General features: G+C 30.8%; 16 protein-coding genes and 1 pseudogene across 30 annotated transcripts in view; 6 read left to right on the top strand and 11 right to left on the bottom strand.

Moving 5' to 3' along the window:
* Positions 1-4944, bottom strand: part of LOC112769350 (disease resistance protein Roq1) — a 9106-nt gene extending 4162 nt beyond the window's left edge. For both annotated transcript variants that reach the window (XM_025813848.3, XM_025813849.2), the window contains exons 1-2: positions 3612-4944; positions 1-3507 (exon numbers count right to left, since the gene is read on the bottom strand). The exon at positions 1-3507 is cut by the window's left edge and continues 802 nt beyond it. The gene's annotated coding sequence lies outside the window, so the exon portion shown is untranslated. The remainder of the gene's footprint in view (positions 3508-3611) is intronic.
* On the bottom strand, positions 2239-4493 carry LOC140181504 (probable disease resistance protein At4g19530). The gene is made up of 3 exons (XM_072225132.1): positions 4441-4493; positions 4178-4310; positions 2239-3507 (listed from the first exon to the last, which is right to left on the bottom strand). The coding sequence occupies exons 1-3, from the start codon at positions 4491-4493 to the stop codon at positions 2239-2241; spliced, it is 1455 nt and encodes a 484-aa protein (XP_072081233.1).
* An 806-nt stretch (positions 4945-5750) lies between the features above and the next one.
* Positions 5751-11278, bottom strand: LOC112769348 (TMV resistance protein N). Of its 2 annotated transcripts, none has more exons than XM_025813846.3 (4): positions 10272-11278; positions 7765-8860; positions 7305-7589; positions 5751-7210 (listed from the first exon to the last, which is right to left on the bottom strand). In XM_025813846.3, exons 1-4 carry the CDS (start codon positions 10925-10927, stop codon positions 5966-5968), a joined length of 3282 nt encoding a protein of 1093 aa, XP_025669631.1. In that variant the 5' UTR covers positions 10928-11278; the 3' UTR covers positions 5751-5965. The 2 variants fall into 2 exon arrangements, with proteins under 2 accessions (XP_025669631.1, XP_025669630.1); XM_025813845.3 differs by having other exon boundaries at positions 7765-8890; positions 10272-11093.
* Positions 11279-12361: 1083 nt separating this feature from the next.
* Positions 12362-17732, bottom strand: LOC112769349 (TMV resistance protein N). The gene is made up of 4 exons (XM_025813847.3): positions 16330-17732; positions 14936-16028; positions 14528-14815; positions 12362-14433 (listed from the first exon to the last, which is right to left on the bottom strand). Exons 1-4 carry the CDS (start codon positions 16806-16808, stop codon positions 13060-13062), a joined length of 3234 nt encoding a protein of 1077 aa, XP_025669632.1. The 5' UTR covers positions 16809-17732; the 3' UTR covers positions 12362-13059.
* Positions 17733-25884: 8152 nt separating this feature from the next.
* On the top strand, positions 25885-28628 carry LOC112772560 (uncharacterized). 9 transcript variants are annotated; one of them, XR_003187566.3, is made up of 7 exons: positions 25885-26314; positions 26451-26541; positions 26855-26940; positions 27078-27139; positions 27435-27520; positions 28014-28121; positions 28254-28628. XR_003187566.3 is itself a non-coding variant. In XM_072224582.1 (7 exons), the coding sequence occupies exons 2-7, from the start codon at positions 26461-26463 to the stop codon at positions 28372-28374; spliced, it is 600 nt and encodes a 199-aa protein (XP_072080683.1). In that variant the 5' UTR covers positions 25885-26314; positions 26451-26460; the 3' UTR covers positions 28375-28628. The 9 variants fall into 9 exon arrangements, 6 of the variants coding, with proteins under 6 accessions (XP_072080683.1, XP_025673314.1, XP_072080686.1 ...); XR_011876099.1 differs by having other exon boundaries at positions 27078-27142; positions 27438-27520; XM_072224582.1 differs by having other exon boundaries at positions 27078-27142; positions 27438-27520; positions 27958-28121.
* A 10980-nt stretch (positions 28629-39608) lies between these two features.
* LOC112768980 (uncharacterized) lies at positions 39609-40561 on the top strand (annotated as a pseudogene).
* A 1197-nt stretch (positions 40562-41758) lies between these two features.
* Positions 41759-44177, bottom strand: LOC112771845 (protein FAR1-RELATED SEQUENCE 5-like). Its single transcript, XM_025816664.3, has 2 exons — positions 44070-44177; positions 41759-43864 (listed from the first exon to the last, which is right to left on the bottom strand). The coding sequence occupies exon 2, from the start codon at positions 43857-43859 to the stop codon at positions 41841-41843; it is 2019 nt and encodes a 672-aa protein (XP_025672449.1). The 5' UTR covers positions 43860-43864; positions 44070-44177; the 3' UTR covers positions 41759-41840.
* A 2740-nt stretch (positions 44178-46917) lies between these two features.
* On the bottom strand, positions 46918-53531 carry LOC112771095 (CBS domain-containing protein CBSCBSPB3). The gene is made up of 14 exons (XM_025815708.3): positions 53106-53531; positions 52843-53011; positions 52100-52232; positions 50717-50887; positions 49990-50068; positions 49772-49885; positions 49497-49563; positions 49197-49302; positions 49054-49112; positions 48344-48450; positions 48136-48266; positions 47898-47977; positions 47723-47812; positions 46918-47633 (listed from the first exon to the last, which is right to left on the bottom strand). The coding sequence occupies exons 1-14, from the start codon at positions 53225-53227 to the stop codon at positions 47436-47438; spliced, it is 1626 nt and encodes a 541-aa protein (XP_025671493.1). The 5' UTR covers positions 53228-53531; the 3' UTR covers positions 46918-47435.
* Positions 53532-66118: 12587 nt separating this feature from the next.
* Positions 66119-70050, top strand: LOC112772489 (filament-like plant protein 3). 3 transcript variants are annotated; one of them, XM_072224580.1, is made up of 6 exons: positions 66125-66260; positions 66395-66756; positions 66901-67006; positions 67218-67395; positions 67497-69043; positions 69494-70050. In XM_072224580.1, the coding sequence occupies exons 3-6, from the start codon at positions 66908-66910 to the stop codon at positions 69845-69847; spliced, it is 2178 nt and encodes a 725-aa protein (XP_072080681.1). In that variant the 5' UTR covers positions 66125-66260; positions 66395-66756; positions 66901-66907; the 3' UTR covers positions 69848-70050. The 3 variants fall into 3 exon arrangements, with proteins under 3 accessions (XP_025673235.1, XP_072080681.1, XP_072080680.1); XM_072224579.1 differs by having other exon boundaries at positions 66395-67006; XM_025817450.3 differs by having other exon boundaries at positions 66119-67006.
* A 1302-nt stretch (positions 70051-71352) lies between these two features.
* LOC112772488 (fatty acid amide hydrolase) lies at positions 71353-76295 on the bottom strand. Its single transcript, XM_025817449.3, has 20 exons — positions 75831-76295; positions 75418-75527; positions 75273-75333; positions 75009-75187; positions 74802-74931; positions 74633-74710; positions 74412-74559; positions 74213-74325; positions 73747-73822; positions 73595-73666; positions 73443-73494; positions 73257-73328; positions 73060-73140; positions 72861-72961; positions 72688-72780; positions 72355-72423; positions 72202-72266; positions 72050-72111; positions 71811-71906; positions 71353-71717 (listed from the first exon to the last, which is right to left on the bottom strand). The coding sequence occupies exons 1-20, from the start codon at positions 75928-75930 to the stop codon at positions 71664-71666; spliced, it is 1812 nt and encodes a 603-aa protein (XP_025673234.1). The 5' UTR covers positions 75931-76295; the 3' UTR covers positions 71353-71663.
* Positions 76296-97759: 21464 nt separating this feature from the next.
* Positions 97760-98692, bottom strand: LOC112770588 (uncharacterized). The gene has a single exon (XM_025814923.1). It carries the CDS (start codon positions 98690-98692, stop codon positions 97760-97762), a length of 933 nt encoding a protein of 310 aa, XP_025670708.1.
* Positions 98693-103472: 4780 nt separating this feature from the next.
* Positions 103473-109472, top strand: LOC112771234 (cyclin-dependent kinase E-1). 3 transcript variants are annotated; one of them, XM_025815911.3, is made up of 16 exons: positions 103473-103897; positions 104387-104497; positions 104833-104936; positions 105024-105066; positions 105190-105288; positions 105691-105760; positions 106194-106288; positions 106405-106438; positions 106537-106621; positions 106780-106857; positions 106985-107032; positions 107660-107692; positions 107925-108033; positions 108315-108536; positions 108644-108707; positions 108964-109472. In XM_025815911.3, exons 1-15 carry the CDS (start codon positions 103655-103657, stop codon positions 108704-108706), a joined length of 1437 nt encoding a protein of 478 aa, XP_025671696.1. In that variant the 5' UTR covers positions 103473-103654; the 3' UTR covers position 108707; positions 108964-109472. The 3 variants fall into 3 exon arrangements, with proteins under 3 accessions (XP_025671696.1, XP_025671698.1, XP_072080682.1); XM_025815913.2 differs by having other exon boundaries at positions 103477-103897; positions 108321-108536; XM_072224581.1 differs by lacking the exon at positions 108964-109472 and having other exon boundaries at positions 103477-103897; positions 108644-108712.
* Positions 109473-110205: 733 nt separating this feature from the next.
* LOC112770587 (protein ALTERED PHOSPHATE STARVATION RESPONSE 1-like) lies at positions 110206-112001 on the bottom strand. The gene is made up of 3 exons (XM_072225131.1): positions 111541-112001; positions 111261-111484; positions 110206-111105 (listed from the first exon to the last, which is right to left on the bottom strand). The coding sequence occupies exons 1-3, from the start codon at positions 111688-111690 to the stop codon at positions 110343-110345; spliced, it is 1137 nt and encodes a 378-aa protein (XP_072081232.1). The 5' UTR covers positions 111691-112001; the 3' UTR covers positions 110206-110342.
* Positions 112002-114660: 2659 nt separating this feature from the next.
* Positions 114661-116847, bottom strand: LOC112772030 (uncharacterized). The gene is made up of 2 exons (XM_025816908.3): positions 115802-116847; positions 114661-115318 (listed from the first exon to the last, which is right to left on the bottom strand). The coding sequence occupies exon 1, from the start codon at positions 116760-116762 to the stop codon at positions 115815-115817; it is 948 nt and encodes a 315-aa protein (XP_025672693.1). The 5' UTR covers positions 116763-116847; the 3' UTR covers positions 114661-115318; positions 115802-115814.
* Positions 116848-117933: 1086 nt separating this feature from the next.
* Positions 117934-123416, top strand: LOC112773183 (aldehyde dehydrogenase family 3 member I1, chloroplastic). The gene is made up of 10 exons (XM_025818241.3): positions 117934-118271; positions 118824-118892; positions 119362-119458; positions 119533-119739; positions 120733-120848; positions 120929-121033; positions 121118-121290; positions 121381-121471; positions 122079-122228; positions 122948-123416. The coding sequence occupies exons 1-10, from the start codon at positions 118050-118052 to the stop codon at positions 123185-123187; spliced, it is 1470 nt and encodes a 489-aa protein (XP_025674026.1). The 5' UTR covers positions 117934-118049; the 3' UTR covers positions 123188-123416.
* Positions 123417-124892: 1476 nt separating this feature from the next.
* Positions 124893-128809, top strand: LOC112769227 (aspartic proteinase Asp1). The gene is made up of 7 exons (XM_025813683.2): positions 124893-125351; positions 126027-126144; positions 126428-126876; positions 127046-127184; positions 127312-127512; positions 127588-127660; positions 127826-128809. The coding sequence occupies exons 1-7, from the start codon at positions 125056-125058 to the stop codon at positions 127933-127935; spliced, it is 1386 nt and encodes a 461-aa protein (XP_025669468.1). The 5' UTR covers positions 124893-125055; the 3' UTR covers positions 127936-128809.
* LOC112769228 (NAC domain-containing protein 2) lies at positions 128302-130718 on the bottom strand. Its single transcript, XM_025813684.3, has 3 exons — positions 130285-130718; positions 129923-130206; positions 128302-129533 (listed from the first exon to the last, which is right to left on the bottom strand). The coding sequence occupies exons 1-3, from the start codon at positions 130442-130444 to the stop codon at positions 129063-129065; spliced, it is 915 nt and encodes a 304-aa protein (XP_025669469.1). The 5' UTR covers positions 130445-130718; the 3' UTR covers positions 128302-129062.
* Between the last annotated feature and the right edge of the window lie 12299 nt (positions 130719-143017).

Below are 143017 nucleotides of genomic sequence, written 5' to 3'. Positions count from 1 at the left end.
AGAGTGATCATAATTTATTATATTTTGATTATTATTATTTAAAAATATGTAATAAAATATATTATTAAATTATTATATTAAAAAAATTAAACTAAAAAAATTGAATTGATGACTAATTGATGACAAAAAATAATAAATTCTGATAGTCTCTTAATATTTCTTTTACAATAAATTATCAAATCAGTTCGGGATGATTGAAAATTTAAAATTCTAAATCGATCCAAATTAAATCGTTTATTTAATCTAATCTAAACTAAAAATTACATTAATTTAGTTTTGATTAGATTCTACTCTTGGCAAACGGCATGAATTAGATAGAAGTTCGAATTTACTTCTCACAATCAATCCAATTCAATCCAAACGACACAATGTGTTATAATATTATTATTTTATTATTATATTTAAAATTTTACTTATAATATATTTAATTTATTATATATTTTATGAGTTTAAAATGAGATTTATTTATTTTAACAAATCTATAATTTTATTTTTATTGTTATGTTGTTGGTTTTTTAAGATATTTTTAAATCTTGTTATGTCATAGTTGGTTATTTAAAATTTGAAATTAAGACATGTTATGTATATTTAATTTTTTTAATTTACAAAACTGTAAATTCAATCTAATATAAACTGCTTGAAATTGGATCAGATTCTCTACAAAAAAAAAAAAAAATCATCCACTCCATACTGCACTACTGCACCACAAGTAAAATTTGTGTTTTTATCAGATAAGTTTTTGACTCAAAATCGATTCAGACCACACTACAAATACCCTTAAAATCAATACCTACAAAATTTTGAAATTGACAAAAATAAACTTATATTAACTAATTATGCCTTTGTTAATGAAAAATGCTTACATGGCTAACAAAATAAATGAGAAATGATATGAAAAACTCTGCTGATAATTTTCACTATAATCCATGTCATAAGAATATATAGTTTTCATTTGTAGTGGACATGAATCACATATTTGATTTGATAGATTAGTTGTCAATAGTGAACTTTCTGTTATATGATTAATACTGTTTGTTTCTATAATGCATAATTATTGACTCGTGCAGTAATTATTGTTTTTGCATCTTCGATCATAATGAAACTCATCATTTGAAAATATCACATAAACTCATCATTTGAAAATATCAATTAAAGGAGAGCATCAGTAGATATTTGTCCTGAATTAAAATATAACCAAACGCTTCACTAGTTCTGTTTTTGTTCAAGTAATAACTTTCCTTGATGAGTTCAGTTTGCTCAAAAGTTGCGTTTCAATTTGCTGCTTCAGAATCTCTCTTACATAAATCTGACTAGTTATGCTTGCTGAATTTCACTCCATGCTGCAGCAAAGAAAGTTAAAAAAAACAATTCCCTATAACCTCATTGCAACAAATTACACCATGAAACTCAATTTAAACATTTTTCCAGAAAACATTCAAAACCAAAAATAGTCGAAAATCCATCACACACAAACATAAACAGCCTTCAAATGCTCATATTACAGAAACGCTCCTACATGGCAACCTAGTTCATTTAATAATTTTAAATTTTGTACTTTTCATGTCTACAATTAAAAACATACAATTTAGCACACAGATGCACACTTGCAAAAGCACATAACAATAACATGAACTCACCTATATCAAAACCCAACTCTATGTTTCTTCATGCTCAAACTTTAACCAAAGCCAAGAGAGAACTGAGTACCTGAATTTTGAGGACAAACTGAAGTCAGTTGAACTTAACATGAAAGTGGCGAAAAGGACAGCTTCAGTACACAATTGTCCATACAAAATAAATGCCCAGATTTCATGTGCACAAGATCCTCGCCGCATTTGTGACACCCCTAAAGAATCACTCTTATCAGCTTCAAATAGATCCAAGCCCTTCACTTAGTTCTCTTTTTTAACTATTGGATGTATGCAATGAGCTCTTTTCAAAAGCTTCAGATTTGGAGAACCATTTAGCTCAACAGTTTTAAGCTTAGCAATGAAACATGTAACAGAGCTAAGAGTTTGAAGAAAAAGTGTTGTGGGAATGCAAAGGGAAGAGAGGTAATAGTTCAGGACAAACAGGGTACACATAGAACCCTTTCTCCGCAATGGCAGCATACTCTTCCTCTTCCTCCTCCAGCGGAGACACATAGGAAGAAGGGGAAATCATGAGCATCTTTTTCCTACAAGCAGAAGGAGAAGAAGGTGGGGTGATGTTCATGTTCGGATCAAAAGTTGCTTTTCTTTATGATGTTTCGGTTCCACTTTTCTTCAAATCTTGAATGTCTGGCTTGCACACCCAACGAACCCCAAAACTCTCTACTTTCATTTCAAAATAACTAGGAAGTACCAGTTCGAAGCGATAGTCTTGGCAGAATTGGTCAACAAAATAGTCACTGGTCAAGCAAAGGATGAAATGCTGAGAATGATTAGTTTCACGCATCACAGTTAAATCCTTTTTGATGAATTTCTCACCGTTGCAAATCACCGACAACATTCGAGTAAGTTTTAGAAAGTTATGACTATTCATTGGGCATAATCGGAAACAGAGAGCAAGTGCCAAAGTTTCATTACGTGGCAATGTGACTGATACTCCATTACCCTGTTCCTGATGGACAAACCACAATGGAATTTCCTCCCCTGTGGTCAACCCTATTTGCTTCTGTGCAACCCACATTTGCAAGATCCCATCAGAATCATGGTTAGCTGACGCTGCAAAGCCACAACACACCTTTGATATCACATTCGAATGCCATGTATCCAGTGATTCAGAATCTTGTGCATATAACTCTCTTAAGCTTGACGGAAGCTCTGGTAAAACCTTTAGATGAGGGCAGTAGTCTAGATTCAGATGTCTAAGCCTGGGGAGTTCATGGATATTTATTGGAACCCTTACAAAATTGTTCTGTGATAAATGCAAATCCGTCAAAGACACTAAGTTGGTAAGATTGTAAGACCATGACTCTTGAGATGTGACAAAACATCTCGATAATCTCAGTGTGCTCAATGATGTCAGAGCAGATAGAGAATGCAAAGATTGAAGTACATTTGGGCAGAAAGAAAGATCCAAAATTGTAAGGGATTTTAACTTTTGAATGCTGTCTGGAAGGCAAGTAAGCCTTTGGCAATGCTGTAAGTACAACTTCTTTAGGCCAACTAAACAGCTAACAGTTGTGGGTAGTTCTTCTATGGCTGTGCCCGCCAAAGAAAGAACTGATAAATTTTTCATGCATTCTCCAAAATTTGGAGGTTTCCTCATACTTGTGCAGCAAGTAAGATCAAGTTCCTTAAGGGAACTCATCTCCAATTTACTCCCAAGAGTTTCAAGACTTGAGCAACGATATAAAACAAGTTTAACAAGGCTCTTGTGGCGTGTGAGATACGAGGGGAAATCATTCAGTTCATAACAACCTTCAGCGTTGAGTATTTCAAGATTGGGAGCTTCAAAAAGATCTGGAATTTGTTTCAGCCGACGGCAACGACGCAGACATAAGTACTTCAGCTTTTCCAGAAACTGAACAAAATAAAAGTTAGAAAGAATGCTTAATGGATATGATATTAGATGCAAACGTAATTAATGCAGTAAAATTTAATAGAGCTCAGCACGAAAAGGTTCACCTTTTTTCCATGCCATACTTGTACAATGCTGTAGGATTACACCCATAATTTATACATCATCTTTTTTGCTAACTACCCAATTTCCCTGAATCAAAATTGGAAAGTAAGAAAACAAGCACTAATTGTGAATCAAAGTTCCTATTCTAATAGCATTGGTTTTGCAATAGAAGTTAAACGGATTAAGTATACTACTGAATTATATATACATACCTCATGAAGTGATATTATTTTTCTCCCATGCTCAATTTTCCATTTAATAGAAATATAATTGAATATTAGATACTAAAGAATAGTTAATTAAACATACATAATAATACTACTGTCGAAAGATTATTATTAAAAATATTAATTAAAATATATAGGAGTCTAATGCATCATCACTTGTGGAATCATATTAAAAGTTTAAAACATGTTAGGCATATATCAAAATCAGCCACTAGTATAAAATATATATTAAAATATAAAATACACCAAATAACATATGTATTTATACACAAATACATGATGACTGATTTTAGTGTATGCATAGCATTTTTATTAAAAAAAAAAGTTGGCAGAGATGAAACATCATTTTGTGAAAGTGATAGGTTGCCACCGACGAACAACAAAGAAGTATTCACCAGCTCAATTTCTCCTTCCTTGCTTGTATCATTCGCAATCAGTAAGATTTTATCACGAGATAACAATAAAGTCTGCATTCTACATGTATGGAACCATGATTAGCAATCATTAAGATTTTAGCCATATCTAGAACAAGTTAGGCACCTAAAGTTCATTGCAGCACATGGAGAAGAAGGGCTTATGCCGATGAGGAAGCATCTTCGTTTACACGGAAGAGAAGAATATCACTCGCATGGCTGGATTCACAAAGATTGCAACCATCATGAATCTTTCCTTGCCTTACAAACAACCAAAACAAAAGGGTTACTGGGACAATCATGAAAAAAAATCTCACATAAACTCATCATGTGTTGATTTTCACTATTGATATTGAGTATGGGATCCACAAAAATATCATATTAAAGGTGAAAATTGACACAACCCTGAAAAATGAGTGTTATTTATGGAATTTGCTGCAGGTCAGTATGATATTGCTCGTGCGCTGGAAAAATGGGGTGGACTTCACGAGGTTTCTCGGCTTCTGTCCGTGAAGGTGAGACAACATCGAAGCCGACAGGACGACAGCCTTGTTGAGAAGGGTAAGAGAGTTGATAATGCAGAGTCACCACCTAATGTAGATGATGGTGATATGCAAACACCATCTAAACCATGTATATATCAAGATACACATAAGTGGCTTACAAAACTAAGACAGTTGGACATAAATTGGTTTGAATAACATGATCACACAGTATTGCTTTATTTATAGTTCCATGGTTCTACATTGTTACAGTATTTAACCCTTTATACTTTTCGGAGAGTAAGTAATTAGTAAACTCACACTTTTGCTTGCAATTTTGAGCGCTAAATGTGAGGGTTTGCTCCTTTGTTTTTGTGTTCTTTTACATGTTTTTTTTTTTTTTTGTCAAAATTGACTCTAAGGAAGAAGTTGTAAATAATGGAGGATCCTTATGTTTTTTATTTGCACGAGACTTAAGAATTTTAATATTCTTGTATATAATAAAATAACCATTCTAGGTGTATATTAAAATTAGTCATTAATATAAAATACATGTTGAAATATAAAATATATATTAAACACAAATTAAATAACATATTAATTTATATACAAATATATAATAGTTAACTTTGATATATAACTAATATTTTTGTTAAAAAAAAAGTTGGTAGAAATTAAATATCATTTTTTGTTTTTTCTATTACTACTATTCATGTTTTGAAAAGCAGGAAAGATTTTGCATAAAAAGTGCATTTTTCATTGCAAATAAAGTGCGTAGAAATTGATAAGATAAATTTAGGCTGCATGTAAGATTTTAGATCATTTTTGTAAATAATTAAAACAAAAAAGTGAATTGGTTCTTTCCTAGAAAGTACTGATGTAGGTGTGTAATGGAATAATAAATTAATGTATTGCCAATGACTATAATATATTGTCTTACGTGATATTTAAACATCACAACTTAGAAAAGAAAATGATCTTTTGCAGAAACTAATAGCGAAACTACTTCAACAAGATACTTCAATCCTTAAACCAAAGTGTGCATTGAAAGTGTAATTGAAATGAACATGGATATAGTAAATCCTGTGGTAAGGAGAAGTAAACTTTAAAGATACTTTTTTGACACCATGAAACTCAATTTAAACATTGAAAACCAAAAACGTGGAAAATCCATTACACATAAACATAATAAACACAGCCTTCAAAAGTTCAGATCAAAAGTTGCTTTTCTTTTTTATGTTTGGGTTCCACTTTTCTTCAAATCTTGGATGTCTTGCTTGTACACCCACCGAGCCCCAGAACTCTCCACTTTCATTTCAAGGTACAAAGGCAATACCAGTTGAAAGCGATAGGGTTGGCAAAATTGGTCAACAAAATAGTCACTGCTCAAGCAAAGGATGAAATGCTGAGAATTTTTAGTTTCACGCGCTGCAGTTAAATGCTTTTTAATGAATTCCTTACCGTTGCACATCACCGACAATTTTGCCCCAAGATTAGGACGAGTCTCCGTTGGGCATAATCGGAAACAGAGAGCAAGTGCCATGGTTTCATTATGTGGCAATGTGATTGATACTCCATTACCCAGTTCCTTATGGACAAACCACAATGGAATTTTCTCCTCTTCATTCTGTGCGAGCCACATTTGCAAGAGCCCATCAGAATGATGGTTAGCTGATGCTGCAAAGCCACAACACACCTTTGATATCACATTCAAATGCCATGTATCCAGTGATGCAGAATCTCGTGCATTTAGCTCTCTTATACTTGACGGAAGCTCTGGTAAAACCTTCAGATTAGGGCAGCGGTCTAGATATAGACATCTAAGCCTGGGGAGTTCATGGATATTTATTGGAACCCTTACAAACTTGTTCTTTGATAAATACAAATTCGTCAAAGACACTAAGTTGCCAAGATTGTAAGACCACGACTCTTGAGATGTGACAAAACACCCCGATAATATCAGGGTATCCAATGAGGTCAGACCAGATAGAGAATGCAAAGATTGAAGGACATTTAGGCAGCCAGAAAGATTAAAAAATATGAGGGATTTTAACTTTTGAATGCTGTCTGGAAGGCAAGCAAGCCTTTCACAACATCTTAAGTGCAACTCCTTTAGGCCAACTAAACAGCCAACCGTTGTGGGTAGTTCTTCGATGGCTGTATACGACAAAGAAAGAACTGATAAATGTTTCATGCATTCTCCAAATTCTGCAAGTTTCCTCATACTTGTGCAGTCATCAAGACGTAATTCCTTGAGGGAACTCATCTCCAATTTACTCCCAAGAGTTTCAAGACTTGAGGAATTACGTAAACTAAGTTTAACAAGGCTCTTGTGAAGTGTGAGATACGAGGGAAAATCACCCAGTTCATAACAATCTTCAACGTCAAGTATTTCAAGATTGGGAGCTTCAGAAAGATCTGGAATTTGTTTCAGCCGATATAAGTACTTCAGAGATAAGTACTTCAGCTTTTCCAGAAACTGAACAAAAGAAAGAAACATCACACCATTACTATCCTTGCAAACGTCAATCAACGCAGTAAAATTTAATAGAGCTCTGCACGAAAAGGTTCACCTTTTTTCCATGCCATACTTGTATAATGCTGGAGCTATCAGACAGATTAATTTCAACTAGCTCAAAGCCTTGATCCATAAAGGGCAGAGTTTCCATTGGACAACGTCTCCAGCGCAAAACTCTCAATGAACAAGGAATATATCTAAGAATTGGAGCTTCCACGCCATCTAAAATGAGGAGCTTTAGCTGACATATATCTGAAAAAGTTAAATCTCTCCAATGTACTAAACCTGGTTTTCCATAGCAATCCCATTCGTGTAAAATGATGCTACTTGCTTCAGTTCCCTACATAACAAATCAAGGAGAAGTCATTTACTTGTACTTAATTGATATGTTTCTCAGAAAAAGAATAAAAATAAAAAGAGAATTTTTTTTAATTGCGAAGATAGAATATTAGATACATTATCAAATTCATATTTTAATTTTATAGTCTTATAATTGTGAAAAAGTTTCCACTTACCTTGTTTTGAGTAAGAACAAGATTGATGTCCTCGTAACCCCGCAACCTGCTACGCTTGCTAGGATCATTTTGAGATTCCTGAATTACAATATGTTTCCCCATTTCTTCAACCAAATCATGCATCTCCAACCTACCTTCCTCATCTATAGTGAGTAGAGATCTATCAATCAAAGTAGCGATACCAATTTCAAGATGATAACCGCGCCCTTTTAATATATCTATTACATAATCTTTGGAACGTCCTTTGAAAAAATAAGCAATGTCTAAAAAAATATCCTTGTTCATGGAATCTAAACCATCATAACTTATTTTCAATGTATAAAAAATATCAACATTTGGAAAGCTCTCTAATTTTCCAAGAGCACTTTGCCAATCTTTAATGGGTCTACCACAAAGGTGGGAACCCAATACCTCAAGTGCCAATGGAAGACCACCACAATATTTGACCGCCTGTTTGGATAAATCCAAATACTCTTCTGCAGGGGTTTGTTGTTTAAAAGCCTTCAAATGAAAGAGATCAAAGGATTCACTTTCCCCTAACACTTCAACATTGTAAATTTCATATGCATCATGTATCTTTAGAAGATGCATGTCTCTAGTTGTGATAATTATTCTGCTTCCAGGACCAAACCAGTCTTGCTCCTCGGCCAAATTCTTCAACTGTTTTTCTTCATTTATATCATCAAGAACAAGAAGAATCTTTTTGTGACACAAAGAAGCCCGGATTATTCTCCTCCCATCATGCTCATTTTTACAATTACTCGAGCTTCCATTGATATGGTCAACAAGTTCTTTTTGTGCTTGAACAATACCATTTTTCTCACATGTCTCTCTTACATTTGCAAGAAAATAAGTAACTTCAAATTTACTTTGGATGTCTTCATATACCATTCTAGCAATAGTTGTCTTACCTATGCCGCCCATCCCACATATGCCTATATATCGAACATCATTCTGCCCAATACCAAGGTGACGACTAATCACTTGTTCCACTCTTGAATCAATCCCTACAAGCTTGTTCATGGAAGATGGCAAGTTTGGGATCAATTTTTCATGTATACTCTGAGAAATGTTTTCCACCAATGTTGCCTCATTCCTATTAAGAGATACATGTTTCTTTGTAAATCTGGCAACACATAAAAGAAAACTAAAGCAACAAATTTTGTACAAAACAGAGGAAGTTTACTTTCTTTCCAATTTCTTTTTATGTTTTCTTAACCACAAACTAGAAACTTGAGGATCACCCCAATCTAATTACTTACGAGTAGTGCACATATATTCTCGTATTATCTAAAATTTCTCTAAGCTCTAGAGTGTTTTAATTTTTAATCTCAGGTTATGGATCCAGAAAAATTTAGAAGTAGGAGTAAAAATAATATGAAAAAATAATAAAAATATTAATATTAATATATTAAGTTAATATTAAAAGTGGTCCTTAAATATGCAATTGAGTCTCAATGTCGTTCCTAAACTTAAAATTGTTCTTAAAATTGCTCCACATTTGTCTCTGAACTTAGCAACGGTTGTTCTTGAGATACTTTCTAATGACTTAAGGATGACATGGTTAGACGGAGACCAACGTTGCCGTTTCATTTTTGGCACCCAAATAGAATATAACGAAGTCGTTTAGGGTATTTTGAGGGATTTTAACATGTTTGAGGTTAGAAACCCCTCAAAATATCCTAAACAACGTCATTTATATTCTATTTGGGAACAAAAAATGTAACAGCGACGTTTTACCAATCCAGTGTGGCTTCCGTCCAACTACGTCGTCATTTTGTCACCGAAAAGTATATCAGAGAGAGATGACTGTTCTTAAGTTCAGAGACAAATTTGAGGCAATTTTAAGTTCAATGACGATATCGAAGCTCGACTGCAAATATAGAACCACTTTAAAAATTAACTCTAATATATTTAAATATTTAAATTTTGAAATATGTTAGTCAAATTTCTAATAAATGAATGTAATTAACACATGTAAAAGTATATTAATTTAAAAATATTTTTATTTTAATATTTTGATAATATTGCACGAGTAATACATTTATTATTAATATTAGTATCTAGTCAAGTATTTAATATCCGTCAAATTATATTTTTATTGGTTATTTCTTATATGATACAAAAAAAAATTATAATTCAAATAGCTAAAAAATCTATAAAGAGTGTAACTCAAATGAATTAATTTAGAATTTTCACTATTTTTTTTATATTTAAATTTTTATTAAAATTATGTGAGAAGACAAAATTTGTGAAAAAAAAATAATAATTCAAACTTATTATATTTGAGAAGTTAAACTTGACTTTAGATAATTAGACTATTATTAGTAATTATTATTATTATTTTAAATTTATATAATATATATTTATTTTGCTTTTTTTAAAATTTAATTGGGGCAATTGCCCACAAGTTTATATGGATCCGTCCTTGTTAGGGTGTTCTAATAATTTAGTTAACATAATTTGTAGCAATAACAGATGAAATCAATGATTATTAGTGAGCTTACTGATCTTTGGAGGTCCAACCAGAGTAATCGGCAACTTGTGTTAAGGCATGTCTCCATGTTCTAACTTTGTCACTTTTTTGTCCGAATCTGTGTTCATGTTTTCTGAAAGCTTCTCCGAATGTTCCATTCTGGTGCCTCACATCAGAAGGCTCCACACCGTAGAACACTGCTTCGATGTGTTGCCCCAATTTATGTTTGCATTCAAGAATCTTTTGGAGGTCGTCCAAGCACCAAGTGGAGGAAGCATAGTTTGGTGAGAGAACAATGATTGCAAACATAGACTCTTCAATTGCTGTGAGAAGTTCATGTGAAATAACATCACCTTTGCGAAGGTTGTTGTCATCAATGTAGGTAGTGATTCCGTTCCTTGTGAGAGCGGCATAGAGATGGCTAATGAATGCAGAGCGAGTGTCTTCACCCCTGAAATTCAGAAACACATGATACTTGCATGATCTTGATCTTGATGAAGAAGAAGAGGTGGATGCCTCTCGGGAAAAAACGAGGTTCGGACAAGAACTTGTCTGACAATCGAAATACCAAATTAATTTTCTCACAATCTTGGCAATTAAATAGGGAACAGCAAAAATAGTCCAAACCATAAATCCAATGCCAGAAATTAAAAATATATCAGACACCAAAGAAGAGGTTGAAGTCATGTATATAGAAGAGTATTATTAGTAACGAACTAAGATCCCTACTTGAAGGGTTTGTGTTTGGGTTTAGAGGAGGAAATAGTAGAAGCAGCTTAGGTAGCTTTACAGGGCACACTGGATGAAAAGAACGGGGGAGAAAGGGGACTCATATTAATTGTGGCTTGAACGCGGAAATGGAAGCTGCTTGGAAAGCCTCTTAATAATACGACTATACGACAAAGGAGGTTGACTTGACTTTGTTAAGGTTATATAATTCTTGTTTGGTCTTTTGTAACATGTATTTTATAGAGAAATTCTTAGGGGATACTATTTTTTTGTCTTAAATTTGAATCACAAGAGTAAAGAGAAATGTGTAGAGTGATCATAATTTATTATTTTTTGACTATTATTATTTAAAAATATGTAATAAAATATATTATTAGATTATCAAACTAAAAAAATTAGATTAAAAAATTAAATTAATAACTAATTAATGACAAAAAATAATAAATCCTGATAGCTTTATAATATTTTTCTTAGAATAAATTATCAAATTAGGGGAACTTGTTCTTTATTGAAAAATATTGATGTAGGTATGTATTGGAATAATAAATTAATATATTGCCAATATTGTTTTACCTAATATTTAAACAAGTTACACTTTTAATACACATTTTGGTTTAAAAATTTAAGTATTTTGTTAAAGTTGTTTAGCTACTAGTTTCTGCGAAAGATCATCTTCTTTAAAGATATAACTAATTTAGTTAACAGATCCAATTGAAGCTATCATACTATTAAATTTGAAATGAAATTCATTATAAAAAATATTACGTGTATATCAAAATTCAAAACTCAGACATCAATGTTATTTATGTATAAATATATTTATAATTTAATTTATTTTTAATATATATTTTAATTTCAAAGTATATACTACACTACTAACTGATTTTAACGTACACCTAACACAATTGATTTTTTATATACTTATATGTACTCCTTGGATTTTAAGTTAATTATTCACTTCCAAATGTTTGTTTGGATTAAAAAATGATTAGAATATATATTGGACTTACCAAAATTAAGAATTAATCTACTCAAATCAATTAAAGGAGAGCTTCAGAAGATAATTATCCTTCCAAAACAAATGACCAGAATTAAAATATATCCAAGCCTTCACTAGTTCTGTTTTTGCTCAAGTAATAACTTTTCTTTTATGAGTTCAGTTTGCTCAAAAGTTGATTTTCCATTTGCTGCTTCAGATCCTCTCTGACTTGTTATGCTTGCCAAATCTCACTCCATGCTGCAGCAACAAAAGTTAAGAAAACAATTCCCTGTAATTTCATTGCAACAAATTACACCATGAGACACAATTTAAACATTTTTTCAAAAACATTCAAAACCAAGAACCTCGAACATCCATCACATGAACATAAACACAGCCTTCAAATGCTCATCTTACAAAAAATGCTCCTACATGGCAACCCAATTCATTTTATCTTTTTTCAATTTTATACTTCTTATGTCCACAATTACAAACATACAATTTAGCACACAAATACCCACATAACACAAACTCACCTCTCTCAAAAATTCAAAATACAACTCATGTATTTTTTTTCCCAAAGAATAAAAGGAAAAGAATTAGAAACAAAATCCAATAACCACATCATATAAACTCAACTACTCTTGTGGGTGAATCATTTCTTCATGCTCAAACTTCAACCAAAGCCAAGAGAGAACTGACAACCTGAATTTTGTGGACAAACTGAAGCCAGTTGAGCTAAACATGAAAGTGGTGTAAAGAACCGCTTCAATAGACAAATTCTCCATACAAAAACAATGCCCAGATTTGATGCACACAAGATCCTCTTTGCATTCATGACACCCCCTAAAGAACCACTCTGATCAGCTTCAAATATATCCAAGTCCTTCACTTGTTATGTTTTTTACTGTTGGATGCATGCAATGAGCTCTTTTCAAAAGCTTCAGATTTGGAGAACCATATAGCTCGAGTTTTAGACTTAGCAATGATACATGTAATATAGGTTTATAGAAAAACCTCTGTCAAGAGCTATAAGGACTAAGAAGAAGAAGTGTTATGGGAATGCAAAGGGAACAGGGTACACAAAGATCCCTTTCTCCGCAGTGGTAGCTTACTCTTCCTCTTCCTCCTCCAGCGGAGACACAGACGAAGGGGTAACCATGAGCAACTTTTTCCTACAAGGAGAAGAAGGTGGGGTGATGTTCATGTTCATGTTCAGATCAAAAGTTGCTTTTCTTTTTGATGTTTCAGTCCCACTTTTCTTCAAATCCTGGATGTCTTGCTTGCACACCCACCGAACCCCAGAACTGTGTACTTTCATTTCAACGTTATTAGGAAATACCAGTTCAAAGCGATAGTCTTGGCAAAATTGGTCAACAAAATAGTCACTGCTCAAGCAAAGGATGAAATGCTGAGAATTTTTAGTTTCACGCAACACAGTTAAATGCTTTGTAATGAATTCCTTACCGTTGCAAATCACCGGTAAATTTACCACATAATTACGACTACTTCTCCTTGGGCATAATTGGAAACAGAGAGCAAGTGCCATGGTTTCATTATGTGGCAATGTGACTGATACTCCATTACCCTCTTCTTGATGGACAAACCACAATGGAATTTCCTCCCCTTCATTCTGTGCGACCCACATTTGCAAGAGCCCATCAGAATCATGGATAGCTGATGCTGCAAAGCCACAACACAACTTTGATATAACATTCGAATGCCCTGCATCCAGTGATGCAGAATCTCGTGCATTTAACACTCTTATACTTGATGGAAGCTCTGGTAAAACCTTCAGACTAGGACAGTAGTCTAGATTCAGATGTCTAAGCCTGGGGAGTTCATGGATATTTATTGGAACCCTTACAAAATTGTTATGTGATAATTCCAAATCCCTCAAAGACACTAAGTTGCCAAGATTGTAAGACCACGACTCTTGAGATGTGACAAAACACCCCGATAATATCAGAGTATCCAATGAGGTTAGACTAGACAGAGAATGCAAAGATTGAAGGACATTTGGACAGTAAAAAAGATTAAAAAATGTGAGGGATTTTAACACTTGAATGCTGTCTGGAAGGCAAGTAAGCCTTTGGCAATGCTGTAAGCGCAAATCCTTTAGGCCAACTAAACAGCTAACCGTTGTGGGTAGTTCTTCTATGGCTGTTCCCCACAAATAAAGAACTGATAAATGTTTCATGCATTCTCCAAATTCTGGTGGTTTTCTCATACTTGTACAGAAACCAAGATCTAGTTCCTTAAGGGAATTCATCTCCAATTTACTCGCAAGAGTTTCAAGACTTGAGCAACGATATAAAATAAGTTTAACAAGGCTCTTGTGGCGTGTGAGATACGAGGGAAAATCATTCAGTTCATCACAACATTGAACGTCAAGTATTTCAAGATTAGGAGCTTCAGAAAGATCTGGAATTTGTTTCAGCCGATATAAGCACTTCAGATATAAGTACTTCAGCTTTTCAAGAAACTGAACAAAACAAAGAAACATCACACCATTACTATCCTTGCAAACAATAATCAATGCAGTAAAATTTAATAGAGCTCTGCACGAAAAGGTTCACCTTTTTTCCATGCCATACTTGTACAATGCTGGAGCTATCAGACAGATTAATTTCAACTAGCTCATAGCCTTGATCCATAAAGGGGAGAGTTTCCATTGGACAACATCTCCAGCGCAAAACTCTCAATGTAGAAGGAATATAGCTAAGAATTGGAGCTTCCACGCCATCTAAAATGAGGAGCTTTAGCTGACATATATCTGAAAAAGTTAAATCTCTCCAACGCATTATGTCTTGTTCTTGATAGAAATCCTGATCGCGTAAAACGATACTACGAGTTGCTTCAGTTCCCTACACAACAAATCAAGGAGAAGTCATTTAATTATACTTAATTGATAGAATAATAGATGCATTATCAAATTCATATTTTAATTTTATAGTCTTATAATTGTGAAAAAAGATTCCACTCACCTTGTTTTGAGTAAGAACAAGATTGATATCCTCGTAACCCCGCAACCTGCTACGCTTGCTAGGATCATTTGGAGATTCCTGAATTACAATATGTTTGCCCATTTCTTCAACCAAATCATGCATCTCCAACCTACCTTTCTCATTCATAGTGAGTAGAGATCTATCGATCAAAGTAGCAATGCCAATTTCAACATAACAACCACACCTTTCTAATATTTTTATTACACCATCTTTGGAACGTCCTTTGAAAAAATAAGCAATATCTAAAAAAATATCCTTGTCCATGGTATCTAAACCATCATAACTTATTTTCAACGTATCAAAAATGTCGACATGTGGAAAGCTCTTTAACTTTCCAAGAGCACTATGCCAATCTTTAACGGGTCTACCACAAAGGTGGGAACCCAACACCTCAAGTGCCAATGGAAGACCAGCACAATATTGGACCGCCTGTTTGGACAAATCCAAATACTCTTCTGCAAGCTTTTGTTGTTTAAAAGCTTTCAAACCAAAGAGATCAAAGGCTTCACTTTCTCCTAACCCTTCAACATTGTAAATTTCATATGCATCATGTATCTTTAGCAGATGCATGTCTCTAGTTGTGATAATTATTCTGCTTCCAGGACCAAACCAGTCTTGCTCTTCGGACAAATTCTTCAACTGTTTTTCTTCATTTATATCATCAAGAACAAGAAGAACCTTTTTGCGACACAAAGCCGCCTGAATTATTCTCCTCCCATCATACTCATTATTAAAATTACTCGAACTTCCATTGATATGGTCAACAAGCTCTTTTTGTGCTTGAACAATACCATTTTTCTCACATGTCTCTCTTACACTGGCATGAAAATAAGAAACTTCAAATTCACTTTGGATAGCTTCATATACTATTCTAGCAATAGTTGTCTTGCCTATGCCGCCCATCCCACATATGCCTATGTAACGAACATCACTAAGCCCGATACCAATGTGACTAATCACTTGCTCCACTCTTGAATCAATCCCTACAAGCTTGTTCATGGAAGATGGCAAGTTTGGGATCAATTTTTTATGTATACTCTGAGAAATGTTTTCCACCAATGTTGCCTCATTCCTATTAAGAGAAACATGTTTCTTTGTAAGTCTGGCAAGGCATAAAAGAAAACTAAAGCAACAAAAACAGCAGAGGAAGTTTATTTTATGTCCAATTTCTTTTTATGTTTTCTTAACCACATACTAGAAGCTTGAGGATCACCCCAATCCAATTACTTACAAGTAGTGTACATATATATATACATATATTTTCGTATTGTCTAAAATTTCTCACTACTATAATTTTAGAGGTGTTCTAATAATTCAGTTAACATAATTTGCAGCAATAACAAAATGAAGCAAATAATTATTAGTGAACTTACTGATTTTTGGAGGTCCAACCAGAGTAACAGGCAACTTGTGTTAACGCATCTCTCCATCTTCTAACCTTGTCACTTTCTTGTCCGAATCTGTGTTCATGTTTCCTGAAAGCTTCTCCGAAGGTTCCTTTCTGGTGCCTGACATCAGAAGGCTCCACACCGTAGAACACCGCTTCGACGTGTTGCCCCAACTTATGCTTGCATTCAAGGATCTTTTGGAGCTCGTCCAAGCACCAAGTGGAGGAATCGTAATTTGGTGAGAGAACAATGATTGCAAACATGGAGTCTTCAATTGCTGTGAGAAGTTCATGTGAAATAACATCACCTTTGCGAAGGTTGGTGTCATCAATGAAGGTAGTGATTCCCTTCCTTGTGAGTGCGGCATAGAGATGGCTAGTGAATCCAGGGCGAGTATCTTCACCCCTGAAACTGAGAAACACATGATACTTGCAAGACCTTTTAGAAGTAGAAGTGGATGCCATATATATATGTTGAACTTCAAAAGCAGCAGCGTGGAATTGGATTGTGATTTGTATCTGCACTCTGCAGCATCTATAGAAGACTATTATTAGTAAAGAACTAAGATCACTTCTTCACGGGTTTGTGTTTGTGTGGTTAGGGGGAAATAGTAGAAGCAGTTTCGTGGTTTTATAGGACACAAAGGATGAAAAGAAGGGTAGGAGAAAGGGGATTATTATTCATTACAAGCCAGAGAATCCTCTCCCTTCCATTTCCATGGTGATGATAGTTTCTTCTTCCTCCAGGTCAACCACTTGAAGCAACTACTTTAATACTTTTTGTCAACACAAAGTTTGTCTAATAAGCACTTAACAAGTTTCAGAAAGAAAGATTCCTATATGAGTTTTGTGTTGTCACATTAACACTCCTTCTCCAAAAACCAAGTGAAGGAATAGTATGTTTCAAAACTTTGTGACATTACTTCACACACTCAATCTTTGAACTTTGTCAAACTAGCGATTTCCCTTTTAAAAAAACAAAGAAGGGAGAAAAAAGAAAAAAGAAAAAGAATTGATCAGGTTTAGTTCAGGAATTTTTACAAACACCCTTCAAGCATAACAACTAACATACAAGTTACAACACAAGAACAGGTCTAAGTGAAACTTCACTCAACTTGGCATACAATAATATAAAAAAAACTTTGTTCGAACTCAGAATCTAGTAGTTACTTTGGTCAATGACAGGCATTACTGTAAATAAAAATGCTCTCACTACAGTGAAAAAATTACTCCAAAAGATTCTGTTTCATTCATTTGTCTCTTCTATCAGTTCTATGCAATGAAACCAGAAAAAATGAAAAAATAAAAAACTTGCGGCGGTTAATGTGAGTGAGTCAACGGTTTAGAAGCCGCGTGGAAAATGGGACTTCAATGGGCAGGATTAAAAGTGAGAAAAGATTTTAGCTTTTGAGTGAAGCAAAGAGAACAGTTGCATTAGTTTAATGACAATTTGATAATACTAATTAATTAACAAAAATTAATGACTGAGGTGGGTGCTATTGGGTGATGGGAGAATGAGAGTGACATTGAAGAACTTCATTGCTTGAATTTTTATAATAAGGAAGCTGTTGAGATGCCGCTTTCATTGTGAAGCTCGCTTCCACGTAATCTCTTCTTTTGAATATCAAGGTTTTTTCTTCTTTTAATTTCATACTTTAATTTTAATTGACTGTAATTCAGTCAAATCGATTCATTTGAATAATTCTTTGAGAAATGCTACGTGAGAGACCTTAGAAAAATGATTTGTGTAACTCATGATGATGTATCCACTATCCAATATTCTTGAACAATTTACATTCTTTTGTTATTTGCTTTCATAAGTAAAAATAAGCTTTTTATTTAGTTCAAGAGGAATGTATGTTATTATTATTACATTACACCCATAATTTATAGATCATCTTTTTTCCTAACTACCCAATTTCCCTAAATCAAAATTGGAAAGTAAGAAAACAAGCACTAATTGTGAATCAAAGTTCCTATTCTAACAGCATTTAGAAATTAAGCGGATTAAGTATACTACTGAATTATATACATGAGCAATGCTAGGGGGCGAGCAACTTTTGTGATTGGTAGCCATCAAATAGCCATCAATGATGATCTAATGGTGTGAGATTAGTGTGAGATTTCATCCAATGACTCACCTTTCTCTGCTGGTTACATGCTGGCCAAAATTCAACAAAACTGCTGCCCCCTAGACTTTTCCTTACATACATACCTCATGAAGTGGTATTATTTATCTTGTGGAGAAGGGTAAGAGAGTTGATAATGCAGAGTCAGCATCAAATGTAGATGATGGTGATCTGGAAACACCATCTAAACCATGTATATATCAAGATACACATAAGTGGCTTACAAAACTAAGACAATTGGACATAAATTGGTTTGAATAACATGATGAGAGAGTAGTGGTTTATTTATAGTTCCATGGTTCTACATTATTACAGTATTTAACCCTGTACACTTTTCTGAGAGTAAGTAATCAGTAAACTCGCACTTTTGCTTGCAATTTTGAGCACTAAGTGTGAGGGTTTGCTCTTTTGTTTTTGTTACTTTTACATGTTCTTTTTTGTCGAAATTGACCTTAAGGAAATTGTAAATGATGGAACTACTTCAACAAGATGCTTCAATTTGTAAAACAAAGTGTGTATTGAAAGTGTAACTGAAATTGACATGGATATAGTAAATCCTGTAGTAAGGAGAAGTAAACTTTAAAGGTACTACTAATTTATTTAACACCATGAAACTCAATTTAAACATCTTTCCAAAAACATTCAAAACCAAAAACGTGGAAAATCCATCATACATGAACATAAACACAGCCTTCAAACGCCATATTACAGAAATGCACATGGCAACCCGGTTCATTTTATCTTTATTTTTTCAATTTCATACTTTTCATGTCCACAATGACAAACATACAATTTAGCACAAAGATGCACACTCGCATACCCACATAACAAGAACTCACCTCTATCAAACCTCTGTCAAGAGCTATAAGGACTAAGAAGAAGAAGAAGCGTTGTGGGAATAAAAAGGGAAGAGAGGTAATAATAATTCAGGTGGGTCAGAGCCTCTTGCTTTAGGACAAACAGGGTACACACAGAACCCTTTGTCTAACCGTTGTGGGTAGAGTTCTTCTATGGCTGTATATGACAAAGAAAGAACTTATAAATGTTTCATGCATTCTCCAAATTCTGGAAGTTTCCTCATTCTTGTGCAGTCACCAAGATCTAGTTCCTTGAGGGAACTCATCCCCAATTTACTCGCAAGAGTTTCAAGACTTAGGCAACGAAATAAATTAAGTTTAACAAGGCTCTGTGGCGTGTGAGATACGAGGGAAAATCATTCAGTTCATCACAATATTCAACGTGAAGTATTTCAAGATTGGGAACTTCAGAAAGATCTGGAATTTGTTTCAGCCGAGGGCACTTAGACAGATATAAGTACTTCAGCTTTTGCAGAAACTGAACAAAATAAAGAAACATCACACCATTAACATCCTTGCAAACGTTAATCAATGCAGTAAAATCTAATAGAGCACGAAAAGGTTCAGCTTTTTTCCATGCCATACTTGTATAATGCTGGAGCTATAAGATAGATCAATTTCAACAAGCTCATAGTATTGATCCATGAAGGCCGGCAGAGTTTCCATTGGACAACCTATCCAACGCAAAACTCTCAACGAACGAAGAATCTATCTATCTATTTATAATATATAAAAGCTGGTACCAATTTTCTTCACAATGAATTTAAACCTTCTCTTTTTGCTAATGATGTCAAGTCAGCAATTCTAATGATTTGGCAAAAGATGATAATCAACCAATCAGCATTTAATAAAATATTTTAAAAAAATTAAGACAAAAAACTCTTATCTATTATTTAATTGAAACATCAAGTACTAATTAAATATAATAAACATACATTAAAAAGTGTCATAATAATAATAATTATAAAAAATTTCAGTTACAAATATTCAAATTCTACAACTTATATATATTAAAACTTTTATTACTTTTCATTTCTTAATCTTTCATACTAATTAAAACTTTTATTACTTTTCATTTCTTAATCTTTCATACTAATTGTCAAAAAGTTTTTAAAAAATAATATAACATTTTTATATATTTTTCATTCTCATTTATTCATTTTTTAATTATTTACAAACAAAAAAACGTATAAAAAGATAAAGTGTAACAATTAATATAAATCAAAAAATGAAAAAAAATACAATTTTGTGTAACTTTAATATAAATAATCTATGTCTTTTTCAAAAATAAATAAGTTCAAAATCTTAAAATAATATATTTTGTAAAATATTTTTAATATAATATTTATTAAAATACACTATATAATATAAATAATTTATCTCTCCACGCATGTCTTACTCTAATATAACTAAGAATTGGAGTTGTCACGTCATCTAAAATGAGGAACTTTAGCTGACATATATTTGATAAGATAATGACTGCTGGTCCTACAATTTCTAATTAATATTAGAATTCAAATACTTCACTTATGTTAACTGGATAAGATAAGATAAAACAAGATAAGATAAGATAAGATAATTATTATAAGCTATATAAAGGAAGCCAGAAACCCCACAGATACTCACTCATTCCTCGTACTTTATACCTTTCGGATTCATTCTGACTTAGAGGTCGAAGCATCTTTGCAGTTATCTCCATCTTGCCGCTCCAAGAAGACGATCCCACAACCGTTGCAAGTCCCTGATCCGACAACCACTAACAACAATGGTTCTCGAGATCAGCATTGAACCCAGCATGATCACCCAAGTCGAGGCTTACGACCCCACTTACCGCCATTATTCTTACACCGTTCATGCCAACGACCAACGCATCCTCTGCATCAACACCACCTCTTCCCAAACGCTCTCCAAGTGGCTCACCAACCTCCTCAAGTCCACTCCCAAAAACACCCCGGTCATCGTCGGCGTAACCGCAGAGCACCAATTTACCAAGTACACCAAGCGCGGCGTCAAGGACCACGGCTACGACTTCATCTCCCTCTGTGTTGGCTCTCACTGCCTCCTCTACCCTCTTCCCGGACAAGCTGACTCTTACAAAGCGAAGCAAAACCCTAGGCCCCTCTGCGACTTCTTCGCCAACCCTAGGGTTATCGCGGTGGGAATGGAGATCGAAAAGGTGAAGGCAAAGCTGGAGAAGCACCACGGGATCGAGCTGAAGAAGGCGTTGGACCTTAGGGCGATGGCAGAGGAAGGGATGAAGGAGGTAGGTCAGAAGGTGGATCTGTGGCGGTACAATCTTGACAAGTTGGCGAAGACGGTGCTGGGGAAGCACTTTGACGTGGAGAGGCCGGAAGAGAACCTGGACTGGTACGATGAAGACACCTCGTGCTGTTATTACAATGTGTATACGGATGAGAAGACAATGTTCATCACCATTGATACTTATCTTTGCCACCTCATTGGTTTCGAGCTGCATGGTATGATCCATGGACATAAAGCTGGTAAGAGCCAAGATTCTTGCAAGTCCAAGAAGAAGGTTAACAAGAAGAAGAACTCATGAGGTGCCTTTGATTTCTAAGATGCATGCATAGTTTGATTAGACTTTAGAGTAGTATATGACAGTGATTCGATCCTTGTTAATGATAGTAACTTTAAATCTTTCAATTCTTATCTGGATTTGGATATAAATTTTCATTATTTTATATGATTTAACGATATAGTGGCTTCAGTGGCGTTAATCATTTTTTTTTTCAGTTCTAATAATACAATGCTTAATGAACAATTCCACTTTAATTTTAGCATAATTAAAAAAGGAGTTACATATATAAAATTGTTTAAAATATTTTTTGGAAAAGTTTAGGAGGCAGCAGTTTTGTTGAATTTTGGCCAGCATGTAGCCAGCAGAGAAAGGTGAGTCATTGAATGAAAACTCACATCAATCTCACACTATTAGATCATCATTGATGATTATTTGATGGCTACCAATCACAAAAATTGTTGGCCCCCTAGCATTGCTCATATTTTTTTTAAAAGACGATCTTTTATTTTAATTAATCAAAATGCAACATAAATAAATATTAGGGCAAATCACCCAAATAAAATATTTGGATTCCAAAATTACGAAAATATAATTTTTATAATTTGGATACAAAAATACAATTTTTTACAAAATTATATAAATCACTGAAAAAATTTCACAATTTTTAAATACACATAAATAGTTGGAGGGTCTATTGTTGTTTATGTTCAGGTTGCATTTGACCAGAATAAAAAATGAACATAAACAGTAAAAGGCTCTAGCGGTTTTATGGTTGCACTGACCTGCACTTTACATACGAATCTAAAGTGAACAGTGTGATGTTTAAAATTTAAATATAAAAAAAAATATTAAAAAAGAGAATTTAAATTTATGTATTTAAATTTAGTATTTTTTTGTTATAATTTTTTAGTATTCTTTTTTTATTTAATTATATCTTTCTAATGGAATATATATTATAAAAATTAACAATAGTAAATAAAATATATACTAATTTAAGAACACATAGTAAAAAATATACAAAATTAAATAAAAAATAAGGTTTTATAAAAAAATATATATTAATAAAAACAATTAAAAAATTTATATGAACACGAATAATAAATATTCTATTAAAAAATACAGTAATATACATCAATAGACATAAAAAAAACCTCTAAACAAAAATATCCATACTATTAACCAGAAAAATAAATTATTGGATTCCCCTAAATCAATATCAAAATTATTGAATTTCCCTAAATCAAATTTTGAAACGTAAATATTCTCTTTTTACTATTATATAAATCGTTCCAGGGGCATGAGGATTATATAATACGTTAACCATGCTATCCAGAAACGATTTATGTATGAATGACCGGGGAGAATAAGGAGTAAATCGTTGCAGGCCATACAGGGTTATAGGTAACGCATAAATCGTCCCACCCTACAAAAATTCACGTCAGTTTGAGCTAAAACACAAAGGCTTGGCACGATTAACGTGTTAAAGCAAATCCTCTCAAGCCTGTCACGATTTATGTATAATAGGGTACTTTTATTTATAATATTTTAATTTAAATTATATCTATTTAAATTTTAACTTAAAAAATAAAAATATACTTTTTATAATTTTAATTATTAATTTATTAATAAGATTAAATTAAATTAAAAAAAAGAATACTAACAAATTATAATAAAAAGAGTACTAAATTTTAATATATAAATTTTTTTTCTTTAAAAAATATCAAAAGGTGTTAAAAAATATTAATTTTGCATAATATAAATTTATGTTGCTTTAACTAAAATAAATTTAAGTTTTTATGAAATTTTTAGTATTCATTGTTTATATAATTTTTTTTAATCATTTTTATATATACATATTTTTTATAGAACTTTTTTTGTCATTTTTTTATTTGGCTTTTGTATAAATTTTAATTATTTATTTATACTTTTAATTATTAATTCTATTAAAAAAATAAAATTAAATAAAAAAACTACTAACAAATTATAATAAAAAAAAAGTACTAAATTTTAATACATAAATTTAAATTTTTTTTTAAATATCAAAGGGTGTTAAAAAATATAATTTTACATAATATAAATTTATGTGTTTTTGAGTAACATAAATTTAAGTTTTATAAAATTTTTAGTATTTATTATTCATGTATTTTTTTAATAATTTTTATCGATGTATATTTTTATAGAATTTTTCCATCATTTTTTAATATATAAATTATAAAAAATATGCATCGATAAAAATTATTAAAAAAAATTACATGAGCAATCTATAAAAAATATGCATCAATAAAAGTTATTAAAAAAATTACATGAATAACAAATACTAAAAATTTTATAAAAACTTAAATTTATGTTACTCAAAAACACATAAATTTATATTATGCAAAATTATATTTTTTAACATATTTAGACTTTTTAAAAAAAAACTTAAATTTATATATTAAAATTTAGTACTTTTTTTATTATAATTTGTCGGTATTCTTTTTTTTATTTAACTTAGTTTTTAATGGAATTAATAATTAAAATTATAAAAAAATAATTAAAATTTATACAAAGTCAAATAAAAAAATGACAAAAAAAGTTTTATAAAAATTATGCATCAATAAAAATGATTAAAAAAAATCATATGGACAAGAAATACTAAAAATTTTATAAAAACTTAAATTTATGTTACTCAAAACAACATAAATTTATATTATTCAAAATTATATTTTTTAACACCTTTTGATATTTTTTAAAGAAAAAAAAATTAAATTTATATATTAAAATTTAGTATTCTTTTTATTATAATTTGTTAGTATTCTTTTTTTTTTAATTTAATTTAATCTTATTAATAAAATTAATAATTGAAATTATAAAAAGTATATTTTTATTTTTTAAGTTAAAATTTAAATAGATATAATTTAAATTAAAATATTATAAATAAAAGTACCCTATTATACATAAATCGTGACAGGCTTGAGAGGATTTGCTTTAACATCAAGCCTTTGTGTTTTAGCTCAAACTGACGTGAATCTTTGTAGGGTGGGACGATTTATGCGTTACCTATAACCCTGTATGCACTGCAACGATTTACTCCTTATTCTCCCAGGTCATTCATACATAAATCGTTCCTGGGTTGTATGGTTAACGTATTATATAATCCTCATGCCCCTGGAACGATTTATATAATAGTAGAAAGAGAAAATTTACGTTTCAAAATTTGATTTAGGGGAATCCAATAATTTTGGTATTAGTTTATTTTATTTAAGTAAAAAACCCTATTATTTTTGAAACGGACAAAAATAACTTTAAAACACATAGAATAGAAGACAAAGTAACTCTCAAAAAATTAATAATTTTGACAAAAATAATAAATATTGATTGAACATGTTTAAAAAAAATACTTAAGTAATTAATAAAGTAGATAATATGATAAATTTCACTAATAATTTAATCACTTATCATTCTTAATTATGCTAAATTGTCACAAGTTGAAAAAAAAAATTAAATAAATTTACTAAAAATTAAAAATTATGCTAGCAACTAAAATCAGTTATCGATATAAAATATATAACGAAATATAAATATACATTAAAAATAAATTAAATAATATATATTTATATATAAATATATTAGTAATTAATTTTAGTATATAAATAATATTTAAAAAATTAAAATACTCAAATATATTAATCATTAGTATGTTGTTAATTTCTTGACATATAGCAAATAAAATGATTGTATACTTTAAATACTGTTCAAATCAAAATATAATATATTTTTTGAAATATTAGTATTTAGATTAGACTTCTCTACTATAACAAAATTATAAAATGATAAATTGATTACCTTTAAATCAATAATTTTAGGATTTTATTTTTAAGAATACAAAAGTGAAAATAATGTACATACAATAAGAAATTGTATATATCTCTTCAATTTAGAAGAGAAACAGGCATATACTACTATATTTTTTATGATGAGAACAATTTTAATTACTATTAATGTAAAATAATTTACATCGTCAAGAGAAATAACAAAAAGACGCAGATCCAAATTTTTTTTGTAGCAAAAAAAATTATTTCAATAGCTTATCTAAATACTTTCTATAATTATTTGTAGAAAAGGGAAAACGGTGAGTGGTTAGTAGTTACAACGGCAAAACGAATCGTTTTGTATTTTCAGAGTGAGAAGTAGCGAAGCGAACAAAACAGAGTCTACACTGTATACTGTATGAAGTTTCCACCACCACCATCGCCATCTTCTTCTTCCACCATCACCTTGAAATTAGGGTTTTGCAGAGCTTAATTCTTCACTAACAATGCATTCGAGATCTAATATTTCGATTTTCTGAAATTCCAATTTTTCACTCATCACAATATCGCAATTGCTCCACTGCACTTTCGCCAACTGCCGAAATTGACCGAATTGGGCGATAACTTAATCCTTGATTGCTTCCCATTCTTATTTGTAGGTTTGATTTTTGATTTCGCGGTCTATTTGAGCTTAGATCTCGTCCAAACTTATGATTTTTTTTATTGCTCTGTTTCTGATTTTGATTATAATATCGTCGTGTAATGCTTTTGAGTTCTTGCCATTCTTGCAGGGATTGTATAATGGCAACCACTGCTTGTTTCATCATTGTTAGCAGAAATGATATTCCTATTTATGAAGCTGAAGTTGGAGTAGCTGCTAAAGTATGATTCTTTCCTCTCCTTTTTTTTATGCTAAAGTTTAAGAATGTATTTATTTATTTTTATGGTTAGAATCTAGATATTTGTCATTCAGACTATAGAAGTGGTTATTCATATGATTCAAGAGGTTCATTGATGGTTGAAAATGTTATGGAGGAGTTTAATTTACATAATAATTTGTTTTAATGAATTAATGTACAGGCTTATTTGAATAATTGAATCTCTTGCATTACTTGGTTTGTGTCATTTTGGAAAGAAGGGAATATCGTTCTTCCAAAATATTCATCGTTTGTGATCCTGTGTTACTCTATGACAGAGAGAGGATGCTGCTCAGCTGCATCAGTTTATCCTGCATGCTGCTCTCGATATTGTTCAGGACCTAGCGTGGACTACTAGCGCTATGTGAGTTACAAGTTGATACAGAATTCCATTTTAAATAAGAAAATTTGATCTTATGATTATCCTTTTTTGGTTGTGCACTGCTTTTATTTGTAATGTTCTTTTACTCAGCAGCTTATTTCTTAACATTCTTGATATAGGTACTTGAAATCGGTAGACAGGTTTAATGATCTGGTGGTCTCAGTATATGTCACAGCTGGTCATATCCTTTATTGAGAAGTATTTTATATTTGAGATAAAAACTATATTGCTCCTCTGATAACAAAAAAATTGTTGTTCTTTTATTTTCATATGATGAAGTACTGAGGAATTTAACTTTTAGAACTAACCATTTTCCTAGTGTGTATAGCTATACATTCTCTCTACCCTGAACTCCCTTGCCTAGGGGAACAAAATGGAAGAGCCAATGCACAATAGTGAAGAACTTTATAAACTTAATTGCACAAACTCTTTAAAGAATTTATGTTTTCTCTAATATTTTCCTTGACGCATCATACATACCCGTTTTATGTTGCTTCATGACTCTCGTAATGATGATGGCATTAAGAGCTTCTTTCAAGAGGTGCACGAACTTTACATAAAGGTAATCTACTTTTTCTTGTCACACTAGGCTATACCTTAATTCATAAAATCTTTCCTTGTTTTATTTGTTAATTAGTTTGATAATGTCAAAATCCTCTCAGTCATGTTCTTATTCTGTGAAAATTGCATCTCTCGAAATGTGAACATGAAACAGTTTTTGTTCTTGTTATGAATAAAAGAGTAAAAGTTACATTTGTATTAAATTGGTGAAACTCAACATAAATCATTGCAGATTTTTTCACAATAAAAGAATAAACTTATTGTTGCCATTTTTCTTTCTGGATTTATTGATGTTTTTTCCAATCAGTGTTTCAATATTTCATTGCAATAGACCCTATACTCTTATTTCCTTTACATACTTTGTAAATTACTTTGCATTAAAAGAGTGGATTTTCATAGATGTTTGCCAAATTTCATTTCTACCTTTCTCTAGTACAGGTGCTTTGTGCAGGAATCAGCATCCTGATAAATAAGTTTAGTTGTTTGGTTTTCAGCCAGAGAAATTATTCTTATACCCATTGTTCCTGGGATACTAAGTCGACGCACTCCCCTTCAACATTGGATTGGATGTGGATGTTGCTGTGGTGTCTAAGGAAGAATGGGTACTGATAACACAGCTGAACTTGGAAGTTGCTATCCTTTTGATTCAATGTTGAAGATGAATATGCTGATATTTGATATTTTTTCCCCTCGAAACTAAACTCGTCATATTTTATGGATTATCGAAATTGCAGACACTTCTTAATCCCCTGTACTTGCCTGGCTCCCGGATCACATCATCACATTTTGACACGAAAGTCCGAGCTCTTGCCCGAAAATATTTGTAGAGTCCACCAGCTAGCTCATAAGCATTGAGTCTGGATCTGACCCCTACCTTGTTCAATTCTCTTTGTTATCCCCTACAAGATTTGGCACAAAGGTTACATTTGGTGTTTGCCTGAAATGTTTGTGTACACAAGTCATTAGCGAAGATGGCTATGTTTGTTGACAAAAGCTGTTGGATTGCTAGTGCTACCATTTGTAATACATACTAATCAATCTTGTACTTTATGATCGAATATTTGTTTTTAAGTGGTAAAGTATTATATTTTGTTACATTGATTTCAAAATTATTGTCTATTTTAGATGAATATTAAGTTGTTTTTTAATTATGTTTCAAATTAAACTTTTTTTTCTTCTTTCTCCTCCTCTGATGCTTGGTTTTTTCTCCCCTTGTTTCTCTTTTTTTTTTTTTCCTGTTACATAGCTGTTTTTTTTTTTTTGGGATTTTTCTTCTTTGTCAGTTTCTTTCTTTCTTTCCTTCCTCTCTTCTTTTTCTTTCTTATATTTTTCATCTCCTTTTTTTTTCTCAACATGTTCTTCTTCTTTCTTCATTTTTTCCTAACTTTATCTTAATTATCTCATTTTCTCCCTAAAATTATAAAAAAGTAAAGGTTAACTTTAAAATTAAATTTACAAATTATTTACATGTATTACCAATTAAAAATTATCTAGTATGAATAATTTTGAACTATTTTTAACTTATTGTATAAATAACATTTCAATTAAATAATTAAACGTAACTGTAAATTGAATTGAGCTAATCCAATATAGATTAATCTTTTCTAATGTAAAAAAAAAATAAAGTAAAATAATAAATATCTAATTATCTTTAAATCAAAATAATAAAACTCACATTATAAAAATTATAAACTCGATAGTTATTTAAGACTCAATTCTTCTCATGTTATCAAATTTTTTTTTTAGGAAATCTTTTTCCATCACATATATTCCAAATCTAAAAGTTAAATTTTAATAAAGATTTTTAGAAGGTCAGCTAATTTTGACAAATAATTAATTAGTGTTAAGATATAATTATTTATATATTTTTATTTATTAATTTAAATTTTTTAAAAAATAATTTTATAATATAATATTAAAATTTTGATGACTTAAAGATCTAAAGTTTAATCTTTATTGATTTCAAAAAAAATTCAGCATAAAGCATTAGAATTATTTATAACCATTTATATATTCCATCGAATCCGGTATCAAATTTTTTATTCTCTATTCGTTTTTGGCTTTTTGCACACATAATTTGTGTATACAGATGACGAAATATTATACACCTGAATAATTATATTCCGCATTCTTTACATCTTCATATTAAAACAAATTACATACTAATTAACGAAGCGTTTAATTAAGAAAATAATTTTTCAGAATAACAGTACAATAAAAATGAACCGTCAATCAATAATAATAACAATAAATGGTATATATATATATATATTTCCATGCCCAAGATTCTTGCAAGGAAATTAGAATTATTAGTTAGTTTAATGGTAAATAATAAAACTTAATATGTCAAAAACATTTTTTATTAGAGAAAATTCCACTCCCCTTCTCTACGAGATGTTAAAATGACACTCCCCTCCCCTCTATTTTATAAATATACATTTTCCTCCCTTCTAACTTTTAAAAAACCTTCTCTTTAATCCATTTTAAACTTGTTGTGTTAACTAATGTTAACTTTATCTATTTTTTTAAAAAAAAATATTTTTCAAAAAAATACCCATTAGCAAAAATTTTATTTTTTATCATTAAATTTTGCTTACCAAAATATCCTTTAATAAATTATTCTTTTATTGATAAAATTATATTTTAAAAAAATTTAATAATTATATTATTTTTTTTCTAAAATAGCTTTCAATAATTTTTTAATTATTAAATTATAATTTTACCAAAATTTTCGTTAATAATTTTTTTATATTTTACTATTAATTTTTTGATATCTATATATATTATTTTAACATTAAATAAAAAATTTTAGTAAGATTATTTTTTAGTATTAATATATATTAATTGTTATACATATTAACAGTGATAAGATTTTTTTATTTAATGTTAAATTAATATATATTGATATTAAAAAATTAATAGTAAATATAAAAATAATTATTAACAAAAATTTTAGTAAAATCACAATTTAATAATTAAAAAATTATTGAAAGGAAAAAAATAATTTAAGTATTAATTATTTTAAAAATATTTTAGTAAAAATACAATTTAATCAATAAAAGAATAATTTATTAAATGATATTTTAGTAAGCAAATTTAATGATAAAAAATAAAATTTTTGTTAATGGATATTTTTTCAAAAAATAATTTATTTTTTCTTAAAAAATAGATAAAATTAACATTATTTAACACAAAACATTTAAAATAGATTAAAGAGGAAGTTTTTTAAAAGTTAGAAGGAAGGAGAATATACATTTATAAAATAGAGGGAAGGAGAATGTCATTTTAGTATCTCGCAGTAGAGGAGAGTAGAATTTTCTCTTTTTATTAAATATACCTCACATATTAATAAAAAATAAAATTTTTGCACAAATACATGCGCTAATTAGAGTATACATAAACATGGCAAATGAGAAAGGGGACGTTAGCATGTCAAACTACAAGACCTCCATAGTTGCCAAACGTGCGCTACTAGTCAACTCTATTGTTTATCTCTAATTAGTACTATCATCATAACAAGAGGATTAACAAAAGACTCTAGGGCTGCATCTAATTAAGTCATCAATAATAAATTGTGAAAGAGTAGAAAATGGATATATATATATATATATATAGAGGATTACTAGGGCCAGCAATTTTTGTGATTTGTAGCCATCAAATAGTCATCAAGATGGTTTTAATAATGTGAGATTGGTATAAAATTTCATCCAATGGCTCACTCTTCTTTGTTGGTTACGTATTGGCTAGAATTTAACAAAGTTGCTGACCTCCTAGACTTTTCTATATATATATATATATATATATATATATATATATATTTGCTAATCATGTTTTAGTTTTTACAAAATTATTATGTATACATTAAAATTAATTATACATGTGTGTTGTTTATGTTAGAAGGAGAAGAGATTAGAGAAAATGATGTGTTTGCTATATATCTAATTATCTACTATATATACACCATTAATATACAATATAATGTACAATCTGTTTATAGGTGTTAAATAAATAAAAATATATCAAAAAGATAATTGTCTAATGAATTCAAAATTTAAATACATATACAAATATCAATTTAACTAATATTTGAATATTATTCAAATAAATTTATATATATTTAATGTATATTTTATATTTTATATTTTAATATGTATAATTTCAAATGGTTGATTCAGTGAACGATTTTAAGCTTGTGTATTTATATAGTTATAGTTTTTAATATATTTATTTTTTAAGAGAAATTGATAGAGAAAACTTCAAAACTCAATAGGTATCCGTAGTTGTTTCTCTTATAAAAAGATTTAAATAAGTGTTGCCTGCCCTCACTAATAAAATCCACAATGAAATAATATGATAAGAGTGGTAGTATATCATAATTTAAGGTGCTTTTGTTTCGGAGTATTTTTTTAAAAATTAAAAATTAGTTTCTATATATTTGTTTAAATTTTGTGCACTGTTTTTATCTCTGCTAATTGAGAAGATCTTTTTTGAGTAATATTATACATTTAAATTTTTTTATAAACTAAGTTTAACAAAATTAAATAATAAAATTTAGAATAATATTAGTCATATTAATTTTTGTTATGTTAGACCAATTTAATTAGACTTTGTTAATAAAAAGATTTAGATGTATAGCATTATTTTTTTTTTTCGTTATTATATCTTTGCTTAAAAAAAGTCGTTGAGATTTACAATTAAAAATGATAATTTTAAAATTGAAAATAAATATAAATAGTCGATCACCTTATTAGAACATGTTCCTAACCACATAATTATATAAGAAGTAATAACAGCTATAACATTAAGCATATAACTTAAAAAACTATGCCCACCATATATAAGAATGTTGATCAGTTTTTATTATTAAATGCTACATATGATAAAGTATAGCAAGTATATATTAACTAGTAATGAAAACAAAGTCCTATTTTGTAGAATGTGCAATGAACTAATAAAATAGGAAGAATATCAAAAAGTAAATGTATTAGGAAGTGGTTAATGAGTTATAGTTCAAATGGCATAGTCTACTAAAAATATTAACTAGATTCATTTTGTTTTTTTTCTTTCATTTTTTTCTCTTTCTTATCTTTTTTTTTTATAAAAATATATTTTTAATTTTATATTGAATAAAAAGAGTTTATTTTCCCTAATTAAGTGGGTAAATTAATAAAATACTATCAGAACATTAGTAATTAGAGCCAATCAAATGAACGACAAACAAAATTGAAGTAAAAACACATATGTATATGTTATCGTCTTTTTATAATTTTACTAGAATGTCAAGTTAGATTTTAATCAAAAATATTATTTGTAAATTAAAATTAGTCACCAAATAAATAGAGAAAGTTTAGGGATCAATATTTTTATTAAAATTTAGCTAGTACTTAATCATAAAAAGAAAAGTGAATAATTTTATATTATTGGATAAAATCTCACACCATTAAAAACACTAATAATAACTAATTGATAGTTACAAATTACAAAACTTACTAGCTCCCTAACACTCCTCAATTAACTATTATATATACATATATAATTTAATTTATTTTTAATATATATTTTATATTTTAATATTTATTCTATTTTAATAGCTAATTTTAGTATATATATATATATATATATAGATGAACTTAATTTAAAATAATTTATATAAATAAATTATTTAAAGATTAAATTTACACAAATACAATTTTTTGAAATAATTTACACTCATATTCTAAATAGTTTACCTGATTGAAGAATTACACGTTATTCGCGATAGACTGTAATAAATTACGTGTAAATCTTAAATCGTAGTAAGGTGGATTGCTCCTTATCTCCTCATCACTATCCACAATCATATCGACAGGTTCTTCATTCGAATCATCCTCTCACAATATATTTTCAACTCGATCCGGTTCACCGTCAACTACAAAATCAAGAATCATGCGAGGAGAACTAGTCATCCTAACTACAAAAGATGGAGATGCAACCAACGGACAAGCCGATGCAACTACGGGCATCAAACGATCAACTAGAAGCATCCCAACACAGTCGATTGAGGATTTAGAGCTGATGTCCCAGAAATGTCGACACCATCCTTCAACTTCGCATACAACTCGTGTATTCTCACTTTCGAAAAACTTTTCCGATAATAAAACAGAACATGCAGATCTTCGTCGGACGCTATCACAAACGTATTATACTTGTTCACACTATTTGACACAAGTGTAATAGGGATTCTGTAAAATAACTTTTTCACCTACTTGATCCATACACCCCGAACTTCTGCAGTATAATGATTTTTAATTAGATCTGACAAGATATTCGATGACTGGATAAAGACACTCAGGAATTTTCTATCAGTAAACTTTACACCCTCTCTTTTGCTTTTTTAAATTTTTCCAGAACAATGCATTAAAACTAAGAAACTCTCCTCATTAGACATTGTGAATTTGATACTCTACTTTACAATTATCTTCAACTGATATAGATAATGAATTCACATGTTCATAATCCGCTATAGATTACAGCAGATTATGCTTCACCACTCCTTCATAAATTGTGACAGGGTATAGTGATTTATTCCTTATGTTTTAGTGATAATTCGTGATAAAGTATAATAGATTATGCTTGTGTGTGTTTTAAACGTAATCTGTAATAGCCTGTAACGGATTACGTGTAATTCTTAAATCGTGATAGGATATCGCAGTTTACATAAAGTTCATTTAAAACATTAATGTAACCTATTTTAAAAAATTGTATTTGCATAAATTCTTAACCAAAATGATTTATTTATGTAAATTGTCTTTTAATTTATACGTTGAACTGGCTTGTAAATTTAAAGGTATTTAACACATAAAATCACTTTGCTTTAAAATGTTTATAGACATAAACCTAGATGATGAAAGGGTCGGAGTAAATATAAAAATTAATGAAGAATTAGAGAAACATTTACATAGGGCTATAGAAAATATTTCAGTTATAGTTTTCTACCATATGTCATCATGGTTTATATTTTGTTATCACATTGACAAGGATTTATGATTATTTTTTTAGGCAGTTTAAACATTATTCACCGACAAAAATGTGAGCACAAAAGCAAATATATGACACTAATAACGCGTTTTTACTTTTTATAATAATCCAGAAATATATATTGCTAAATATGGATGAAAGAACAAATAAATCAAAGTATAAAGAAATTAAAAAGACATGTTAGAGCAAGTTAGTGATTGACTTTGATAAGCTGTTTCACACTTTGGAGTTTGGAGTGCCCGAAGAGAAATAATAACACTCTTGAATCTTGATACATATGCTACATACTAAGTACTAATTAATAAAACTGATTCTTCAAGACGTGCGTATGCCATCACCAACCCTCTCTAATAACCTTGACTCTGGAAAATGTGAACTACTTTCTTTTATGGAAGCCACATCAAGTTGATGAAAACTAATAAGAAGGCAGTGTATTAATGAATTAACAAATAATTGTTATAAGTCAACAAGGTATTGGATGCTTGCATTGCACTATATAAAGGGTTGCAATCCTCACTATATGCCAAGCAACAAAAATAAACCCTAAATATAATAGTTTTGTAGTAAGGGAAACAGGACTAATAAATTAGGGTTTAACACTTAATAAGAGTTAGTTGTTATGGGAACCTCAATGGCATGGAGGCACTTGCCTCCGCTAATTTATGCATTAGCATTTTGCTTAATTACTATCAATGTTGCTGCTGATGATGATCAGAGTCCTTATTATGGAGGCCACAACTCTCCCTACCACCCAGCTCCACAGGCGGCGCCACCCGCACACGAACATGAACATGAACCTCACCCACCCTATATATATAAATCTCCGCCTCCTCCATCTTCATACATTTACAAGTCTCCACCACCACCTTCTCCATCGCCACCTCCTCCATATTATTATAAGTCTCCTCCTCCACCTTCTCCTTCTCCACCACCTCCATATATCAACAAATCTCCTCCTCCTCCCTCTCCCTCTCCATCTCCTCCCTAATGCAATGTGACTAGAATTCTGTTTCATTCTTTGCATATGATCATAAGATCTCAGTTAAGTTCACGAACTTGTGAAACCAAAGTTTAGTTTGACAACAATATTATGATAATTAATAACCTAAGGATAAATTAAAAAAATGCAAATTTATTTTACTTTATATTTTTACAAACAATGCAAGCAGCAAAAGCTGAATCCCTCTAGTTTGGGTGGGGCGAGTTCGAAAGAGAAAATAAAATGAACGTTGAAGACACTTGCGCCCGCTATCATGGCAAATATTTATGAGGAGTGATAGGGGCAGCAATTTTTAGTATTTGTAGCCATCAAATAGCCATCAATGATAATTTTAATGGTGTGAGATTGGTGTGAGATTTCATTCAATGGCTCTTTTTTCCTTGCTGGTTACATGTGCCAGAATTTGGAAAAGTTGCTGCCCCTAGACTTTTCCAATATTTATTTGAAAAGAGAAAGTGGAGGAGTCCCGCACTTTATTAAAATTTGGCCAACACTTAATCAGTAAAAAAAATGAGTAATCTTATACTAATAAATGAAATCTCACACCATTAAAAATACCAATAATAATTAATTAATAATTACAAATCATAAAATTTACTGTCCCTAACATTTTTTATTTAAAAAAATAAAAAAGTCAAACATATAATGTCAATAAAAAAAATTTAAAGTCAACATTTTTATTAAAATTTGAGTAATATTTAATCATAAAAAAATAAATTATTCTATATCATTAAATATTATCTCACATTAAAAATATTGATAATGACTAACTAATAACTATATATTACAAATTCTGCTGCTTCTTAATCCTCCTCGTGCTTACAAGATAATAATTTTTACTTGTTAATGATACAAGATAATGTGAAAAAGCTTTATCTGGTAAAGTGATAATCATCATGTTATAAATACTGTTTCTGAATATATAATAAATTCAGAAAATTCTGCGAAATTAACTAATAGTTTCTGTCAAAAAAAAAAAAAAAAACTAATAGTTAGCTCGCAAACACCTTACATAATACTAGCTATATCCTTATACAATAATTTTATATCAAGGAGGTATTCAAGTCAAATTCCACTATTTTATCCATCTATATTTATAATTGATGTTTCAATAAAGCTATTAACCGGAGAAACAAAACGGGCCTCCAACATATATATATAACAAATTAAATAGTTAGCAAATAGTTGAGTTATTGTTATTTCCTCATTTTAGAGAAATGATGTTAATATTATTCTTTATTCATGTTTTTTTAATAGCTTTTTTAACACCTTTTAAATGGAACCATATATTTATTAAAAATATAATTATTTATCTTATTTTTTTATTAATTTAAATTTTTAAAAAGAGTAATTTTATGATATAATTTAAAGTTATATGACCAAAAAATTTAAAATTCTGATTCTTGTTGAATCCAAAAAAAAAAAATATAAGACTAACAAAAAGAAAGGCCTATATATATATATATATCAAACAAATTTAAAATAGATACTTATTTAAAAATATGTATTAAAAATATAACCATTTATATTGTTACTTTTTATTAGTTTAAGTTTTTAGGAGGAATAATTTCATGACAACGCTCTATCCATACTACAAGAAATTATTATAATAGCAACTTTAAAATTAGTAACTAATAGAAATTGATTTAGTGACCGATATAAGATTTTTAGGACAAAAAAAAAAAATTGGTGGCTAAATTTCATTCGGCGACTAATTTTAACGACTTACAAAATCAATCACTAATAGCAACCAATTTGGTAACCAATAGGTCTTTCTTATGACCAGAACAAAAATTAATCGCTAAAATCAATCACTATTTTTTAATTTAGCGACCGAATTAATAACCAAAACAAAAATTTAGTCTTTAAAACTGTGGATCACAAAATCAATTGTTATTTATTAATTCAATTCTTTAATTAATTATATCCTTTATTTTAAGAATTTAGTATTATTTAAATAAATTATATAAATATCCACTTTTACTATACTGATTATTTAAAAAATAAAAAAATATTTATTTTTTATTTTTTATTTTTTATTTTTTTAGTACACCACCATTATCACATCACACGTACGGATTGCTCTCAAACTCTTTCTCTTTCAACTAGGGGTGGCAAGCGGGGAAGTCCGCCCCGCCCCGTCAGAAGCCCGCCCCGCCCCGCCTAGTGAGGCGGTCCCATAATCCTAGCCCGCCCCGCCTAACGGCGGGCTGGCGGGCCGGCGGGCTAAGCCCGCTAAATAACCTCTTTTTTTTAATTTTAACTATTAAATAATATATATAAAGGCATAAAAAAATCTCTCCTATTTTTTACTTTTAACTATTATAATTTCTAAAAGTATAAACAAATTATAATTTTTATATTCACAAACATTAAAGTCTTTGTAATTATAAATATCTAATAAATATAATTATAAACCAAGTTTTCATCCAAAACATAATTATAAATATTGTTTCAAAGCAAAATAAACATAATCCAAAACATAATTATAAATATTGTCTCTAAAATAAAATAAATATAATCCAAAATACTCAATTTTCATCTTCATTGTCTTGTAAGTTGGGTTGGGGGAAGTTGGGTTTTGGTAAAAAAAAATTGTAAAAATACCCCTTGCTAAAAAATTCTAAGCCCGGTGGGGAAGCCCGCCCCGCCCCGCCAAAGCCCGCGGTTTAAGCGGCGCGGGTTAGGCGGGCTTTTACTATTTGGCGGTCCCAATTTTTCAGTCCAGCCCGTCTTTTTTTGCGGTTATGCGGGCCGGCCCAACGGATTTAGGCCCGTTTGCCACCCCTACTTTCAACACATTTATGCATCATAAGGTTAAATATAAAGTTTTGATCGAAAACACAAACACACCCAATATTAACATGAATAATATGAACACATCTAAAATTAGATTATTACATATCCAAATTACACTAAATTTTAAATTCGAGATCAACAGAATAGTAAAAATTAGGATTTAGCATATCCAAATTATATTTATATTACAAAACTCCCAATCATACATAGTTGTGCAAACAGAATTATCATAGTCAGAAAAGGATCGCGACGGTGGAGGAGACCGGGACGGAGGAGGCGTGCGGGGTAGTTGTGGGTCGCTGATGGAACTGCGCGTCGCCGATGGAGAAATTCTTCGCAGGAGGAGCTCATCGCGGGGGGAGGGGGGTGCACGGCACTAGAGAAGACGAACGCGACGAGGATGGAAGGTGCTGTATTTCTAGGTTTTTAGTTTTAAAGGAAGAAATGTTTTCTTTGATTACTGCAGAGGAGAGATGACTAATTAAAATCTGTGTTTAAAAGAATATTTAGGATTTTATTTAGAATATGTTAATGTTGAGAAGATTTAAATATAAAATTTTGAATTTTAATTTGATTATTCTGTTTTTTTAATTTTGTTTTTTAATTAAAAAATAATAATAAATCTATTTGGACATATTTGTTTTAATTTTTTTAAATTAATATTAAAAAATACTGATAAATTATAATATTTAAAAGATATCTAGTTGCACCTATGTTATAACACTAATAACGCGTTTTTATAATCCAGAAATATATATTGCTAAATATGGATCAAAGAACAAATATATCAAAGTATAGAGAAATTAAAAAGACATATTAGTCATTGACTTTGATAAGCAGCTGTTTCATTCTTTGGAGTGCCCGAAGAGATCAGAAATAATACTACTCTTGAATAATCTAGATACATATGCAACTAATTAATTTGAGAAATTAAATGTATGTTTACTCCTCCATATGATTCGGTGCTTTAAGTATATAGTACAATTTGATCAAATCTGAAAAACTGGTTCTTGAGAGTTGAGACGTGCGTATGCTATCACCAACCCTCTCTAATAAGTAATAACCTTGACTTTGTTATTTCCAATATATCCACCATTTGTGGAAAATTTGAACTTTCAACTTTGTTTTATGGAAGCCACATCAAAAAGAAACCTAATAGGAAGAAGGCAGTGTATTAATGAAATTAACAAATAATTGTTATAAGTCAACAAGGTATTGGATGCTTGCACTATATAAAGGGTTACAATCCTCACTTGCTATGCCAAGCAACAAAAATAAACCCTAAATACATAGTCTTGTATTAAGGGAAAAAGAACTAAATAGGGTTTAACACTACTTAACATGGGAACCTCATCAATGAAATGGAGGCACTTGCCTCCACTCATTTATGCATTAGCATTTTGCTTTATTGCTATCAATGTTGCTTCTGATGATGACACTCCTTATTATGGAGGCCGCAACTCTCCCTACCACCCACCTCCACAGGCGGCGCCACCCGCACATGAACCTCACCCACCCTATATATATAAGTCTCCTCCTCCTCCATCTTCATATATTTACAAGTCTCCACCACCTCCTCCATATTATTATAAGTCTCCTCCTCCACCTTCTCCTTCTCCACCACCTCCATATATCAACAAATCTCCTCCTCCTCCCTATCCCTCTCCACCTCCTCCCTATTATTTTAAGTCTCCACCCCCACCATCACCTTCACCACCTCCACCATATATTTACAAGTCTCCACCTCCTCCATCACCTTCACCACCACCTCCATATTTCTACAAGTCTCCTCCACCACCATCCCCATCACCACCACCTCCCTATATCTATAAATCACCTCCATCTCCATCACCACCACCACCATATGTCTACAAGTCTCCACCTCCTCCATCACCTTCACCACATCCTCCGTATTTTTACAAGTCACCGCCGCCTCCACCATATATTTAAAAGTCTCCACCGCCACCTTCACCTTCACCTTCACCTCCTCCTCCTTACATTTACAACTCTTCACCGCCTCCACCAAAGCAAGCCGATCTCTACACTTCACCTCCACCTCCTAAGTATTAAGCTTGCATTAAAAATGCTTTAATTTGAGTTCTTTTAATAATATTATGTTCAACATTATTGTGGTTTCTACGCCATATAATAAGGCAAGTAGAACCTAGTCATTATATATGAATGTATCCTTATATTTCAATTGATTATCATATTTTCATCATGAAATCCTAACGCAGTGTGATTAGAATTCTGTTTCATTCTTTGCATATGATCATAAGATCTAAGTGAAGTTCATGAACTTGTGAAACCAAAATTGAGTTTGATAACAACATTATGATAATAACCTAAGGATAAATTAAAAAAAAAATGCAAATTTATTTTTACTTTATATTATTACAAACAATGCAAGCAGCAAATTAAAAATGGATCCTTATCTAGTTTGGTTGGCACGCGCTTCGAAAGAGAAATATTTACCTACTATTTAATATAAGGGAAAATACGAGAATACAATGTATACAATGAAGGTTTAGGGAATATTAGAGATAATAATAAATATCTTTCCAAAAGTTTAAACTAGTTTTGGGATTCACTAAGAATCGAACTCTTAACTTTTCGGATTTAGTACCCTAACACTATATTATAACACCATTCATCTCAAAAGCTTTAACTAATAGAAAAAGATAACACTAATGATTATATCTCTAACGGAAAGTATGAGAAACCAATGAAATATTTATACCACGGACGTTTAGGGAGTATTATTATAAGATAATAATTTTTACTTGTTAATGATCAAATATTTACTTTATGAAAAAGCCTCATCTATTGATAATCATCATATTACAAATACCGTTTTTGAAGATATAATAAATCGAGAAAATTCTGCGAAATTAACTAATAGTTAGCTCGCAAACACCTTACATAATAGTATATTATCCTTATAAAATAAATTTATATCAAGGAGACATTCAAGTTAAATTCCACCTTTTTATCCATCTATATTTATATAACTGAAGTTTCAGTAAAGTTATTAACTGAAGAAACAAAACGGGCCTCTAACATATATATAAAACAAATTATATAGTTGAGTTTATTGTTTTTTTTTTTTTCAATATATCTCGTTTAATTCTAGAGAAATGATGTCAATATTATTCTTTATCTATGTTCTTTTTTCCGTCTTTTTTAATTTACACCTTTTAAAACAGGTCACATCCTTATTTTAACAAAAAAAAAAAAATACCATAAGGCCCATAATAAAAGCTCTATGTAAAAATTTATATATCAAGCAAATTAAAATAAACTTATTTAAAAAAATGTATTAGAAATATCACTATTTGGAGAGCGCACCACAAAGAGTAGAAAAGGATCTGGATGCCACCATGCAAAAGTTCACACATATTTGCCAAGAAAATAAAAAACTACTAGTCTAGCAGACAAATAACACCATAGAAAGCTTTAATACATAGCCGAAATTGTCTTCAAAGATGTCAAAATGCAAATAAAACTACAAGTCAGAAATATGTGACAGAAAAAGAAAAGAAAACAAGAAAAAAATCATATCGATTACTCGTACATACTCAAAGTATGGATAGTTAATGTAATCCGATAATCCACTTTGTTCAATTTTCCAATCTGATGATGAAGAAGTATCCTTGTTATCTTGCACATCAAGAACACTATTTTCCTGTCTATCCAATTCACCCTTCAGCTTCACAAAGCAGCTGGACACAATCTTAAAGGCCTCCTCTGACTGTGTTCCCAAGTAAAGCATTGGGGAAGAGGAACACACCACCCTACCATAACTCATCATTCCGGCGACAACATCAACAGACACCGGAGGCAAGTAATTCCTCCAAAATTGGGCTGTTGACTTTGCTGATTTTGTCCATCTTTGGTGCATGAGATTATGAGGTACGTCTTTGAATCCCTCAGATTTCAATACATGAAAGATATGACTGCAAGGGAATCCAAATGTCTCAAACTTCAAGCATGAGCATTCAATAGTTAGACCACAAGGATTGAACATAACTTCATATGCTAAGTCCTCATGATCAATTTTCGCCAATTTATATTTGCGGCAGGGTGGATCATCATAATCTATTTCTAAAGCAACCAGATGCATCTCCATCTGCATCTCTGAAAGAAACCTTTGATAAGACTCTCTTGTAAATATATCAAAAGCCTGTTTCTCCATTTTCACAAGAGAGGTTGAGGGAGCGAATTTTGAATATTTAGAATCATAATCAGCCTTCCCCTCGTTGATCCGGATTTTCATAACAACACTGTCATACAGACTGAGAACTTGATTGAGTTTTAGTTCATGTAGTGAAAGCCTGCTCAGATTTCCATCAAGAACTTGGCATACTTTTGTGCTTCGCAGTCCGGCCCAGAAATGTCCCCTCAAATAAGTCTCTGCCCACTCATGACGTTTCCTATACATCTCCAGTATCCATGGATTTTCAGATAATTTGTAATTATCAACCATTGCCTTCCATTTCAGCTCAAAATCATTCAGCGAAAGAAAATCCAGCATCAACGCTTTGAAATCAGCTAGAAAGGATGGATTATCAACAATAGAAGAAGCAATTTTCTCAAGATGCCATGTACATAGGCGATGGCGTGATTCTGGCAACACAGACTTAATAGCTTCACCTAAAGCTTTGTTACCATCAGTCACAATAGATAATGGCATGCAACCCTGCATTAGATCAAGAAATTTTTGAAACATCCATGTGTATGCCTCAACAGTTTCTTCGCCGAGGATTGCGCATCCAAGTATAGTTGTTTGATGATGATGGTTGAGACTAAACAATATGACAAAGTGCAGATCACTTGAATTAGTCCTATAAACTGCAACCACGTCCCCAAAGCATGAACAATCCAACTGAGCCATAGAGTCTGCAAAGAAAATCCGAGCTAAACTAGCATTGACATAGTTTACTTCATAGAAAAGCCGAGGCTCTGAATCCTTCTTCTCTGTTAAATAAGAAATTGCAGCTTCTGCATCCTCAATTGTGATATAAGATCTGTAGGAAGTGCTTGAATCCTTTAGACTTGTTAAATAATCTTCTACTTCAATAGGTTGATAAATTTGGGGGAATAATTTGAATCCCAACTCGTGTGTATGCTCGGCCACAAACTCCCTTACCAACCACCTGCGACTAGCATAGCCCAAGCTAACGCAGAACGCAGCAGGACAATCGGCTCGAATTGAGTGCTTAGCCTTTTCTAGATTCTTCTTCTTCTTACAACAACCTCCTCTGTTACAAACCCATCTTCTCATGATGACTTGACCGCCCACGCCCCGAAAACTGCCTTGCTTTTGAACCTCAAACCCTGTGGCCGCAGCATACAACCTGTAGAATGATTTCGCAGCCGCTAACGATTTGAACCGCATTGCCTTCACATTATCAACTGTCCACAATTTCTTTGCTCTTTGATTTTCCGGATCGTTAATAGAGAAACTAGTACCGTTAACTCTTGGATTTGGACCGCTCTCGCTTCTTCCCTTCCCTTCTTCCATTATCGCTGTTCGATGAAAACAGAAAAATTCAGAAAACTAAAAAAAAAAAGAAACAAAACGATGTATCATTCTTTGTAACTTATTACTGAAAATCCATAGCCCTAATAACCGACCTACAAGTAGAAAATCGTATCAAAAGGAATTACTGAGAATATGAAGAAAAAACGAGAAATCAATTCCATTAGTAGCAGAGAGGAGTAGAGAAGGTACCTAGTGAGTGAGTGAATAAAACGAAAGAAAGCGTGAGTGGCGCCAAATCTCGCTTCTTCTCAACGTTACTAACTAATTACACGTCCCACTCGCTCTCTCCGGATCAACATACTTATAACCCGAGAATTTTGTGAAATATTTTAATATTTAATTTGATTATTAAATTTAATCTCTATCTTTATCTTTATCTAGTCACCAAAAAAAAATCTTTATCTTTTATCTTTATATCTTTATCTCTATAATCTCTATCTCTATAATAATACAAATAGGAAGCTCATAATAATAATAATAATAATAATAAAAAAGTAATATAAATGGGGAGCTCATATGTTGACATGGCGCTCATACGTTGAATTTGAGGATTTATTTACTTAGGTGTCGTCACTAAAAATTTTTAGAATTATAAATTATTATTTACTTAGATTGTTACTTTTAAATTTTAAATTATTTGCTTAGGTTGTTTTATTTAAGTTGTTATTTTTTAAATTTTAGATTGTTTTACTTAAGTAATTATTTTTAAAATTTTAAATTATTTGTTTACATTATTATTTTTTAAATTTTAAGTTATTTATATATTACTCTTTTAAATCATAAATTATTATTTACTTAAGTTTTTAATTTTTTAATTATTTGTTCATAAATTAAAATTTAAAAAAAATAATTTAAATTTATTAAACTAAATAAAGATATTATTTAATTATTTAAATTTTGCTAAGATAATTTTTTTTATAAATTAAGTAACAACTTTTATTGCATAAGATCTCTATTATGTTTAATACATCTCAGTTATAGTTAAGAAGGCACTTTTTTTTAAAATCTGTTAATTTTTTTCATTTGAACTTAAAACTTTAAAAATTTGTGTTTCCTAGGATTTGTATTTTAAATATATTTATATATTTATTTTATCTGTTAACTAATTTATTAACTATATTTTTATATTTGAAATAAAATGTAAAACATAGAGTACAACATCATATGTGAATTGCTTTTCTAATGAGGTTAGTAAAATATTAAGTTGTCGATAAATTTTTATTAGCCATATAATATAAAGTTTAGTGTAAAATTGACATGTTATTATTTTTTTGATGAACATCGGGACAAAAACGCCGAAAGAAAACAAGAAAACTAAATAGAGACTACTCTAGGGAGAGTAGTACCTATAAAATCAGCATGAAAAACTAAGGAAATACAAGAAGGCAAATTGAAAAAGATATGATAGTCGGACGAAAGACTATGACCAAAGTGAGCCAACCTATCCACACAAGTATTTGTTTCTCGAAATTGATGATGAATATTCCAACTAGTAAGCCTGTTGCATCTGTTTCTGATAGCCAAGACTAATGATCTAGTAGCATGTAGGGGTGGCAAGCGGGGAAGCCCGCCCCATTCCGCCCCGCTCCGCCTAGTAAAGCGGTCCCAGAATTCCAACCCGCCTCGCCTAACGGCGGGTTGGCGGGCTAAACCCGCCAAATATTTTTTTTTTTACTTTTAATTATTAAATAATATATATAAAGGCATAAAAAAATCTCTTATATTTTTTTACTTTTAACTATTATAATTTCTAAAAGTATAAACAAATTATAATTTTTATATTCACAAACATTAAAGTCTTTGTAATTATAAATATTGTTCCCAAAGCAAAATAAACATAATTCAAAACATAATTATAAATATTGTCTCTAAAACAAAATAAACATAATCCAAAACACTCAATTTTCATTTTCTCTCTTGTAAGTTGGGTTGGGAGAAGTTGGGTTTTGACAAAAAAAAATTGTAAAAATACCCCTTGCCAAAAAAATACTAAGCCCGGCGGGGAAGCCCGCCCCGCCCCGCCAAAGCTAAAGCCCACTAAAACCCGCGGTTTAAGCGGTGCGGGTTAGACGGGCTTTTGTTATTTGCCGGTTCCAATTTTCCAGCCCGACCCATCTTTTGGCGGGTTACGCGGGCCGGCCCGACAGGTTTAGGCCCGTTTGCCACTCCTAGTAGCATGTAAGTCAATTCCCCCGTGGAGGCAAAATTTCACTGCAACAACCGAATCCACTTTAATAATCAGATGAGAGCAACCAATATTCAAAGCTAATTCCCCAAAGCTCCGCTTTCGTCACTGTTCCGCCGTCCAAATTAGCATTAAAACAAGCTATCAATCTTCTATCAGAGTCCTTAGGATCCCATCACAAGCTGCTCTTCCTCCATTTAACACATAGCCATCCAAGTTTTATATATGTTCTTATTTTTTCAGGTCTCTTTCCTTAAAACTGAGAGATATTTTTAATATCTAATTTGAGTTAATTTTATTTTTAATAATTTGAATAAATTTTAGTTTTTATCGTCACTTTTTAAATAGAGTTTTAAAATACTATTATTATTCTAAATAAACTTAAATTCTATTCCTATTGTTAAAATTCATCTTTATAGCAATTGCAGTTACATTATTCTTATTTAAAGTTTTTAGCTTGAGCCTTATTGGTATTTTACTATTTTTAGAAAGAGAAATATTAAAAAATTATCAAAATTTATTATTTTTTACTTACTTGTTCATCAAAATAATTATTTTAGTCTAATTTTTTTAGTTTTAATTTAATAATTCAATAATATATTTTATTCTATATTTTAAAATATTAATAATTAACTCATAGTCAAAAACAATAAATTTTGATGACCCTCTTACATTCTTCTTTTTAGAATTGTGTCATAAAAATAAATAAAAAAATTAAGACCTCATTTGATATAGTTTTTTGGACAGAAGCACTTCATTTGATAAATAAAAAAGATTTATTTATACTTAGTGTGTGCAAGCTACTTTTTTTTAAGATCTACCATTGCATATTCTATAACTGGAGAAAAAAAATGAACGAAAAACTCTGCCTACATTACATGGTAATACACCGATCACAAAACTTGGAGGATAATTATAATCCTCAATGATGTTAGTTCACATATTTCAGGAATTGCAAGTGTTGAATACTATGACATTTGAGTATTCATGCCACGGTTTTATCTTTACATATTTTCACTTGCAAGCAGAAGTGGTAACAGGTAACTAACAATTACATTGGAGTCAGAAATAGAAAAGTGTTCCATGTAACGTATTACGTGTTAAACGTCGTGCCGTCTCACATCCCATCTACGAGAAATGAGTCGACACAATGTCTGACACTTAATACGTACACGTAACATATCTCTTAAAAATATATGCAAAACCAAACAACCCTCACAAGACATTGGCTAAAACAACTACAAAATATAGTAAAGGAGAACTTTCACATCACCTTGCTGCAATGAATGAAGATTTAAGTGACAATAAAGCTAAGGAGTTTATACAGTATGATTTTTACTGCCTGTTGTGTTTTCCAACTGGTGAAGAAATCACTGATTTGAGCGCTTCAAGTAAGCCACCACGCCAATGCTCGTTAGAACAACAGCACCTGCAAAAATACTCGAGCGAATGGACAACATGCCGCCTTCTGTTTTCCGTCTCGTAGCTGTGGTTGTGGTCATGGCTATTGCAGACTGTGGTGTCACGGGTTTAGCTGAATCTGTAAACTCCAAATCCAACTTCAAGGCCTGAAATATAAAGATGCTTAAATGCATACACCAAATAAGAATTAAACCATGGAAACCGAGACAATAGCTTGTAAAAGCATAATCTTCACCTTCAGTCCTGCAGATCGAGCATAGCTGACAGCAGAAACGAGATCACTATCGTTTGCAATAACAATTTTATCACCTTCATCGTCATCATACTAGAAGGAAAGAAAAAACAAGCAACATAATAAATACATGAGCTTACAATCAAAAGGAAGAGACCTGAACTAGAAGAAGACATACCAAAATTACGGGGCGTGATCTGTCATTATTACTGACCCTTTCCATGATAGCAGATACAAGCTCATCTAGATTTTCCGCTCCTACAGAAAAGGGAGAGGTGATACAAAGTTTTTCCAAGAATAAAAGAATAGGTAGGAAAGAAAAATTACAACATTAACGTTTATCCACAAGAAGCTGAAGGCTAATTTTCGATAAGACAAATGATGTACTAGCAATGCTTTTCCAAGATGTCACTCACCACAGGTGACTCGATGCACTCGACCATTAGGATCCTCAAATTTAAAAGTAAATGAATTTCCATGACCTACAGTTTGGTATGTAGACTTTGCAGTATCTGCTCCATCTGAATTCATTATCCCGGAAACTTCACTGCGACCAAACATAAATGCTTGTTAAATGGCCAAAAAAAATTGTATACTGAAGTAAAATAGCTACAACCAAAGTACCTCTGAGTGTCATAATCATCTGGTGGCTCTAGCGCTAAAGCTGAGTCCCAAAATTTTTGCATAATTGAGTTTGCCATATCATTTACAGTTCCAGAGCTACTTTCAACCTACAAATTACATATAAATAGCTTAGTAACAAGACACCACAATCTGCATGATAATAGCAAATTTAGATACAAAGGTGTATACAAAGCTTAATAAACAATATTCACTGTATGTCAGGTAAGTACATAGCCAACAGTTCCAAAAAGAATTATCAAGAAAATATGCAAGAAGAATAATGAAAAGCTAACTTGCAGCAATATTCTGATCGTTCGGGGAAGGGTAACAGCTAACATTCAGCAATAGTCCAAATATAGATGGAAACAATCATATACATGAATACCATTGCATCTAGAAGGCACAAATACTTTATCAATACTTCAATTCCTTCAATCAAATTCAATGACTACGGAAAACACAGTTGGATAATATATGTAGACAACTTTTATCATTTAATTAGGAACAAAAAAAGAAAGACAAAATTTGAAGAATTTAAGACAAACTCCAGAATAATCCTTTCAGCGGGAAAAATTATAAGATATGCCATCCAAGTAGAGGGTAGAAAAAATTTTCTTCAAAAGTTAAAAGCTAAGGAGTTAAAATTGATGCTTGATAACAGAGTAGTCCATTATTCAACATTTTACGAGTATTTAAAACATAAAATTTACCAGAGAAATTGCAGCAGTTGTTATTTGCAAAACATCCAAACAAGCAGCAATGTTGCCGTCTGCAAAAAACAAATAATACTCGATGCCAAAAAAAAGGAAAAAGAGTAGAGAGATTATGTATGCATTTGAAAAAGCAAATTTACCTTTGTCCACCACTGGAAGATGTAAGAACTTCCCATCATGCATCATATGGAGTGCATCAAGAATTGTTGTCTCTAATGATGCATGTTCAGGGTTTGAAGTCATTACCTAATAAAAAATAAGTGACAAAGGGAATAATGAAGAAGAAAAGCAAATCAGCTCCTAATACCGAGCAATGTGTACCCATCAGCTTGAGGAAATAGTATCTCAGAATAAACCACTTTTATTATATATATATATATATATATATTTTGACAGAACTTTCAGTATAGTTACTTTAAACCCAAAGAAAACAGAACAACCTTTTCTACTGGAGTGGTGTCAGGAGCAAGATTTTGAGCCACAACACGCATAAGGATGTCCTTGGAACTGTATGTGATATTTACAGAACAATATATTATGAAAAGATAAGATATAGATCATTATGCAAAAAGCTAAATACCTAAATACAAAGAAGTCAAAAATCCAGTTCTAATATATGGAAGGACAATAAAGCTACTATTATGCAAAAAAAAAAATCTAAATCCATTTCTTGTATCTCATTCAAGGAGAACAAATCCTTAAAAAAGGATCTTACGTAAGTATCCCTTGAAGCTTGGTTTCATTTGCAATCACAGCTGAATTGACACGCAACTCCCGCATCTTTTTTGCAGCTACTTGGACAGGATCTGATGATGATACAATAGCAACCCTGGAAACACAATGCTACAGAATGTTGTAAGACTATTATATGTGAGCAAATCAACGTTTTTTAGAAATCTGTAAAAGCACAAAGAACAATGATGCGGAGATTACTTTGAATTTTCACCAACTATAGTTGACAAGGAAGGCTTAAACATGCGCTCCCTCAATGTTTCTATGAAAGCACTTGCAGCTGAAAAAATGATGATAATTGAAACAGAAAGTTACCATTATTATAGAAAAAGAGATAGAAAGAGAACATTCAACGCTTTTGAAATCACTACAGGAAGCGTAAAATTGAGATTAGGAAGTAGAACTAACAAAGAAAAAATCAAATTTCAAAAACCATGATAAGTGATAACCAATGAAACAAATTTTGAGGCAGGAAAAAAATTTTTATATAAATATAATCAATGGTTAAAGTTGATGATTGAATTGTAAATGTTCAAAATATATTTTACTTGGAAAAAAATAGTGGGGAATGAGGAAGTACATCTTGAGAGAGATAACTTGCTAAACATAAATAGAAAAGAAAACAGCAAACAGTTCGAAATAATCAAATCATCTAACTAGTAAACCAGAAAGATAAATTCCATATTCAAAAAAAAAAAAATCAACAGTACAACTACGAATTCAACTGTGGCAGTTCTCCTATAAACATTAAGGGAAGTGGAGAAGGGAAGGCTTGTAGTGTAAATTTTATACTACAAGTCCTCCATTTTCTTCCTCCTCCAACTCCAAACTCACCAAAAAAAACCCAAGGGAATACATTGCAGCAAGCAAAATGAATCGAAGAATTCATATACAACTAGTATTAAAAGATGTATGTATAGTTACCAACCAGATCCATTACTACCCCTTTGCAACTCCACCCCCTCAACTGCAGCTGCAATGGCACTCCCTTGCTGAGCTGCCTTCTCCATCCTAGATATGGCATCGTATAGACATTTGGTGATATCCAGCATGGCAATGACTTCACCATTTTCCACAACAGGCAAGTGCCTGAATTTACCTATTCAGTTTGAGAAATCAATTTATATCTCCCTCAACAGATTGCTTTGCATGTCATGACTCCAGCAAACAAGATGTGAGAAACTAATGAAATCCTTACTCATATACTACATGATTATCAAAATCAAGGGTACACAAATAGTAAGAAAACATACTGAGATCCACGATACGACTTACGAGGAGCAGGAAGGACTAGACCACATGACTTTAGGACAGAAATTTGATTAATTTAAGTGACAGCAAGAATTGCCAAATGGAAAAAATAGTTAATCAATTTTTCAATCCATGTCTGCAAATTTTATGAAATGTTATCAGTTTGAAGGCAATAAGCTATCATCCAATTCAATGACTTAGATATGCCACTGCAATGGATCATCACGTCTTACCTATTTACTATTGCTCCTACTAGACACTTCAGACATGGCTCCTAAAAGATGTAACAAAGAAAACAACTATGCTCACATTTAAAAAGCATACCCTCTTACCAACCAAACATCTGAAACAACTTCTTTTGACCAAGCAACACTACACTAGCAAATGGAACCGGACTGACTCTGGAATATGTTAATAAGTAATAACAAATACATTATATCTAGTTGTCTACAGTCATTGTCAAAGCTAACATATGAAACCCTTTTCTTGTGTACAATTATTGTCAAATAGCAACCAAAATATAGATGCAAATAATAGTGCAAAGGATAATAGATACTAGATACTAGATAGTCATTCTCATTCATATAGTTCATATCCTAGGGTGTATATTTTTTGTACTCCCATGTCAGAAATATCACACTTAATGAACAACCAAATTCCAAAACCATAAAGATTGATTATATCCTCAGTAAACAGTAACAAAATTTATACTTAGTTCTTACTTCTGAGACAAAATCAAATGGCCATAAGAGTCTTGTACCTCAAAGTGTTCCATAAAAGGTAGAGACTTAATTACAATTGATAATATACGATTACCATGATGAATCTAAAGGTCTATAAGAAACTAATTCATTCTAGGAACAGCAAAAAGTCAAAACCACCACAAAGATTATCCTAGTTTTGGAAACTTAAATATGGCTTTGAATGTCAGCAGCTAAGCCAGTAACAGAAATTGTGGTAGGCATCAGTAGCATTTTCTAATTTCTAGCAACTTCCTCTGGAACTTTAAACCATTGTCTAATGCCCAATACTAAGGATAAAGAAACTATAAGACACTAACCTTGGACCATCTTCTGAAGAGCTTCGATGGCGAGTGTATCAGAAGTGACAAATATAGGAGTGCGTGTCATAACTTTGGAGACCGGTGTTTGCTCTGGCACCAGCCCCTCCGCAATAACTCTACTAGCCACATCCTATCCACAGCATAAACAAGCTTTGCAAATCACATACAAAAAATAATATAAGAAAAAAAACTTAACTTTGTCAATCTAATATATATGGAGAAAAGCATTGGAGCAACTATTGAGTTGTCTCCGACGTCAAAGGTTCAAACTGTGGTGTGGTATCAACCATTGATGCAATTATCAGGTTAAGCTGTCACATTACACCCTTTGTTTACATAAGATGCTTGTGTGGCAGGCTGCTTTAATACATATATATATATATATAAGCTTTCACTCAGCCACTCGATACCTTAAAAAGCCTTACAAATAAATAAGTTGGAAACATGTTTGGGGTGGGTAGAATTGTTTTTTCACTATGCATGTCCAGTTACATTGCCAGAACTGATTTAGTCTTTAAATTCAATCTTCCGAGAAGTGATTTATTTATTTATTTATATAACTTTACCTTGTGTCCGATCACTTTTAAAGGAACTACCCTATTAATTCAAATCAAAATCAATTAATTCTACATAAATTCAAACCTACAAAAGCAGAACCAATCACACATAACTATAACTTCATTATCTTTGGATTCTACCTTCTAGAATTGATTTGGTAAGAAGTAAAACTAACTCCAAACCTTGTCAGTGAGAATTCCGGAGAGGAGAGCATTGGAATCAGTGAGCAAGACGGCGTTAACGCGGCGGGCTGCCATTCTCCGGCAGGCGTCGTAGACAGTTGTCCCATCGGGAATCGTCAGCGCCTTCGACAACCGCAACTTCTTAACCGTCCTTTCTCCACCATCCCCCCTATTATCATAAATAAATAATTGAATTAAAAACGTTTCCAAATAAAAATAATAATAATGCGAAAACGATATATGATGGAACAGTATCGACGTACGGTTGCGGCGGAGGTGGAGACGGAGGTTTGGAGGAGGTTCCGCCGTTCTCGGATTTTCTGGAGGCGGTGGAGGAGGAGCGTCTGCTCTTCCTGGATTGAGTTTGAGAAACTTGACCACTCATTTTTTTTTTTTTTTTGTCTGAGTGTATGAATTATGAAATTGAATTTGTGAAGATGGTATGATATGATATGATATAATATAATAAATTATAATGAAAATGAAAATGAAGATGAGAATAAAAAGAGTATTATTGTAACCCACATATCTGTGTGGCGTGTTCGTTGATGTCAAAATCAAAAAGAGACAGAGAGAGGGTTATGTTATTGGTGATGTTAAGAAAGATAGGGTTCCATTTATCAGTTTTCTTTCTTTGTCTCTTCAGATACCTCAAATTATTATTGCTTCCTTGTTTTTTCCCACTCCTCAAAGGTTCAAATTATTTTCATTTTCTTATATTTAAAAGAAGATTAATATATTTGTTTAGTTAATGGTTTTCAATTTTTATTACCTGTGCTGTTATGGAGAGAATCTAAAATTATACTTACAATAATTAATTAATTAATTAGTAGTGAGCATATTTTTTTAATAATAACAAAAAAGAGAGATATCGGAGGCTGTCTGTGTAAGTCCACGCTACGGTCGGATGAGCTGGTGGCCACGCTTAAATGTTTTTATTATTATTTTTTATTTGTTTATTTGGCAAATTGCTTTGTCTTTTTAAAACTTTTTCCGTGTGTTAAATGTGAAGTATTAAGAATGAATATGCCAATCTTTTTGCTAAGCGTAATAGTAACGATCCAAAAACAAAAGAATTTTGATTTGTTTATATTGCAAAAAGTAACCAACCCAAACGGCACACGAGGTCTATTATTGGACTCAATGTCCAAGTATTCCCAAAAGTAATCGTCTCTGAAACTGATTCAACGGATGTATTTATTGCATATCAAAGAGAACCAAAATCAGAAATAAGGAATGATGCAGATTTGGCATTGCGCATTCAAAAATTACTTGGCAGAGAAATGAGAGGTACATTTCACCTTGGTGCTTGGAGAAGCGAATGTCGTAGAACTTGAATGAGTATATAGAGTAGCTAGAGGCTAAAATTTTTATATATGGATAATTTTAATGTGAAATACAAAAATATTTGATGATTTTAGTGTTTTACAATGTTGTGATAGTAGCACAAAATGTCACTGACGTTTTGTAATAAAAAAAATTATTTTAATTATTAAAACACAAAACATCACTGACATTTTGTTAGAAAAATATTATTTTAATTGAAAAAACACAAAACGTCATTGACGTTTTGTAAATGACCATAATTGTATTTAACACACAGTTTGGTTCATAATGAAGGATTTCACCTCTAGTAATACAATATTAAAAAAAAAAAAGTTCGTAGTTAGAACCTCCCAACAACATTGCAATGCTCTTCTTAAAAATTTTGATGCTACGTTAGTTTTAGAAATCTCTTTAACTCCTTGTATCTCTTTTTTTTTTCTTTTGTCTTTTTTTCTTTTATTTTTCAGTCACCAAAAATATGTGCCAAATAATGCAGTTTAGAGGTAAAAAAAAATATATTAGCGTAAAAAATAATTTAGACTATACGAGTATATTTAATAAAATAATGTGTCTACTAATTTATCTGTCATAAATTAATGTGAATAATAATAATAATAATAATAATAATAATAATAATAATAATAATAATAATAATAAATAATGTATTACAGTTAGAGGGAAAAACAAAATGAGCTCAGCTCTCGTTTTAAACTTTTGATACATATATCTTGTTTGGGGGTTATTTTTAATTATTTCTTACATAGAAAGCATTTTATCAACTAAACGAATTTTAACTATCTACTTTATTCTTATGTCACAGAGAACAGTTTGGGCCAGCAATTTTAATTTATATTAATCAACATTTTTAGTCAAGAGTCTAACATTTTTAGTTAATAGTTTAGTACTATATTTTTGGACAATATATTTAAATATTATTGACTATTTAGTATTTACTAGTTAAAGTCAATAAATTATGCTAACTATATATATAGCATTTTTGATATGTTTAAAAGAACAATTAAAACTTAAAAGAATAAAATATTAACCAATTTAAATTAATTAGAATAATTATCTCACTTATCTATTTAAACAAGTATTAGAAATTTAAATCTTATTTTATGTATACTTTATTTAGAGGATATTAACATTTGCCATAATCTTACTAAGTTTGGTTAATCCAATCTCATTCACTTTAATGCAATGTGATTTGATTTCAATTCAATTCAACATTGTTCAATTGGATTTGGTTGAGCTAGTTAGACTTAGACTAATCGGATTAGTTTTGTTTGGATTGGTTTGACTTGTTTTAATTTGATTTGATTTAGTTCTATTATGTTTCATTTAAAATTCGGTATGATCTAGTCTAAATTAATTTGTTCAACTTAATTTTGTTTTATTTTAGTTCAGTGCAAGCCTCTGAAATTTATTTACTTTGATGCTTAATTCAATTCAAAAAGCGTATTTTTTTTATTATTTTATAATTTTTTGTTTTTTTGTTTATTAAATATTGATACAATTTGTGAATATCAAATATAAAAATATAGTCTATGGCAATAAAATACCACAAAAATTATTACACCACTCAATAAAAATAAAAAATAAATATCATGAATTCAACCAATTTAAATAATTAAACTCACTCGTCTATTTAAATAAATATGAAAAGTTTGAATTTAATTTTATATATAATAATTTATTAAAAAATTTAAATAACATTTAGATTTGTAATAGATTAATTTTTTACTTTGTCATACTAAGAGATATGGTAGGTGTTCCGAGAGTTACCTGAAACGTTGATTTGGACCTGAACGTGAGGTCCAGGTCCCTTGTGATGGCAGCGTCCGACCTCTTTGGTGTCGTAGTGCCGCCTGTCCGAGTTCCTCGTGACGAGGTGGGGGTGGTACCTGCAAGAGACTCCGATACTTAAGTTAGCAGGGATTTTAAGCAGGTTTTTAGTATAGTAGAACGTGAATTATACCTGGGGGTGCCATTGTATTTATAGTAGAGTAGATAACTACCTTTGTTAGAGTAGTTCCATCTTTATTGATGGATAATCGTTCCCTTTATCTTGGGAGTTTGTTAGGATCTATTTTTCACGAAAGATAGAGATAGTTGAAGAGATTTGGGAAGGCAGTTATTTAGATAAGCATAAGCTACCCTTTTGAAGTGTGACCGACCTCTTTAAGGAGGTCGAGTATGCGGTAAAGACCACCCTTTTAGGTGCCCCTTTTAGCTAGCTTTTGTATTTTGGGCCAGGGTATAAACAGTGCCCCTGCTTGAGTCCTGATCCTTTTATAGGTCGGGCTCAAGCATTTTGTGACTTCTACTTTTGAAATGGAGTTTATGTTTTTGTAGTTGAACACAGTTTGCTCAACTTTTAGGTCTTAGCAACTTTGTTAAATTTTGAGTTATTAGTTTTCTTTTCATAGTTCTGACTTCGAGTAGTCGGCCTTTATTAAGCAATGCTCATAACTCTTTAGTGTAGTTCCTTTTGCGGTGGTAATGCCTATTGTACTTTAATTTTTGAGTTTTTGTTTGTCGGTTTTCTTTCGCAGGTCCGACTTCGAGTAGGCCTTCGTTAAGTTACTTTTGCAACTCTATTTTTGTTCCGACCTGTTTTTAGGTCGCTTCGTACGAGTTACTTATATAACTTCTTACATTAACTTGTACCTTGTCGCTTTATCTTGTCGGCCATGTTAGTTCAGACAATGATTTTTGCGGTTTGTCGAGCTTAAGTTTAATGCGTTCGAGACAGGACACTTAAAAAGAAAAACCAGGAACCTTTTATTGAAATAAAAAATTCCTTTATAGGATTTTGATAAGGGCTGGGGTACCCTTATTCCTTGTACTGGTGTCTCATTAAAAAATCCTTTTTATTTGGAAAAAAGAGTGCACCTAGGTACAAGGTTTCTAGCTGTAGTATCTCTTCAGGTTGTAAGCGTGCCAAGACCTCGGGAGCTCCCGCCCTTGGCAGTCGGACACCTTATAGGAACCTTTACTTAGGACCTCTATTATCTTGTAAGGTCCTTTTCAGTTTGCAGCAAGCTTTCTTTCACCCGACTTTTGCGTCCCGATGTCGTTCCAGATCAGGACGAGGTCGTCGGTGGTGAAGCTTCTCCTGGTCACCTTTTTGTTGTATCTTAGAGTCATCCTTTGCTTCAGAGCTTCTTCCTTAATCCAAGCTCTTTTCCGGACTTCATGTAAGAGGTCGAGCTCTTCTCATTGAGCTTGGGTGTTGGTCTTTTCATCGAAAAACAAGACTCTAGGGGATTCTTCAGCTAGTTCTATGAGAATTACTACTTCCATTTCATATACAAAGTCGGAAGGGTGACTCTCCCGTTGTGGAATGTGGAGTGGTCCGATAGGCCCACAAGACTTGAAGAAGCTCGTCAGCCCAAGCTCCTTTTCTGTCTTGCAATCGGCGCTTTAACCCGGCCAATATGACTTTGTTGGCAGCTTCAACTTTTCCATTGGCTTGGGGTGCTCTACGAATGTGAACTGGTGTTTAATTTTCAAGTCAGACACCAGACTTCTAAAGGTCGAGTCGGTAAATTGCGTTCCATTATCGTGGTGATGGAGTGAGGGACTACAAACCTTGTGATAATGTTCTTATACAAGAATTTCTGACTTCTTTGAGTGGTGATGGCTGCTAAGGGCTCTGCCTTGATCCATTTAGTAAAATAATCGACCCCTACGATGAGGTACTTGACTTGCTCTGGTGCTTGGGAAAATGGTCTGAGCAGGTCCAGTCCCCATTTAACAAATGGCCATGGTGAGGTGACACTGATAAGCTCTTCAGGGAACGCCACATGGAAATTGGCATGTTTCTGGCAAGGTGGGCACGTTTTGACGAACTCGGCTGCCTCTTTTTGTATGGTCGGCCAGAAGAAGCCAGCTCGAATCACTTTCTTGACTAGCGACCGAGCTCCTAGATGATTTTTACATATGCCACTGTGTACGTCCTCCAAGACATCCTTTGTGCTGGAGGTCGGGAAACATTTTAAGAGGGGTGTTAAGATCCCTCTTTTGTATAAGATATTGTGGACCAGGGTGTAGTTTTGTGCCTCCTTTATAAGCCTTTTGGCCTCCTTTTCATTTTTGGGGAGCAGGTTGAATTTGAGGTAGTTGACTATGGGAGCCATCCATCATAGGTGTTGATTGCGTATGGTCAACACGTCTTCTTCCTTTGATATGGATGGTTTTTGTAGGGTTTTCTAAATGAGGCTTCTATTATTGCTCCCTGCCTTGGTGCTGGCTAGTTTTGATAGGGCATCAGCTCGGACATTATTTTCCCGAGTTATATATGGGACATCACTTTCAGAAAAGTGTGTCAACTGTCATCGTGTTTCATTCAGGTACTTTTTCATAGTGGAGTCCCTAGGTTGGTAGGTGCCATTAATTTGTAAAGTTACTATTTGCGAATCACTTAACACTACTACCTTTTCTGCCTCCACTTCTTTAGCCATTTTCAACCCAGCTAGTAGAGCTTCATATTTTGCTTGATTATTAGAAGCAGGAAATTCGAACTTTAGGGACAGTTCTATCCGAGTTCCTTGGTCGCTTTCTAGGATAACACCAGCGCCGCTTCCAGATTTATTTGATGATCCATCCACGTACAGGCTCCACGTGGTGGGGTTACCATAACTTTCAGTGTATTCAACGATGAAGTCGACGGGGTATTATGATTTGATGGTTGTCCGAGTTTTGTATCTTAAGTCGAACTCGGCTAGCTCTACCGCCCATTGCAGGATCTTCCCTGCTAAGTTCATTTTTTGTAGGATTTTTTTCGTTGATTGATTGGTACGAACTTTAATGGTATGGGCATGGAAATAGGGTTGTAGCCTTCGAGATGTAAGAACAAGAGCATAAGCAAACTTTTCTATTTTTTGATAATTCAACTCTGTTCCTTACAGGGCTGTGCTGATGAAGTAGATAAGTTGCTGTCCCCTTTCGTCTTCTCGAACCAGAGCTGAGGCTATAGCCCAACTTTTCACTGACAAGTATAGTACGAGTTCTTCTCCCTTTTCAGGTCGGGTAAGGATGTGTGGTTTCTCCAAGAAGGCCTTGAAGCCTTGGAAAGCCTGTTCGCATTCCAGGGTCTACTCAAATTACTTTCCTTTCCTCAGAATTGAGTAGAGTGGGAGGGATTTGAGGGCTGATCCTGACATGAACCTGGATAGAGCGGCCAACCTTCCATTTAATTGTTGGACTTCCTTAATACATGTCGGACTCTTCATGTTGAGTATGGCCTGACATTTGTCAGGATTAGCTTCTATGCCTCTTTGAGTCAACATGAACCCCAGAAACTTCCCAACTTATATTGTGAAGGTGCATTTTGAGGGATTTATTCTCATCTTATGCTTCTTTATAGTGGAGAAGACTTCTGAAAGGTCAGACCAGAGTGTTCTGTCCTCTTTGGTCTTAACGAGCATATCATCCACATATACCTCCATGATTTTTCCCATGTGAGGGGAAAACACCTTATTCATCATTCTTTGATAAGTAGCTTTTGCATTCTTTAATCCAAAAGGCATTACTATGTAGCAATAGTTTGCCTTTGGAGTTATGAACGAGGTCTTTTCCTGATCCGGCTTGTACGTTGGGATTTGATTGTACCCCGAGTAGGCATCCATGAAGGATAGATATTTGTAACCTGACGCTGAGTCGACTAAAGCATCAATGCTAGGGAGCGGATAAGGGTCTTTAGGGCAGGCTTTGTTGAGGTCGGTATAATCGACACACATTCTCTATTTTACGTTTTGCTTTTTTACCGACACGACATTGGCCAGCCAAAGCGGATATTTGACCTCCCTTATGATTCCTATTTCTAGAAAAGCTTGCACTTGTTCTTCTACGGCTTGCGTTCGCTTTGGTATGAGCTTCCTATGCTTTTGCTGGACAGGTTGGGAACCTGGGTATACATCAAGCTTATGGCACATCAAGTTAGGATCTATACCGGACATGTCGGAGGTTTTCCAGACAAAGAGATCGGAGTTTTTCCTCAATAATACCACGAGCTGTTTCTTCAGGCTTTCCTCCAGGTTTGCCTCAATGCTCGTCGTCTTGTCGGGGTGGTCTCCGATTTGTATCTCTTCTATTTTGCCTTTTGGTTGGGGTCGTAGTTGTTCTCAAACTCGGACTCCACCTAACTCAATTGTGTTGACTTCTTTGCCTTCTGAGCTGCCTTTCAAATTGAGGCTCTCATTATAACATTTTCTTGCTAGCCTTTGATCTCCTTTAATGGTGACGACCCCTTCAGGTGTGGGAAACTTCATGCAAAGATGTGGGGTGGAAACGACGGCTGCAAGTCGGTTAAGGGTTGTCCGACCTATTAGGGCATTGTATGCTGAATTTTCGTTGACCACAATGAAGTCGATACTCAGTGTCCTTGACGTGGCTCCTTTTCCGAAGGTGGTGTACAATGAGATGTAGCCTAGAGGTCGGATCGGAATATCTCCTAATGCAAAGAGGCTATCCGAGTATGCCCTTAGATCCTTTTCCTCTAACCCGAGCTTATCAAAGGCGGGTTAAAACAGGATATCCACTGAGCTGCCTTGATCCACCAAAGTCTGGTGAAGGTTAGCGTTGGCTAAGATCATAGTTATTACCATTGGGACATCATGTCCGGGTACTATACCCTAAGCATCTTCTTTAGTGAAGGAGATGGTGGGTAGGTCGGTAATCGATCGTCCTGCCCGACTTGATATACTTCCTTAAGGTGTCTTTTCTGCAAGGATTTTGATACTCATCCCCCCACGAATCCTCCATTGATCATATGTATATGTCGTTCAAGGGTGTGAGGAGGGCGCTCTGGTCGTCCTTCTGCTTCATCCCTTCTTCTTTTCCTTGGGTCGTCCGACCTGTCTTCTAGGTATCTATCAAGTCGGCCTTTCCTGGCTAACTTTTCAATGACGTTTTTGATATCGTAGCATTCATTGTTGAAATATCCGTATAGTTTGTGGTACTCGCAATATTTTGTTTGACTTCCAGCTTTCTTGTGTTTAATCAGACGATGAGGTGGAAGCTTCTCTGTGTCGCATATCTCTCTGTAGACATCGACCAGGAAAACCCTTTAAGGGGTGTAGTTGTGATACTTTCGAGGTTTTTCTACATTTTGTTCTTCTTTTTTATTGGGTTCCCTTTCTTTGTCCTGATTTTGATGATAGGGCGAGTCGGTTTGCGGGGGAGGTTCCCTAAGTTGGGAGTTTTCTTCCATGTTGATGTATTTTTCCGTCTTTTCTTGTACTTCATTCAGAGATGAAGGATGTCGCTTAGATATGGACTGGGAGAATGGCCCTTCTTTTAAACCATTGACCAAACTTATTATTGCCGCTTCAGTTGGTAGGCTTTGGATCTCTAAGCAAGCCTTGTTGAATCTTTTCATTTACTCGCAGGAGGTCGGGGACGACCTCTTGCTTTACTCCTAGCAGGCTCGGAGCGTGTTTTGTCTTGTCTTTCTGAATGGAAAATCTGGTCAGAAATTTTCTGGCCAAGTCGTCAAAACTAGTGACCAACCTGGGGGACATGCCATCAAACCATTTCAGGGCAGCCTTCATTAAAGTAGTTGGGAAGGCTTTGCAACAAGTTGTGTCAGAAGCATCAGCCAAGTACATCCTGCTTCTGAATTTACTGAGGTGGTGGCTAGGGTCGAACGTTCCGTCATAGAGGTCCATGTCGGGTGATTTGAAGTTCCTGAGAACTTTGGCCTTCATGATCTCCTTTATGAACGGATCTTGTCCTCCCAAGGGACTTTCTGACCTAGTAGTCCAACTTCGAAAGTCGGCTTCCATCTTCTAGAGCTTTTCTTCTAGCTCCTTATGTCTTCTTACTTCTCTTCTTAGTTCCTGCTCGGCCTCTCGTTGTTGCTCGGCCTTGCGTTCGAGCTGTCTTAAGCGATCTTGCTGTCCATGGACCATGGTCAATATCTCTGTCACGTGAGGATGGTTCTCGTCCCCGAGGTGGTGTACTTCAAAATGGATCCTCTTAAGGTGAGGGTTTCCTGAAGGCCCTTCTCCATGAGGTCCTTCCATAAATTATGGTGGAGGGGGAAGCACGACGGCGTGATCTTCTGACTGAGCTTCTTGCTCAGGTTCAGATACGGCGTGGCCGTCCTCTGGTTGGTTGTCCACCATGGTCGTGGGATGACTTCCAGGTCCCCGACAACGGTGCCAATGTTCCGAGGGTTACCTGAAACATTGATTTGGGCCTGAACATGAGGTCCATGTCCCTTGTAATGGCAACGTCCGACCCCTTTGGTGTCGTGGTGCCGCCTGTCCGAGTTCCTCGTGATGAGGTGGGGGGTGGTACCTGTAAGAGACTCCGATGCTTAAGTTAGCAAGGGTTTTAAGTAGGTTTTTAGTAGAGTAGAACGTGAATTATACATGGGGGGTGCCAGTATATTTATAGTAGAGTAGATAACCACTTTGCTGGAATAGTTCCATCTTTATTGATGGATAATCGTTCTCTTCGTTCCCTTTATTTTGAGAGTTTGTTAAGATCTATTTTTCAGGAAAGATAGAGATAGTTGGAGAGATTTAGGGAGGCAGTTATTTAGATAAACATAAGCTGTCCCTTTGAATTGTGCCCGACCTCTTTAAGAAGGTCGGGTATGCAGTAGAGACTACCCTCTTAGGTGGGCCATTTATTCATATTGGACCTGGTTTTTGTGTTTTGGACCAGAGTATGAATAGTAGGAAACTAAAATAAACATAAATTCCATTCAATATACACAATCTGAGAAATTTGAGGACTCAATAGACAATAATCAATATACGTAATGCATACAACTTTTTTTTTCTAAAATTAGGAGTGATATTCAAATTTGGGATATTTAAGTGAGGATAAGAGCACCTCCAACAGACCAAAAATTGAAGCCCTCTTTTTGACAGATACAGAGATCAACTATTGGAGGAGAAGAAACAAAAGTTCTTACATACTATTCAAGAGGAGAGAGGTACGAGTGAGTACCTCTGAACATGGACTTTCTCCTTCCAATAATAACTTAACATGTGGCAAATTATTATAAAAATAAATATTTATATTAATCATAATTAATTAAATAATTTAATTATCTATTGAAAAAATTAAATAACTTAATCATGTTTAATGTATTAATAATTATAATAATTAATCATATTAAATAGTTATATTTTTACTTAATTAATAATGTATATTAATTATTTAAATAATAATTAATATAAATAATTATATTAAATATTATTTATATTGTTATATTAAATTATAATTAATTAATTTTTTTTACATAAAAAAAATAAATTTAATTTTTATACCTTACAAAATAATTTAACTATATTTTTTATATTAAGTAATTTTATAAATTAGCGTAATCTCGAATTATATATTGTATATTATTTTTATATAAATTTTTTTAAATATTAATATTTTTAACAGTGAATTATTTTTGAATTTATAAATTTAAAAAATATTATTATAAAAAATAGTAATTATATTAAATTTTATTACTTTAATTAATTAATTAAGTGGAATCACAATAGAGACTAAAGTTAGTTCCTCCTAATAAAAAAAAGAAAAATTTTTTGAGTTTTTAGGCTACGTTTAGTAGTGTATACCAAGAGACAAAGACACTAAAACATAAATTTAGAGGACAAAGATACAAAATATATATGTACATGTTTTATGTTTGGCAAAGTAAATATACAAGACACAGAAAACACTAAAACTTCCATAATACCCTCATCGTTTACCTTCACCACCACCACCTAAATTTTTCATCTATCACCACTTATTTTTCTCATCTTTCACCATTCATGATAAAAAATAAATAATTCAAATAATAAAAAATTTTAATAATTTCAACAACAAATTCATCCATTAATAACAGTAAAAATTCTACTTAATAATCAATTCAACAACTCTTAAATTAAAAAAAAAAAGAAAAAACTGAAACAAATATGACAGAAGAGTGTGCAAAGAGTAAGCAGAAGAGAGGTGGCAATGGCGAACTCAAAGAGACAAAGGGAGAGAGGCGGCAGTGGTGGACTCGAAGACAATGAAGGGAGAGAGGTAGCCAGACTCGAAGAGGGAGAGAAAAAAGACAAATCTGGAGGCAACAACGGCAGAGGACGACGACGACAATGATGAAATAGCCATGGAACAAAGAAAAAGAGAAAGATAAAAGAGTGAAGAAAAAGAGGCGGCGATTGTTTAAATGGCAGAAAAGGAAGAAAAGAAGTGACATATAGTGGTAGTTTGGGTAGGAGGAAGGAAAGGAAGAGAAGATCTCACGAAGGTGGTTTGGAATAGTGGCAAGAAGAGAGGTGAGAAATTAAAAAAAAAAGGAAGAAAGCCTTTCTGATGCAGAGAAAAAAGATCTAAAAAGGTATAATTGAAAAATAAATGTAAAAAAGATTGTGTCTATGTCTAAAGTTTGTGTTCTACGGTTCCACCTCCTATTGCAATACACAAATTTTATGTATTTGTGTGCTTGTGTTCATACAAAATTTATGTCTCAATAAACAAATAATAAGCATGTATTATTGTGTCTATATTTCTATGTATGTGTCTTGCTAACTAAACACTATCTTATTTAGTGTTTATAATGTAAAAATTGACGTAGAGTTATTTTTTATAATAGGTAGGATTAATTTTTTACTGGAAATAGTCTAAAAAGACGGGAATGAATCCTCTCTAATGAAAAAAAAAATTTGGATGGTATCAATTGTGATCTTTCATCTTTTATTGCTCTCTCTCATATTTAATTTTGTCTTTACTTATAAAATTAACAGTGAGAAATTATACTATATTTTTTCAAGTGTTAAAAAAATTGGAGAGGATCCATTTCCCAAAAAGACCATATCATTTAAGAACTATGACATCCTTTCTGTTTGGTCGTGGATTTCTCTCTCTTCATATAACGATTCTAGCACCTCCTCTATATATTATTATTGCACCTTGCTATTCCAATGCAGCGAAATTCATCACTTTTCCCTGTCTCATATATAAATTCCTGTTTCAAATAATTTTTTGGTACCTAATAACTAGTTATATATAAGGTGAGTGAATTGGTGGTTGAGACTTGAGATTTCATTAAATGCCGCCGCCATAAGCATAATAAACTAACTATACCAAAGAGAGTGAGTACAGTACACACAACACCACACAACACAATTATCGCACCATAACGCCACAACAACAAAATGACAAAAACAGAAACCACCGCAAAATAAGGAAAAAAAAAAAACAAAAGTGATATTTCATGAATTTGTTTGAACTTTTATGTAGTTTTTTTTTCATCCGAAAAAATAACAAAAATTTCATTCTAAATTTTTTAATTATAAAAAATCTGACAGTTATGATATTATTTTTTAATTCAAAACTGACAGTAAATAATTATACCTATAATATAATCTCACTTCAATTTAACATTGAAACAAAGTAAAAAAAAATAGAAGAGAAAAAGATAAATAAATTTTTAATTTTTTAATTCGAAAACACATTAATTATTGATTAATTAAAAATATAAAAATATTTATAATTTTTTAAAATAAAAAACATTTAAATTTTTTCATTCAAATTATATAAAGACAAATTGATCCCTTAAAAAATTTTAAATATTTTATATTTTAAAAATAAGAGATATTTTTATATTTTTAATTAATCTAAAAATTTATTTATTTTTCCGATAAAAAGTAAGACTTATTTTTTGTTTACTCGAAACAAGGAATTTTTTTTTTTTATATTGTATTATTAGGTGTGAAATTCTTTATGATGAACTAAACTATGTGTTAAACACGACTATGGCCATCTATAAACGTTTTGTGTTTTACAATTAAAATAATATTTTTTAACAAAATGTCAGTGACGCTTTGTTCTTTCATAATTAAAATTTTTGTTATTACAAAATGACCGTCACAATCGTATAAAATACTAAAATGATCAAATATTTTTATATTTCATATTAAAATTATTCATGTATAAAAATTTTAGTCCGAAACAAGAGTGTTGAGTGAACTTTCTTCCTTTCATTTTGTTTTCTGTGGAGACCACCAGTTTCTGAGAATCATCATCCACTTTTTGCTGTGTGTCACTCACAACAAACCTTGATCTTCATGGTCCTACTACTCTTAATTCTCTCTCCACAATCACACACAATGATCAACCTTAACCTTCTTACTTTCTAGATAGATAACACTGCTTCTCTCTCAAACTCTCACCCATGATGTTTAATTTCCTCTTACTGTTTCAGATCTCTCACACAGTTAGATTCTCAATTTTGCATAGATAAGCCCTTCTCTCTCTTTCTCTCTCTTCCATGGCGTGAATTTGGGGTGTGTTTGGTAGTGTAAATAGCAAGATTTGTTTGTTAGTTATAGAGTCTTTTGAGGGTTAAGGAATAGTCTCTTTCTATTTCACAAGTACTTTTCAAAAGGGTCTTGCAAAGTTTCCATCTTTTTTTTTTTTAATTCCTTCTGAATTGACCATTGATCCATATAGAGATAAACTCCTTTTAAAAATGGAGGTAGATGGGAATTTGAACTGGAACGTGTATTCTAAGCAAAGACTCATAACAAACTTGTATCTTCTTTTCAAGTTACTTCTCCTTAAACAGTTAGTTCCCACTTTCATCTTTGCTTACATAATTTGCCAAACCAATCAACTCTTCAATTGATTCTTCCCCCTGCATAATAAGAATTTTGAACTTTTGTGACATTCATGGTGTTGTGATACAATTAAGGGCCTTGGTTTGCACAGATTGTAGATGGACCGAAGGAGTTGGCTATGGCGAAAGAAAAGTCCCGGCGAAACAGAGAGCTCTGGATCACAATCGCCTCATTCGGAACGATTCTCTGATGATCAGGTACTACCTTTTCAGTTGTGTGCTATCATTGTGTGATTATATAGTTGGTGTAGTTAGTTTTGTAGCATTTTCAGGCTTTAACACTCAATAGTATAGAACAATATTCTTATTGCAAAAGGGTAGTTGAATTAAGAATGCTACAAGATCATAATGGAGTAGTAGTAATAGAAGTAGTTCTTCTTTTGTAACCTTGTTCTCTTCTGACTTAAAGGTATATGGCACACAAATGAATCAATCAGCAGAAGTCATGTCTAAGGTTGAGCCAAATGAAGAAGAAATATCTGATGTGAAGATACTAACAGAAAGATTATCTTCTGCTCTCTTAGAGATTAGTACAAAAGAAGAATTGGTACAGCAACATGCCAAAGTTGCTGAAGAAGCTGTCTCAGGTATTTGTTTGTTCTCATTGTCTATCAAGAAATTATAATTCTCCCAATTTTGGAAAATCTAAAATGATTGTTAAGATGTGCTGCTTTCTGATTTTCTTTAGGGTGGGAGAAAGCAGAAAATGAATTGTCAAGTTTGAAGAAACAACTTGATGATGCAAAGCAGAATAACTCGGTTCTTGAAGACCGAGTTAGTCACCTTGATGGAGCACTCAAGGAGTGTATGAGGCAGCTTAGACAAGCTAGAGAAGATCAAGAGAAGAAGAAGATCCATGAAGTTGCTCCGAACGGAGGGGAATCCGAGAAGTCTGAGATTGAGACTCAACTTCAGCAGAGGCTTGAGGATGTGGAGGAAGAAAATTCAACTCTTAAAGCCGAGCTTCATTCTCGACTCGAAGAACTAGAACTCAGAATAACTGAGAGGGATTTGAGTACACAAGCTGCTGAAGCAGCAAGCAAACAACACTTGGAGAGTATAAAGAAGGTAGCTAAGCTTGAAGCTGAGTGCCGAAGACTTAAGGCCATAGCTCGAAAAACCTTATCTGCCAATGATCAAAGGTCTATGACTGCTTCTTCAATCTATGTAGAGTCTTTAACAGATAGCACTTCAGATAGTGGAGAGAGACTAATGGCAGTTGAAACCGATATGCGCAAATTAGGCGCTTGGGAAACAAACGAACATGAGCCGAGCCATTCTGATTCGTGGGCTATAATTGCAGAAGTTGAGCAGTTAAAAAACTCTGCTGGAAAGAATCTTATGGTACCTTCAACTGAGATCAATTTGATGGATGATTTCCTTGAAATGGAAAGGCTAGCTGCAATGCCAGATACAGAAAGTGGAAGTGGTTTTATTGTTGTAGGACATTCGTCGAACCGGCCTAATGTTGAGCATGGTTCAATGAAATCTGGAGTGGAAGCATTGGTTCAAAAGAATGCTGAATTGGAAAAGAAGCTAGAGATGGTAGAATCACATAAGCTTGAGTTAGAGACAAGTTTAATTGAGTGCCAGAAGCAGCTCGTGGTGTCAGAGAATCGAATAAAGGAAGCAGAGTTGAAGGTAGAAGAGCTTCAAACTCAGTTAGACCTTGTGAAAAAATCACATGAAGAAGCATGTGAAGAACTAAAAGCAAGCCAAGAGAAGAATGAGATGGCTGAGTCAAAACTGAAAGTTGCTGAAACTGAGGTGCAAGAATTGATTTCAAAAATAAATTCATTGGATGAAGAGATTGAAAAGGAGAGAGCTTTATCTGCTGAGAATTTGGCCAAGTATGAAAAGTTGGTGGAAGAGATTGAAAAAGAGAGAGCTTTGTCTGCTGAGAATTTGTCCAAGTATGAGAAACTGGAGGAAGAGATTGAAAAAGAAAGAGCTTTGTCTGCTGAGAATTTGGCCAAGTATGAGAAATTGGAGGAAGAGATTGAAAAAGAAAGAGCTTTGTCTGCTGAGAATTTGTCCAAGTATGAGAAATTAGAGGAAGAGATTGAAAAGGAGAGAGCAATGTCTGAAAAAGAGAGAGCTTTGTCTATGGAGAATTTGGCTAAGTGTGAGAAGTTGGAGAAAGAGATATTGATTATGAAGTATGAAGATGGACTCAATCGAGACGCCGAGATACCGCACGGCGAAGGTGTTAGCAGTGAGATACAGTTAAGACAGGTAAGTTTCTAGTTTATACAATATTGGAACTCAATAATTTAAGCCTTTTTTTATGCAGAACATATTGTTTTCTATGATGAATACTGTTGGTTGAAAGCTAAATTTTTAGACTAGATAGAAGTTTGTGAGACTTCAAAATTAAAGATACTTGTTGGAATTGGATTTAGGTGTGCAGATATATTTTTGAGATGAGAATTATTAATTAAGATAGTTATGTTAGTGAAAAGAAGGAACTTGGCTTGTCGCATAAGAAGATTCAAGTTTGGAGTAGTGTAGCATTTTCCCTCCTTATATACCGAGCTGACACACACTCTTTTATCATTAGATAGGCCTTGCACCCTGTCTAATGGTAGAGACGTGTGTGTCGGCTCGATCTAGAATGAAAAATAAGCATACAAAAACATTTCTCTTTATATTTGGAATCTTTTTTTTTTATTTATTTTGTTGCAGGAGAAGGAGCTTGCATTGGCAGCTAGTAGATTTTCTGAGTGCAGGAAAACAATTGAATCACTTGGACAACAATTAAAGTCCCTTGCAACATTAGAAGATTTTCTTGTTGATTCAGATAAGCCTATGGACTTGGCTTGTGAAGCTGTTACACCAAATAATGGTGTTGAGAAGTTGAAATTACATAATAATAATAATAAAAACAACAAAATCAGTGATTTGAGTTTGGCCAAAAGAGATTCTGAACTATCAGTTTCAGTAATTAGTAGTCAATCTGTTAATAATGTGAAAAATCTCAGTAGTTTTGGTAGGTTCCACCCAAGAAGTAAGAGTGTCAGCAAAAGAGGAACTCATTAACTAAGAATGGTGGAGAAAAAAGAAAAACATAAGGTTGAGTTGTAATTTGTAAATGATGTTTAATAATTATTCAATATGTATAAACAATATATGTATACACAATATATATACATCAAAGTTATATATTTTTACATATAGAGAAAAAAGCATTTCTTGTATAGAAGTGTAATTATTCAAATTATATATATACATGAATTCCATTATTTGAGCTTCCTTTTTTTCTTTGTACACATTTGAGCTTCCTTTTATTACTTCATCATTTCAACAATTAATAAGATAACTATTAGACAATGTGTTTGTTTGGGTGCCATTAAGTTGACAGAAAATATCTTTTTTCAGTGAAAAAAATATTTCTTTTAATATGTTTGACAAATTTCTAGTATTTAAAGTAAAAAAAAAAAAAACTAAAAAAATCAAGAAAATATATTTTTTGAGAAGCTACCATTTACATATTTTTAAAAAAAAATCTTAAAAAAGAAATATCTTTTTCACATAATAAATAAACAAAAAATATTTTTATATTATTGTATCTAAATATAATTAATAAATAAAAAAATTTTTGCATGATATTCAAATATAAAATTATTTTTACTTTTAAAAAAATTTTATAAAAAATATATTTTTTTTTAAAAAAAAAAAAGTTTCATCCAAACAGTCTCATATTAGCCTAGGGAATTTATTTCGAACATAAAAGGGTTAGAGGTAGATCATTTGTTATTATGGCGTATTCTGATTTCGTCACTACAAACCTTGAAATAAAAAATTTGGTCTTTTGCAAGTGCTTTATGTCATGGTAATTACAGTGGTTTGATAAATGAAACAATTTGATTTGATGGCCCAACATTCAAAGTTATTGTCATATCATAGTATCATACGCACTAAGGTTTAAACTCCCCCTTCCCAACCAAAAAAATATTGTGGTTTAAAATAAAAAGAAAATTAAGTAATAATCATCTTTCTTTTGTAATTGCCTCTTAAAATAACACTTATATGATTGATTAATAAATTTATGTAAAATTAAGATAGAAAAAAATGTATGACCAAAAATATATATATATATATATATATATATATATATATATATATATATATATATATATGAAATGACATCATAAAATAAAAACGAAAATTATCCAATACAGAATCGAAATTATAATATAGAATAAATGACCATTTGTACTCATGAAAGATGAAAACGCTGACATATATGTACCCACACTAAATCGAAATTAAACTTGTACCTACGGAAGATGTCCTCCGGTGACAAAAGTACCCTATCTTTGGAGGGTTGGAGTGCCACGTAGGGTACTTTTGTCACACGGAAGGCATCTTGCGTAGGTACAAGTTTAGTTTCGATCTAGTATGTGTACATATGTCAATATTTTCATCTTTTATAGATACAAATGGTCATTTATTCTTATAATATAATACATGGTTATAATTAAAATTTTACAAATGCGGTAGACAAATATAACTTAGCATGGCAAAGCTATTATTATGCTTAATTCAATCTTAATAAACCTCCTTATGTATTTATTATTATTATTTTTATTTTTAGGCCACATATTATGTGAAGAGAAAGAAAGGTACATATAAATACCCTGAAGAAGAAGAAGAAAAAGGCTTAGAAACTTTTAGTTTCTCTTCACATGGAATAGATGATTGATTCCCTTTTACATAAATAACATGGACAACAATAGAAACAATATGAAACAAAGGGAAAAAGAATCTCCATAGGACATACAAGAAGACAACAAGGCTCTCCTTTTTCTTGGAAAAACAGTTGTTTCTTCTGATATTCCTTCCCTTTTATTAATTATCTTCTAAGCAAATCATAGTATTGCCCTGGCTTTTTGTACAAGGAGATGGCCTGATATCATCACAACAATCATACCAAATCTACTAAATTAGATTATATTTCATATACTACAATATAGAAGCAGATAACTAAAAGAAAGTTTACCTGCATAGCAAATGCCAAGTGAATCAATGTTGCTTCAGAGTAAGGCCTTCCAATAAACTGAAGACCAATAGGTAACCCCAATTTATCATATCCAACCTATGAAATGTGTTTCACAAATGTACATAACATAGCATACAGTTAGGCCAATATCACCTAAAGTATTGAAATTTAAGTTGTTACACATTCAAGAAGAAGTACCCTATGCTATGTGACTTAGTAAAGGAGAATTATAATCATACCGGAACAGTGACTGCTGGAAATCCAAGAAAGTTTCCAGCTATGGAATAACGAACAAGTGCAGCTGATGATATTTGAGTGCTTAATAGTTAGTACAATTTATATGTAACATGCAGGGCTTAAATGTCATTTAACAAATGAATTTCATATGTACCTCCATTGATGTAATCAAGTTCACCAGTCTTGAGGGCATCATCTTGAATTGAATATGCAGTCACACTGTTACAAACACACACAAATGTGTTACTTAGTTATGATTTATGAACAAACTGCTATGCATTGTGAAGTTTGAGAAAGATATTCAGACCCTGTTGTTGGTGACACAATCACATCAGCCTCAGCAAATATTTTCATGTGAAGTTGCAACTGCCGGTTCCTGTTCATGTTGGCCAAAATGTTTTAGTCTCATTTTGAATCTGTCGCTTTTAAATCGCGACAGCATGATTGTGGATTTTCTTATGTTTATACTTGGAAATTAATCTGATCCATAAAATGAGTTTTTCAAGGACTAGATTACTGTCCTGCTAAATCTTTGAAAGAGTTTGAACATTAAGTCTTTCACTTAATTATAAGTTCACTTCCATTACCTAAATTTCTGAGCTTGATCACTTAGTTATAAGAGAATCTAGCCATGTCTTACCTGATCCTTTGAGCATTAAGATACTCCAAGCTGCTGAAGGAGCTATAAATGCTTAGTGCTACCCTTGCATCCCCTCCAAATTCTGCAATATTCCTTTTAGGTAGTAATTTGGTGGTGTCAGCAATCATATTCACTCAATATAAGGAAGGCAAATAGTTTATAAGATGGCATACTTTTCTCTCAAGGAACCAAGTGAAGCCGAGCATTCGGATCCAATCGTCGTGTAATGTGCGAGGCGCATCACTTCTATCTCTGGTATGGTGACATCTAGAGTCTTGTATGTTTGAAAATGAAAATTTTAGCTGTCTATGCTGTTTTTCAACAGGTTCTTTCAAAATCACCCAAACATTCAAAAGCTTTGTTTTGAAGTACCTTCCAATTATAATGATTCTGGAGTTTGAGCAAAGCTTGGGAGCAACATAATTTGACTTCATCACTGCAATCATCAAACCACTAATTGATGGAATTAGTGGTCATAATGAACATAAATAATGTTAGAACAAACTATTTTTTTTCTAAAGATAGGAATGAATAATGCATATATTTTCAGCCAAAAAAAAAGTTCCAACCTTTCCATATTTTGCCAACTTTATGCCTGATAAAGACTTTGTCATGCTCAGCAGTGGGAGGTTTATCTTGGACTGAAGTATTACACAATGGTTTAAAAAATTCAGAGAGATTAAAGAAGAGGATCAATTTAGAAAAGGTCAATCAATTATCAAAATCATTAGAGATTAGGAAAGACAAGTTCTTACTGGTGTACCGGACGGCTTATCGGATGGAATTTCACCACTGATAACTGCATAACTACAAACAGTAGAGCACAAGAATCATTAAAACCAATGATAAAACATGGAAAATAAAATTTTTCAAACAAATTTAAATAATCACAGAAACCATTACTAACACAATCATTGCATCCTCAACTGTGCTTGCTAGTATCCCAACCATGCCAACTGTCCAGTTTAGAGGTAGAACTCTGAATGTAGCAGTAAGATTAGTCCTCTAAACCAATACAATCCTTTCAGTAACATATGATAACACAAGATGAATACACACCCGGCATGAGGTATGCGAGCAAAAGTCGGTTTCAAACCAACAACACCACAAAGAGCTGCTGGCATCCTTACAGATCCTGAACAAGTGTGAAGTAAACTATCATAGTAATTCACCAATTTTGCTTTAACATGTACTATAACAAACTATCCATTCACAAAGAGATAAGAGTTACTTAATAAATTCTTATGTATCACTTTGGAGTGAAGCAGATACTAGGTAGGATAACCATGACTAAGCCTTATCCCACTAAATGGAATCAGTAACACAAAGCAAAGATGGCCCAATGCCCTATCAAAGCTCATATCCATGCTACTAGTCAATAATGAATCCTAGTTTCTTTGGTCTTCCATGCTATATTTACATTATAAATCTCCATAGTTTCATTCAATTTTTAATTAAGTTCTTATAATTTGGAAATTTGCAATCAAGTTCCTATATTATACAAAAAAAATCTTCAATCAAGTACCTCCACCATCAACCCCAAGGGCAACAGGGCACAATCCTGCAGAAACCACAGCAGCAGAACCACTTGAAGAACCTCCTGCAATCTTATTCTTATCATAAGGGTTCCTAGCAGGCCTACATAGAACCAAATACACAAAACATGTTCCTGTCACCAACCAATTCAGTTTAAAAATTTTAACAAACACATGGTGTGCACTTACCCATAATGTGGATTAATCCCACTAGTTCCAGATCCAAGTTCATGCATATTAGTCTTCCCAACAATGATTGCGCCGCATAGTCTCAGACGCTTAACGCAGCAAGCATCGTCTTCACATGGCCTTTCTTTGTGCAGCCACTTTGTTCCCCCTTATAAAACCACCATCTTTTAGATGCTTAAGTAACAAAACCTTAGAGAAAATATCATAACACTTTGCATTACCTGTTGTTGGATATGGCAAACAATCTATTTCATCTTTTATAGCAACAGGTACTCCATCTAACACAGATATAGCTTCCCCTGAAAAGTATATAGTATGCATCAAAATCATTAATAATTACACAAATTATATACTAATTAGTACTATTACCAAGTTGAAATTCTAAAATACCTGCTTTATGCCTAAGAGTTGATTCATTTGCTTGTCTCAATATATCATCAGTGTTGTAGTCAATAAAGAATCCCATTTGGAGTGGAGGTTTCACAGATTCATTAACGGCAGCTATAAATTTTTCAGCAACCTATTCATTTAAAGAGATCAAAATGGCAGTGACAGATAAAAGAAAACGAATCGAGTATAGAGCGAAAGACGAAATACCATTGATGGTGTTGTGTTTCCTGAGCTATAGGCTTTGTAATAATCCATTATTGTCCATCTACTGAATGAATTTTCTTGTTCTTCAGAAGAAGATTTAGGCAAACAATCAATTGCAAGTTGAACTTTCTCTGGTGGAGATGAACTTGAATCTATGCATTTCACTTCTTTCTCTTTCCTATCTGTAAGATCATAATTGAAATCAGAAAAATCCTTTCAACAACTTCAAGAAATGAAACTAAATTTAGTACAAATAAAGTAACAAACCTTCAAAATCATGTAAAGGAACAAAGAGAGGTGACTCTTGTAAATCCACATTTGTAATAAGCTGAACAAATTAAGGAAAAGATTAAGAACAAAAGCATGCTATTATTGTAATAAATGATGATGGAGGAAAGAGGAAAGAACATACATCATGAATGAGATTGTTTCCTTTCAATATGTACAATAGCAAGGTCCCAAGTATGGGACATTCCAAGATAGCAATGAAAATCTTGATCAAAATCCCAGTCATTCGTGGCGCTGCGAATCGAAAACAAGATCAAGGCTTACTTACAACCCAAGATTCTGACTTTTTCATCCATCATTGCGAAAATTCGATCCGAAAACATACCGAATTTTCAAAGTGACAGATAATCAGAAACAGAAGAAGTGAAAAATAGCAAAAAATTTAAATCACTTTCTTTCTATCTGTCACTGTCACTCAATTTTACATTAACAGATAAAAAGGAACAGAGTTTAAGTAACAGTTAAGAAACAGAACCAAATTGGTAAGAACAACTAACAAGAATTCAATGAAAATTTTCAAGAGCAATGAATGAAAACCTTTGACATTGGCTTGGAGATAGTGTTCAGTGCTATAAGGACCCAAGTCCACATCTTTCACTGCCTTGTAAACAGTTCCTTTAGCTTTGAACAACCCCATTATTGTTAGTTACAAGAACAAGAATGAAGGAGGAGTGAACACTGAACAATGAACAATGAACAATGAACAATGAACAATGAAAAATTGTTATAAGAAGAGTAATAGGCGGAGATTGCAAGAGGAAGAAAGAAGAAGAAGAAGAATGAAATGGTTGGAATGTGATTCTTAGTTTCTTATTCTTAACAATATATTGGAATTTTTTCCTAACTGTCATGGTTTGATTAAATAAAAGGGTCCAAAGAAAGATAACTACTAAGTGATGGTGTTCTTGAAAAGGGTGTAGAATTTAGAATTTTACATTGCAAGTGAAAAAACAAAAAATCAAAGGGTGGTTATGACATGTAAGTAGTGACTTGTTTAATTTTAACTTATTGTAATGATTTGTGTCTCTTTAATGAATCAAAAGGTTTGGTTTGGGTGTGTTTGGTTTGGAGAGAAAAATGCTTATTTTTTCAAAAAGTAATATCTATTTTAGGATATCTTTCAATTTGTAATAATCATTTCAAAATTTACTAAAAAAGGAATTTTGTCAAAACAATTTAAGTATGTAACCCATTTTTCTTCTTCTAGAATTATGTAATTTTTAAAAAAAATTAATATGTGTTAATTAATATACTTAAAATTAAAAATGAATATATAAGATTGACTTATTTTAAGATAAGTATTTTATATTTTTATCAATTATGTTATGTATACACAAAAAATTAGTTATCATGCTATGCATATAGAAATATATATTTGACATCTTATAAAAAAATATTATATTATTATAAAAATTGATTATTCACATATTGCATTTTGATTGTAAGTGTATATTAAAAAATATTTTAAAAAATAATAGTACAAATTTTGTATGTTTTTATAAGTATATTATATTATATGCTTAAAATTTGGTGTTTAATTTACTAAATAAATTTAAAAGTTAATATTTAATTTAAATAATATGAAAATAAATAATTTAAAATATTAAAAATTTATCTTAAAGAAAATTTAAATAAATTTGACACCAAAATAATTCATCACCAGAAAATTGACCTTTTTAAAATTATAAAATTTATATGAAGAGTAATATTATATCTTTGGACAAATTTTCCCACATAAAAAATAAAGTTAAAGATAGATAATAAACCGGATCAAGATCTTAAATCTTAACATTTAAGTATTGTTTACTTACTATATAGAATAACCATGAAACCTAGCACAAGTAATAATTTTGAATTGTTTAGGCAGGTGACCCTACTAAGTAGAATTGAAGAATGATTTCTTTTCCAAAATGATAGTGTTTTCATAATTCACATATAGGAGCTGTTTTTTTTTTTTTTATTTGATGAATTTATGTAAGGCCAACATTTACTATAGCTCCAACCAAATGACCAATCATTATTGAAGGTGAGAATGGAATCAGAGGCTGCCTTTCAAATTCCAATACCAAAAATTAAAAAAATTAAAAAGTTCATATCATGAGTTTTTCTTTCATTTAAATTAATGATATTATATTTTTTTTTTTTATCAATAATTTGACTAATTCAATCTTACATGGATCATCACTAAGAAGGTAAAAAGTAAAAACATTTCAACAAGACCTTTTTTTAGGAAAAAAAAAAAAAGAAAAAGAAAATTTAGTACCCTTAACAAAATCCCCAAAAAAAAAATAAAATAAAAAAAACACTAATAGTACAAATCTTTTCTTTACCAACTTTTAGGTAAATTTTTTGGATATCTAGGACTAGAAGACAGAATCTGTTATATCATCGTTTTTCTAAATTGCTGCATTCTCATTGGTAAAGTTTTGATTGCATTTGCAGAATTATTTCAGAAAGGTTGAAAGTGCTGCCAATTTATGAGTAGTGCATGCTCTTCTTCTGGTTCTTTTTGTTCATAACTCTCTTTATTTTATTCTTGTTTTTGGGAAAATTTATTGGGTATTTTTAAAATATATTTAATGTATATTTTAGTAAATTTTTTAATTAATCATTATTTATTTTATTTATTTCTTACCTTTTATATTTTATTTTATCTTATAATATCTGTCAATTTTCATTTTTTATGGTATTATTGTTAAATTAGTAATTATTCCGAATATATAAAAGTGTTTCAAATTATCCAACTGTCACTATATTGATTAAAGATTTTTATTATTGATTTTTTATATTACTCTTAATTTTAAATTTTTAATAATTATTTATTCGATCAAAGTGACAAATAACAGAAAGAAACAAAATAATAAAATTTAATTTACAACTACTAAAAGTAGATATATGTAATTATATATAAAATTTTTTAAAACATATATTAAATATCCTTCAATAATAGTATTATTTATTATCATGAAAAACCAAAAAAAAATTATGTACACTAAAATCAGTTATTAAAATTAATTATTATATATTTAATTTATTTTTAATGTGTATTTTGTATTCTAATATTATTATACGATCATATCTGGAAATTAATTTTAGTGATTAATTTTAATGTATATCTAATATAGTTGTATGAAAAATATGATCATAACCAATAAATAAAAAAAGCGACAGTGAAATATTGTTTTTAAATTAACAGAATTTATTCAGATGCTAATAAAAATATACACGAGTCTCTCTAAAATGATACTATTTTCTGCTTCAATTAGAATTCACCCTTTTTGTTTGTTTGTTTATGGTAGCATGCAACATATAATTCAATGCAATAATAATGCAATTTACTGCATTTTAAAAAACATTTATAGTGACTTGGTCCACCCTAAATGGGTTGCTTCACCTTCACGTGACCTTAGTTTCTTTATATATACTTTTAGGTCACTGAATAATTTTTCTGTGGTAAATATGATATAATAATATAGACTCAAAATCTTTAAATTTTATCACATGATGATGATATCTTCAGGGGTTGATTTTTACTATATTACTTAAATTTATGTGATATTATTATTATTCGCAGTGAAATTTTTCACATGATAGCGAAAGCACATTGCAGCCTTGCCTATTGCGAATTTAAGTCCTATATATTCTTATAGAAAATAATTAATAAGTGTGAATTATTGAGAACACAAAATTTTCTTATTTAAAATAATTTCTTTATTTAATATGAAATGAGCAGTGAGATAATATGTGAAAATACATATTCATCAAGAAGTTTATCTATTTATTTATTAAAAATGTTATTTGTTTTTTAAAATTCAATCAGTCTTTTTAAAGATTTATTATTATTTAATTAATTTAAATATTTATTTTTACGTATTAATTATTTAAAAAATTAAAAAATTATTTGTTTTTGTTTTTTCTCTTTTCTAAAAACTAAATAAAAGATAATATTTAAAGGATACCTAATTGTCTTATTTGTTTATTTATTTATTTATTTATGATGATATTGATATATACCCTAATAAATTTCACACCTTAGGGTTTCTGGCCATCCAAGTTTCTATAATTCTATATATAGCAATAAAGCATTAAAGCTCATTCAGTGTCATTAGGTTACTAATTAAGAAATTTCTCTAATTTATTAGAATTTATATACTGTGAAATTTCTAATTATATAAAGTTGTTATAAAAAATATATTAAGTTGAAAAATAATGTTATATATTGATAAATTTCTTAACACTTCTTTTTACATTTATTTTTCTTTAATAAAAACCAATACAAATGAAAAAAAAAAAAATATATATATATATATATACCTTTTTTTTTCTTTTTTTTAAGTATTTAATTATAATGCACGGTCAATATAAAATAGTTTTACACGTATATATCTAATTACATGATATAATGTCACATCAGTAAAAATAACTATCTTTGACATTGACCATGTAAATAGTAAGGTAAAAACTCAAGTGAAGTCGACTTCACGTGAAGTTGATACCTGAGAGCCGTTAAATTATTTAACGGCTCTCAGGTATCAACTTCACATGAAGTCGACTGCACCTGAATTTCCACCAAATAGTAATCCAAAATAACGAATGTAATTGTACGACTGTGTAAAATATTTTATACTGTTAATATATTAAAATTACATTTTTTTTTTTTACAGAGACAGTGAAGAGTGGGAATACCAAGGTTCCATCATCATTATTAATTTATTATGATGCAACTACTATTTATAATTGATATTATTGCAAGGACAACTTACAGCAACACCTTGGGGGGACTATAGAACACAACTTATGAAGCCGACACAAATCTATTATTTAGTTTGTTGTCCATGCATTATTTATATAATTGTTTAATCTGTTGAAAAAAAAATTAGGAAAATAAAAAATAGTGACAAGATTTTAGACTTTATTTCCCCTTTAATTGAGTAGACAACACAAAAAAAAATTGTTAGATTTTTTTTCTAAGAACCAACAAAATACTAACATAATTATTATTATAAATTGATCGTGTTAAATATACATCAAAATTAGTCACCAATATAAAATATACATTAAAATATAAAAATATTAAAAATAAATTAAATTATACATATATTTATACACAAATAAATAATAATTAATCTGGTAATTATTTTTTTCTGTGTATATGTTATTTTTTATTCTAGGTAATAACAATAAATATGTGATTAGTCAAGATAATAAACACTTACATTATTATTAAAGAATTTTGAATTCAAATTTTAAAAAAATCAAAATATACTTTTTATGAATATATAAAATATTTTAGGAATAAGAATTTATAAGTTGAAATTTTTGTAATTCCCATATATAGTATATCGTTGATTCCTTTAAATACGAGGTTGTGAATTCAAATTTTGTGTATATGACAAACATGTTGTTGAGAAAATCTATAGCTATGTATTATTTGTCATCATTGAATCTCAATAATGTTTCAAAATAATTATAGTAGTAGTCATCACTTTTTGTCATCATAGAATATCTCTAGATGAACAATAATTAAAAATCTATATGGCCACATGTATTATTTTGATTTTTAAATTATTCTAGCGGCTATTTTTTTTTTTGTCTATAAAAATAAGACGAGTGTTATATTCAAATATTATAATTTTTGGTATTTTTTTTAAATTGTAGAAGGTATACAAACTGAAAGGTACAAATTTGATTTTTATATCTTAAATTTTTTTTAATCTTCTTTAAATAAAAATCAGACGGTCCAATTTTAAAAATTAAATGGTCTAATTTTTTTACTTCCCAAAAATTAAAAAATCTAATTTTTTTACTCCAAATTAAATGATGATACATTTGAAAATAATTTATAATTCAAAAAAATATCATTCTAAATCCAATATAAAAATAAAAAGTGTATTCTAGCAGCATATAATCATAAAATATTAAATATATCCAAGAATTTCGGTCAATTATTTATAGGTCACAAAAATTTTTAAAATTAGAGAAACTAAAAATTGTTAAAATGGTTTCATTGTAACTGCTTCTGCCATACCCTGACAAGCTTCATTGCACGATTGTGTTGTAGGGTCCAAATATGTGATATTATATGATAAAATTAATTTTGAAACAGTTCTAAATAACTTTGTCCTTTTTTGTGACAGTTGTTTATGTACTATATGCCTTCTATATGATCTGGATGTGTTCATGTAGACAAGTTGTATGTTCCTTCAAACAATTTGACCCATACTCATAAAATTCGGTTCGGTTCGATTCCACTGATTAGACCGGAAAATAACTAATTCTGTTAGTCATTTTAATCCAGTTATTAGTTGAAATCCGAAGGAGATTTGGAGTTATATTAAGAAATTATTTGGGTGAACTTTTACGAAAATATTATTTTTTGAGTTATTTTTTTAAAAAAATAAAAAAAATTTTATGTTTATATATTTTATGTAAAAAAAAATTTTATTTATAATTATATTTGAGTATAATAATATAAAAATATTTTTATTTATTTATTATATAAAAAATATTATTTAAAAATTTTTAAAAAATATAAATTATACTTTCTCAAAAAAAATTATTTTTTTAGTGATTTTATTTTTACAACTAAAAATTTATCAAACATATTAAAAAATAAAAAATATATTTTTTATTAAAAAAATCTTTTTTCTATCAATTTAATAATACCAAAACAAGCACTAAAATTAATTATCCAACTCGACTCAATTAATTTTACTAAAAATTAGTTATTTTACCGATTTTGTAAATTAGGTCATGTGAGAAATTCCTCTTTTGTAACTCAACTATTAATTTACTGAATTTATTGAATCAGTAACCTAATAACTTAATTTTTAAACCAAGTTAATTATGGATTGAAATAGTAAATCATATGTAGCAAATTAAAAGTTAATTCTATCTGGAAAATTTAATAGTAAAGGCACAAGATTAGGAGAGATTTTATTCCAAGGTGAAGGTATATTGGATTAATTAAAAAAATTTCAACTAGATTTTGTTTTAGAAGGTGTACCAACCAGTTATGTTGAATTGATGAATCAAGTATATGAGTAAATTAAATTAGGTTGGAATCATTCCAAGACCCACGCCAGAGAGAGATACATGCATTGGGTAGGTTTTGCTCAATCCATACAAGTAAGAATAAATATTGTGTTCATAATCAAAAGGGAAAAATAATAAATAGAGATGGAGTTCTCAATACTTAACAAAATTAACCATGCTTATTAATTAGAACGTTCCATATTTGACTTTCATCGCTTCTCTAAAATATTATTTACAAATAATTCTTGCTCTCAATGTTTTTTATACCAATAAAAAAATAAGATAAAGTATATTTTTTATTCTTGTTTAAAGTTATAAAAATATTTTTAAATTTTATTTTGTTTTAATTTTGTTTTAAAAATTTTCGAATTGCATTAAATATATCTTTGACGAACTAAATATAATTATCATACATTATTACTAGATTGGTCTTAAATTTTGTGAAAATTTAGCTGTCACGGATATATTTAATTTGATATAAACAAAAAATTTTATGAATAAAATAAAATTTAAATATATTTTAAATTTTTTTGATAAATTTTAAAAATAAAAAATATATTTTATCCAAAAAATATAATTGATGAATATTTATTAATTAGAATACAAGTCTGCTTTTTTGTTTTTATAAAAAAAAAATGAATATTTATTAATACGTTGAAAAAAAAAACTAAAATATTTCATTGTCATTCTCTTTATTAATCAATTAGGACACTATCTAGCTTTTTTTTTTATTATTATTATAAGAGAAAATAAAACTTTCCCATTACTTCTGTCAGCACACCTACAATTTTTTACACATAAAATAAGAGTTGCAAATTTAGAACAGGTACGGTCCAACATTATGGGAAGTGTGAGGTGTTCTCTCCATATCCATACCTAGACTCCGTTATTATTTATTGAGTTTCGCTAGGGAGCCAATGACTTATTTGTACGAACTCGAATTTGGATTCTCTAAAATTTGAATTTCACTTTAGAGAGTAAAGTGTGATCTTTTACCTTTGAATAGTTTCTCTTTCATATTTATTATTGGTCCCACCTATAAAATCAATGGTGAGAGATCACACTTTATTCTCTAAAGTGAAATTCAAACTTTAGAGGATCCAAATCCTACGAACTCTTGACCTTTCGAATCTAGAACTCTAATATTAGATCATAATACCATTTATTCTAGAAGCTTACCCTGATAAAAAAAAATAACATTAATAGTTATATCTCTAATATTTCCTAAACCTTTATTATACCTATTATACAAATATTTCATTAGTTTCCTTGTTAATTATTTAACCAATTGGTCCGAACTTTTGCCAAGTGTGTGCGGTGTTATATACATAATCATACCAAAACTCCACTTTTTACATTTAAAAAAAATTGTTCAATTTTAGTGCACGTGAATTTAAAAAGAAAATATGGAAATTAAAAAAACATATAAAGATTTTATGAAATTGCCCTTAATAGTAATAGTAGCTAATAACATGATTTTATCTGTAATGTCAAAAATTTGAATCTTTAAAACTTCTCTAAAAATAGATAATAAAAAATTACGACAAATATTAGTGCATTTCAGAAAAAATAAAGAGAATAATGTTTATTGAATTTTAAAATTTAAATTATGAAGTCGAAATTTTAAATTTTATATTTTAAATATAAATTAATGATATAAAATATAAAAAATAAAAAACTAAAATTTATTTAATTAATAAAAAATACATCGTTTTTTATTTAGTAAAAATTTAATGATGATTCGATAAGTTAAAAATTATCACTCCAAATCTTAAAGATAAGCGGGTGTATCTTTTTCAATGACCCAATGATCCTATGTTTATCCTTCTAATATATCTTTTAGAATAAGAAAAAAAAAATGAATCTTAAAACTTATAGATTGGATTGATAGTGATCTCTAATGATTTCTTGCTATATTAAAATGTAGGGGTAATAACGGAGCAGGTAGGAGCGGATTTTTGCTTTATTCAACTCCGTTTTGCTGTACAACAACCTGCATAGAACTCGTCATGCTTCTACCTGTAGATAGTAAAACGTTGAACTCTAATTCGTCTCTGTGGGTACCCGTTTCGCCCTTACCCGTCCCTATAATTATTAAAATTCAATAAATAAAATTAAATTTTAAAATTTATATAACCATCATCACATACATCACATAAATTAAAGTAAAAATTTAAATATAATATAATATTATTAATCATTTACTAATTATTTTACATATATTATACATATTATATATTAAATTATATATTATATATATAGCGGAATGGGTAAGGGCGGATATTACCTAAATCCGACCCCACCCCGCCCCTCATAAGAACCCGCCCCGGTAGAGAGTGGGGTGGATACTTGCGGATTCTGGTGGTATTGTCATCCATATTTAAATGTTGTACTTAAGACAAAAATATAAAAATAGAAAAATAGAGACGGTCTCTAATATATTTATGCTTTTATATTATATTTAAAAATAGTTGACAAAAACTTGTCAAATATCTTTATTTTATATTTGTAAAAATAGATACAGTTAACTAAAAACATAACAAAACGCATTATATATCTTTTTTATTTTTTCTTAAAAAATTGAAATATTTTTCAATCAAATCCCACCTTGTAATAAAAAAAAGAGTGAATACCCCACCTGATCTCTGATAATTATCTCGAAAGGACAACGAAGTCTCCAAGAAAAAAAAAACACCCAATCTGACCCCTGATATTTTTTTTGGGACTGATTAGTCCTTGTGCAAAAAAATAACATTAACTTTTTTTTGGCACAGGGACCTCGTTGTCCTTTCGAGATAATTGTCAGGGGCCGGGTTGAATTTTTTTTTTCAAGAACCTCATTGTCCTTTCAAGTTAATTGTCAAGATTTATTTTGAATTTTTCTAAAAAAAGAATCCTTTCATGTGTCTTCTCGATCTTTTTCAATCAAATCCTAGTTAATTCAACATTTATCTTCTTCACTACATATTTATGGTCTTCCTTCATCTTCCTAACCCTTCAATTTTTTTTTTTTTTACTTTACTTTCATACTCTTCCTTCTCTTCGTTGCTTTTTCATCTTCTTCACTCTTACTTCTTTAGTTACAATACCAATAAATATGGAAGAAAGACAAACTCTAAGAACAACGAAGCCAAAGTAACACTGAAGACAACCAACTAACAAGAGATTGTCATGGCAGCAAGATAAATATTGATTTTCTAAATTTTCTTAAAATTTTTGTTGATTCTAAAAGGGTAATTTTTTGTGTTTAGAGTTTGTAGGATTTGGATTACTCAAATTTTGTTTCAATTGATAGCTAATCTTACAATAACATCGAATAAAATATAATATTTCTTCTTATTTGATTAATTAAAAAATCTTCAACTAGCTTTTTTTTTAGCAGATGTATCAATGACTAAATTTTCATAATGGCCCTACGATTTATAATTTTTACTATTTTAGTCCCTCATATTCAAAATTTACTGTACTGGTCTAGGTGTATTGGTCTCTGAGATCTAACTCGAGGCACCATATTGATCTATGAACCTTTTCCAATGTTGAGTCAACGAACAGAATGCTAAGCTAATTCTAACTTGTAATGTTAGACATATGATTAAGTAATGTCTTTTCGTTATAGCTCTTAAATAAGACAAAATTAAAATTGTTTTAAAAAATAAAGAAAGATATAAATATATAATGATTTGTATATTATATATATATTTTTTTTCTTTTTGTTTTTGTCTTATTTAAGTGTCAAAATAAAATGATGCTATTTAATTATGTGTCTAATATGATAAATTTGAGTCAATTAAACACTTAATTTACTGATTCAATACTAAAAAGAGTCTAAAAATTAATATAATGCTCAAAACTAAATTTCGGAGATCAATATAAATTTTAAATTTAAAGAACTAAACTTATGAATATAAAAGACTACTTCAAAGATTTAGTTATTAAATTGATGAATCAAGTATCAATAAATTAAATTAGGTTGGAATCATTCCAAGACCCACGCCAGAGATCAGAGATACATGCATTGGATAGGTTTTTGCTCAATCCATACAAGTAAGAATAAAGATTGTGTTCGTAGTCAAAAGGAAAAATAATAAATTTTGATGGAGTTCTCAATATTTAAAAAATTAACCATGCTTATTAATTAGAACGTTCGATATTTGACTTTCATCGCTTCTCTAATTTTTTTTTTGTTTAAACAAAATAAAAAAAAAATAAACTAACCAAACTGAGTCAGAGTAAATAATTTATTTAAGATTTTTATTAGGAGAATTTCAAATGATATGATTTTGATTAATTAAAATTCTATAGCGCGCTAATTATTCTGTAGCTTTGTTCGCTTCACGATCAATTCATTTAAAATAGACAATTCATAATCTGACTGTAATTTTTTTAATTTTATGAGTAATTTTTCACATACAAGTGATTTTCAATACAAGTCATACAAGTCATTTATATTCACGCCATTTTATGTTTTTTTGGTGTCTCTTTTTCTTCTTTTTCTTTCTCCGTGCTTCCTCTTCCTCTTCCTCTTTCTCTTCCTCTTTTTCTTTCTCCGTGTCTCTTTTTCTTCTTTTTCGTAATTTTTCTCTCTCGTTATCATCGTCATCAACACTACCTCTTCCTCCTTCTTTTTTTATTGAAATTTCTTCTCCTCTTTTTGTTTTCTCTTTCTCCTTCATCAAAATCACCAAAAAAACGAAGAAATATTATTCAAGGTACTGTTTTACTGTTCTTCTAGATTGTCTCTGTCATGTGCCTAATCCTTAACCAGCAAAACATTCAAAGATTTCAAGAAGAAATATACTGTCTTTCCCTATATTGGGTGTATTTCTGTAATCATTTGGGTGTATTTCTGTAATCGTTTGGTTTATTTCTGTAACTGTTTGGGTGTATTTCTGTAATCCTTTGGATGTATTTCTGTAATCCTTTGGATGTATTTCTGTAATCATTTGGGTGTATTTTTGTAATCGTTCGGGTGTATTTCTGAAGTTTCATTATCTTCAAAACAATTTCAAAGCTTGATTTCAGAAACCATGAAAATTAAAAAAAAAAAACAGAAGGAGATCGAAGGCAAAGAGAGAACGCTTTTCCATACAAATCGTACAAGTCATTTATATTCACGCAATTTTCACGTTTTTTTGTGCCTTTTTTCTTCTTCTTCTTTTTCCGTGTTTCCTCTTCCTCTTCTTCTTCTTTTTCGTAAAAAAGGAAACGAAGATGAAACACGTGAAGATGGTTCAGTAACGCACGTGTTAGGCCCAACTTGTAAACAAAAATGACTTGTATGTGTAGTACTCCTCTAATTTTAGCAACTACATCAGAAATATCACACATGTCACTATAAATAGTTAAATACTATAATATAGAAAATGCAATATATTCAAATAGTTAATTTTACCGACAATATATTTGATACACATTCTCAAATTAGAATAAATCATCTTCCAACAATGAATAACTTAGATTAAAAAAAAATAATATTCGAACAACTTATCACCCAACAGCCATTAAAATCTTTAATTATACATTTAAAATTAGTTACTTGCAAATCAAAAACCAGATTATCATCATAATTAATTTTAAAAAAATTACCTGACAAAAATTCTTAAAATATCCAATAATTTAAACAAGTTCTCTAAAATATTATTTAAAAATAATTCTTTCTCTCAATATCTTTTATACCAATAAAAGAAATATAATACGAATATTTATTAATTAGAATACAACTCTGCTTTTTGTTTTTATCCAAAAAAAATTAAAAGAAAAAACAAATGATTTAAGGACATTATTTAACGACATTAATCTTGACAACGTTGAAAAAAAAAATTCTTGTCATTCTCTTTATTAATCAATTAAGATACTATCGAACTATTTTATTATTATTATTATTATTATTATTATTATTATTATTATTATAAGAGAAAATAAAACTTTCCCATTACTTCTGTCAGCAGCACCTACAATTTTTTACACAAAAAATAAAAGTTTCAAATTTAGAACAGGTATTGTCCAACATTATGGGAAGTGTGAGGTCTTCTCTCCATATCCATACCTAGACTCCATTATTTTATTAATTTAATACTTTAACCAGTTGGTCCGAACTTTTGCTAAGTGTGTGCAGTGTGATACACACAACCATACCAAAACTCCATTTTTTACATTTTGTTCAATTTTAGTGCACGTAAATTTAAGAAGAAATTTTGAAAATATAGAAATTAAAAAAAAATAAAAATTTTGTGAAATTTCCCTTAATAGTAATAGTAGCTAATAACATGATTTTATGTAAGATCAGGAATTTAAATCCTGGTAAACTCTCTAAAAATAGATCGTAAAAAATAACGACAAATGTTAGTATATTTTAGAAACAATAATGAATTATCATATATTTTGAATCTTAGATTTTGAACCTAAATTTTAAATCTTAAATTTTTAAATTTTAAATTTTTAAATTTTTAAATTAAAATTTATTTAATTAACAAAAAATATAACGCTTCTTATTTAGTAAGAATCATTTAGTGACGAGTATAGAGATTATCACTCCAAATCTTAAAAGTAAAAGTGCCAGCCTCTTTCAATATCTATTTTTCAAGAAATAGTTATTTGTAGTTGTGTAAGCGTAAATTTAATTAGGAGAAGACCGATAATTAACATCGGTTATGGAAGATTCGAGTCCCAGAAAAGTATACATTTTTTATTTGGCTATGTATGTATGAGCAGCGATATTTCTTAATCATAGAGGTCTGGGAGGTTCTGGTTTGTGTCCTCGATGCTGCAGCACTGAATCTGAATCTGTTCTCCACTTGTATGTGTGAGTGTCTTAGAACCAAAATAATCTGACAGAAGCTGAATTTGGAGATAAATGGGCAAAATTTTGAGACACGGTTGCAAACAGATATGAATTCTATTAATTATTTTTTTTTGACGATTATTTGGTGGATTTGGAGAGATCATAATAATGATGTTTTTAACTTGACTGACTCGTGGAGCATTGATACCTTATAGCACTTATTCAGACTTCTCAATTATTTGAACTCCGCAAGATCTTTTCCATGCATCAAATTTCCACTTCTTCTTCTTTGTTATTTTCTTGGTCTCCTCCTTCTCTTTTTTCGATTAAAGTAAATTGTAATACTAACATATTTGGTGAAATAGCTGGTTTTGAGTGTATTTTACGTGATCCTAAGGGATCTTGATTGCGTGGTTGTGTTGGCTCTTTGTCTCCTGTGTCCATCCTTTGAGTTGTTTGCAATCTAGAGAAGTTTACTTCTAGTATCGAAAGTTGGATTTAGAGATATTATCTGTAAAATAAATTGTTTAGAGACTTTTATCCTTATCAATAAAAGAAATAGTAGGATTCAAAGTTTTGAGTATGATTTAATATCTAAAGTCAACGAAATCTTGAGATGAAATTGAAGAATTGAGATCAATTTTATTTAAAGAAATGTTAATCAAGTTAATATTTTGACAAAATTTACAGAGTTTGCTTGGGCTGCTAAAATTAAATTACATCCCTAACTCTTAGAAATTGTCTTTTCTTTTTCTATTTTTTTTTTAGTCTCTTGTCAAAAAAGAAAAAAAAGAAAAACGTGCTTTCCTCCATGCCCTATATTTATCCTTCTTATATATTTCTTAGAACAAGGAAAAAAAAGAAAAAGAAAAGTGAGTCTTGAAACTTATAGATTGGGTCTTGAGAATGATCTCTAATCTCTTGTAGAAATATGTTATTTTATAAAAATATTTGATAATAAAAAAATAATTAAAAATAATTAAAATTTATTTTATTTAATATTTATTAATTTTAATAATAATTAATAAATATTAGATAAAATAAATTATGACTAATTTTTTAGTATTATCGTTATTTTAGTATGGGAATACATTTACTAAATGTAAGTATTTTGTATATTTAGTATTTACAGTAGTTAATACAATCGAATCATGTTGATTCGAATTATCTAGGACTAAATGTATGTATAATTTGAATTTATTAAATTTAAATTATATTTTTTTATTAATTTAAATTATTATTGCTTTAACTAGTTCGAATTAGTTTAATTCGAATTACATTAAAATATACTTTTAGGTGATTCATATTACATTTTTTATTTTAATAAAATTATGTAAATTCTTCTTTCATTTGGTTTAATATGATTTTTTACCCATGAGCTTATTAATCCTATAGTTGAATTGAGACATTTTTGTCATATAAAGCGTATTATACCACTTTTATTCTGACGTATAATATAATAATGTAGTTAAACAAATATAAATAAATACTGGATAATAATATAACATGATTTAATAGTTTGTTGATTTATTGAAATTCATTGTGTATAAAAAAGTTTTTTGATGGTGTTAGTCGATAAGACTTACACCTAGTGTAAGTAAGTTCATACTCTACCACATTATATGCATCTTTTTTGTCCTATTTTTTTTTAAATAAAATAGAACCCCTAATTTTTAAAAAGGAAAAGTATAAGTAGACAATGAAAATATTAAATAATGTGAACAATAGATATATCGAATATTTATTTCACTAAATGTGCAGATAGTTATTTTAATATTAAGATTTAAGTGAGTAATTTAGAGATGTAGTGTGTTTTAATTTAATTGGTAATTATTGATGTTGTTCAAAAAAATTATTAGTTACTTAACATAACTTTTTTAAAAATATTCCATTAGTCTTAATTGAAAGTATTAATTAGTTGGGGGTTGATTAACAAATAGGTAGAGTGGAATACACTTTAATTTTATCATAATTATTTGGGTGGAATGCAATACTATAATTAATTATCCTACATGTTCTTTGAACATATACAAAACTAAATGTTGATAATTGGCTAAATAACATTAATAATATAGTGATAAATGAGTTTATTCTATAAAATTACTCTTGCATTCAATCTTGTATAGCTTTATTTAGGGGTGAAGTATATTTTTTGTCTTTAATATTTACGATTTTTTTAAAATAATTTCAATATTTAATTTCATTCAATTTTGTCTCTAAAATTTTTCATAATTAACTTTTATACTTAACTTTTTTATTTGTGTTAAAATTATACTTAAAAGTTTTAATTTTGTCTCTAACATTTTACATGACATTAACATTTAGATAATTTTGACACAAACCAAAGTCATAAAAAGACAAAATTAAATGTAACTAAACATTAAAAGTATTTTTAAATAAAATCGTAAACATTAGAGATAAAAAGCATATTTATATTGTTATTTAGGGTAAAGTACTATTTTAGTCTCCAATAAGGCCAAATTCTAATTTGATCCCTAACGTTTCAAACGTCTTATTTCAGTCCAAAAAAATTTCAATCGGATTTATTATTGTCCTACCGTTAAATTTAACTTGAATAATTAATGAAATTTTTTTTACATTAGTGATCATTGATAGGTAAATTTTATTTACGTATTGAAATCAAACATATATTGACTCTTAAGTATGCTAATTGTTCATATTAAATTTAACTGCAGGACAACATTAAACATATTTAAAACTTTATATGACTGAAATAAAATATTTAAAATGTTAAGAATCAAATTAGAATATAACTCAAACGTTCGAGATTAAAATGATACTTTACTCTTTTATTCAATTAAACATACTAATAAGCATGATTAAGAATTAGGATGTAAATAAAGATACATATAAACATTATATAGGTTAATAGTCAAATTAGTTCATCAAAGATAAGACATTCTTTAAATTCATCCCTTAAAGATTTTTTTAATCAAATTGATTCTTTAAAGATTGCGAATTAATCATATTTGTCCTGCAGTCACTCCATTAACAATTTCCTTCAAAGATTGATATTATAAAACGTTAATTGATAACATATATAATACCTGATATGTCTAATTGGATATTGACCAAATATGTTTATGAAAATTTATTAATTTAGTCATTTTCCCCAATTATAAAAATTCTATTCTTAATATGACCTAGTGACTAAATTGATATATTTTTGTAAACATATTTAGTCAACGTCTAATTGAACATGTTATGCGTCATATATGCTATCAGTTAATATTTCATATCATCAATCGTTAAACGAAAATTATGAATGAAGTAACTAAAGAACAGATATAATTAATTCGTAATCTTTAAAAGATAAATTTGATTGAAAAAAATTTTAATAATAAATTTAAAGAATATATTATTTTTTAAGAATTAATTTGACTATTAACCCGACATTATATTGAAAGAGAAATTAAAGATAGGGACATGGACTGATCATGTGAGAAGCCCTTCTTCCTGTGTTTTTAGGTGTTAGTTTATATAGATGTGTTCATGAAGAATAATAAATTAAAGGTCAATTCATTCATGGACACTAAATGACCTAATTGCTAAACGATGAGGGAGGTCCACAAGTACTTGAACCACCATTATTATTATTATGAAAGGGGCTTGTGCCCTTTTTTTTCCATCTTTATGTTTGTGGGGGAGAATTGTCCTTAATTTAATGTTTGTTGTACAAAGTTTTGGAACTAGTTTGGCATGTAATAAATCAATAATAGTAATAATAATAATATCTGTCCATAAGGTGGATTAGGACATCATACTAATTTCAACCTTTACTTTATTCTCTCTGATTGGTCCACTAGAGATAGATTTAATTCATCAAAAGTTCACATTTCTCAAAATACCAAAATGTTGGTGTCATTTTCCCAAAAAACCTTCGGTAAATAGAAAATTTGGGGTTTAACAAATTAGTTAAATTTTAAATGAAATTAGTGTAAGTTTGATTTAATGTTACATTGTTGAATAATTTTTTTTTTATTTATTTTTTAAATCATTTGGTATAATTTTTATAAGTCAAAGTTGACCACGGTGATATAAAAGCTTAATTTAAAATTTAAATACAAATTGTTAAAATATAGCCTTATTGATATTCAAATTTCATAAAATTTGATAAAATAATCTTTTATAATATGTTATTGTAATTCAACCGTTAAATAAAAAAAATTCTATAAATAAATATAAAATATATAACATTACTTAAATTAATAATATTAAAAAAATAATAATCTAAAATTATCTTATTTATTTTAGTATTTATAATTTTACGCACGTAATATATATTTACACACTTCTTACATTTAACATTTTTTATTTTTTCAATAATAATTAAAAAAAAAGTAAACTAAAGTAACTTTAAGTTATTATTGATTATTTTTTATTGTTTCCCAAATTTTTTTTACTTAAATTAACACCAAAATTATTTGATAGAGTTTAGTGTAATTATCCTTATAGAAATTGGTAAGATTAGTGTTAATTTTGCCCTTCAACCAACATGTGGATCCTCTGCTGCGGTCCCGGAGATAGGGAGTTGAAAATAGGAGGGCATGTGGAGGTTCCCTTTATTTATTTATTTATTTATTTTTTTATCATTATTTTTGAAGAGAAAAGAGAGGGGGGAGTGGGAGGTGAATTAACTGTACCACATGTAGAATTAATGTACCAAACAAAACCAAAATATCTGGGCTCATATTTTTAACTCTAGTATTTAGTTTTTCTTCATGTAAAAGTTTGCTTGCTTGTTAATTATTGTTAGCTTCTTATATACTTAGTTTGTTGTTAAGTAAAACTAAATAAATAGTTATAAATTTAAGATTTAATTATTCAGTAAATTTTTATAGTTTCATTAAATTTTTAGTGAGGTTTTTATATATATTTTTTAATTTGGTCTTTAGATTATTTTTAATTTTGTAATTAGATATTTTTTTATATTAAAAATATTAAAATTAATGAAATATTTCTCTAAAAAAATATGTAGTCAAAGATCTAATTAGATTTTAAATTATGAATATATTTAATTTGTGAAAAATATTCAATTAATTTTAATTTTTTTATATTAAAAAGAATCTAATTACAAAATTAAAAATAGTGTAAAAATTTAATTATTAAAAAAATATAAAAATTAAATTATAAATTTAGTAAAATTATAAAGATCAACACTGTAATTAAACCTAAATCTAATACTCTTATGATGTAAGAGTTCTTTTAGAAGGTTTGAAGTGAAACTTGTGTTTTTAATTTTGAATGGAACAACAATGATCAAATTTTATATATTTTTGTTTATAAAAATTCTAATACTTTATTACGAAATTGTTTATCTAAAAAATTGTTAGATATAAAAAATAGATAATTATATATATCTAACATTAACATTAGTGGTTTAATTGAAAAAAAAATTCTAAAAATTCATTGATCATCAAATGGAGTCATAACCAATTTTTAATTAGTCAATTGAATGGTTTAATTTAGTTCGCACAAGACGCAACTGCAATAAAATTTCAATTTGTTCTTTAATAGTTTATTTTGTTGGATTGCTAGCTAAATATAAATAAGTCAGTTGCATTGCATAATATTTATAATTTTCAACAATTTATTATTGTCATTTTTATTTTTAAGTTACCAAATTAAAATAATATCAATGTCAATGACAAAATAATTGTTCAAGAGTAAAGCTTGTTTGAACTTTAATTTGGAATTTTGTATTAATTAATAATTAACCGAGACAAGAAGGTTGGTTAATTAAGTTTGATTATGAGTACAAGACAAGAAAAGTGTTTAATATAAAGAAGGGTGTTGAATATAAAGAGAGTCTGAAACTCTTATTAATTACATTTATGGTTTAGTAGACTTAGATTATATATATTTTTATTTTAAATTATTCTTTTTTTTACATTAAAAAACGTGTGTGGGTATATTAATAGAGTTCGTTTTCAATCATATCAAAATACCATCCTTCACGCCAAAAATAAATAAATAAAAAGAGTTGCTATCATCCTTGATATAATTAATAACACACCTTGAAATAGAAGAAATCGATTTAATTATTTTTTCTAGATTGATGATCCTTTTTGCTTTGCCAAAAACATTGATCATTTATTTGTTGATGGTGATATGTTTCGGATTCCAAAGACAAATAAGGTTGTCTTGTGATGCATAATAATGATTAAGGAAGGTTGCTACCAAAATTAGTTGGATTTTTATCCCTAATATTAAATAACCTTTTAGAGAAGGTAACTAGAATAACAATGTGAAATATTTGAGAAATATTGTATGTATATAGTATTTTTGTGTAAATTTTTATTTTTTTATTAAATTAGAAGTGATTAATAAAAAAAAATAAAAAAATAAAAAAATATTTTTATACTACAAAAATAATATATATATAAGATCATGTAATCATTTCTTATATCTTTGTCAATTGTCATAAAAGGTGATTGAAAATGAAATACACCTAAAATATGAAGTTATTATATGTCTCGTTCAATATAGTAGAAATGTTCAATGTCCACCATGCCTTATAGAAGAGGAAAGAAGAAAACCCTATTTGGAGTTTGGAATTGTAATGTTTTTTGGAGGGTAGTGATATAACTATGTGGGTGTATACTTTATAAGTTATAACCCTTATATGCATCAAATATGTTATTAAATTACAACAGAAATAGATGAAAGGAAAATAATAATAATTTATCCTAAAATAAAAATATAATAAAATATAATACATGTGTCATATTTCAATTTTAAATTATACAAGATAAATATCGTAGTAATAACTCTAAAGACAACATAAATATGTGAAACAAATAATAGTGCTTTTTCGTTTTACAATGTCTATTGTTTTTGAGAAACCTTTTATTCAATACATTTTTTCATTCTTATATTTTGATGTAAAATTTATTAAGTATTTTTATCATTGTCCTCAATTAATTTTTATTTTTTTAATAATTGTTTAAATTATAAAATGATAGATATTGTTAACTGCAAGGAGCTTTTTCTTTTTTCTTTTGGTTTCCAAGACATCACTAAACACTAATCTTTCTTTTTTTTTTTTTTTTAAATTTGGCTTTGTTGCCAACTTCTTCTTAGATATATAAAATGGGTTTTTTTCATGATTAAGATCCAACAACGATTGGGCTCACTATTCATATTTGTCACTCATACATAGGCCCAACAATAAAATGGTTCTGATGTAACTTTTTTTTTTCTTCTTCTTAGATTTGTCCTAATTAGAAGGCCTAATATATTGCTGGAATACGCCGAGAGAAAATATTAGACAACCCTAATGATACAAATAGTCTCGTAATTAAGGTAGTGTTTGGTGGAGAGATAGAGATGGAAATAATGAAACTGAGAGACAGAGATGAAAGGACTGAGATTGAAATAAATCTCAGTATTTTGTTTGATGCAAAATAGGAGACAGAAATTGAAACAATAATGAAATTCTAATTTAATTTGCACAAATAGTAAAATTGGAATTAATTAATTGAAATGAGGGTATTTTAGATATAAATGTTATTTAAGTTTCAGTTTTATCTCTAAAAATTTTAGTCCCCTGTGTTCACACTTTTTAGAAATTTTGGAGATAGAGACAGAAATTTTAGTATCAGTATCTGAACCAATAAACATGATATAATGGAATCTATGGGTGTGCATGGATCGGGTGAAACCGGGTTTGATGTGACCCAGACCCAACCCGAAATATATATCGGGCCTATTTATTAGACCCGAACCCGACCCTAGACCCGATGAAACCTATACACTTTCGGGCCACGATTATACCGGGTGAAAACTGAGCCGTTAACATTACATTACCTTGATACCTTCTTATAAGATAGCATGTGAAAATATCCAAATTTCCAAGACTCCAACCATTATTTGACATGGTAAAATTCACTTAGAAAAAATATAACAAGAACCAACTCTTCTCTAAAATTAAAGCATAACCATAATCAATACTAATATTGTCTAATAACTCCAAATATTTAAATCAATACAAATAACACAATATTATGCATTAGTCTAAAATCTTATGCATTTTAAACATAAAACATTAACTTATAGTCTTATAATAACTAATAACACAAAATATTAAGGTTTACAATACTTAAATTTCACATAAAAATAGTCATCATCCATCACTAATAACACAAAATATTAATTGTGTATGATGACCGGGCCACCAGACTGACTTCGGGTGGTCCGAGCCATGGTCCAGACCCAACCCGAAATAATGACCGAGTCTATTTTTGAGACCCTTATCCGGCCCTAAACCCAGTAAAATCACACCAAAATAGCCCCTAAAATATTTGGGACCGAGTCGAATTTTCGGGACGACGGACTGGGCCATGGACACCCTTAATGGAATCAATAATGAACAAGTGTCTTAAATAAATTTAACAATATAATTGTCACTATTTTTCTTGTGAGTATACTTAAACCAAGAAAAAGCTGAAAATAGGATTATTTTTTGGTTTATAGCTTTTTTTTTTTACAAAATTCAAAAAATAAAAAACAGAAAATAGTAAAAAAAAAAAAATGCAAACTAACCGCAATTTAAAATTAACTGAATAATTAATTTAAAAAGAGATGGAATATCCCTATCCTTAATTCTCTTACTTCCAACTTTGAGCATTTAGATCCATTGTTCCACATCGGAGATTAAGGTCACCTCAGCCATCTTCTTCATCACCAAATCAGCCTTACCTCGAACTCTCGCTGATCCCCTCACAGAAAGATCCGCCACAGCCATGGCGAATTCCGGCAACAACATAACCTCGCTCACAAATCCTTCGCAATCGTCATCCAAGAGCCGAAGCAGAATATCAACCGCACCCTCTTTACTCAACATACTCCTTCCTTTCAAAACAAACAACATATCACTCACAATCTCCTTACTTTTCTTCAAACCATTCAACCCTTCCTCGAACCTCGCAAGAAGACCAAGAATCACAAGAGAAGTGGAAGCTAAGTCTTCGTCACTGGTTTCTTTCACAACACCAAGAAGCGCGGGAACTGCACCAGATCTAACCGCTACGGTGCAGTTTCCGTGGAACTGAACAAGCTCCGCTAACGAACTCAACAGGTGGTGGTGAAAATCACGTGGAGAGTCTTTAATGGCTTTCACCAGCAACTGAACCGTTCCGGCGACTCCGAACTTGGCCTTGTTCTTGTCATGCATGGCCAAGCTACATATCAAACTCGAGGCGAGTTTACATGAATCAGGAGGAGAAGATGATGATGACGACGTGATACGTGAGTTAAGATGATGAATTGTTTGCATGTCTGCGAGGGAGGGTTTGAGATTAGGGTTAAGAGAAAGGTTGAAGAGGGTTAACAAAGAGAGGGTTTGGATTATGGGAGAGGGAGAGTTTGTGAGTGTGGCTAGGGTTGTGATTGCACCATCAATTTGAGCTAGGAAGTTTCTATTTTTGGGATTTACTTTGGTGATGGAAGCTAGGGTTTGAAGAGCCTTTTCTTGAGCTTCAATGGAGTTTGATTGAGCTTCGGAGATACATTCAATGATAGTGTCATAAACTTGGGATGATGAAGATGATGTTACTGACATTTTTTTTTCTCTTCAAGGATTTTGATCTAAGCTAAGATGTGTTTGTGAGTTTCAATTGTGTTAGTGTTTTGAACTATTTAATTAGAAACGAAATAGTGCTTAGAAGAAAAAAAATAGGTTCTAATTTTATAATTCGAACGTATATAAATTTTTGATTAATTAAAAATATAAAAATAATATTTATTTTTTAAAATATGAGATATTTAAAGTTGAAGATTTATTTATCTTCAACTATGAAGCATGGACACTTCGCTAAATTGTTGTGTTTGCATGACACATTTTGAACACGACATTCATTGACATTCGTCCGACACACGTGTCTATTGTGTCTTAATAAAAAATAAAAATTTTTGGCTGGACACACTTGGACACACATAATTACCATTACATGTCAGCATGTTCTGCCTTATTTTTAACATATATTATTGAAATAAATTTAGAAATAATATATATTATTATTTATTAAAATAAAAAATATTTTAAATATTTTATAAAATTAAAATAAAATATTAAAAATAATTAAAAAATTAATTTATACATGACTATTTTTTTAAAAAATACTTCAAATTTTATATACATGTGTCCTTGTATCTTATAATAATTTAAAATTTATGTGTTGACATGTTCTGCGTCGTGTCGTCCATGCATAGATCTTTGAAATAAAAGATCAAAAAATTTATTTATTTTTTTTCAAATTAATATTATTGTATAATAGTCCCAATTATATAAATCAACAATTAGGCATAGTGTATTAGGGTGCAAATAAATACAAAAAGATCGGATACAAATGCTGATAGTTTCAAAGTTTTCATTAACATAGGAAAATGCTCCATTTTGAACTCAAGTGCCATGGCAAATATGAAAATCAAATGAACTAAGCATACTATTATTATATGTTAGAAAATATTATATATTTATTCTATTGATGTCTTCCTTGTAAGCAAGGATGTATAGACAAAAATCCTTTAATTATTAAAAGCATGAGCAGTGTTTTGTATATTTCTATTTTTTTTTATTATAAGAGTGTTATATGCATTAATGTTTTTTATAAGAGTAGTTTGTCCTGGTAGGTAGGGTGAATACTAAGAAATGGCTGAGTCGGTTCGAGATTATTAGCAAGGATGATACGAGTTGTGTTTTATGCATCAAGGATGTTGAGCAGGTCCATCACTTATTTTTTGGTTGTGAATTTGTTTGGCAGGTGTGGAGTACATGGGTATCTGTCTTTGGCCAGCTCTAGTCTTTTTCGAGGTTGATGAAGGATCATTTCCTAAGTTAAACAGAGGAGTCGCGTAGAAAAGAAGTTCGAAAGCAGCATTTGAAGTGTTTCTGTGCGATTATTTGGCACATTTGGATGGAGATGAATATGAGAATATTTCAGAATCAAACAAAAAGCGTAGAAGATATTATCCACATGACTATGCTCAGCTGCAACGAGTGGAGAGGTGCCCATTCCTAATATTGTTGATGGCTATGCTGGAAATGACATGCGAATCTCCTTTCTTTTGGTTGTTGATACTTTTTGGAGTTGCTTTTCTGTTTATATTGTTTGAGGCTGAATGCTCTACCTAGTAGTATGTTGAGCTCTTTAGTTTTCAAAAAAAAAAAATTATTGAATTAAAATTTAATTTCGATTTCTATATATTCACAACCTTCTCATAGACAAGCATGCTCAAGACTAGTCACTTAATTAAACCAACTTAAACATATAATTTATTCCACAAGTATTATATAATTGAGATAAAGACGATATAGCTCCTCCATAAAATTTCCAATTATATATATATATATATATATATACTCATTTCTCTTATTGAATGTATTAGCATAGTGCTAAGTTACTGTACTTGCAGGCTCCAAAGTCATGTTTTGAATCACTCATATATTTTCAATGTTTTGGACGGAGTTTGGCTTAGATTTTATTTTTGGGCCAAAATATTATCCACCTTTGTATTTTTCTTCCGTGCGATATCTTAATTCGATAATTTAAAAATTAATTTGTCATAAATTTAAATTTTAATTAAAAATTTATTATTAATTAGTTATTATATACACAAAATAAAATTTAAATATTTAATATTTATTTAAATAAATTAATAAATTAATTACCAAACAAATTTAAATTGATTTATATAACTTTGTTTTTAATAATTTTTTTTGTTACTTCTACTTTTTACTTTTTGTTCTCTTCTTAATTTTTGTACCTATTAATAAACTATTAATATTGGCACACTCATTTGCTCTATAAGAGCCCTTATTATAACTCCACCAATAATAATTCCTCCATATAGCGTTGCCAACTTGCCATAACCCATAAGGATAGAAGATTAATTTTAGTTTGTTGAGATTTTAATACATTTATCTGTTTAAGGGTAAGAGATTTAGTAATTTATTGGCTAATAATAAATTTTTAAAAACAATTCAATTATACATTTAAGTATTTTTGACAATTAAATTTAATTAAGTTGGCTCAAATTAAAAAAAAAAAATTACTTTCATTTCAATAATGTAATTTCTTCATCTTCGTCTTCTCCTTTTATTTTTCCATTTTTTCCTTCTCCTCCTCTTTTTCCTCCTTCGTCTTCTCCTTTTATTTCTCCGTTTCTTCCTCCTCCTCCTCTTTCTCCTCCTCCTCCTTTCAAATTTGCATACATAAGTTCTTCTTTTTCTTCTTGAATTGAATTTGAATTTATATAAATGACAATGTTCAATTCATTTAGTATTATACAATAGTTTTGCTTTGATAATATTTTCGGTTTATTCTAGACGCAGATATTTCTGAATTCGAATTTATATAATGGACAAATGTTCGGTTCATTTGGTATTATACAATGATTTCGCTTTGATAATATTTTCGGTTTATTCTAGACGCAGGTGTTTCTGAATTCAAATTTATATAATGGAAAAATGTTGGGTTCATTTGGTCTTATACAATGGTTTTGCTTTAATAATATTTTTCGATTCATTTGTAGTCCAGGTATGTTGTCGATGAATAATTTATCCTAATGGTTGGAATGACTTTCAAGACAAATGAAATGAAATCTAATACAATTAAATAAAGTGATAATAAATAATGTCATTCCTTTTTACTAAAAAAAGACTCAATCATTAACAAAAACGTATCTCATTTCTGGATCAAAATGAATCTTAATTAAACTAAGAAATAAACCGAAATTACTTAAAGAATAAAAAAAATTGGTCAATACTTATCAACAGTATCAAGTGAACCTCAATTAACACACAAATAAACCAAAATAAATTAAGAAATAAACCAAAATTGTTTAATAATGTCAGTAGAAAAATAAACTAAGAAATGAACCGAAATTATTAATAAAGAAGAAGAAGAATAATCTGCATGTGCGAATTTGAAAGAAAAAGACAGAAGAGAAAAAGAAAAAGAAAAGAAAAAAAATCTGCCTGCGCGAATTTAAAAGAAAAAGAAGAAAGAGAAAGAGGAAAAGAAAAAAAAAAACAAAAAAAAAGAAGAAAGAGGAAAAGAAAACAAAAAAGAAAAAGAAGAAGAAAAAAATATAATTTAAAAAATTATTATAATAATTTAATTAAATTTAATTAATTATTTTATTTAAATATAAAATATTAATTTTATTATTTTAAAAAATTCTAATTCATAACGAATTAGGGCCTGTTTGGAAACTCTACAAGTAACTTTTTTTAACTTTTGACTTATGAAAAGTAGTAGTATTAATGTCGGGTGTAATTTTCAAAACCAAATTGCAACTTTCTAAGAAGCTATTTTGGAGCTTATAGAGAAGTTTAAAAAAATGACTTCTCTCATAATACTTCTACTTTTCATTACATTTCTTTAAAATAAGCACTTTTAGAGTTAAAAATCCAAACATAAAATAACTTATTTATAAGTTACTTTTAACAGAGTCATTTATTGTTTAAGTTATTTTATCAAAAGGAGCTTAATTAAGTTAGTTATCCAAACTGGCCTTAGTCTTCAACGAATTATAAGTGAAGATTTTGTGATTTAGCTGAACTCTAATTAAGTTCAACGTGGTGTTATTGTATTTCTTTTTGAAAAGAGAATTTCAACCCCTCGTACTTTCATCCATTTAATTAGTGTGGTTCTTAGATTATATATATAATTTGGTTTGTAACCCTAAAAACAATCCTATTTCTAAGTTTATTTCACACAATAATAATTGTTTATTCATCCCGTAAAATCTCATTTTTCAGTTAAAAATATTTCAAGAATGACTACATAAACATTTGAAAAATGTTCCACCGTTTTATGCATCCATGCATTTCAACTAGGGATAGGAACGTGTGGATATGAGTGAATTGACAAAATGTGTATATATGTATATTAAAAGGTTATGTTAGATGTATATTAAAATTAGCTACTAAAATCAATTATTAGTATAAAATATATGTTAAAATATAAATACACATTAAAAATAAATTAAACTATATATATATTTATACATAAATATATTAGTGGTTGATTTTAGTAGTTAATTTTAATGTACAAATAACATTTTCCTATATTAAATGACAAAATGTGTATATGTTTGATCAAAACTCTTAATTTATAATTTTACATTTTTTTATTTTTTATATATAACAATAATTACTGTAATTATATATTATATTTATTAATAAAATATTATTTTAAGCTTTAACATTTAAATTAAATTTTAATTTTATTTTTAATATTTAAAATATTTTATTTTTATTTCAAACGTTTTATTTTAATTTTTTTATTAAAATTAAAATTTTAGTCCTATTTGTATGTGTGTGTGAAAATGATTATTTTTATTATTATTATTATTATTGAATTAATAATGAAGGTCTAAGGAGAAGTTCGACAGAAAGCAGAAGCATGAGAATTGAGAAACGCAACATCCAAACACGGCCTTAAGCTGCTGCTTTCTGGCTCCCTTGTCCGAGCAAGCGACCGAGCACGTAGAGAGAGATCGGGGTGGAAACGCAGCCATGGGAGACGGAGGTTCCGGCAACCGCGGCGGCAACAGCAACAACAGCGGCGGCGGAAGCAACAAGCCGGAGTGGCTCCAGCAATACGATCTCATAGGGAAGATCGGAGAAGGCACGTACGGACTCGTGTTCTTGGCGCGCATAAAGTCCCAAACCAATCGCGGCAAATCCATTGCCATCAAGAAATTCAAGCAGTCCAAAGATGGCGACGGTGTTTCTCCCACCGCTATTCGCGAAATCATGGTACTCATTTTTCCCTCTCTTCTCTCCTTTTAATTTTTATCTTTGTTTCCAGCTGTAGAAGTTGAAATTCAAGTAGCTGAAAACTATTGTTCTTTTTTCTTTGAAATTTCGAATTTTTTGATGATGAATTGACGGTAATGGGGATGGTGATTAAGGTAATGCAGTTGTTAGAACGTGGAAATTGAATTGTTCACTCTATTTTCAAAGTCTTCAATACATTTTCTGCTTTGTTTCTAGCTAAAGGAAGTTGTGAAATTTTGAACCTCAAGTAGCTGAAATTGTTGAGTTTGGTTTTTCTTTTAGTTTCGAATTTTATTTTATTTTTATATTTCAGTTTCTTGATGACGTTGGATTGTTGGTGAAGTTAAATAGGTAATGCAGTTGTTGGGATGTGGAAATTGAATTGTATCTGTGTGTAGTTGTAATTTTTGGATCCCATGGGGTGCTTTGGGTTGATTTTTAGCAGCTTCAACTTGTTGATTGGTGCAGCTGCTGAGGGAGATAACCCACGAGAATGTTGTGAAGCTTGTAAATGTACACATCAATCACGCGGACATGTCTCTGTATCTTGCTTTTGATTACGCCGAGCACGACCTCTATGTGAGTTTTATTCTAGAACATGCCCTTGTGGTGCTTACTTGAGTTGAAATAGTCATTTTCAGATGTAAACTATTGATGTTTTCTCCATGAAAAAGTGTGTAGTTTATATTCACGCTCGGTGAAATAAGCTTTTGCTATTGTAGATTCATTGTGTGATATGTGTTATACACATATTTTAGGCCTTTTCACTGAATTTCACTCTGTTGAGAAAAAAAAAAAGGAGGTTTTGTTTTGGCAAAATCTTGTTAATTTTGTATGGGAAGAAACGTGTACATGTATCAAGGAATTGATTGTTCTAGTTAGCTGAGTGTAAAAATTGCAATCTTGAATGGCAGGAAATAATTAGACATCATAGGGACAAAGTCAACCATTCCATTAATCAGTACACTGTTAAATCATTACTCTGGCAGTTGCTCAATGGACTAAACTATCTGCACAGGTGAGTATCTTTTTGTAAATTTGACGAGGGCTCCTTTTCTTTCCTTCTTTATATGTTGACCTATTATATTATATATATCTCTTGCAGTAATTGGATAATACATCGAGATTTAAAGCCCTCAAATATACTGGTATGACTTGCCTACCTTATCATTGTATATCATTTTGGCTCCTTTGTGCAGACATTTGGGTTCAAATTTACTTTGTCAACCTTTGATTAGTAAACTAGTGTCTTTTATGAACTTTTCATAAAGGTTATGGGTGAAGGGGAGGAGCATGGAGTTGTTAAAATTGCTGACTTTGGACTTGCAAGGATATATCAAGCCCCTTTGAAGCCATTATCTGAAAATGGGGTACGACCACCCTTTTCCTTCTCATGCACTTGTATTCTTCTATCTATTGTCTGTGCATTCGAGAAATTTCTGCGTATTCTTCACGTACTTATGGCTTTCTTAGGATTGAAGTAGCCAAAATATTGGCAATCATATAATATAGACAGAAGTACTATGTTAAAGGCTTGTGTTATTTCAGTCACAGCATTCTTCTTTAAGCTGAATGATGGTATTGTAAATGATTTTCAGATTCACTTCTTGAACTGTCTACCTTTCCCCACATGCATTGGGTTCCAATTCCTGAATTGGCCTTTTTATTCTTTAACCATCTGTTAACTGTGAACGTGTACCTCATGTTTAGCTCTCTATACATTTGATTGATTAGATTCTTGATATCTGAAATTATGAAACATTACCACACAGGTTGTTGTAACCATTTGGTACCGTGCTCCTGAGTTGCTTCTTGGAGCAAAACATTATACTAGTGCTGTTGGTATCCTTTTATTTTACTTCTTTTTTATGCATAAGTTAATCATGTGTATGTATATGTTTCTATATTCTGTGCTTTTGTAATATTTTATATTCAAGTGACTGTACATTTGTCCTCATGTATCTATTACTGACTTCAGGCTTATACTTTCTTTACAGCTTAATTCTTATGGTATTTCTCATTAATATTAATTTTGTTACATTCTTGGTACTTTTTGCTATCCCTATTTTGACTTGAGGTTGTTGCTTGAATAAGTATTGGTTTTTATTGAATCTTAGTTGTTAAAGTATGGGTCTAGGGTCTACAAGAATGGTTGACATGTCATAAATAAGTTATTTGAAAATTTTCCATCTGGAATGCTGTGGAATATACATAATCCAAGGATATGCTTATGTTCCAAAATTGGTCTAGTCATTGTTCCTTAATGGACATTTAGATATGTGGGCTGTGGGATGCATTTTTGCTGAGTTGTTGACCTTGAAGCCACTATTTCAAGGTGTAGAAGTCAAAGCTACCCCAAATCCCTTTCAGGTACTAAATGCTGAGCCTATGACTTACAGCTGTGTCAACGAAGTAGTTTCTATATTAGTATTGCCTTGTATTTTCAGATTATAAGTAATCCTTATTGGCTTATTCCACTTGTGCAGCTCGATCAACTTGACAAGATATTCAAGGTTTTAGGTAATTTAACTGCTTACATTTTTCTTAATCTCTACTGGGGGATGTTCTTTCTCTTAAATATTCCAGACCTACATCAGTCGACATTGTTACTGTGCCAGGCCATCCCACATTAGAAAAGTGGCCTTCCTTAGCAAATCTCCCCCATTGGCAACAAGATGTTCAACATATACAAGGGCATAAATAGTAAGAACATTATTTAGTGAGTTTATGCAAATATGTGCAGAATAGACCCATAGTGTACAAGTACTTTGTTGTTGTGTCTGTTCTTTGTATGCTCTTACTTGAAAACTAATAATTTGTCTCATGAAATTAATGGATTTGTTCTTCATTTTTGCTCACAGTGATAACAACAGTCTCTATAATGTTGTTCACCTATCTCCAAAAAGTCCTGCATTTGACCTTTTGTCAAAGATGCTTGAGTGAGTTTTCCTTTAAAGCTTTTAAGAAATTTTTTACTATGCCTACACTAATATATTCTGAACTTATTTTTCCTTATTTTTCCTCTGCTCTTGCTTAACAATAATATGCTTGTGTTTTTATGTACAGATATGATCCTCGAAAGCGTATTACAGCAGCACAAGCTTTGGAACATGAGTAAGACTTCTTTTATTCTTGCACAAATTCTACATACCTTACAAGATTTAACGTTCTGTTGGTCATTGGTGGTTGTTCTGTAGAAATTCCTTACAACATTCCACATTCTTTTATAGTTTCCTGCATCTTTTTCCCCTCATGCTTTGACCTACTTATGCAGCTATGCAAGTATAATTAAATGATGTAGTTGCCATATTCTTCTTGAAATCAATAGATTTTTATTAGAACTTGTAATAATGATTGAAGATGAGCAAGTAGATTGTCGTAGTCATCCACAAAACTAGTCCAGAAGCTTCCCCTAAACTAATATAGTGCTGGAGTTTGATATTGATACAAATTTTCTATATCAATTTGTGACTCCAATGGGGGTAGAGAAAAAATAATATACTAGTTGCTTTGTTGCGTTTGATGCAAATGTTGTTTATTTATATTAGGGAACATTGCATTGCTACTTTGGTGGAAATAAACCTTGTTATAAGTCACTGTTCAATTGGTTTTGATATTTTGCAAGATTACATGCATGATTTGTTCTCCATGTCCACAATATTGATCATATAGTTAGTTGTTACTTGTTTCTTTTCTCGCTCATAAATTATCTTTTGAGCATCCTTACCCTTTGTTTGCCAGGTATTTCAAAATTGAACCACAGCCTGGGCGGAAGTAAGGCTTTTTTCCTCATTCCTTCCTCTTTTGATATTCTAGTTTGGTCTTTTCCCTTTGTTTTCATTGGATAAAACCTTCTACTTCTGTTGGTTACTTTTACATTACTTATTTTGGTAGATATTTAAACAAACAAATGTTCACCTAGTCTTTCTCATGCTCTTTTTTTTTTGGAGTAAAGTATTCCATCAATGTATGTTTTAATTAACTAACCATCTTTGTGTATGTTCAGTGCCCTTGTACCCTGCCAACCGGGAGAGACATTTGTGAATTATCCCACTCGTCCAGTGGACACAACAACCGATTTTGAAGGGACAACCAATATGCAACCTCCACAGCCGGTATGCTTTGATATTTGGGAATTCTGTTGAAAGTATAATATTCTAAACCAAAATTGTGCAAGCAGAATTTGTTGGTGACCCATCTTGATCTTGTAAAGTCCTGTTATGATTCAAAATTTTCAATAAGTAGGGAATATTCATTAAAATGCGTCCTTGCCAAATATTAAGTTGTCAACTTTGTTCTTGATAAGTGTAATCAATGATTTTGTATTATATATTCACTCATGTATAGGTAATCTTAACTCCATGATTTTGAATGTGATGTGTGTACTTCTTATTAGAGTCAGGTTACATCGGGAGCTGCAGTTTCTGGCAGTATGCCTGGTGGTCATGTGTCAAATAGATCTGTTCCTCGACCAATGAATGTTGTTGGGATGCAAAGAATGCCTCATCAGGCAATGCAAGCTTATAATCTTACATCTCAGGCAGGGATGGGTGGTGGAATGAACCCTGGTGGCATGCCGATGCAACGAGGTGTACCACAGCCGCATCAGCAACAGCAGGTTACATGTTTATTGGAATCTCTCTCTCTATCCTGTGGTTTTTTTTGGGGGGGATGTTGGGTAGATATGATACTCTGATTATGATACTCTGATTTCTGTGTGAGCAGTTGAGGAGAAGAGACCAAATGGGGATGCCAGGATACCCTCAACAAAAGTCAAGACGTATATAAGGTAAATGCTTTCAACGGAAGTGGTGTCTATCAAAGAGACAACGTTGGCATATCGTAAAACCGGGCGAATTCTTTGATGTGGGCAATCGGGGGATCAAATTAAACATCCATTCTTATTCTTTTGTTATGGTATTAAAATTCTTGTAATGTTTGAGACACCGTAAAATCGAGCCAATTCTTAATCGCCTTTTTACCTTCCTTTTCTGTAACATGCCTAACATCAAATTGTGATTCCACTCGCTATGGTTTCCTTACAGCATCCTTGGACCTGTTGGCATAGCCAAGAAGACTCCTATATTCGCAATAAGCCGATCTCCTGCTTCTTGTGGTTAGCCTGTGCTGGTAGAGATCAAGTGAAATAGATTCAGAGGGTTGTCAATACCAGAGGAACTTCAAACTTGAGCTCAATCAGGACAATTTATGAACCCAAACTTCAGATGATTTGCTTTCATGCTTGTGGAAGTTTGCTGCAACAGCGAGCACAAGAATCTGGATGCTAGAACACTAAATCATTCTGTTGGAGCCCCTGCGAGGGAAATAAAAAAGGGAAATGATTTATCAAGGAGGCACATGTATGTTACACGTATAAGTTGTATATGTAGAATTTTTTTGCATTTACGAGCTTTTAGGCAAGATCAAAGTTAGACTTATAAGGTTTCCACCAACTGACCAACCTTATATTTTGTATCCATGCTGTATAATGTGGATGTAGTAGTGTAGATTATTGCATCAATTGAAAATACTACTGTTTTTTTTTTTTGTTCAATATTTTAAACTTATGAATTTGTTGTTTTTATTTAAGAAATCATCTTTCGTTCTAAAAACGCAAGTTGACTTTGGGCGACTCATGTGGGCACTCCATTTTACGGGTTTTTTTTTTTTTCATAAATTCATAATACTTATTTTATATTCTATAATGTATTTTATACTTTTATATGAACGATTGATTTGGTAGCTGAATTTTTATGTTTTATATATATGTAATTTTACATATGTACATACCAAATTTCCTAAAACAGAATAATTATATGGACCATAAATTTATTTATGAAATATGTTATGTATAATTATATAAATAATTATTATACGTTGAAAATCTACCTTCAATCATTAATTAATGAAAAGATAAATTTGGAAATAAATCAATTTTACTAATATTTTTGAAGAAATTTCCATAAAGTTTTTTTAATCAACAATCTCCGTGCATATCTAGTAATTAAATCAAGGATATTTTTTATTTTTATTAAGTACTCATTTATAAATTTTAAAATAAAATTTAAATGAAAACACTAGTAAAAAATAAATAAATAATTTCCTCAAATTTCCATATAATGTTTCAACTACACTAACTCCACATTTTTAATATTGTTAATCACTATTCACTATTTTAACAATCCACCGAATGAAATCTAGACTTACATGCAAATATCATAGTAAGAAGGCGTCACATTGAGAGCATAACAAGAAGAAGCAATGGTATCTTTTAAGTCTTTACAAAGAATAGGGTCAAACTATGAAAAAAAAAGAGGTTCTTAATTGACCTACAATTTCTAACCAATGACCAAACAATAAAATAAAATAAAAGCTAAAGAAATGCTAGAATTAAGATTTTGAAAAAAAAAAAATTAACTATTGTTTAGTTTCGAAGTTTAAGCTGCTCATAAATTTTCAGATTTTCCAAACAAAATGTCTCCAAAGCCTCAAAAATTGTAAATAGACCCGGTTGAAAGCAACTTGAAGCAAGGTCATTGACATGTTTAATAGCTTCTTGATGTCTCTTTTTCTCTTCAACCAATCTTACCCTTGAAGCTGCTAATTTCTCATCAGATTCTCTAAGCAATGGAACTTCCATGAAATCTTCTGAGCTTTTCATTTTGTAAAAACATGAACACTGCTTTGACTTGATTCCATTCTTGTCACAGTAGTACTTAAGCATGTGCTTATAATCCCTTAGAAAGTGTTGCACTTTAACTTTGAGTAACTGTTCCTCATTCTGCTTCTCATATAACTGGTGCAAGTTTGATGCAAAGGTACTAATGGCTTCTGAGACTATAGTTTCTGAGATCTTGTGAATTTCATGGCACCAATCATTACAAAGGTTGAAAATTGGATCAACCCCATTTTCAGAATTTTCTATTTCTTCTTGGATTATGTGCTTCCTGAGCCAATCATTCAAGTTTTTCACTAAGGTTTTCTGTGTGTTGATGAAGTTACTAAAGCACATACTCCAATTTAATGCAATTCTTTCTAGTCTTAGTGTAGCTTTTGAACTTGGCTTTTTCTTCCCTCCAGAATCTAATATATGCACATGACTTTTAGCCATGGAGATAGCTTGAAATTGTTTATGGTGACAATCACTCATTATCTTCCACAATCTAATTAGCCTAAAAAAGAAAAAAAAAAAAAAAAAAAGAAAGAAGATAATTTAGTCTCTAAAGGTTTGAGAAACAGAACAATGTAGTGAAGAAAAAATAGAAAGTACTAAGCAAAGCTATGGTATCCCAAAGATGTTGATAACTATAAGCAATAAAAGAAAGAGAGAAAATTAGCATACCCTTCAATCAATTTCTTCAATTCAGGAAGCAGCTTATTATCTCTTAATCCATCTATGTTTCTTGATATTAGATCAATTGATGAAATAGCTACATCAATTTCTGAGTTCAAAAGCTTGACAGAAGAAAGAGTATCATCAATCTTATCAAACTCAGAACCTCTACCATCCAGATCTTTTAGCTTCTTGTACTGCCTTTCGTATTGAATTCGAAGCTTTTCTACAACCTGTCATCAATAATATCAAGGAAAATATCAAGTTCTTGAATGTATATATCCTGTTATGAAAACAAGCAATGTCTTACCATGATTGCACCAGAGAGTTTCTTTTCCCAAACATAAAGTTCCTCCAAGGTGGATGAAAGGTCACTAAATGATGTATGAACATTGTTTTTCATGGACAAAGCCTTTGCTCTAGAAGGTTTGTATAGCATATACGAAAGGATTAAACTCGTCTTTACTGAAGGGAATATCGGCCGCAGGACACAAGAAGCAAAGGCTGCAAGGCAATAATGAAAATCAAGATAAGTTCTTGCTCATTCCATATGTGATAACATGTAACAAGTAAATATCTAACATATAATATTTTAGGGACATTTAGCAACAAAGTGATAGGAAAAAAAAAAAACAAAACAAGGAACCAAATACTAAAAAGACTAAAACACATAAAATTCAATCATAATAAACACAATTGATGCAAGAGATCTTACCCCTTAATTTGGAGCTTTTAGGTTTATATGGTAGCTTGCCAACTTCCATAAGTGATTTGAATTCTTCACCAGAATCAAATAGATTTTTGAATTCATTATTTACTTCTAGCATTGCTTCCTTAAGATCTATCTTGGAAATAGAAACTGGTGTAGCAGTAGCAGGACACTCACTGCATTGTTCTGTTGTTTTTTCTGCTTCAGATTGTGCATCTTCTCCAATCTTAGCCTCATTTTCAGTTTCCTTCTCATCAAACACTACTGACATTGCTGAGCTTTGTTCATAAGCTTCACTTTCCTCTTCTAATTCTGGAATTCCTTCCCTCTCCCTCACTACACTCTCATTGATATCTTGATCATATGCATTGAAATCATATTCCATGCCAAATGGATCCAAGAAATCCCATGTAGAGTTGTTTCCTTCAGTTCCATTTTTCTGAGGATCTTCTACAAACATTGTAGATGCATTTGTACCATCATGCATAAATCTATCATTATGGTAAACAAAACACATTGGTTGTTCCAAAGGTTCATCATTGAACCAATTTCCACACTTTGGGGTCTCTATTTTATTTGCAAAATCCAACCTTTGACTATGATCTTCACTATTATGATGATTATGATCATGATGATGAGTACTACTACAAGATGAAACATTGGAAGTCACATATGAATCAAAATCATGATCATAAGTGCAGCAATCTCCATCATCATATTCAAATTTACATGAGGTAGATTCCAATAAGCATTTCTTTTCTTCTTCTTCTTCTTCTTCCTCTTCAGATTGATTAATTTCGGATAAAGATATGTTGGAACAATCAGCACAAATCACTAATTCTTGATCAACATAACGGTTAAGTGCATCACCAATTTTCAAAAGGGACTCTAAATACTCAACAAAGGATGTGGCAAAATCATACCTGAAATTCTTAGCTTTTTTGATAAACTCCTTCCTCTCTTTGCATAAACTCACTAATTGTGAAGATTGTTGCAACTTTGGTGCTCCTTTGGCCATAGCAAATAAAACCAATTAGTAACATATGAGAATTAGAGAAGCTTAATTTAAATAATACTAAGTTAAGATCAAATAGAATCAAATGCAAAACAAAAACAAATAAGAGAGAGATTTCTGCGAGGCAATTGTTTTGATTATTTGAGAAACAAATATTTGTATTGTGTTTACTATTTAGTTAGTATCTAATGTAAAGAGGGTAACAATGCATGTATGGATTTCAAAGAATCTAAGCAATAAATATGGAAAAATAGTTGCAAAAAATCATACACATATGCACACTTTTTTTTTTAATGGAGCTTATTAAGAAAAAGTATAGGTAGACAATTCGATACTCTTTATATAAAAATTATCATAATGGATTATTAAAAAATATCAATATTTGAGGTTTAAATTATTATATATCACAATAAATTTTATATATCGTTTATTACGTTTAGGATTTAGAGTTTGTGATTTATAAATATTAAAATTAAATGAGTAATACAAATATTAGAATTATCCTTTAATTAATGAGATTTTTTATCAAGTGAATATAAAATATTATGTCCAAATTTAATATTAGATAAATATGTCTTTTAATCTTTATTTATTTATTTATTTATATTTTTTAATCTTATCCATCATAGTCTTGAATAAGTTGTCAAAGATTCAAATAAAAATTCTACACGTTTAAAAAAATTCAAGTTTTTCCAAAGAATAACAAATATATAATAAAGATATACGAATATTTAAGTAATAATGACTTATTTTAAGCAATTTATATAAGAAAATAAAGCATATTATTATTTTTTATTAAGTAGTGTAAATAACAGAAAATTTGTAGTGTTGCTACAAACAAAATACTTACATAGAAAACAAAAATAACAATAAGAAAAGAGAATGATATTTAAAATTTTGAACTACCCAAACACATCTTAATTCTTTTATCATCCTAACAGAAAACAAGTTATTAGCAAACATTAATTTAGCCAATTGGAGCAAAGCAATTAGAGATGCAAGCCAGAGTTTAAATTTTAAAAGAAACAAGTAGAGAAATTTATGGGAACAGGACAGATTCAGTGGAGTAAAAATAGCACAAAAAATTATTTAAAAGAGTGAGAAAAATTGCAACCACTTCACTAAATAAGTTTTTTTGGTGTGGCAATGTTAAAGATATTTAACTACATAAATAAAAGACAATATTATCTTTGTTTTTCGTTTCTCTTCTAAAGTGTTTTGTTTTCATACTGATATTTTTTTGAAGTTATTTATTTTAAATATTTTTGTAAAACATTGAGTACTTAAAACTTTCTCTTGTCAAAGTCAAGAACTTTACCAATAAAAAAATTAATTTAAACACAGTTTTTTGGTTAATAGGAAATGATGAGTCACTAAATCACACCAATAAAAAAATAATTAAAAAAAAAACATTGGATTGATAGGCACAGAACATATAAATCCACTTATCCACTAGTAATAATAACCACTAATGTGATGGATCCATCCTTAAAAACTACAAGAAAAACACACAAATTTGACATTTTGATCGGTTGATGAAATGGTAAACTTTGATCCAAATAGTAAACGTATTAGTCCAAATTTTGTGATTATGTTTGGAGAGAAAGAACATACACTGAGTTCACCAAGAACCTGATAACCATAGTGATAAGAGAATAAGGAGAGGTGAGAGAAAGAAGAGAAAATGAGAAATACATCTTCAATTCTTCATAAAGAACAGTATCAACTATCAAGTGAGTAACTAACTAACATTAATTGTAACAAACAAATAACTAATACAAATGGGGCAGATCAAGAACAATATTTAACTATTTACCAAAGAGCAGACATAATGAGGGAACATTTTAGGTACAAAATAGTTCCTTATTTATTGACAATTACCCATTCAATCAAATTCACCACTATAACAATGGCTTCCACCAGTATGAACTCAATTATAACATAGGTCCTACATTCTGCTGCTGTCTAGTGTTGCACTTGCTGGGGTTCACTCCTTTTTTTTCCCAGCCTTCAGAATTAAACTTGTGAACAGTTTGTATTCCAAGGGCAGCAACAAATCAACATGCCTTGTTTGGCAGTCATAATGGCATGGCAGAATAAGAAGCATTCTCAAGGATAGAATTTGAGCTGCATGGCAAGTGGCAACCATCTCTGCTCAACGCTGTTCAGAATCGATCACAAAACAGGCGGAATGACTTTTTCCGCCGCCACCACCAACCAGGCCAAGGATCCAAAAACTCACCCGGAATCTTCAACATCCAATTACTTTCTTAGCTTCCCTTTCAACATATTAGACCACCAAACCAGATGCCACATTTCTTCACCATCTCTTGCAATCAACATCTAATCACAGTGTAACACCCCCAAGTCCAAAAACAATTAGCACATTGCATTCAATCTAAATTAATGCACATAGTCTTAATTGATTTCATTTTATACTATAATAACAAAATTATTTAACGAAGGGTCAAGGAAGGACCACAGTTGTTTCCACGGCTTGAACCTGTGACCTTGAGATAACACGGAGACAAGTCAACTTCAAACTAAAGAACATTAGTAGGACCAATTTCATCTAAGGATCTCAAACTCCTAATCTAACAATGTTCAATTAATCAATTGATATATAGAGTCTCCTTCTCCAATCTAACTAGCTAACCTAATACCAAGGTGAACTAGCCATTCTTAAACCCTAGCATCAAATTAATTCCTAAATATGAACCCTAGAAGCAAAGCCACTAAAATCTATGAAATCCAAATATAATAATCCCACACAATTGCTACAATGTAAAGCATATTTTCCAAACTGAAATTTTATCAAACAATTACCAATTTTCCAAATTCATGCAAGGCAGAAGATATCATCAGTCATGAGCAAAATATACTGCAAGATCCTCAAAGGAGCATTCCCAAAATCCAAATGTGGCAACCTCAGCTCCCTAACCCTACAAGCTCCATCTGCTCCTCCACCACCACCACCAACCCGACCCACCCGAACCCGGTTCATATCAACCTTCCTAAACAGGTAAACCTCACAACTACCACCCCCACCACCGGAAAAACCCCGATCCGCTGCCGCATTCGGTGGCCGTTTCTGTGTCCTGAAAAAGGTCCAACCTTTCCCAGCAAGAATCCTGCAAAACCCCTCCATATCATCGACCCTCTCTCCGGTAACCCTAGAATACATCGACAATGAGCAACAATCCCAATTTCGTCCTCCTCCTCCACCGCCACCATCTCCGGCAATTGCGCCGCCGTCGAAAAATACCAACTTGAAGAAGGGTGCGGCGAGGTTGACGAAGTAACGAAGGTGGGTCAATGGGGCCGGAGTCAGGGAAGGGAAAGGGATCGGAACGGCGTCATCTTGGAGCGGCCAGGAAGACGAAGAACAAGAAAACGAGCAGGTGGTGGTGGTGGTGGCAGTGGTGGCAGTAGAAGGTAACGAAGAAGAAGGAGTTGAATGCGGCGACAAAGAAGATGAGAATGGCGTTGAGTTGGAGAAGATGATGTGAGAGAGAGATGGCGTTGGGAACAAGTCCATTCCCAAGGTTCTTGCAATGGCGGCGAGTCTGTATGTGTCGGTTACGATCTCTCTTGTTGGAAGGAACAAAAGAGCCGCGGTTTTTGATCTTCTTCTTCTTGCTCTTATTCTTCGTCTTCTGTTTCTCCTTCTCCCATCTTCTTCTTCTTCATTTTCTTGTTCGGAATGAGCGTGGGAATGCATGAGATGTGGATGGTGATTGATGGTTTCACCAAAGACGAGAGAACGAACCAGCTTTAGTGGAAGCATCTTTCTTTTTTCTTTGTCGATTCAATCAAAATCACAGCTTCTGTTTTTGACTTTGGTAAAGTAAGTGACCTAACTTTCAATAACCCTTCTTCCATCTCCTACACTCTATAGTCTAGAGAAAGGTAAAAAATCGAGATTTTATGTGAAATTGAAAAAATAAATAAAAAATATAAAACGTAAAATCTTAATAAGATTTAAATTGTAAAATCATCAGATTTAGTATAAATTTCGTAAAATCGATAAACTTATTTAAAATCGTAATATCGAAAGATTTTAAGAGTTAAATCGAAATTCTAGTTACTATGCTCTATATTCTATAGTCTATACTCTATACACTAATATTAACTAAATTATAATTTATCAATTTTTAACCATTAATTTCGCTCCTTTCTTGTATCAAAAAAATTGCATATGAATTTTTACCATTTAATTATTTATATATTTTTATAAACTTACATATTATTTCATTTTCGTTTCATTAATTATAATACTTTATTGACAATATCGCCTTTTTTTTATAAATTCATGCATATAATAGTACAAAAAATTATATTTAAAGTGATATTATAAAAAATATGAGTAAAATTATTATTTTTGAGTTAATGCATAACTTAATCTCTAAAATTGTAGGTATATCTTAAATTGAATTTTGAAATTTTAATTGTTTTAATATAATTTTTAAATTTTATACCAGTAAGACAGTGACTCTTATTATTATTTCTATAAAAAAACCTTAACGGTAAACCAACTTAAATTGATCGAAGTATCAATTTATTTATCCACTTAAGAATTGAGATAGTAAATCATTATTATTTTAGTTTTAGAATTGAAATAATTTTTAAAATTTTTTTAAATATATCTAAAATATCAGTAATATTCTAATCATCGTAACATATAATTTTAATTAATATATATTATATATACTTTATAATTAAAAGCAATTGTTAAAAATAGTGAAATACCAAAATTACAAGTACATTTAAAAAGTGAAAACCCATACATCAGCGTACAGAAACAGAACAGAACAGAACAATGTCTTGAATGCATTGTGGCATTTTTTCTTGGAGGAGTGGTATAGATTACACGCAAACAAATTTGTGTCATGTCAAGTGCATGATGATAATGATATTTATTTATCTTCATATGTTTCACACACGTAATTAACTGGCTGTGATTGAAGCACGTCTAGTACTCTTAATCATAATATAACTCACCCTTTTCTAACTTTGCAAAATCCAACTCCACTTTCTTCCTCTCTTGTTTAAGCTTCAAACTCTGCCACCAGTAATGGAAGAAGCAAAAGAGAAGGGTGTGTTTAATGAAGACAAGGCTTCTTTGGTGGTTAAAGAGCTGAGAAAGAGCTTTGACTCAGGGAAGACAAGAAGCTACAAATGGAGGATTTCGCAGTTGGAAGCCATGGCTAAGATGATTGAAGAAAATGAGAAGGACATCATTGAAGCAGTAGATAAGGACCTTTCTAAACCTCAACTTGAAGCATACATAGCTGAGGTCTCCAATTTCCTCTCCTTTTTTTCCTTTTATTTTCTCTCTTTTCTTATTACAAATTCATACCCAAATTTGAATTACTTTGCTTTTATATATATATATATATATATATATATATATATATATATATTCCTTTTGATTAGTTTAAGAAAAATTATATTCATTTATTATCATGGTTCTTACTTTTTAAAAGTCGAACCGACTAATTTAAATGAATTAATTAAATATTAGTTACTAGAATAAAATCAGTTATAAATAAATTGGTTAAAAATCGAAAAAATAAAATTACATTGTATTGGATTATTTTTAGCAATTAATCCGTGTAAAATAATAAAATATATATTTTATATATAAATATGTTATTTTAGTATATCATATTCCACTTGAATCTTGATTGGAGTTTAAATTTTTGAACTTTAACCTTGACGAGGGGTTTTCTTTTCAGAAGCTTTTCTTTTATAAATTTGACATTAATGATGGTGACATTTTAAAGTTTTTGATTGTCCATTCCATGATTGTGGCCACAGATTTTACCCTTGTGCTTCTTCAATGCAGGTTTCTCAGACAAAATCTTCATGCAGTGAAGCAATTAAAGCATTGCATCAGTGGATGAAGCCTACAAAGGTAGCTAATTAATTACCAAAAGCAAAACAGAAATATTTGCATTGCATCATTCATAATCACTCAATCCTTTTTTAAATAATCTTTAATATTTTTTAAATATACAACTATTTTACTTAAAAAAAAAATCAGCAACCAAATTTTGGTCTACATAATCATATAATCATACTATATGTATACTACAAATTAGGCACAGTATAAAATATATGTTAAATAACACGTATATTTTATTAAAAAAATACATGATAGTTGATTTAATAACTAATTTTTATGTGTATATATTATTTTTTATAAGGTGAAAACTTAGGTGTAGTCGACTTCACATGAAGTTGATAGCTGAGAGCCGTTAGATGCTTTGACTGATTTGACTAAATTTTCATCTAACGGCTCTCAGCTATCAACTTCACGTGAAGCGGACTATAAACGTAAAGAGAGTATTTTCTAAAAATTTGTTTGTTATCAACAAATTCAGGTGAAAACTGCGATTACAACATATCCATCATCAGCAGAGATTGTATCAGAACCACTTGGAGTTGTGCTCATCATCTCAACATGGAACTTCCCTTTCAGTATGTTCACATATCTTATTAACTGAGATTGTTATTATATGAAGAGCTTTAATTTTCTGGATGTGATTGAGTAGTGTTATCGCTGGAGCCGGTGATCGGCGCAATCGCGGCCGGGAATGCAGTGGTTCTGAAGCCATCAGAAGTTGCTCCGGCATCATCAGCACTGCTGGCAGATATGCTGACAAAATATTTGGACAACTCTGCTGTCAGAGTTATTGAAGGAGGTGCTCCTCAAACAACCGCACTATTGGAGCAGAAATGGGATAAGATACTCTACACAGGTACTTCAATTTGTTTCTTACTCTTGTTTTTCTAATAATACATTCAATCAACGTCACACTTTGCCTGCTTTTATTTATAAAGACAAAACACAAGACATAAATACAAAAATATAAAAATGTGTTTGTCATGTGAGACATAGACAGAAATATTGTGTTATGAAATACTGAATTAATATATTTTTTTTTATAGGAGGACAAAAAGATACCGACAAAATATACAATTTATTTTTTTATTATTATTATCAAATTTTTATAATTATATTTTTTATTATTTTATTTTTTATTCTAAATTTTGTATGAAGAAAAAAATAAAGATAAATTAAAATTTTTATTATTTGTTCTATCTTATATTCAATTCATTACCAAACAAAATACAAAATATTAATTTTTATGTCTTTATCTTTTATGTTCGATTTTCAGTGTTTTGTCTTGTTCTATTCTTAAAATTAAACGCAACCTTTGTTCCTTAAGGTAGTGTTTGGTGGAGAGACAGAGACGGAAAGACTGAGACTGAGAGACAGAGACTAAGAGACAGAGATTGAAATAAATCTTAGTATTGATGCAAAGTGGGAGACAGAAATTGAAACAAGAATGAAACTCTAATTTAATTTGTACAAAGGGTAAAATTAGAATTAATTAATTGAAATGAGGATATTTTAGATATAAAATGTTATTAAAGTTTTCTCCATCTCTAAAAATTTTAGTCCCCTGTGTCCCTACTTTTTGGAGGTACTAAAATACTGAAATTTTAGGGACAGATGCAGAAATTTTAGTACCAATCTCTAAACCAACAAACATGATACTAAGTCTCGGTCTCTCCGTCTTTGTCTCAGTACCTCAAAACAAACACTACCTAATAAATTAGTGCAGATAGATAAAATGGTCTTGTGAAGAGAATTAATTTGACTTATGATGATATTTTTTGAGATGTAATTATCTTATAATAAAATTTATTAGAGATTTATTTGTCTAAGACATAGTTTATGGATGCAGGTAATGCTAGAGTAGGACGAATTGTGATGGCTGCTGCTACAAAGCACCTTACCCCAGTGATTCTGGAACTTGGTGGAAAGTGCCCTGCTCTTGTTGATTCTAATCTCAACTTGCAAGTAACATATGATTTGAATTTGAAGAATTCAATTGCATTTCTGGCTTAGACATGTGAATGACACTTATACAAATGATTCAGGTTGCTGCTAGAAGATTAATAGCTGGAAAGTGGGCATGCAACAATGGACAAGCATGCATTTCTGTTGATTATATCATCACTCTTAAACATTTTGCTCCAACACTTGTATCATTTCATAAACACAATTCAATAACTCTACTCTCTTAAATATATTCAATAAATTCTCATTTATCACTAATCACTCCACAGATAAATGCTCTCAAGGAGGAATTGGAGCAATTTTTCGGAAAAGATCCAATGAAATCCAAAGACATGTCGCGAATCGTGTCTTCGTCGCACTTTTCGCGACTCTTAAAGCTTTTGAATGATGACAAGATATCTGATAAAATTGTTTTAGAAGGTCAGAAGGACGAGGATCAATTGTGAGTAGCATTATTTCTATTTTTTTTTCTGTTGATTCTATTGTCTCAGGATCTTTGTATTTTAATTAATATAATTTGATTTTATTGTAGAAAGATTGCTCCAACAATCATATTGGATGCACCAGATGATTCATTGGTGATGCAAGAGGAAATATTTGGGCCAATAATGCCAATTATCACTGTGAGTTAATTAGTTGTAGAACACAAAAGAAAGGAATAGTAATAATAATAGTACATTAATTTGATGCCGATTATAACTGACTTGAGTTGGCCGAGTAATGAATTTATTCATCAGTTTAAATAAGTATATAGGAGTTTAAATATCGTCTAACGTGCGAAATTATAGAGGGTCCTCTTTAAGATCAAACAATTCCATCGAATTGAGTATGATTGTATGTGTGATAGCATCTACTATACCAGGAATATCAATGAACCCGATTATTGAAATTGCTCAGGATACCCTTTTTTAGCTTCTAGAATCTATTTCTTAGTTCAAGATCCGACCCCTCTTATCTTACTAACTGGAATCAAAGAATTAGTAGATCTGTTCCGCCCAAAATGGGAATGGGCTAGGGTTATGAACTTAGAATCTAGAATCTGATGATCGAGTCGATTCCATGATTCTAAGTTCATTCCATACCGGACCAGACCGGAATAGGGTCTTGTACAGTAGACATTTAAATAGAACTAAGATGTGTGATGAATTAGTTTTTGACCTGTCGGGTGATAAAATACCGTAGACAATAAAAAAAATTTGAAGCTGACTATTGTTGTTTTTTAATTTGCAGGTTGATAAGATAGAAGATGGGTTTGATATAATAAAATCAAAACCAAAACCTCTTGCTGCATATCTCTTCACAAACAATGAAGACCTGAAGAAAAGTTTTGTGGAAAACATTTCTTCAGGAGGGATGCTCATCAATGACACTGTCTTACAAGTAAGCTAAAGATTAGGGTACTTTTGGGATGGTATGCTGAAAAGTTTAATTTATTTTAAGAATTTTCATTTGTACAATTCTTTTTAAAGTAATCGATTATAAGTACTAATTTATGTTTTAATAATACTTTAGTTGAAAAGTAATTTTAATATAAGTATTGTGTTTGAAATGTATAAAAAAAAAAAAGAAATAAAAAAACTACCTTTAAGTGTATATTTTCAAAAATGGATATAAAATGAAATGATTATTTATATTATTTAATATTTGATATTTGAGATTAAATTAGTAACATTATCGGATAAAAAATATTAATTTTTTGGTTATAATAATAAGCTTCAAAATATTACTTTCACTTATATATATTTTTTTAATTAGCTTTAAATTATTATCTTTGAAAAAAATTTTGGATACCAACCATTTTTAGTACTTTTAGTCATCATTTAATAAGTACAAATATTAAATTGTCTTTAACATATAAATTTTATTAATTCATGTGTGTAAATTCTGAAAAACATATATATAAACCATATTGATTTATGTATGTAAACTCTAATAAATATACGTATAAACTATATTTTTTTTTTTGTGTAAAATCTCTATAAATATGATGCAAATTATTGCTGGCAGAAAAAAAAAGATAATATTTTGGCTCTATAATATATTTTGAGGTTTTTAACCAAAAATAATTTGATTTTGATAAAAGAGTAATGTTGACATAGGTTGTAACTCCTGGTTTGCCATTTGGAGGAGTTGGAGAGAGTGGAATGGGTTGCTACCATGGCAAATTCTCCTTTGATGAATTCAGCCACAAAAAAGGTGTTCTCTATAGAAGTTTCAAAGGTGATTCATCTATGAGATATCCCCCATATACACCCAAAAAACAAAGCTTGATGAAGGCCCTTATCAATGGCAATATCTTCCACATGATTCTTATTTTGATTGGATGCTCTAAACTCTAGATATTAAAACAAAGCAAGAACTCATAAATATTTAGAGGGACATAATAAGTTGCTCCTTTGACACTAGCCTTCTATATGTATGTCATCAAGCTTATGGAAATTATTCCATCTCTTTCATACAATTTTTGTAAATATATAGATTGTAGTACAATTATTTTAGAATTTTGTCTTGATACAATATAAGTGATAGGTTAAAGTTTTTAACATTATTATTATCTTTTTCCTTTAATTTGGTGATGTCTACTTTATTATTATATTGTGTTTTGTCACGTTTATTATCTTGTGATTTTAATGAAACTAAGTTGAATTGGTTTAATGGTTAGACTATTAATTCATTTAAATAAGTATTACGATTTGAATCTTGTCTAATACGTATAATAATCTAATGATGAGTAACAAATTTTTAAATAAAATTTTAATCTGCCACAGATTAGTTCCTGTACTCCAATTCCGGTGATAAATGCGGTGGGAAAAAAAATTTAATCAATAATCTTGAGTTAATTTGATATTATCGGTTAATAAATTATTGTGCATTTCATGATTACTTAATTGATTAAATAACTGCCGTGCAACTATATTGACTACTATGTGCCTATGTATCATATCACTTTAAGTACATTAGAAACCAAAAGAAATGATCACTTAAGTATCAATTATTATGTATTAATCACTTGCTCAACATCTTCATTCTTCACCGGATTATTTATTGAGTTAAGAAATATATATTTATAATAATAACATAAAATGAATATATCTATCTTAGCTTCTCATCTTCTTGATTCTCTGGAGCAGCATCATTTTATTCTTACTTCCATTATAAGTATTTTTGCACTTAATAATAATAATAATAATAATAATAATAATAATAATAATAATAATAAATAAATAAATAAATACTTAATTAATTAGTGTCATGAATGCATTTAATTACCTCAAAAGTTTAAGTAAATATTTTGTATATATTTTTGCATATATCTTTTTTTTATTTTAATTTGTCTTACACTAAAATTATTTTTTCTGAGGGGTAAAGTTTAGATTTTTTTTTTGTTATAAAAATTTTGATATCATATTATAAAATTATTTATGTCAAAAATTTAAAATAATAAAAAAAATAATGCAACTCAAAAACTAATTATCTATCAATCAATATTAGTCAACTTTTTGAAATTTCATTTTTAACTCATATATTAACATTCAAATAAATATTCAAAAATAATCAACTTGGGTTGACCGAGTGGTTAATTCATTTATCCGCTTAAGCAAGTATCAAGGTTCGAATACAGTTTTATACATGCATGTAGCCTAAAATCAGTGATGATTTTATTAGAAGTCATGACAGAAATAAATGATATGTGTTTAGAATTGAAATCATATCTCAATAAGAGTAAAGAAAAGATAAAATAAAATAAAAATTAATTAAAATTAACTATAAAAAAAATGAGACTCTGTACTTTTATTAAGAGTAAATGAATTATTATATATGTTAGCATCGGTAGGCACATGTTTCCCTACTTCAACAAATTAAAGTAGCCAAAAATACATTATAAAAATAGTGAAAAGATATTTTCTACAGATCATGCTAGGTGCAATGAAGGAAGGAATATAAGAACCCCTCACATTAGAAGAAATCCTACTTCTAATTACTGAAGCAATGCCTTTCCTTGGCCTCACATCATATAATATAAAGTCTTTAATTTGGAACTTGGTTTCATGCATTAATAATTATTCCATCACACAATAACACGTAACGTACGTATTAAACCATATATACTTAGGACATAATAATAATCTTCTTCATCAATTATTAATTCGATCTCTCCAGCAATTCATATATTATTTTTTTCAACTGAATTGAAAATTGTTATGAGATGATGAAAGGAACGAAGAAGTTATTATTACCAGGATTATTATTGTTGGTTTTCTTGTTATGTTGTTCAACTTGTTCAGCTTGGTTTGGTAGTAGTAGTAGTAGTAATAGTAATAAGCATAAAAGTATTAGTTCCAATTATGGAAATGGAAGAAGAAACTCTATTCCTCTTGATGAACCTTCCTCTTCCTCTTCCTCTTCCTCCTCGTCTTCATGGTTATCATCGTCGTTGCTTAATCAGTATCGAGCTAGCTCATCCGTCGTGTTTCGAGTTCACGGCAACGTTTATCCGGTTGGGTATGTATATATAATAGTCCTTTTTTTTTTTCTCTTGCTTTATGCATTTCTTTTGATATTTGAAACTCTTTCATAATGAATTTAGAAATTAAAATCACAAGATCTTAGTTCTCTAAAGTAGCGTTTGGTGGAGAGACAGAGACAAAAAGACTAAGACTGGGAGACAGAGATTAAGAAACAGAAATTGAAATAAATTTTAATATTCTGTTTGGTGCAAAGTGGGAGACAGAAATTAAAACAAGAATGAAATTCTAGTTTAATTTGTACAAAGGGTAAAATTGAAATTAATTAATTGAAATGAAGGTATTTAGGTATAAAATGTTATTAAAGTTTCAGTCTCTATCTCTAAAAATTTTAGTCCCCTGTGTCTCTACATTTTGGAGATATTGAAATACTAAAATTTTGAGGATAGAGACAAAAATTTTAGTACCAATCTCTGAACCAACAAACATGATACTGAATCTCAGTCTCTCAGTCTCAGTACTTTAAAACAAACGCTACCTAAATTTCTTATTCATGCAATAACACAATTTTGGAAGATTTGTGTATTGACATTGTATATTTTGATATTATGTGTGAATTTAATTTTGATTCATACTAGTCATACCAAAAAGTTTTTACACAATTATCTAATTATAGTTAAATCATACAAATAATATATTTGAACATTTACAGGTTCTATAATGTTACATTGAACATAGGGCACCCACCAAGGCCTTATTACCTTGACATTGATACAGGCAGCGACCTCACATGGCTTCAATGTGATGCCCCTTGTACTCATTGCACTCAGGTATCACAAATTTATTGTTCAATCTTATGATTTAATAATGGGCTGATTCACTTATTTATAGACTAATGAATCTTCTAATAACTCTTTATGGGCCTAGATAATTAAGTAGTAGATCTGATTAATATTAGTGTAACAAGTATAAACTCAAGCAATTATAAATTTTGGACTAAGTACAAAAAATTTTCTCTAATTATTACAATAAACATAAAATTTTATCTCGTTAAATGAAACTGGTTACATAGATCAAACGACGCCAGGTGTTATTGTTTTATTTTTGTGACAGACGCCGCATCCGTTGTACCGGCCGAGCAATGACTTGGTGGCATGTAGGGATCCAATGTGTGCATCATTGCATCAGAATGAAGCATATGAATGTGAACAGCCACACCAATGTGACTATGAAGTTGAGTATGCAGATCATTACTCTTCCCTTGGTGTTCTTGTGAATGATGTGTACCTTCTGAACTTCACAAATGGAATCCAACTGAGAGTTAGAATGGCACTTGGATGTGGATATGATCAGCTATTTCAAGAGCACTCATACCATCCATTGGATGGAATGCTTGGTCTTGGAAGGGGAAGATCAAGCTTGGTTTCACAGCTTAATAGTCAGGGTTTGGTTAGAAATGTAGTTGGACACTGCTTGAGTTCACAAGGGGGAGGCTATATCTATTTTGGTCATGTTTTTGACTCTTCTAGACTCACTTGGACTCCTATGACATCCACACATTTGTAAGTCAAATCTCAACCAAAACCATATCTTCCAATGTCTACTAATAATAATATTCACTGGTTGACTCAAATTCTTAAGCTTCATAACAGACAATGACAACTATTATCATCGTCTCAACTAAAATTTTTATCTTTATTTTTCCACATTTATTACTATGATGTGTATCAGCAAACATTACTCAGCTGGGCCAGCTGAACTCCTTTTGGGAGGAAAGAGAACTGGGATTGGAAATCTCCATGGTGTTTTTGACACTGGAAGTTCTTACACTTACTTCAACTCCATGGCTTACCAAGCAGCAATTTCTTGGGTCAGTTGAAAAACTGAAAATCAATAAACATTTACTACTATGCATTTCTACTGACATTATGTCAATTTCATAATGCAAGATTATTTACTTAGTAAAATGGTTCTTTTGTTGGATTTCAATTGTTTAGTTAAATAAGGAGTTAGCTGGGAAGCCTTTAAAAGAAGCACATGATGATCACACACTCCCTCAATGTTGGCATGGTAGAAGGCCTTTCAGAAGCATACATGAAGTCAGAAAATACTTCAAGCCTATGGCGCTTTCTTTCGCCGGCGGCGGCCGAAGTAAAGCTCAGTTTGAAATCCCTCCTGAGGCATACCTCATAATATCAGTAAGTCACCACAACTATTTTTCAGTAGAAAATGTTATGTCACTTGTGCTAATGTTCATGAACTGTTGTTAACAGAACATGGGAAATGTTTGCTTGGGAATCTTAAATGGATCTGAAGTAGGGATGGGAGATCTAAACCTAATTGGAGGTAATGAATATTAATACAATTTTCATTCTTTTTTTATCTCTTTAGTACATCTTTGGATCAATGTATCTGAATAAAAGATACCCAAATATGAACTTATCACACACATGTACCAAAAACTTTCTATGAAACTCTTCATGAAGAGTATTGGTTGTTTAATTCATGCAGACATATCCATGCAAGACAAAGTGATGGTATTTGACAATGAGAAAATGATGATTGGTTGGGCACCAGCAGATTGTGACAAAATCCCCAAATCAAGACATGCCAACATTTAAATCATAAAAAGATTTATATTTCTTTCTCTCTCCTTTATTTGTCACTAAGTAGCAGTTATTTCTCACTGTTTATAGAACAGAGTGGTTGTGTTGTATCATATGAATGTTGAGCTGTTTGTGAAGTTAGCCTTATAAATAGTAGAAAACATAATGATATACTGGTGATGTGGGAATTTACATTAATAAGATTAATAGTGTAGTTACAGCTGGTTACAACCTAGAAATTAATTAGTCATATGATTACATTAAGATTTACAGCTCTGAGGTTTCCATTTGGAACTGATAAGGCAGAGTAATGCAAGTTGATGCAAATATCATATATTGATTTCATAATTAATCAATTCAGTGCTGTACCACAAATCCATCTGCTTTCTCAATTGGTTTTTGATCTATTCAAATTTGACTGTAGAAACAAATCGTCTTAATCCATATGCTACAATGGAATCTTATCCTTTTTACTCTTCTAGAAATAACAGCTACCCTTTCTCTCAACAGAAAAGATGCTTTGCTTTATATACAACTGTCACACTAAAATCACTGTTGGTTCTGAACAGAAAGATTCTTGAAAGAAACATTCTCTTTGATTGTTTCTTTTCTTTTGCAAACAATAATGAATTATATTATATTATATATTATAATTCACTAATATATAGAAAAATCAACTAACAAAACCAATGGAGCAAGAATTTCCCCTACTAAGAGTCCTAACCACTACACATTTAACACCCTAAAATATCATCAAATGGCCCAAAGGATCTACACCCACTTTGAGATCATTCTGCTACTTATTCTTTATATTACAGAGTACAGAACCTGATCTCCATTTCTTTTTCTTTTTCTTTTTTTTTTTTTTTTTTTTTTTGGCTTTTTTTTTCCTTCACATCTCCCTCCCTAATCTCCGAAGAACAAAGAATAGCCACCAAAATCCAATGGTCCAAAAGTGAAATTGTTAGGTAGGTGTGAATTGTGTTAAATGCTGAGTTTTCACTACAAAAAATGAACATATGCTTTGGTCCCATGATCTCATTAGGCACTAGTCCTCCACCACATTTTCCCAGAAAAAAAGGTTCAACTTTTTTTCTCCCCCTCTTCTTCCAATTCCCAATAATTCTTAATGGTCAAAAGAATCAAAATGGCTTTTGTGGGAACAAGAATGTGTCTTGGAAAGACATGAGCTGATTCATTTGGAACTGATTTCCAAAAAGGTCATCATCATTCATTGGGAGGCTATTATCATAGTTGTTGAGCTGAAAATCAAAGGTATCAAACAGCTGCATATCTAGCTCATTGCTCCACTTTGGGTTGCTCTCCACCTCCTTGTCGCAGGTGGCGTCCGGCGAAACCGCGTGATCCGAGCAGCTAGAGTCCGTGTGCAGCCTTGGAACGGAATCTGATGTGTCCATGTACAATTGGTGCTCATTGTTGGAGAAATTGTGGATAATCTTTGGCTTTGTCTCATGCTCATGATCATGATCATAGTGAAGTATCTCCCCTGGTGAAAACTTTGGTAGTTTCTGTTCCAACCCTGTTGTGGCAGAGTTGAATTTCTCAATCTTCCCTTTCTTGTTGTAGATTCGACACAACACCCAATCATCAAGCTGCACCAAAACATATTCCAATCAGATCATACTAAAAGAAAAGTTGATTCTCATCAACAGTACTTCAAAAATCTTGCATCACAAATACTTTGATCAAATGATATTATAAATAACCAGACTAGATGCACACAAAATATTCCCCAAATGAACCACCCATATAGAATAAAAAAAAATTAAAAGAATGTGTTAATTGGATCCAATAAAAACTAAAAAACAGTTATGCTCAAATTATTTTTAAAAAATAATTCTAATACTAAGAATTTAAATATCAACCTCTCTCCACAACCAATTTTTGTAATCAAAAACCTTAATTATTATTATTATTATTATTAAATAAAATAAATTAGGGTAAAAAAAAGGTTTGAAGAGAAGGTTCTAGTAGTTAATACCCTCAAGTTGTTGTTGTTGAGTTTGTTGGCGGCGGATCTGTCAACATTGGCGAGACGGTACTCATGCATAATCCAATTAGTCTTCACTCCTTTCGGGGCCTTTCCGGCGTAGAACACTAGCGCTTTCTTTATCCCTAGCGCCTTCGGCTTCCCTATCGGCTTGTCCGCCCCGGTCGCCTTCCAGTACCCGCTCCCAGCCGCCCGGTTCGGCCGGGATCCGTTCGGATATTTCCTATCCCTCGGCGAAAAGAAGTACCACTCCTTCTCTCCGTACAACGCCATCTCTGCAATCAATAAATAAGTCAAACTCGAATTCTTACGAATAAATATCCACTGAAAACAGAAATCGAGCGTTTAAGTACCTGGAAGCTGCCACGGATCGAACTTGTACAAATCGATTTCCTTAATTATTGGAGCAGCAATTGATTGCTTTGCGCATTTCTTGCAGAGATAGTGGTTCACCAATTCCTCGTCGCTCGGGTGAAACCTGAACCCTGGCGGTAACTCTAATCCACCTTGCATTATTCCTCCTTCTTCTTCTTGTTCTTGATTTCTCGAGAAGCTTCAACTCTAGCTGAAATTGAATGAATTGAATTGAACCGAACCGAACCGAATCGAATCTCTGTGTGTGTGCTGGTGGTGGTGAATGATGCTGAATTTCGAGTTGAAACGTATGAGAGAGTCACGAGAGGGGAGTTATATAACCGCGTGAAGGAACAAGAGAGAGGAATTTAGACACGTGCGTGATAAGTAGTGAAAACGTGGTGAAGGTGGCATTGTTCGAGCGTTTATTAGTAGGCTATACCTACACCTCAGCCTCCTCTTTTCTCATGCTGACTGCTACTGCCACGTGGCGACGCATTACTGGATGGTCGACACGTGTGGCGGTTCCACTTCTTGATTCTGTCATTGCTTGCGTCACCAAAACCTTTCTCTCGTTTTTTCCCTACCATTTTATTTTCTAGTAATATTTTTTTTTATGTCAAAGATCAAAGTGTCGGCTTAGTATTTTTCTATTTGGAGGGGGGGACATGGTTGACCGTCGTTGTGTGCTTCTGGTCTTGTGCATGCATGAGACTTGAGACACCATAACCATGAAAAATGGTAGTTACACTCATCCTTTATCAAATGTTCTAACGGATCATCATAATCCTATGCTTTAACGCCCAAAAAATTATTCATAATTCTGTAATTTTAATATCAAAATGTAAATGTACTAATAAATTATTTATGGAAAATTCTAAAAGCCAGCAACTTTGTTAAATTCTGACCAACATGTAACCAGAAAAAAAAATGAGTCATTGGATGAAATGTTATACCAATCTCATACTATTAAAACCATCATTGATAGCTATTTGATTGCTACAAATCACAAAAGTTGCTGGCTCCTTAACATTCCTTATTATTTATTATAGTTTTAAACTATGATGATCTCTTTTTTTTTTTTTACTAAAAATAGGAGATTCGAACCCACAACCTCTTAATTGAGTATAGAAAGACTATGTCATTTGAACTATAATTCATTGGCTATAATGATCTCCTTTTGCGGTTAAACTTTTGTTAGATTTTAATCATTTTTTAATACTATACTAGGTATCCCCCTTTGATATCTATAGTCAAGCTCATTCAAAAGCATACTAGCTAGTCATGGAAGAAGAAAAAAAATTTTTTGGTTGATTCAATAACTTTTTCCTTTAAAAACAATTAGCTAAAATTTTTTTACTGAAAGCTATAGATTTGATTGTAAAATTCAGATATAGGGTGACATACAGTAGTGATTGGGATTAAATGTGAGTAATATTAAAAAATAAGAAGTGCCATGTTTAATTAAAAGTGTGTGTATTATAATGTTTACAGTATAATCATCAAATATTTACAGCTTAAAAATATACGTTATTAACTAGTACAATTATCAAGTATACAACAAAAATTAAGTTTATAAAAGAATTGATATTTTTTTAATAAAACAGTTATAATATATATGAAATATTTTATTCAATCAGAAGTGATTAGTTTAAAATAATTTCATTTGTGTGACAATATATAATTTAAAATTTTTGTATAAATTTATTTTTATAATTTTGCCATGTATATATGTTGGGGTGGGAGGGGTTAAAACCTGGATAAATTACAAAAATTATACTTAATTTATTTTGATATTAACAAAAATATTTTTAAATTTTATTATCAATAAAAATTATTTTTAAATTATCTAAAAACGTAACAAAATTTTTTTGACCTTTTTGTTATTTTTTATTTTAAAAAAAAAATATATTTTATTAAATTTGATAAATAAAATATAAAATGCATGTAAGAAGTCTCAGAACAAAAACGATGAAAATGTTTCTTTCGGTACACTTTTAAACGGTGAAAACTCAGGTGAATTCGATTTTAAATGAAGTTAATATCTAAAAGCCGTTAGATGATTTGACTGATTTCACTAACGGCTCTTAGGTATCAATTTCACTTAAAATCGACTTCACCTGAATTTTCACCCTTTTAAATTATATAAAAATATTTGAATAACAAAATTTAAAAATATTTTTGTTAACAAAAAGTTTAGCCAGCAAAGTAAAGACGAGGTTGAGGCTCTGAGGTTGGGATTTGGGAAGGTGGATTCAACACTGCGTTTAATTGTTGGTCAACTACTTTGACTCCTACCTATGTAAGCCTATGACGTCATCCTTAAGCTCATGAGCTGTATTTTGGAGTTTATTTCAGCTGTGACCCGCCAACCCCTTTCGCATTCTCTGAGTTTTGGAAAAAAAAATTATAAATGTGTAATATGCTAAATCAGTTTTCACCGAATTTTTAATAGAACAATTTAAATTTTAACAAATTTTAATCAATAAAATAATTTTTACTTTTTTTTATGAAACTTTACTTAAAATTTAAATAAATTAATTTATGTCAGTATTTTATAAAACATAAATAAGTTTTTTTTTAAAAATAAATTGATTTTTTATATAAACAAATAATTTAAAATGAGAATTAATTTATCTAATTAAAATAAAAATATTTTAATAATTAAATTTTATTAATAATTAAATTATCGGATTAAAAAATTATTAGGGACTCTGTGTGTATATAATTCTAGTAACATTTACACTGGTACCCAAACCTTATACTAGGGTAGTATAATTTAATATAAAAAAACATTCTCTAAAATAAAGAGCATGAATAAAATAATAAAATAATAATTTAATTATAATTGAATTTATATAGTTATATATAAATTTTACTATTTTAATTTAAAAATAAAAAGATTAATATTTTCTCATCACTTTCACTTTAGTATAGTTTACTCATTTTTTTTAGTTATTTTTAAATAGTATCTTATTCTTATTTAAAATAAATCTATATTTTATTTTTATTATAAAAAAGAATTAATTATATACTATTTATTTGTTCTAATATTTTATCTGACTTTGTTTAGATACGAAATTATTAAGAAATTTAAAATTAAAATGATTTTATTAATGAAGAGAGAGAATAATAACCAACATTGCCATAAATTTCAAATCTGTTTCTTTTTTCTGTCTTGTTGAACGTGAAAACGGTATAACCTCTATGAGCTTTTTTGTTTGTTATATATATGTGCAGATGTTCTATCTTTGTGGTTAATAACTTAATATTTAACACAGTATACCCAGATATTCGCGGATTGGATTAAATATGATTAAATTTTCAATTTAATTTTCACTAAATTCATCGAATTAAATTTTATATTTATACTTTTCATATTTAAATTCGATTTAATTTGTATATTTGTAAATTGAATTAGATATCAAATATATTTTATAAAATAAAAAATATATTAAAAAGGCTAGAGTTTGGAGATTGGAGATACAGTAATCAGGAATATCGCATTTTTGTTTTAGTAGTGGTGGCAATTTTTAAAAGAGGATTGTCTATTGTGAAAAAAAATTGTTTGTTCTTGTAACAATATGAATCTCAATGTGATGTTACTAAATTAAATTGTACCAATAAAGGAACCCGTAAAAAGACATTTGTCAGTTGAATATAAAAGAACAACATGTGAAAAAAAATATTAATAGGATGGCGATAAAAGTAGGGAATGAAAGAATTCTTTTTTGGGAAGATAACTGGGTTCAACGTGATTTTTTGTAAGCGAATTTTTCAAGACTCTATTCTATTTCAAACCAACAAATTAAAGATTTGTGATAGGGAGCTGTGGATTTTGAGATGAGTTAGAGTGGATATGAATTTTTCATTGGAGAAGAGGGTTGTTCCAATGGGAGTTGAAACTTGTTCGTCATCTTCATGATAGATTAAGGCCAGTAAAACTATCAACTGAAATGGAGGATAAATTTGTCTGAAATTTTATAATAAATGTGTTTTTTCTACTAACTCTTTTGTGAGTTTAAATGATAAGTGTGGTGCACTTGGTTGAGGTGTTTTAATAGAGTTTGGACTATCCCTAAAACCATTAGGCAGCGTTTGGTGGAGAGACAGAAACGAAAAGACTGAGATTGAGAGACAGAGACTAAGAGACATAGATTAAAATAAATTTCAGTATTCTGTTTAGTGCAAAATAGGAGACAGAAATTGAAACAAGAATGAAACTCTAATTTAATTTGTACAAAAGGTAAAATTGGAATTAATTAATTGAAATGAGGGTATTTTAGGTATAAAATGTTATTAAAGTTTCAGTCTCAATCTCTAAAAATTTTAGTCCCTGTGTCCCCATTTTTTGGAGGTACTGAAATACTGAAATTTTGGAGAAAAAGACAAAAATTTTAATATCAGTCTCTGAACCAACAAACATGATACTGAGTCTCAGTCTCTCAGTCTCTGTCTTAGTACCTCAAAACAAACGTTACCTTAAATAATTGTTTAAAAGTTGGACTGGCATGCCTCATAGAAAAGAGGAGCAGAAGATGTAGCTGATTAGATTCTTTACAGTGATTTAGAACATATGGTAGGAACGCAATGACAGGATTTTCAATAATAAAAAAATAGGTGCCGAGTTTATACAAAGAAAGACGTTTTTGAACTACAAAGAGTGGGTTGGTATTGATCCTTTTGGTTGTTGATGGCAATGTTGGAGATGACAGAAAATTGACAACCTTTGTGTTGGGTTTGCCTCTTGTTGTGTTTGGTTTATTTGTTGCTCCACTTTAATGTGTTGAGCTTTCTTTATTTCAATATATATATTAAAAAAATTATTTTTATTAAAAAAAATCTAACAAAAACTTCTTAAATATATATTTTTACATTATTTTAAATATATATTTTTTAAATATTCCTAAACCAATTTTTTTTAAATAACAAAAAAATTAATATAACATATATAAATAATAATTATTACTTAAAATAAAACATACATGCAACTTATATATATTATATTTATTTAGAGTAGATTTGCAAATATACGAATATAGATATATTAGGCTGCGTTTGTTTACAAAGACAGGACAGTAGAACACTGAGACAGGAACACGAAAATACAAAATTGTGTTTGGTAGAAGAGACATGGATAGAGACAATGTGTCCAGAGACACTGAATTAGTATATTTTGTGTCCATCTTGACAGGAAAGATATGAAGACACTAACAATGAATACAACTTATTTTTTCTTTTTTTTTTTATTATTTTTGTTAATTTTTCATAATTATATGTTTTATTATTATATTTTTCATTTCAAATTTTTTGAATAAAAAAAATGAATAAATTAAATTTTCATAATTTATTTTATTTTATCATCAAATAAAATACAAGAACACAAAATTTTGTGTCTCTGTCCATCAGTGTCTTGTCTTATCCTGTTCTTAATGTCCTATTCTCGAAAATAAACACAATCTTATATACGATTCGATTCAATTAGAATGTGGATTGGATTCGATTAAATCATCTTGCGAATCGAATTATATTCACAAATTATATATCGGATACAAATAAATGTTACAAATTTGTAGATATAATCTAATTTATCAACATCTTAAGTCAAATAGTGAAATTAATGGTATTCGAGGGAGTGAGTTATAGATCAACTCCAAAAGTAAAATCACCTAATCTTTGTTGGTGATAGCTTGATTTTCGCCAATGCAACAAGACAAGATGGAGAATATTTGAGAAATTAAATAATATTGTACAAGGGTATGTATGAATTGAACGGTTTTCTGGGTAGAAAATAAACAGACAAATCCAGTCTATTTTTCAACACACACATGCAAATTAAACCAAACAACAAAAACTGATATATGAGGAATTCTCTTGGGTTCTATGAACAAACACTACATCGTGTTTAAAATTCACGATTTACATAATAAATTGAGGATAATCTTGTATTAAAATTGTTTCTAGAACATTTGTGTAGTTTTATTTCCCGAAATTTTTAATTACATAAATTACTATCCGAAAAACCACCCTTCCCTTTCAATTCGAAAGAATCACATACGGTTAATAAAAACATCCAATACATCAACTCATCATTAATACCGTACAAACCTTATCATAATTTTTATATTCATATTAATCATATATTATCATAAATCCGTATTAAATCTCGATATTAATAATTTGATATCATATTATTTTTCATCATAATATTAAAAGAATATTTAGTAGTATTTATGAACAGACAGAATTTCTCACATGGTGGCACCTCACGTGTACATGTAACATAGTACATTTAGTTTTGGTCATTCAATATTTTGGAGTAGTTAATTAGTTCGTGTCCCGCAAGAAATTGACCAAAACCAAAGAATAATATAAAAGTCGAATATTCCCGTATTTGAATACTGCTGCTTTTACTAGCATCTTATAACTGCCATTAATTAATTGTAATTTCGAATATGTACATTATTTATTTAATTTCTTGACCCTTCTATGTGTGGCCTTAATTCACTCGAGAAAAGTCAACATCGTGTTCCCCGTTATTATCAATTAGTCGAAGAGATTAATTTCTAATTTTCAACGCTATTATCCAATTTCTCTAATTAGTAATTACTTCTTTTTCTATACTACTTAATTTAGTTGATCGATCTATTTAGATAAACATCAATGTTATTCTTCGTTCTCTTAATTATTAGTTTAAACCACTCATTATTGTTCATCCTTTTGACATTTTGAAGCTTTTTAATTTATTATCGTTTGAAATTAGTTCACTAAGAAACGTGAAATTATCTATCCACGCTTGATAAGAAAATTGAAACCTCATCGAAGATCATGGATTATTATATTAAATTTTCGGGTAAAAATATAGTTTATGATCTCATATCCATTATTATAATTTACTAGCATCACTTAATTTGTTAGTTAAACTCTACCTATCTTACATTTGCAATACATAACCAGTCCCAAATCCGGATAAAAGAGAAAAAATTTGTGAGATCTTCGACAATCAATATAAAAACTTAGTCGAATTTTCATGATATGGATCAAATACGTTATTGCGCTAAAACTAGGTCGTTGTCCGGAAGCAACGTACTGTATGGCTCGCGTACAGTGTCAAATGAATAAGAGCCGCTGCATCGGTGTCCGGGTGTAATGTTAAATGAGTAAGGGTTCCTGTATTTTTGTGAATGGATAAGGGTAAATAAACTAGTTCACAAAGAAATAAGTAAAGGTCGGAGTGATAGAAGATTGAGATTTGAGACATGAAACATAAGCACTCTAACAGGAAAATTCATGGAGGTGGTGGATACCATGACAAGGAGGAAGATTAGCATCATGTGTCTATAAGAAACAAAATGGGTTGGTGCGAAGGCTAGGGAGTTGGATACTTCCGGATTCAAACTTTGGTATACAGAAAAGGTGAAAAATAGGAATGGGGTAGGTATTATCGTGGATAAGCAATGGAAGAAGGACGTAGTGAATGTCAAGCGGGTGGGAGATCGGATCATCTCTATCAAACTTGTGGTGGAATGAGGTACTTTTTACGTGATTAGCACCTATGCACCGCAAGTGGGTTCGGAAGAGCAACACAAGATAAAGTTTTGGGAGGATTTAGAGAGTTTGGTCCAAGACATACCTTCGGGAGATAAGATTTTCTTACTAGGATAAATGGCTATGTTGGAAGAGAAGTGACTGGGTATGGAAGTATTCACAAAGGCAATAGTTTTGGGGTAGCCAATACCGAAGGTAAAATATTTTGGATTTTTTCTCAACCTTTGATCTCCTCATCGCAAATACATGTTTAAAAAGAGAGACAAATATCTTATAACCTATAAGAGAGGCATGACAAGCTCTCAAATTGACTTCTTCTTGTTAAGGAGAGTCGACCGAAAATTTGGTATTAATTGTAAAATTATTCCGAGAGATAGTTTAACAACACAACATAAGATGGTCGTCATGAATTTTCGCGTTGAGTAAAAATTGAGGAAAAGAAATCATACGAAGAACCTAAGGACGAGGTGGTGGCGGATGAAAGGTGAGGGATAAAGAAGCTTCCTAAGACGGGTAGAAGAAGAGGCAAAGTGGGATGAGAATGGAAGCGCGGAGGAGATGTTGAGGAAAATGACAGAAGTTATTAGAAGAATAACAAAAGAAAGTTTTGGTGAATCTAGAGGGATAGGACCAAGAGACAAGAAGTCATGTGGTGGAGTGAGAGTGTACAAGAAAAGATAAAGGTAAATGGGTGTGCTTTAAAAGGTGATATTTGTGCCGCAATGTAGATAATTAAAAAAAATATAAGGCGGCTAAAAAAGAAACAAAAGTGGATGTAAGTGAAGCAAGAACAATAGCATATGAGGGTCTCTACCAGTCCTTAAGCACGAAAGAAGGAGAAAAAGGTATTTATAGAATCACAAAGAGCTGTGAAAGAAGAAGGAGAGACTTGGATCCGGTTAAGTGCATAAAGGATAAAAACAGAGAGGTGTTGCCTCAAGAAAAGAAGATCAATGAAAGGTGGTAGAGTTACTTCAACGAGTTATTTAATGAAGGACAGAAGACTCTTCTGAACCTTGGTTGGTTATGCACGAGAGAAGATCAAAACTTTGACTACTATCAAAGAATTCGAGACTTCGAGATAAAAGAGGCTCTAAAGCAGATGAAAAATGGTAGGGTAGTAGGACTCGATAATATCCCGATTGAAGTTTAGAAAGGCCTTGTAGAGAAAGACATCAGTTGGTTAACTAAGATTTTTAATGAGATTTTAAGGTCTAAGAAAATGCCAAATGAGTGGAGAAAGAGCACCATGGTACCTATCTACAAGAATAAGGGGATATACAAAGTTATAAAAAAACTATAGAGCGATCAAACTCATGAACTATACCATGAAGTTATGGGAAAGGGTGATAGAATAGAGGTTGAGACAAGAGACACAAGTAACAGAGAACCAATTTGGTTTTATGCCAAGTAGATCCACCACTGAAGTGATATACTTGTTAAGAAGGATGATGGAGATGTGTCGTAGTAATAAAAGCGATCTACATATTATTTTTATTGATTTGGAAAAAGCGTACGATAAGGTGTCAAAGGAGGTTTTATGGAAGGTTTTCAAAAAAAGAGAGTAAGGATCGCATATATTCGTGCAATTAAAGATATGTATATTGAGGCTACAACTAGTGTGAAGACTCAAGGTAGTGTGACAGAGAAATTTTCTATTAGTATAGGATTACACCATGGATCATCTTTAAGTCCATACCTTTTCACATTAGTCTTGGAAGTACTCACAGAGCATATCCAAGAGCCTGTGCTTTGGTGCATGCTTTTTGCCAATGATATCGTCCTTATGAAAAAGTCAAGGAAAGACCTAAATAAAAAGTTGAATTTATGGAGAGAAGCTCTAAAAGTGTATGATCTGCGCATAAGCCGTAGCAAGACGGAATATATGGAATGTAAGTTCGGTCTGCGAAAGAAAAACCCTAATATAAAGGTGAAGATTGGAGAAAATACCCTATGAAAAGTTAAGAGTTTTAAGTATCTTGGGTGCATCATACAGGATAATGGAGAGATTGAAAATTATGTAAATCATATGATCCAAGCAGGTTGGTCAAAATGGCGGACTGCGTCTGGTTTTATATGTAACAAAAAAATGCCTTTAAAACTTAAAGGTAAATTCTATCGCACTGCTATCAGACCGGCTATACTTTATGGTACAGAGTGTTGGACAGCCAAAAGGGAGCATGAACATAAGTTAAGTGTGGTAGAGATGAAGATGTTGAGATAGATGAGTAGTCATACACGATTGGATAGAATAAGGAATGGAGAGAGAGAGAGAGAGAGAGAGAGAGAGAGAGAGAGAGAGAGAGAGAGAGAGAGAGATGGGGGTGGAGTAGCACCTATTGTGAAAAAGATGGTAGAATCGCGTCTCAGGAAGTTTGGACATGTGAGAAGAAGACCGATAGAGCACTCAGTCAGAAGGGTGGATGAGATTGAAGATAGACAAGGGGTAAAAGATAGAGAAAGACCTAAAAAGACCATTCATGAGGTGGTCAAACGAGATCTACATGTAAATAGTCTCTCTGTAGACATAATAGATGATAGAGCTCAATGGTATTGTTTGATTCATGTAGCCGACTCCACCTAGTGAAACAATACTTTGTTGTTGTTGTTACTTAATTTGTTAGTTAAGATCTTTAAATTTTGATATAAATGAACAAAAATGTCATTTATCACCTAAATTTATTTATACTAAAATGAATAAATTATTAAAATAGTAGTCAAAAATTCATATTACTGATAAAATAAATTTTAAAAAATATTGTATATATTTTAAAACCCATGTATGTCAATTGGTGTAAACAAAACTCCTCATACAATAAAAATTATTAATTCAATTAAAATTGATTATTCATGCATGGCCGCTTTATTATTTTTCATAACTCTCGTTTTCAAAGATTTAATTATTCAAATCGCATGAGAATATTAGTATTGTTGCGATAAGTATGGGACGTGGATGTCCATTTTCTATATGAGGATTACATTCTCAAGAGAGAATGAAATTAATGAAGGTTGAAAATATTCCTTCTATATGCTTATAAATAGAAAGTTAACTTCCGTTAATGTTACACACTATAATCAATAAGAATTCTTTCTCTATATATTGTCTATATACAAAATTCTTCCTCTCTTTCTTTCTTTCATACGTTAATACATATATATAAATATATAAGTATCATATCTTTTATATTGAGATAGTAATTGTGGTTAATATTGTTATCTAATTATATTTTTTTACTTTATATTTGTTACCTCTTCCTTATTTATTTATTTATTTAGTTATTTTATAACACGTTATCAGCACGAAACTCTAACGAAATTTTAGGAAGACTCCAAATAACAAATTTTTATTATGTCGAAGCTCTATCATCTTTAATATAATGCTCTTGATATATCTGAAAATAATTATTTATCATGGATATTAGATGTTAAAATCCATCTTGATTCAATGGATCTTGGAGATACCATTAAGGCTAAAAAATAATGCATCCCAGAAGGATAAAGCCAAGGCCATGATTTTTCTTCGTCGTCATCTTGAAGTATGATTGAAAAATGAATATCCCACATTAAAAGATCCTGCAGATCTGTGGAAAAGCCTTGAAGAAAGGTGCAATCATCAAAAGATGGTGATACTTTCTCAAGCCAGATATGTTAGGAAAAACTTTCTCGACCTTCCATGCCTCGAATATGCTCCTGCAGTAGCAATCGAGAAAAAGGATTTTAAAAAAAATTTTGGACTAATTTCTTGCCTTCTTGTTGCTAAGCGCAACAATAAGTTACTCTTAAAAGAATCATGAAGCGCGCCCAGCTGGCGCCGCCCCATTTCCTGAAGTAAATGCGGCAAACTACCTCAGAAGAGGTAAATGGCAAGGTTTTAGTAACAAGAAAAATTATGGAAGGAAAAGGAATTATGTTCAAAAGAGAGGATCTCACCAGAATTGGGATAAAGAAAGAAATAATGGACAAAGTAAATCAATTGAGGATAAATGCTTCCGTTATGGTGGAAAGGGCCATTGGTCACGTACCTGTCGTACCCCAAGGCACCTTGTTGATCTTTATTAAGCATCCTTGAAAAAGGATGACAAAGAAAAGGAAACAAATTTTGTTTCAAATTATAAAAATTCCACCACTCATTATGATGTATCTAATTTCTTTGAGGATCTTGAAGGAAATATTAGCCATTTGATCAATGATGGAATAGTTTAATATGTGTGTTTGTTAAGTATTCATGTGAATAATTTTACTGTGCATGTACTTTTACTCATTTTATTATTATTATTATTTATTTTTGAAGAAAAATGACAAGAACATATTCTGAAGATATTTGTCTTGCGGATAGTGCAAGTTCGCACACTATTCTATAAAGTGATATATATTTTACCCATCTTGTGCCAAAAGAAGAGTATGTTAATACTATTATTGGCTCAGGCAATGTGATAGAAGACTCCGGAAGTGCTATAATTTTGTTTTCTGGAGGAACAAAATTTGTAATAAATAATGCACTATTATCTACCAAGTCTCTGAAGAACTTGTTGAGTTTCAAAGATATTCGCCGAAATGGATATCATATTGAGACTATGAATGAGGGAAATCATGAGCACTTATGTATCACAACTCATGATTCAAATAAGAAAGTTATATTAGAAAATTACCCTCACTTTCATCTGGGTTATATTATACCAAGATTAGTGCAATTGAATCACATGCCACTGTAAACCAGAAGTTTACTAGCCCAAATAAATTCATAACTTGGCACGACCGATTGGGTCATCCGGGAACAACCATGATGAGGAGAATTATTGAAAACTCTCATGGACATTCACTAAAGAACCAGAAGATTCTTAAATCTAGTGAATTTTGTTGTGCTGCATGTTCTCAAGGGAAGTTAATTTTAAGGCCATCACCAGTAAAGATTGGATTTGAGTCCTCTGAATTCCTAGAAAGGATTCAAGGTGATATATGTGGACCTATTCATCCACCATGTGGATCTTTTAGATATTTTATGGTTCTAATAGACGCATCTTTGAGATGGTCACATGTGTGCTTATTATCTTCTCGCAACCTGGCGTTTGCGAGATTACTGGCTCAAATTATTCAATTAAAAGCCCAATTTCCAGAAAATCCAATCAAAGCAATTCGTCTTGATAATGCTGGTGAATTTACTTCCCAAGCTTTTGATGCTTATTG

Source organism: Arachis hypogaea, chromosome 18, assembly GCF_003086295.3.
Source record: "Arachis hypogaea cultivar Tifrunner chromosome 18, arahy.Tifrunner.gnm2.J5K5, whole genome shotgun sequence".
NCBI classification, from domain to species: domain Eukaryota; kingdom Viridiplantae; phylum Streptophyta; class Magnoliopsida; order Fabales; family Fabaceae; genus Arachis; species Arachis hypogaea.
The sequence above is the reverse complement of the archived record's forward strand: the minus strand, read 5'-3'. Positions and strand labels throughout refer to the sequence as shown.

Coding starts and splice junctions, on each gene's coding strand:
- LOC140181504 (XM_072225132.1), bottom strand. CDS start 4,493: ATGGTTGCAATCTTTGTGAATCCAGCCATGCGAGTGATATTCTTCTCT. Junction 4,311..4,440: donor GTGATATTCTTCTCTTCCGT/GTAAACGAAGAT, acceptor CCATACATGTAG/AATGCAGACTTTATTGTTAT. Junction 3,508..4,177: donor TATCACTTTCACAAAATGAT/GTTTCATCTCTG, acceptor TATTTTGTTCAG/TTTCTGGAAAAGCTGAAGTA.
- LOC112769348 (XM_025813845.3), bottom strand. CDS start 10,927: ATGACTTCAACCTCTTCTTTGGTGTCTGATATATTTTTAATTTCTGGC. Junction 8,891..10,271: donor GGTTGGACCTCCAAAGATCA/GTAAGCTCACTA, acceptor ATGTGTTGCCAG/ATTTACAAAGAAACATGTAT. Junction 7,211..7,304: donor AAGTATGGCATGGAAAAAAG/GTGAACCTTTTC, acceptor TCTTTTGTTCAG/TTTCTGGAAAAGCTGAAGTA.
- LOC112769349 (XM_025813847.3), bottom strand. CDS start 16,808: ATGGCATCCACTTCTACTTCTAAAAGGTCTTGCAAGTATCATGTGTTT. Junction 16,029..16,329: donor GGTTGGACCTCCAAAAATCA/GTAAGTTCACTA, acceptor TTCTCTTAATAG/GAATGAGGCAACATTGGTGG. Junction 14,816..14,935: donor TTGTTCTTACTCAAAACAAG/GTGAGTGGAATC, acceptor TTTGTTGTGTAG/GGAACTGAAGCAACTCGTAG.
- LOC112772560 (XM_072224582.1), top strand. CDS start 26,461: ATGGCAACCACTGCTTGTTTCATCATTGTTAGCAGAAATGATATTCCT. Junction 26,542..26,854: donor AAGTTGGAGTAGCTGCTAAA/GTATGATTCTTT, acceptor ACTCTATGACAG/AGAGAGGATGCTGCTCAGCT. Junction 28,122..28,253: donor TGGTGTCTAAGGAAGAATGG/GTACTGATAACA, acceptor TCGAAATTGCAG/ACACTTCTTAATCCCCTGTA.
- LOC112771845 (XM_025816664.3), bottom strand. CDS start 43,859: ATGGAAGAAGGGAAGGGAAGAAGCGAGAGCGGTCCAAATCCAAGAGTT.
- LOC112771095 (XM_025815708.3), bottom strand. CDS start 53,227: ATGAGTGGTCAAGTTTCTCAAACTCAATCCAGGAAGAGCAGACGCTCC. Junction 52,233..52,842: donor CCGGAATTCTCACTGACAAG/GTTTGGAGTTAG, acceptor TGCTGTGGATAG/GATGTGGCTAGTAGAGTTAT. Junction 49,886..49,989: donor ATAGTTGGTGAAAATTCAAA/GTAATCTCCGCA, acceptor TTGTGTTTCCAG/GGTTGCTATTGTATCATCAT.
- LOC112772489 (XM_025817450.3), top strand. CDS start 66,908: ATGGACCGAAGGAGTTGGCTATGGCGAAAGAAAAGTCCCGGCGAAACA. Junction 67,007..67,217: donor AACGATTCTCTGATGATCAG/GTACTACCTTTT, acceptor TCTGACTTAAAG/GTATATGGCACACAAATGAA. Junction 67,396..67,496: donor TGCTGAAGAAGCTGTCTCAG/GTATTTGTTTGT, acceptor GATTTTCTTTAG/GGTGGGAGAAAGCAGAAAAT.
- LOC112772488 (XM_025817449.3), bottom strand. CDS start 75,930: ATGGGGTTGTTCAAAGCTAAAGGAACTGTTTACAAGGCAGTGAAAGAT. Junction 74,711..74,801: donor AACTCTTAGGCATAAAGCAG/GTATTTTAGAAT, acceptor TATACTTTTCAG/GGGAAGCTATATCTGTGTTA. Junction 72,112..72,201: donor ACTTGATTACATCAATGGAG/GTACATATGAAA, acceptor AAATATCATCAG/CTGCACTTGTTCGTTATTCC.
- LOC112770588 (XM_025814923.1), bottom strand. CDS start 98,692: ATGTCAGTAACATCATCTTCATCATCCCAAGTTTATGACACTATCATT.
- LOC112771234 (XM_025815911.3), top strand. CDS start 103,655: ATGGGAGACGGAGGTTCCGGCAACCGCGGCGGCAACAGCAACAACAGC. Junction 104,937..105,023: donor GGACTAAACTATCTGCACAG/GTGAGTATCTTT, acceptor TATCTCTTGCAG/TAATTGGATAATACATCGAG. Junction 105,067..105,189: donor TAAAGCCCTCAAATATACTG/GTATGACTTGCC, acceptor CTTTTCATAAAG/GTTATGGGTGAAGGGGAGGA.
- LOC112770587 (XM_072225131.1), bottom strand. CDS start 111,690: ATGCTATACAAACCTTCTAGAGCAAAGGCTTTGTCCATGAAAAACAAT. Junction 111,485..111,540: donor TAAGACATTGCTTGTTTTCA/TAACAGGATATA, acceptor TATTGATGACAG/GTTGTAGAAAAGCTTCGAAT. Junction 111,106..111,260: donor TTGAAGAAATTGATTGAAGG/GTATGCTAATTT, acceptor TTTTTTTTTTTT/TTTTTTCTTTTTTAGGCTAA.
- LOC112772030 (XM_025816908.3), bottom strand. CDS start 116,762: ATGCTTCCACTAAAGCTGGTTCGTTCTCTCGTCTTTGGTGAAACCATC.
- LOC112773183 (XM_025818241.3), top strand. CDS start 118,050: ATGGAAGAAGCAAAAGAGAAGGGTGTGTTTAATGAAGACAAGGCTTCT. Junction 118,272..118,823: donor TTGAAGCATACATAGCTGAG/GTCTCCAATTTC, acceptor TCTTCAATGCAG/GTTTCTCAGACAAAATCTTC. Junction 121,472..122,078: donor CAATAATGCCAATTATCACT/GTGAGTTAATTA, acceptor TTTAATTTGCAG/GTTGATAAGATAGAAGATGG.
- LOC112769227 (XM_025813683.2), top strand. CDS start 125,056: ATGATGAAAGGAACGAAGAAGTTATTATTACCAGGATTATTATTGTTG. Junction 127,513..127,587: donor AGGCATACCTCATAATATCA/GTAAGTCACCAC, acceptor TGTTGTTAACAG/AACATGGGAAATGTTTGCTT. Junction 127,661..127,825: donor AGATCTAAACCTAATTGGAG/GTAATGAATATT, acceptor TAATTCATGCAG/ACATATCCATGCAAGACAAA.
- LOC112769228 (XM_025813684.3), bottom strand. CDS start 130,444: ATGCAAGGTGGATTAGAGTTACCGCCAGGGTTCAGGTTTCACCCGAGC. Junction 130,207..130,284: donor CGATCCGTGGCAGCTTCCAG/GTACTTAAACGC, acceptor TATTGATTGCAG/AGATGGCGTTGTACGGAGAG. Junction 129,534..129,922: donor TCAACAACAACAACTTGAGG/GTATTAACTACT, acceptor GTTTTGGTGCAG/CTTGATGATTGGGTGTTGTG.